The sequence below is a fragment of the Lotus japonicus genome, chromosome 1 (assembly GCF_012489685.1).
Source record: "Lotus japonicus ecotype B-129 chromosome 1, LjGifu_v1.2".
NCBI lineage: Eukaryota > Viridiplantae > Streptophyta > Magnoliopsida > Fabales > Fabaceae > Lotus > Lotus japonicus.
This window is the reverse complement of record NC_080041.1, coordinates 52736925-52881103: the sequence shown is the minus strand read 5'-3', so window position 1 is coordinate 52881103 and position 144179 is coordinate 52736925. Positions and strand designations below refer to the sequence as shown.

General features: G+C 37.0%; 8 protein-coding genes, 3 long non-coding RNA genes and 1 pseudogene across 19 annotated transcripts in view; 6 read left to right on the top strand and 6 right to left on the bottom strand.

The window, feature by feature from the left end:
- Positions 1 to 1666, bottom strand: part of LOC130722779 (probable galactinol--sucrose galactosyltransferase 2) — a 10908-nt gene extending 9242 nt beyond the window's left edge. Inside the window, exons 1-2 of the mRNA XM_057573649.1 lie at positions 1240 to 1666; positions 498 to 684 (exon numbers count right to left, since the gene is read on the bottom strand). Of these exons, the coding sequence (XP_057429632.1) occupies positions 498 to 684; positions 1240 to 1430 (378 nt within the window). The 5' untranslated portion in view covers positions 1431 to 1666. The remainder of the gene's footprint in view (positions 1 to 497; positions 685 to 1239) is intronic.
- A 21563-nt stretch (positions 1667 to 23229) lies between these two features.
- Positions 23230 to 26904, top strand: LOC130738140 (uncharacterized). Its single transcript, XM_057590056.1, has 5 exons — positions 23230 to 23659; positions 23741 to 24060; positions 24103 to 24246; positions 24993 to 25217; positions 26887 to 26904. The coding sequence occupies exons 1-5, from the start codon at positions 23230 to 23232 to the stop codon at positions 26902 to 26904; spliced, it is 1137 nt and encodes a 378-aa protein (XP_057446039.1).
- Positions 26905 to 46635: 19731 nt separating this feature from the next.
- LOC130738135 (uncharacterized) lies at positions 46636 to 48081 on the top strand. Its single transcript, XM_057590048.1, has one exon. It carries the CDS (start codon positions 46636 to 46638, stop codon positions 48079 to 48081), a length of 1446 nt encoding a protein of 481 aa, XP_057446031.1.
- A 15838-nt stretch (positions 48082 to 63919) lies between these two features.
- LOC130738113 (uncharacterized) lies at positions 63920 to 66544 on the top strand. The gene is made up of 4 exons (XM_057590021.1): positions 63920 to 64865; positions 64986 to 65278; positions 65429 to 66092; positions 66177 to 66544. Exons 1-4 carry the CDS (start codon positions 63920 to 63922, stop codon positions 66542 to 66544), a joined length of 2271 nt encoding a protein of 756 aa, XP_057446004.1.
- Positions 66545 to 72969: 6425 nt separating this feature from the next.
- LOC130721086 (uncharacterized) lies at positions 72970 to 75725 on the top strand. The gene is made up of 3 exons (XR_009013345.1): positions 72970 to 73116; positions 73354 to 73457; positions 75084 to 75725. It is a non-coding gene; the product is annotated as an uncharacterized LOC130721086 (long non-coding RNA).
- Positions 75726 to 80830: 5105 nt separating this feature from the next.
- On the bottom strand, positions 80831 to 88296 carry LOC130720971 (uncharacterized). Of its 3 annotated transcripts, none has more exons than XR_009013329.1 (9): positions 87853 to 88296; positions 87535 to 87622; positions 87308 to 87423; positions 87103 to 87205; positions 86963 to 86987; positions 82812 to 86594; positions 82673 to 82725; positions 81906 to 82019; positions 80831 to 81062 (listed from the first exon to the last, which is right to left on the bottom strand). It is a non-coding gene; the product is annotated as an uncharacterized LOC130720971 (long non-coding RNA). The 3 variants fall into 3 exon arrangements; XR_009013332.1 differs by having other exon boundaries at positions 82673 to 86292; positions 86514 to 86594; XR_009013310.1 differs by having other exon boundaries at positions 82673 to 86594.
- A 13475-nt stretch (positions 88297 to 101771) lies between these two features.
- On the bottom strand, positions 101772 to 104710 carry LOC130720470 (uncharacterized). Of its 7 annotated transcripts, none has more exons than XM_057571393.1 (3): positions 104350 to 104710; positions 104170 to 104237; positions 101772 to 102615 (listed from the first exon to the last, which is right to left on the bottom strand). In XM_057571393.1, exon 3 carries the CDS (start codon positions 102613 to 102615, stop codon positions 101953 to 101955), a length of 663 nt encoding a protein of 220 aa, XP_057427376.1. In that variant the 5' UTR covers positions 104170 to 104237; positions 104350 to 104710; the 3' UTR covers positions 101772 to 101952. The 7 variants fall into 7 exon arrangements, with proteins under 7 accessions (XP_057427376.1, XP_057427315.1, XP_057427447.1 ...); XM_057571332.1 differs by having other exon boundaries at positions 104354 to 104710; XM_057571464.1 differs by having other exon boundaries at positions 104359 to 104710.
- A 4292-nt stretch (positions 104711 to 109002) lies between these two features.
- On the top strand, positions 109003 to 114432 carry LOC130738103 (uncharacterized; annotated as a pseudogene).
- Positions 114433 to 118415: 3983 nt separating this feature from the next.
- On the top strand, positions 118416 to 119478 carry LOC130731909 (uncharacterized). The gene is made up of 2 exons (XR_009016885.1): positions 118416 to 118945; positions 119133 to 119478. It is a non-coding gene; the product is annotated as an uncharacterized LOC130731909 (long non-coding RNA).
- Positions 119479 to 120680: 1202 nt separating this feature from the next.
- On the bottom strand, positions 120681 to 122850 carry LOC130720131 (aldehyde oxidase GLOX-like). Its single transcript, XM_057570775.1, has one exon. It carries the CDS (start codon positions 122785 to 122787, stop codon positions 121114 to 121116), a length of 1674 nt encoding a protein of 557 aa, XP_057426758.1. The 5' UTR covers positions 122788 to 122850; the 3' UTR covers positions 120681 to 121113.
- Positions 122851 to 124409: 1559 nt separating this feature from the next.
- LOC130720056 (E3 ubiquitin-protein ligase RGLG2-like) lies at positions 124410 to 128265 on the bottom strand. Its single transcript, XM_057570679.1, has 12 exons — positions 128077 to 128265; positions 127508 to 127774; positions 126965 to 127049; positions 126740 to 126880; positions 126528 to 126641; positions 126339 to 126436; positions 125970 to 126049; positions 125769 to 125874; positions 125526 to 125653; positions 125255 to 125438; positions 124856 to 124912; positions 124410 to 124751 (listed from the first exon to the last, which is right to left on the bottom strand). Exons 2-12 carry the CDS (start codon positions 127760 to 127762, stop codon positions 124671 to 124673), a joined length of 1329 nt encoding a protein of 442 aa, XP_057426662.1. The 5' UTR covers positions 127763 to 127774; positions 128077 to 128265; the 3' UTR covers positions 124410 to 124670.
- Positions 128266 to 132396: 4131 nt separating this feature from the next.
- On the bottom strand, positions 132397 to 134172 carry LOC130738093 (uncharacterized). The gene has a single exon (XM_057590000.1). The coding sequence runs from the start codon at positions 134170 to 134172 to the stop codon at positions 132397 to 132399; it is 1776 nt and encodes a 591-aa protein (XP_057445983.1).
- Between the last annotated feature and the right edge of the window lie 10007 nt (positions 134173 to 144179).

Sequence of the window (144179 nt, the reverse complement as noted above, 5' to 3'; positions counted from 1 at the left end):
ACTGCTGAGGAGGCTACCTGGGAGGATGCCCTCACCATCATGAGTTTATACCCAAACTTCAACCTTGGGGACAAGGTTGTGAGTTCAGACGGCGGCATTATTAGGAACTATGATCCAGCAGCTGGCCCAAGTGAGTCATTAGCCCATGTGGGGTCGAAGCCCAAAGAGTGGAAGGTATACTCTAGAAGGGGCAAAAGGGACAAAGGGAGTAGTAACTAACTAACAGCACAGCTGGTGAGCTGGCGAGAGAGAGGGGAGGTAGGATTGTAATCCATTCCATAATATAAGGAAGGTAGTGAGAGGTAGGGAGGGCATTCTGAAATCATTGAGCGTGTAGTAATGAGTAGGAAGCAATAGCTTCCTATAGGAGCTTGGCTCTGGTCAGTTTAGGAAAGGCTTTTCCTTCTCTGTAACGATTTCCAATTCATCAATAAACAATCCTGATTACTGTTTCATTCCTTCAGTTCTATTTTCTGTTTTGGGTTTCCATCAAAGAGAATGTAGGAAGTGTTATCAGCCGTCGACTCTTCAGATTCAGAAGAAAATTCATCATGAAGCGCAGCCTCTTCTCTTGCTTCCAGCAGCAGCAATTGAGTTTCTACTGGAACATCACTACCAGATCTCCCTACACGCGGGATCATCCACCAGATTTTGAATCTGAACAAAGATAACAGCTTATATCCCCTGCATTGTTGTTTTTCATTCAAAAATTAGTTTCTCTGGAAAATTCTCATTGAATTCCATGTAGCTGATTTATGTTACTTGAAGATAAAGCAAGAGAAAAAAAAAATCAATTTCAATATATTGGATTTTAGGTATAGTCCAACTCAATGTCTAAAATTACATGCCCTTTATAAACACTTATTTTATTATATCTCTAATGAATGTGAGATTTTCCTGATGTTATCTAGGTGGAGGGTGTTCCACCCGGGCTAATTGCTTTCCTTGGGGCGGATGTATTGGCGTTGCCCCTCATATTTTATCACTTTTGCTTAATATATATATACATAAAATTCTAAAACTAGCAAAGTAGACCGCTATATAAACACTTAATTGATATGATCTTCAATGTGAAACTTCTCAACATAATAATAAATAAAAAGTGTGATGTGAATAAACATCCCACATATTCCATATTTTTTGGGCTTAATACATCAAATTATATATCACATTTTCATATTCAAAAGTTTGAAGCAAGTTTTATATATGAGAGTGGCGATGAGACAGAGAGAGACTCACCTGAGATAGCCAAGAGTGAAGACATGACGGGAATTTGGAACGGTGGAAGTTGCGCCCAAGAAAGCACACCCTGTGGCTGTACCACTACCAACCGGAGAAACCACGATGTTGTCGGGGACTTGGGTCAAAACAACCTTTCCCCTCACCATGAGGCACTCTTCCTTCACCGTCGGAGCTGCCGTGATCGTCATCTTCAGCAGCGAAAGGCTAATTAAGTCGTGAAGTTGGTGATGGAAAATTTGACTAGAAAATGAAGCTGAGATAAGAAAGAGTAGTGGGTTGAATTGAATGAATGAATCAAGTTGCAAGGTTAATTTGGTAACAATTAATTAGTAATGAATGATGATTGAAGGGGTAAGCTTGCGGTTTGGTTTGGTTTGATATTTATATGATCCATCCAGACATATCTTCTGTTGTTACGCGGATTGAGACTCAAATTACCAGCGAATGAAAAACTATTGCTTATATCTTATCTAATTTTATTTGTTTGATTGTTTTCATCGCAAGGGGTGAATGGTCACTTTCGTCCCTAAAGTTACAGGCGTCGGGCATTTTAGTTCCTATTCTATTGAAATGTCGCCCGTGGTCCCTAAAGTTGCAAAACATCAATCACTTTAGTCCCTAGCTCGGATTCCGTTAGTGAACGTTAACAGGAAGGGTGATTTGGCACGTTAAGTGCCCTAATAGACTCGCCACGTGGATTTAAATATTGGAATTTTTTTTGGAAAAACTTAAAAAACTTCAATTTAGTCCCCAACCAAAATCCACATATCAGAAATGCTTCAACCTCTCTATCATCTTCTTCCTCCTCATCTTCTTCCCAGGCTTAGATAACAATCACAACACAAAATTTTCATCCCAGCAAGCAAAATGTACTGTATATGTTTATGATTTCACAAAAGAACATTGGCACCAAAACAAAAAAGAATTATAAGACACACAATAGATAGATCTAACAGGAAAAAGCCTTTAACCCCAAAATATACTGTCCAAACAACAATCCCAATCACATAGGCGCTGAATAAATCTTTCAAAGTAAAAGAGTAGAATTCAATCAACCACAAGTAAATGAAATTGATGGGTATAGGTGTTAAAATTCAAAACCCACGACCTCCATCTCAATAATTCAATGTTTATATATGTCTTCTCCATATTTCTCCAATTATTTTCAAAAGACCCAAAACTTGACAGACCCATTTTTATTATTCGTTCAATTTGAAGTCAAAGCACGGAAATTTGAAGTCAAATTGAAAAAATTGATCAGAAAGTCTCATCAGTAAAGTGTAAATAACACCCAGAAACAAATCAAATCAAAGATGAAAACTTTGCATCAAAAAAATCCGAAATAAAAGCTTCATCATCAACTCATTTGGCCTCACTATTTTCATTTTCACATCCGAAACCCTAAAACCAAAACCCATAAACAAAATAACTCTAAAAACACTTTCTTTCCCAAATCCTCTACACTTTTGATGCAGCATGTTCGCGAATCTGGGTTTTGGGGTCATATCCGGAATCCACCCTAAACCCAGAAACCCCATAAGACTATTTTTCCTTTTCGTTCTTATCCTCCATAAATGGAAATGGTGGTAGCTATGGGGTTTCACAGAGTCTAAAACTCAGATCAAACCAGATCTACTTTTGCAGGGTCTCAAACCTGGATCGAGAGGGAGAAAGTGATGGTTATGGTGGATGTTGAAGAAGGGAAATTGGGTATGGTGGTGGCTATGGAGTTTCACGGTGGGGTTACATGGTGATTTCTTAAATTTTTTTTTTTTTTTGATGATCTGGTTCATGAATGAGATGATGAAGAAAAAAGAGAGTTTTTATGTTTATGTTAATTTCCTGGGTTTTGAAGAAGTGTAATGATGAGGAGGAAGAAGATGATGAAGAGGTTGAAGCATTTCTGATATGGGGATTTTGGTTGGGGACTAAATTGAAGTTTTTTTAGTTTTCCCAAAAAAAATTCCAATATTTAAATCCACGTGGCGAGTCTATTAGGGCACTTAACGTGCCAAATCACCCTTCCCGTTAACGTTCACTAACGGAATCCGAGTTAGGGACTAAAGTGATTGACGTTTTGCAACTTTAGGGACCACGAGCGACATTTCAATAGAATAGGGACTAAAATGCCCTACGCCTGTAACTTTAGGGACGAAAGTGACCATTCACCCCATCGCAAGTGGTGGACACCGACACAGTTTAATAAATCAATCAATACTTATATTAAAAGAGAATCACTCCAAGAAGTGATTAGCTGATGTGTCAGCTCCTCAAATATTTGGGAATATTTTATTCCCCCAACCTAAATAAACTGTAATATTTTATTCCCCTACTCATTATTTTATTATATTTTATTCCATACAACCTCTCTCATCCCCTCTATCATCAATGCGTTTTCTCTTTTTCTCCTCCCAACCTCCCACTATCTCTCCCCTATTATTTTGTTAGTTTTTATTCATTCATTTATCCATTTCTCTCTCCCACTATCCCTCCTCTATTATTTTATGCGTGTGATTATCTTCACATTTAATCTCACTATTTGTTTTTTCTTAATTGCTCCCCCATTCACGATGAAACCTTTCATATGGCTATTTTTTACTAATAAATATTTATCTGTACTTTAATTATAATGAATGATAATAAATAAATTCATATTATATAGTTTCCTATAATAATATATTTGGATCTTTTTTCCTTTAAAAATTATGGGTTTAAATAAATTTAGGTTATTTTTTATTAATAAATTTCCATCATCTTTCCCGATATCATACACTTAATAGTTTGTTATAGATTTCTTGGAAACTTTGAATTAGTAATTGAAATTCAGATAAACAAATACCTTTTCAAATTAAAAAAAAAAATCAAATCAATAAGAAGTGATTTTCTCCTTCTCTCCAAACCTTTCAGTATTTATTTTTTCACATGATAAATAAACCACTCCCTCATTCAGTACGTTTCTCTATCTCCAAGGCTAACAACACACTCAGCATTAAACGTAGCTCCATTCCCATCATCCCTTTCCCCAATTCAATTTTTTTTCCCACTATCTCCCCGCATTAATTCCTTTCTCTTCTCCCTTCAAATAGACATCCCAATTACCCAATTTTTAAATCATTTTTTTCAATCAAATCTTACGGAGATATAATAACAACCGAATTCAAAAAATTTAACTTTCATCATATGTGATCTCTTTTTAATATAACTTTTTTCAAATAAAATAATAATAGGTAGCAACCGAATTCATTTTTTCACAAAAAAAAAATCAAATATAACTCATTTTTCTGTTACAAAATATAACTCCCAGATGGTTTGTGTTCTTATTTTTTCAATTTAATTTAATTTGCCGCCCTCACTGTCCAGTAACATTTGTTCATTCCCACTACCAGTTCCTGTTGCCAAATTCCTAAAATACATAATGGATTTCCCTTTATTCCCCTGTTTCAATTTTTTTCCTAGACTGTTTGTATTCCTTTTCTTTCAATTGGATCTGCCCCCCTTATTGTCCAATAAACGATGTTCATTCCCACTAACAGACCCTACTGCCCAATTATTAAAAACCCCAAATTATATTTACATTTTCTTAAACCCTGAAGAAGTCCAAATGTTGCACTGGCTGGATAATTCTATATAAGATCCTTATTAGTTCGCATCTGCTCATCAGTCCTCTTGCCACCCCGTCTTCCTTTCCTTATCTCTGTTGTTTGAAATTTTGCAATGGCTTTCAAAGTGGATGATGACTCAACAATTGACACATCCTACCCTTCCAACGGAACCGTCGCGGTGGAATTATATGCAGGAGTGATTTCTTATAGGTATTCAATTTTGACGTTTCTTATTTTCCATTCTCATTTCTTTACTGTAGTGTATTTTTTTTTTACTGCAGAAGTTCCTTCAATCCATCTCTTATAGGTTTCTACCTATAAGGATTGATGTATATTAGTTTCATATTTGTTTTGTTGGGAAACAATGTCACAAAAGATGAGTTTTTTTTGAAAGTGTTGTTCCTGTGTGTTCTATTTTTACTAATTAGATTTTGTGTTTTTCCCTCTTGCTTTTAATCAGATTAAAATAGCAGGGATGTTCATCTCAAAATCTGAAAATGAGCAGGTCCTATGATTACTTATGTTTTCAAATTACTTAATTTTTGCTAGACATTATATACTTATTAAATTTTTTCCCTAATGTTTTCAGACTTAGGAAAAGGAAGTTGAAGTTGATGGAATTATGAAAGTTGTTGTCCCAGTCAATGGCAACTCTCAGGACTCCCTTCAAGCCGAGGATCATGATTCTCCTCCTTCTAAATGTCCCATCTCTATTGACGCTGAAGCCATTGCAACTGATTTAGCAAGCAAGAAGCCATTGAAGATTCTCAAGGAGAAAATGTATTGTTATTGATATTGCTTTTATTTTTTGATGTATTTTGTTGGTTCTTTGAGCCGTGGTTACCCTTTTAAGATCCTTGATGTAGTTTTTCGTCTTTTCTTTGTTTTCTATTTCAAGTTGCTCCATGAGCTGTGTACCAGGATGTAATGAATGTTTCAACTGATATTATGTTCATCCTTTTGTTTGATGCAATGGTTACAGTTGTCAATCAATCAGTATTATTTTCATTAGATATGTTTTTTTAAAATTCATTAGATATGTTTTTTTTTTTTAAATTCATTAGATATGTTTTATAGTTATATTTCCAAATCTGTTCTTGAATAAACTTTTTACAAATAGTTGTTTATTTGATATTTTTCCTACGTTCTATCTTTCAATTTTTTTCTATTTTTACGGTAACATGTAGGTTATCTTTTTTTTTGAAATTAATAAAGAAAAAGTTATTTCTATGTATTTTCAATTTCTCTTTGCCATGTTTTATAAAACAAAATCATTATTTATTATATGATTTGCAATGACATGTTTTTTTAAGTTCCCCAATAATTGGAGAAAATCATAACAATTTTTTGTTTCTAAAGAAGTTTTTTTTTATGAAATTTAAGTTTTTTGTTATTTGATTAGTTATTGTTTTTTTTTAAATAAATGAGTAGTACGTAATTGTTCTTTTTTTTCCTGCTTCTATTTAGACGTTAATTAAAATATTTATGTTTCATATTTTCAATTTATAACTTCTTTCACTTTAAAAAAAAAAAAATTATAACTTCTTTCCAAAGCTTATCATATCTATTTAATATGACATTGTGTTATTTTTTCCAAAAATAGAAGCCAATCATAACAATATGATTTTGTTGCTATTATAAAATTTCGAATTGTCCCACTATGTATCTTTCTTTACAAACAATTTAATTTTTCCATTGAATCTTTACTCATATCTTTTGGGTTTCCAATAACTTCTCTATTGAATTTTTCCATTGAATTTTTCACTACCCTTTAATCTTTGACTACATAAATGCATTTCAATGGGGGTGGTTATCCATTAGTATACGTTTGGAATTCCCACATGGTTTAATTTAATTGATTTAGCTTAAGTAGTTCCCAATTTAAGGTTGATTCGTTATTTAAATTTTATATTGGAGTTAGATTTCTTTTGAAAAAAAAGAGACTTATTTTTATTGTTCCTGAAAATTATTTTATAAAATGAGTTGATTAAAAATTTTAATTTAATTTAATGTTTTAAATAACTAAACCTGTCTGCCTATAGTTTGAGCAGATAATGCAAACTTGAAAATATTTGGTTTTAGCAGATAATGAAAACTTTTTTAGAAGAAATTAATTTTTTTGTTGACAAAAATAAAATATTTTAAATCATATAATAGAATAAATTTTCACTTGATTTAAGTATATTTTTCATAATTTTTAAATGATTTTCTATAGAAGTTGTGCGAAACTTTGCAGGTTATATGAAATTCATTTTGGTTTTATTTTGTTGAATGCTCATCTTTATTTAGTATTTTTATTTTATCAGTTAAAAAATTAACAAATACTGGTTTTAGTATATCAATTTTGTTATGGATCATTGTATCGATACATGCCTAAATAATAAGAGCTAAATCCATTGTACAATGACTACTTTAAACGAATATATGTAAATTATCCTTTGAGCTTCATTATGTCGCTTTATAATTTATCTCAATCTCATGACTTTCTATCAAATTCATTTTTCCCTTTATAAGGACTCCGTTAGTTGATGTGTCTAATACAATATCAAACTTCGTCGTGCAGCGCACGAGAATGAACATTTTACAATCAACTACATTAAATTTTTTATTCTTAGAATAAATTCACACTTCAAAGCTATTATTTTTTAATAATAGCAAATTTTTCCTAAAATTAGAATTAATTTTCTAATAAATTTCAGTAATAATATTTTTTTTATTGATTGTTTAAAATTGGTAAACTGACATTAATAAAAATATAAGATTATAACTAATGTTAAATAAAATATAAAAATAAATTAAATAATTTTATGAATAAGTATATACAATTTTAACTAATGTGAATGTAAAATTATGTCACACATTTTGAAAGAAAATACTTTGACATAAAAGTTAATATATATAATTTTCATAATTTTAACATATGGGTTCTTTCTGTTTCCATTAGAGGGTTAATCCTATTATAAGACCAAAATTTGGTCCTGTTGTACATCTTTAGGTTTTGATGATTACAAGTATATATTTTGTGTGTGAACAACTTTGGTACTCTAATGTTTATCTTTTATGTGTTTGACAAAAAGTTTCTGATTCTGATTGAAAGTGGAATTCATCAGAAGTCAAAGACCAAAGTGCTGACCAATAAACCGCTTCTGCACTCACTACGTTCCGATAAACGATAGTTTATTGCTTCAGATGTTCTGAAGATAAAAGCTTTGATGAGGGTTCTGAAGAATCAAGTGTAGAAGACTCTGAAGACAAGAAGTTCTGAGTGGGCGGTGTAAGACCCTAGTTTTTAGAATAGGTCAAATAATTATTTTCTTATTCACGCTTAGGCTTTCGATGTAACGTGAATGGAACTTGAACAAGAGTTTACCGATTTGGACGACTTTATGAAGAAGAAAGTTCAAGAATTGACTAAGGATGGTATCATTGACAGTTTAAGTTAAAGTTCGAGTCATTTCAACACCCGGCTCATGTCGAGAGTGTCCGAAAAATGTTATTTCCGCTCTTAAAGCATTGTTTAAGCAAATTCAAAATCCTTAGAAGAATAAGAACCTCCCTTTATTTTCCTCATGACCAGTGTTTCGCTACGGAACTCTGGACTGTTCACACGATAAGTTTAACTTCACGAAAGTCCGTCGAAGCTAGGCTTTAATTTCTCGGGGACTTTAATTAAGACCCTTAATGAAACATTTTTCTATTCGAAGCTTTTAACGAATTTTCCATCCGCGTTATCCAAATTCTTTCAGCAATAGCGACATTTTTTCATAAGGAAGTTTCTTCAACCGACGTCAATTGCAAAAAGTAGTTTTCTGGCGTATTTTGGCCAATACTGTGTTTATACCGTTTTCTTCAATTATGAGAACTTCATTTTGAGTTCGTGCATTCTGCCGCAAGATATTCACTTCTTATCGTTAGACGTAAGTACCAGAACGACCGGTTTCAGAAAACCTCGAAGTTTGCTTTTTCGTCATCCGCTATAAAAGGCGGGAAATGCGAAAATATCTCATTTCCCACCATTAGAGAGAGAGGCCGCGAGTTGTAGAGAGAGAGGGAGATGATTTCTTCGCGAGTTCTTGTCTGATCATCCCGATTTCAGTTTTTGTGGATCGACAGCGAGGTATTCTTGCTATTCCATAACTTTGTTTTCACTTTCTGTAGTTTTAAACCATGTCTTTATGTGCTCAAAGTTTTGAGCATTTTCTAAAACTATCTTTTTAATTCGATTTTTCTTTAGATCTACATTCTACTACTACCCAACAAGCTATATTCATTGCCGATGCGCTCCGATTTCGATCGAGTCGCCGTAGATATGAAAAACTGTGGAAATACCCATATTCACCAAAGTTCTGCTTTTTGAAGCAAAAATTCACGACTTAGCCTAGTGCATTTAGGATTAGTTGCTATAAACGCTACGATCTACGACCCTGTCAAATTTGTTTTCAAAAATTTTAACTTTGAGTTTTGAGCTTAAAGTTTGGACCCAAAAGCACCTAGTAGCATAGCAATTTTTAAAAATTTTCCGAGCATTGATTTACCCTAGTTATACCCCTAGATTACCAGTATTTAAGTTAGATCGAAGAAAAAGCGTCGAAACGCAAGTAAGGGGGGAGATGCCGAGAGCTCCATGGGTGTTTGGGGGAGTTTTTATTTTTTGTCAAAACTTGTCTTTTGTCCTAGATTCTCATACTCTGAAATTTCTAAAGTTTCGTCGAACGTTAGTTGATATGGTTTAAGTTGTTTTGATTGATTATGATGGAGTAATGTGGGTTTTGATATGTCAATAAGTAACACAAGAAAGGGGGGGGTTTGAATTGTGTTCTTAAAAATTACTTGTTAAAACTTTAGTTTATGAAAAGAAGATAAGTTCTTAAGAAAATTGTTCTGGTGACTTTTCAAAAACTGTTTAGTGCAGCGGAAGCAAGTAAATAAAGCAGAACGATCAGCACACAGGAATTTATACTGGTTCACCCTAAACGATTGGGCTACGTCCAGTACTTGGCCACCACCAAGATTTTCACTAGCAAGTATCAAGGACTTCTCCAATACAAGTATTAGACAGGACTTCTCCAAGTATTATCACGGACTTCTCCAAGTATTGTACAGGACTCCTCCTAGTATTATCACGGACTTCTCCAAGTATTGTACAGGACTCCTCCTAGTATTATCACGGACTTCTCCAAGTATTGTACAGGACTCCTCCTACAATCAACAAGATTGTTTGGCTCTACAATAAATCTCTTCTCAAAAGAGTTGGTGTAGACAATTTATGGCACTGGAACTCTCAAGTGTTTTGGGTTCTGAAAGGACGTTGGAATACACAAGAGTTCAGAATCTAAGAGAGAAGTAAAAGAAGAGGTTTGACTCTTTTAAGGTTTGGTATTCTCTCTTGATTTAGCAGAGGTATGAGATCGGATTTGACTCTTAGGAAATCTGCTGTGAGCTTTTAATGCTTTGAAGAATGTTTTGATAACTGCTCTGAGTTCTTTCTTTTCTTGCAATAAATTTCTCTTCCTCTCTACTTCAATCTTCAGATATGTCCTTTATATATGATCTTGCTAGTTGTGTAGCCGTTGAGACACAAAATCTGGCCGTTGTTTGTAGCCGTTGTGAGTGTCATCTAACCATTGATTCAAATCTCCGGTTGGTAGCTTCATTAAATGCATGCTGCTGTTCAAAACTATCCTTTAGCCAAAAAGGTGTACTTTGTCAGCTAGTAGGTGGTGATAGCTTTGGGCTACTTTGCAGAAGAGAGACATTTTGGAAAAGTGATGTTGACGTGTTGTCCTTTTTCCTCTTCATTGGTCATCGAGACTTCTCTCTTCAAAGATAAGTCAGTTTGTTCGTGACCAGATTAGTTTCCTTCTGACTGGAGCATGGGGCAAATAGTTGAGATACAATTTTGACTTTCCCGCTCAAAGACTTCTTCTGAAATTCTGAGGTATGACGTGGCATAGAACGATACAGAATAAGTGTCTTCCTTGTTTACTGGACGATGCGATCATATCCTGTGTAAACTTCTTTTTCCTTATAAGGCTTAGACATATTCGTTGAAGCATGCGACCTTATAATATATATTTCCTGAAAAATGTCATTAACATCTGGAATTAGATTTTAGTATAGAAAGGTATTTATAAAAATTGTTAGGATCAAAATAAGATTGAAACACGTTGTAACACGTTTGAACTTAACAATCTCCCCCTTTTTGATAATGACAATTTTTATTGAAAAGGATAATGATCAAGAGTAAAAAGAATTTATGCTCCCCCTAAATTGGGTAATATAAAAGTTAAAACAAAACTTTTCAAATCATATTACTCCCCCTGAGTTGTATTACTCCCCCTGAGTTGTATAAAACTTTGGTGTTAGGTTAAGGAAACAACCTTGAACTTGATCTTAAACTTTTCTATAATTCCTAATTCCTATTTTCTCCCCCTTTGGCATTATTAAAAAGAAAGGGAAAAGAATTTAGAAAGGTATAATATGCATAGTAAATATGGCAAACGTTAGTTATAAAACGATAAGCATAACCAGGAAACATGGCAAACGTTAGTTAAAATATGCATAAACAGTGAGCAAGTGTCTGAAAACATAAAAGTAAAAGCGAATTGTTCAGGATAGAGAGTTGGCCATTAGCCAAAGCGTGTCAGCAGCTGATCGATTTTCTGAGCAAGAGTCATGAACTGCTGGTTGATGTGGTCACGGTGGTCTTCAAAGTCTTCTCTGGTGACAAATTGAGTCGCCACGACTTGAGCACTTGAGCTTCCACCTTCATTCTTGAAATCAGCTTGAAGTCCCTCAAATTCATCTTCTTCTTTTCCATCAGCAGAACTGTTCAGTTGTGACTCTGTATCATCTGCCTCTTCAAGCATCTTCCTCTTTCCTTTGTCAGTGATGACTTTCTCAGAGTGAGGAACAACTTCAGGAATGTGAGTGGGTAGGAGTACAAACACCCAAGTTCCAAATTTTAGTGAGAGCGCGGAGGTCCGATTCATGAGAGAATATGGCAGAGTACCAACATATCCCTCAGAGACACTCAATTTCCAGAACTCTGGATCAGGAACTTTGCAAGCTTGAAGTTGGAACAAGTAGTTGTCACCTTCTTGTCGTTTCCATGTGGCGGAGAGCTGATTGCTTGAAGACTTGTCAATCTTTCTTGCCAGAAGGTTCAGGTATCTTTTGAACGATCCCTTGGCAGTCCTCAAGGTGCGTCTGCGTTTGATAGCAGAGGACACTAGCGTCTGAAGGCGCCTCTTTCTTGCTTGAGAGAAATAGAGAACAGTACCGGATCTGCTTGCCTTCTTAGTGCTTGCTTCCGTGAACGGTTTGAGAGTAGAGGTCATATGCTCATCGGCAATCAATGACTTAGGCAAAGATTGAACAAGTTGGAATGCAGAGGCATTCTCTTGTGCACCGACAGTTTGGTCAGTGATGAAAGCAGGGTTCATGATAGGGTTTGGTTGAGATGTGGGTTGTTCATTTGTTGTTTCAGTCAGAGGTTCATTGAGGTTTGTGTTTGGTGGGAGTTTTGGCAATGGTTCAGTGTGGTGTTGTGAATGTGTTGGAGAGGAGTGTGGTGTTTGAGTATTGTCAACAAACAGTGAATCCAGAAATTCTTTGTTTGACATTTCAGAAGGAAGTTCTTGATAAGGTAAGAGAGAGTTTGCTAACCTTGTGTGAAGGACAAGGTCCTCATCAAAGAAGGGCTCCTCAGGTTCAGCAGAGAGAATCTTCCTTTTCCGATATGCAGGTTGTGGTTCAACAGTAACTTGAGGTTCTTCAAATTGCTTCCTCAATCTCTTTAGCTTTTTGGGTTCAGCCTTCTTGACAGGCGGAGAACCTTTTCCTGATCTGGTTCTTGAAGCGATGGGGTTGGATTGAGACTGCAATGGTTCACCACTCTTCACAATCTTGATTCGAACAGACTGTTCTTCCTCGTCCTCAGGGAACGGTGCGATGCGGAGAGATGCAGGAACAGTTCTCTTGGACGGTTTCTTCTTCAACACATCGGACAGTTCTGTCAGATTTTTCTTCCTTGTCTGGACAGTCTGTTCATCAGATACCTTTTCTTTTCCTCTGGTGTTTTTCCTCGTTCTGGGCAAGTATTCTTCAGGAACTTCAGAGGCATCAAAGGGAATGTGCATTTTGCTCACATCTCCCAGTCTGATCGGTGAAGGAAAGATCACATCTTCATTCAAGCGATCCTCTGATTCCAGAAACTCTTTGATAACACCTTTCTTTTCGAGAATAACAGTCAGCAGCGAGCCAAAAGGAAGGTATCCTTGGCTTTTCTCCAGATAGTTGATCAAGTAGTTCCACATCAAATGTGCAGGGTTAATTTTCACTCTTTTCAAGATCTTGTACAATGCGTACCTTGCATGAGCATTTACATAATTTCTTGCACCATCCTTTGGTAAGACAACCTTGCTAATCACAGCATTGTTGAACTTGACATCATCAATGAGATTGCCCACTTCCACAGTCAGTGGTTCCTCTTGGTTCTTCCAAATGCACTTCCAGTCATCAACTTTTGCAAACCAATTTGGGGAATATTTTTCACCAACTTCCAGCTTCACATTCAGTGCTTCAGCCATGTCGGAGAGAGTTACTAAGATGATCTTGTCATTTACCTTGGACTTAATGACTTGTCTGTGATTTATCACAACGGCACAGTCATAAAATTCCTTTACCAAAGGTACATACACTTCGCGTTGAGTCATGGTGTACACGGTCTCCCAGTCCTGATGAAGTAAGTCTGCAAGCCCAGCCATCTTCACGAAGGCAAACACCTTCAGATCAAAGTATCTTGGGGACACAAGAGAGTTGTCACCCAGTTTCTCAGTTTTCACGGCTCCAACCTCCTGGAGTTGAACAGAGCGTTGGCGGTTGATCCTCTCTGTTCTCCTCTGGATGATCTCCATTTCTTCAGCAGAGTAAGGTGTTTTACCACCTTTCTTGGATTGTGCCTTAGATTTGGAAGGGGCTTTGGAAGAGGTAGCAAGAACTCCGGCCATTTGGGAATGAGAAGAAGTTTCAGAGAAGGCTTAGGGTTTCTTGGAAGAGAGAGAGAGTAAGTGTCAAATGAAGTGAGGTGAAAGAAAGAGAAGGAAATCTTTTGGATATATTTGATTTGGAATAAGGAATGGCAGTTTTGGATGGTGTGCAGATGGCGGTTTTCTTTTCATGAGAGAGAAACTATTAAACAATTGAGCAGTTGAGACCACGCGCGTTAAAAGTAAGAAAGATAACTGCTTCGCATTTAATGTGATGAGACCTTTCAAAGTTCACTTGTTGTAGCACGTGCAAGAGTAATGATGCATTGAACTAAACAATGTCTTTGCCAGCTGTTAACCAAACGATATAGATTTCCTGAGAGCAACTTCATTGAACGGAGAGTTGTTGAACGATTTGATCTACTGGTTGAACAGTGAGGAGACAGAACAGTGCGGATGTTCTTCGAAGAACGAAACCTGCAAAATAGAAACCTTTGTTTCCATACCTTTTATTGAGCAGAGAGCATATTTATCCTTGTTCTTAGATCTGAGAATCTGCCTTCTAAAAGAGGTTTCGTGAGAATGTCAGCAAGTTGATCTTCTGTGTGTATATGAGATATATCAATGTTTCCCTTTGCCACAAGGTCTCTAATGAAATGATGTTTGATCTCAATGTGCTTTGTTCTTGAATGCTGAACTGGATTCTTGGCAATATTGATGGCACTTGTGTTATCACATAAAAGAGGTATCTTGTTTTCATGAATGTTGTAATCCTCAAGTTGATGCTTTATCCATAGGAGTTGTGTACAACAAGAACTTGCTGCCACATATTCAGCTTCAGCAGTGGATAAGGAAATAGTGCTTTGACGTTTACTTGTCCAGGATACTAAACAGTTTCCCAGAAAGTGACATCCTCCACTAGTGCTTTTCCGTTCAACTCGATCACCAGCATAATCCGCATCACAAAATCCTTTCAACCTGAAATCTTCACCTTTCTCATATAATAGACCAAGATTAGCAGTACCAATTAAATATCTAAAGATTCGCTTAACAGCACTAAGATGAGATTGCTGTGGGTTTACCTGAAACCTTGCACATAGACAAACGCTAAACATTATGTCTGGTCTGCTGGACGTTAAATAAAGAAGTGAACCAATCATCCCTCTGTACGATGTTGGGTCAACTGGTGAACTTTCATCACTTTTGTCCAGAACAGTGTTGGGATACATAGGAGTACTCATCTCATTTGACTTGTGCATGTTGTATTTCTTGAGCATATCCTTTATGTACTTGGACTGATGTATGAAGATCTTGTCTTTCTCTTGCTTGATTTGAAGTCCCAGAAAGAATTTCAGTTCTCCCATCATACTCATTTCAAATTCACTTTGCATGAGAGTAGAAAATTCTTTACACAGTTTATCGCTAGTTGCACCGAAGATGATATCATCAACATACAATTGTACAAGGATGTAGTCGTCCTTCAATTGCTTCCTGAAGAGGGTGTTGTCAATCTTTCCTCTTGAAAAACCATTCTTCATGAGAAAGTTGCTTAGACGATCATACCAAGCCCTTGGGGCTTGTTTTAAACCGTACAGAGCTTTCTTCAACCTGTACACATAGTCTGGAGTAGATGGTTCTTCAAAGCCTGGAGGTTGCTTCACATAGACTTCCTCTTCAATTACTCCGTTCAGAAAGGCGCTTTTGACATCCATTTGATATAGCTTGATGGAATGTTGACATGCAAAAGCTAGGAGTATCCTTATTGCTTCAATTCTTGCAACTGGTGCAAACGTTTCAGTGTAGTCAATTCCTTCTTGTTGGTTGTAACCTTGTGCTACTAGTCTCGCTTTGTTTCTAGTGACTTTCCCATTTTCATCCATCTTGTTTCTGAAGACCCATTTAGTACCAATGATAGATTTTCCAGTTGGTCTTGGAACTAGGGTCCATACTTGACTTCTTTCAAATTGATTTAGTTCTTCTTGCATAGCTAGAATCCATCCTTCATCTTGTAGAGCCTCTTCAACGTTCTTTGGTTCAATCTCTGAGATGAATGCGCTGTTTGATTCTTCTCTGAATGCTGATCTGGTCTTTACTCTTTCTGATACACTTCCAATGATTTGCTCTGGTGGATGATCACTTTTGTACTTCCACTCCTTTGGAAGTGAGATTCCGCTTGAAGTCATGACTTGGTCAGACTGTTCAGGAATAGTACCAAGAGGTGACGGAGATTGATCTTCATGAACTGATTCTGATGGTTGAGCTCTTGTTGTGTCGTCATCTGCTTCATCATGATCTGATAGGTCTAGATTGAGAAAATCTCTTTCTAAACGGTCAACGACCTTGATTGAACTATCATCGAACTTGACATTGATAGATTCTTCAACAACTTTTGTTCTTGAGTTGTAAACTCTATAGGCTTTGGAGTGAGAAGAATATCCAAGGAGAATTCCTTGATCAGACTTATTGTCAAATTTTCCGATGTTGTCCTTGGTGTTGAGAATGTAACACTTGCATCCAAATGGATGAAAGTACGATACAGTTGGCTTTCTATCTTTCCATAGTTCATATGGAGTCTTTTTCAACATGGGTCGCATAGATATTCTATTCTGAATGTAGCATGCAGTTTCAATAGCTTCAGCCCAGAAATACTTTGGTAGGGAAGTTTCACTGAGCATTGTCCTTGCCATTTCTTGAAGTGATCTGTTCTTCCGTTCAGCTACACCGTTTTGCTGTGGTGTCCTTGGAGCTGAGAACTGATGGCTGATACCTTCTTGTGCACAGAATTTTTCAAAATCTTCATTCACAAACTCTCCTCCTCTGTCACTGCGAATGGCTGTGATGCAGTAGCCCTTTTCATTTTGAACTCTTTTGCTGAAGATCTTGAATGCTTGGAATGTTTCATCCTTGCTTCTTAGGAAGTAGACCCAACAGAATCTTGTGTAGTCATCGATAATAACAAAACAAAATCTTTTTCCAGAAACACTAGCTACCCTAGTGGGACCAAACAAATCCATATGTAAAAGGTCCAGAGGTTTGCTAGTACTGACAAAGTTTTTAGCATGACAAGAGGTACGATGCTGTTTGCTTTGAGTACATGCAGAACATGTAGCATCAGATTTAATAGATAGTTTTGGCAAATCACGTACTAAGTCATTACTTATGATTTTAGTAATGGTCCTTAAGGATGCATGCCCTAGCTTCCTATGCCAAAGCCATGTATTATCCTCTGATGATACTAGACAAGTTACATTTTGATTTGCTAGGTTTTCCAAGTTCGTCTTATATAGATTCCCTTGTCTCTGAGCTTCAAAGATGATTTTGTCATCGGAATCAGTAACACTACACTTTACTTTATTAAAGGAAACAGTGAATCCACTATCACATAATTGACTTATGCTAAGTAGATTATGTTTTAACCCTTCAACTAATAAGACATTATTAATTACTGGAAGAGGTTCCTTACCAACAGTACCTTCTCCAACAATGAATCCTTTTTGATTTCCACCAAAGGTTACACATCCACCATCAGATCTAACTCGAATCTTGGGGAACATAGACTTTTCTCCCGTCATATGACGCGAGCATCCACTGTCCAGGTACCATTGTTGGCGTTTCCTTCGTTCTGTTAAGTAAATCTGCAACAGGAATTATTGATTTCTTAGGTACCCAGATTTTCTTGGGTCCTATAGGGTTAGTTGCACGCTTGGGAGGAATCTTCTTCTCATAGAAGATTTTCTTTCCTTCCCTTTCTATTGAACAGTTCACAACAAATTTAGATTCACTATCAATAGAAGAGGTAAACGATATATCAGACATAGTTTCATTAGACGGTTCACTGCTGTCAAAACCCAGACCACTTTTATCATATAAGTCTATATTGTTTCCACATAGTTTAACTAAGTTGTCATGCCCTATTGTGAACGTAGATAAATCATCAATTAAAACTTTGATTCTTTTCTTTAAAGCAGATACTTCTATTGTGGAGTCTTGTTTCTTTAAAAACTCATTTTCATGAATGATGGAATCTTTTTCTTTTAAAACTTTCTCATGTTCTTTTTGCAACTTGGAAAACTGTTTCTTCAGGTTCTTGTATTTTTCAGACAAAGTGTAAGAATGTTCAAGCAGTTCATTAAACTCTTCTTCAAGGTTTTCAGATCTTACCTCATCATCTTCATCATCATCTGATCCATCTACTGAAGCCATGAGAGCGAATAGAGATTCTTCATCTTCTTCTTCCTCGTCATCTTCAGAGTTGTTTTCAGAATCATCCCAGCCAGTTACTAGAGCTTTCTTCTTCTTGTAGAATGGTTTCCTGACAGGCTTTTTAGCTAGTCTAGGACAGTCTGGTTTGATGTGACCTGGCTTTTTGCATTCGAAACATGTAATGTTGCTTTTGTCTGCAGTTGAGGTACTTTCACCTTTGTGTGGAAAGGATTTCTTTTTCTGACTTGATTCTCTTTTGTTGTCCTTCTTCAGGCCTTTTCCTCTTTGTTGTTTGATCCACATCTTTTTGAACTTTCTGTTGAACAGTGCTTGCTCATCATCGGACAGTTCTTCTGAGGAATCTTCTTCATCAGACATTTCTGTCATCTGACTGTTTTTGGAGATGTTAGCTTTGAAGGCGATGCTTTTCTGCTTCTTTAGACTTTCATCTTGAGAAAGTTCAATCTCATGAACCTTCAGAGATCCCAGGAGATCTTCAAGTTTTAGTGTGCTAAGATCTCTTGCTTCTTGGATAGCAGTAACTTTGGGTCTCCATCTTTTAGGAAGGCACCTCAGTATTTTTGTGATTTGATCAATGTGTGCGTATGTGCGATCGAGATTTCGAAGACCATTGATAATGGTTTGAAATCTTGCGAACATTTCATCAATGGTTTCATTTTCCTTCATTTTGAAGGTTTCATATTCAGCCACTAGTAAACTTACTTTGGCTTGACGAACATTTGCTGTACCTTCATAGGCAAGCCCTAGAGCTTCCCATACTTCTTTGGCAGTTGCGAGTCCATCAACTTTGTCCAACTGAGCTTTGCTTAAGGCACATAAGAGAAATAGTTTTGCCTTTGAATTGAGTTGATAGTCTTTGCGTTGAGCTTCTGTCAGCTGATCTTTCTTGATGGGTTCACCAGCGTCATCTTTATAGACGATGTTGCCATTTTCAATGATATCCCACAACTTGTAGCTTGAGGATTCTATGAAAAGTTGCATGTGCGTCTTCCAGTAGGGATATTCAGTTCCATCAAAGAAAGGAGGCTTGTTGGTGGATGAGCCCGTAGCGATAGCTTGATCTTCTGCCATGGATCTTTACTCTACACCTGTTAAGATGTTAGTTCTAGAGCCTATGCTCTGATACCAATTGATATGTCAATAAGTAACACAAGAAAGGGGGGGGTTTGAATTGTGTTCTTAAAAATTACTTGTTAAAACTTTAGTTTATGAAAAGAAGATAAGTTCTTAAGAAAATTGTTCTGGTGACTTTTCAAAAACTGTTTAGTGCAGCGGAAGCAAGTAAATAAAGCAGAACGATCAGCACACAGGAATTTATACTGGTTCACCCTAAACGATTGGGCTACGTCCAGTACTTGGCCACCACCAAGATTTTCACTAGCAAGTATCAAGGACTTCTCCAATACAAGTATTAGACAGGACTTCTCCAAGTATTATCACGGACTTCTCCAAGTATTGTACAGGACTCCTCCTAGTATTATCACGGACTTCTCCAAGTATTGTACAGGACTCCTCCTAGTATTATCACGGACTTCTCCAAGTATTGTACAGGACTCCTCCTACAATCAACAAGATTGTTTGGCTCTACAATAAATCTCTTCTCAAAAGAGTTGGTGTAGACAATTTATGGCACTGGAACTCTCAAGTGTTTTGGGTTCTGAAAGGACGTTGGAATACACAAGAGTTCAGAATCTAAGAGAGAAGTAAAAGAAGAGGTTTGACTCTTTTAAGGTTTGGTATTCTCTCTTGATTTAGCAGAGGTATGAGATCGGATTTGACTCTTAGGAAATCTGCTGTGAGCTTTTAATGCTTTGAAGAATGTTTTGATAACTGCTCTGAGTTCTTTCTTTTCTTGCAATAAATTTCTCTTCCTCTCTACTTCAATCTTCAGATATGTCCTTTATATATGATCTTGCTAGTTGTGTAGCCGTTGAGACACAAAATCTGGCCGTTGTTTGTAGCCGTTGTGAGTGTCATCTAACCATTGATTCAAATCTCCGGTTGGTAGCTTCATTAAATGCATGCTGCTGTTCAAAACTATCCTTTAGCCAAAAAGGTGTACTTTGTCAGCTAGTAGGTGGTGATAGCTTTGGGCTACTTTGCAGAAGAGAGACATTTTGGAAAAGTGATGTTGACGTGTTGTCCTTTTTCCTCTTCATTGGTCATCGAGACTTCTCTCTTCAAAGATAAGTCAGTTTGTTCGTGACCAGATTAGTTTCCTTCTGACTGGAGCATGGGGCAAATAGTTGAGATACAATTTTGACTTTCCCGCTCAAAGACTTCTTCTGAAATTCTGAGGTATGACGTGGCATAGAACGATACAGAATAAGTGTCTTCCTTGTTTACTGGACGATGCGATCATATCCTGTGTAAACTTCTTTTTCCTTATAAGGCTTAGACATATTCGTTGAAGCATGCGACCTTATAATATATATTTCCTGAAAAATGTCATTAACATCTGGAATTAGATTTTAGTATAGAAAGGTATTTATAAAAATTGTTAGGATCAAAATAAGATTGAAACACGTTGTAACACGTTTGAACTTAACAGGTTTTACTCAAAGTTTGAGTTTGGGAACTTTTGGAGCTGCTGAGGATTCGCTCGAGGAACTTGTGGAGTGTGAAGCTGGAAGAGATAGAGGTGAGGAGAACTTACTCTACTAGATAGTAATTTAGGCGTCGATAACTTCGATTTGTTTATTTGGCTATTTGATATTGACTGATCTGAATTGGAAAATGTTTTCTAAGGCTTCATCCAATATATGTGTATATGCTTTAATTGGTCTATGATTGATGTTGACTGAATCACATGCTTTATGTGCTAAGTGGCTAATTGTAGAATATGATGATATATTTGAATATGCGTTATTGGATTCTACTAACTATTTGTGCAATTATTTATTCGTATATTGTGATATCGTCAGAGTGTGGGTAACGAGTGTGTATGCCATGCTAGTGACGGAAACTGTTAAGAGAATGATCATTAGGTTGGACCAAGGTCTGAACCTTTTCTATTTTGGAGATCGAGACTTTCTCGGGGAATTACAAGGGTTTATGGGAAACCTTAGAATTTATAGAACTATAAGTCATTTTACAAATAAAAACCATAATACGGTAAACAACCTTCAAACACTTTAAAGTATCGATAAATTATTGAACAAGACTTAGAGCTTGAATAAGAATTCGGGAATATGAGAAGTGTTGATGATCCTAGTTTAGGGGAAAAACCCTGGGTGCTTCTGCAATTTTGCAAATCAACAGTTAACATTTAGGCTACCTAAGGGATAAGTCTGGGAAACCAATAAGTTTCTAAGTACGATGTACTCTTTTTGCTCTAAGAGCAGTTCGACCATCCGAGTGATGAGTCAGATGATTCGAGCAATCATCAAGAGAGTTTACACTCTATCATTATTAGAATTTGAGGTCGATAGTTCGACAATTACCTTAGGGAATCTTAGAGACAATATTCTTAGCTAGACACTTACGTTGTGAGGACGATATGATGTTTGGCTAACCATATTGCATCATTCATTCATGTTTGAGGTTACACGATGGAACGTCGGACCTCGGTGGAGCCAGTGGGATCGAAATCGGGTTTCCACGTAGATCATCAAGAGTGACTACATATTTAGGTTGTAAGAGACACCGAGTCTTATGGTTAACACAAAGGCCGGTGAAAAGATCGACTCGTACACACGTGTCTAGCCTGTCCGGAGCATAATTTGAGCATCACATTGCATTTCATACCATTCATTTGATGAGTTGATGTTGATAAACATCGTTATGAGTTGATGATTTGATGTTGATAAACATCGTTATGTCTTTGTTGAATCGATGATTTATACATGCTGATGTAGTAGTTGAGGATATGATAATATATGTCATGATGACAGTTATCGAACCTATATATATCTAACCCTATGCTTTACTTGATCTCTGTATTATCTACCCTATTTTGTGAGTTGACCCTCACGCCTTGCCTTGTGCGTATTGTTTGTGTTTGGGCGGTCGGAAAACTGCCAGATGTCGCTGGGGGAGTGGTTCACATTGGTTCGCCCGTCCGAGGGAATCAGGTACGAGCTGATTGACAGAGTTGACCCTGTCGCTTGGGAGTTGGACCCCGCCAACCATCAAGCGACGTACCGAGGGAGAGTGACAGAGGACGACTACACGAGCGAGGAGGAGGAACAGGGTTGGGAGAGCCGCTTTTTTGTATGACTTGGGTTATGGTGTATATTTAGTAGTAGCTCTGGTTAGTCGTTGTACATTTTGGGACAGGGTAGGTTCCCGACCTTTTGCATTTTGTGTGATTCTCTGTATGGGAATCACAGAGAGTAGTCGGACGATAGGAGGTCTGAGGAGGCTGTTTTGGGAGGACTCTCTCACATTTTCAGGACTGTAATTATTACATTACTTTGATCATTGTTGCGTAAACTTGCCTTCTGGCATACTTTCTGTCATCGTCAGGTTCTGGTGACGTTTATGGTACAGCATGGGCTGTATCTGATTTATATATATTTAGTTTATCGGGGTATGTCTGGAGTTTTATTTAAGTCCACGTTCGTCAAGTCTTCCACATTACCTTATATTATTTAGAAAAAAAATATACCTGCAATTTCCGCTGTTAGTCTTTAATTTGTTACTAAAGTGACGCTCCGAAAGTCGGGGTGTTACACTGTGGTATCAGAGCTTGTGGAGTCTTTCAGGAGTCTTTGAGGAATAGGTCTTCTGTGCTAAGTTGTATGACTCTGCAAAGAGTAAAACCTTGATTGTCTGACAAGCGATTTTTCGCTTAAATTGTTTGAAGTTGCTACCTAATCATATTGTATAGCTATGTGTAATACTATCTTATGATTGGTACTGACTGTTTTCTTGAAAAATACAGAACATGGTGAACGCGAATCAACTCGCTAATGATGGCCACTATGGCCCAGGCAGTGACTTCGCAGGCTAATGAAAACGCTCAGAGACGTGTCGCAGAGGAGGCACGTGAAGAACATCAACGTCAGAGAGAGGTGACACTGGACCAGAACAAGGGGCTGAATGATTTCAGGAGACAAGATCCACCTAAGTTCACGGGTGGGACTGATCCTGACAAAGAGGATCTCTGGATCCAGGAGATAGACAAGATTTTTGGAGTGCGGCAACCCGCCGAAGAAGCCAAGGGGGGCATGGCTACATACCTATTGTTGGGAGATGCTGAATACTGGTGGAGAGGCGCCAGAGGAATTATGAAAGCTAACAATGAGAAAGTCAACTGGATCACTTTCCGTACTGCATTTCTGGAGAAGTACTTCCCAACTAGTGCTCTAGATGAGAGGGGGGCACAGTTTCTGACTCTTCGTCAGGGAGGCATGTCCATACCGGAGTATGCTTCTAAACTGGAGTCTCTGGCTAAGCATTTTCAGTTCTTCAACGATCATGTTGACGAACGGTACATGTGCAAGCGCTTTGTGAATGGACTGAGGCCCGATATTGAGGATTCGGTGAGGCCATTGGGGATCGTGCGATTCCAGTCATTAGTGGAGAAGGCCACAGAGGTGGAGCTAATGAAGAACAAGAGGTTTAACAAAGCTGGAACGGGGGGACCGATGAGGTCAGGTTCCTAGAACTACCAAGGAAAAGGAAAATTTCAGAGTAAGAAGCTGTATCAACGTCTTGTGGGGAGAGGGTTTACCCCAGGATTTCAGAAGTCAGTGAACACTACTGTTGGAGGTGCGGAAAACCAGGCCGCGACCAAGGATGTGACTTGCTACAAGTGTGGGAAGCAAGGGCACTTTGCCAATGCTTGCCCAGATGCAAGGCCCATATGCTACAACTGCAACCTACCGGGACACAACGACAGTCAGTGTAGGGCACCCAAGGCTGAGCCTTCTGTTAATACTGCAAGTGGAAAGCGCCCAGCTGCTAAAGTAAGAGTTTACACCATGGATGGTGAGGAAGCTGACAGAGTTGATGGTTTGATAAGGGGAGAGTGCGAGATTAATGGTAACCTCCTAACTGTACTCTTTGATTCCAGTGCAACGCATTCTTTTGTCTCTAAGGACTGCGTGTCAAGACTGAAAGTACATGTTACTGCTTTGAGTTTTGACCTTATGGTGACTACACCTGCTAAAACCCTACTTGCTAATGTTGCTTGTATGCATTGCTCTGTAGTGTATAGAGATGGAACCTTTCATGCTAACCCAGTATGTTTACCCCTTAAGAACCTATAGGTCATCCTAGGGATGGATTGGTTATCACATTACCATTTTCTTTTGGACTATAGTCGAAAGAAAGTGGTGTTCCCTAACTCGGATCTTTTCGAGTACTTGTCTGCTAATCATATTAGCGTAACCTTGAATGAGGGATCCCAAGAGTATTCGTTACTACTAAGCCAAGAGGGTAGGGAGGACTCAAATGTTTGTAGAATTATCGTTGTGCGAGATTTCACTGATGTCTTTCCGGGAGATGTACCTAGATTACCGCTTGTACGCGATGTGGAGTTTGCTATCGACATAGTACCTGGAACAGGGCCAATCTCGATTGCAACGTATCGTATGGCACCTGCAAAGCTAGTGGAGTTGATGTCTCAATTAGAAAACCTTTTGTCGAAGGGATTCATTAGACTAAGTGTTTCACCGTGGGGAGCGCCAGTGTAGCTAGTGAAGAAGAAGGATGGGAAATCCATATTGTGTGTGGATTATCGACAGCTCAACAAGGCAACCGTCAAGAACCGATACCCGTTGCCAAGGATTGATGATTTGATGGATCAGCTCAGAGGGGTTGCTGTGTTTTCAAAGATTGACTTGAAGTCAGGATATCATCAGATTAGAGTGAAGACTGAGGACATATCGAAGACTGCTTTCAGAACCAGATATGGACACTATGAGTACCTAGTGATGCCATTCGGATTGACAAATGCACTTGTTATTTTCATGAATTATATGAACAGAACATTCCATGTGTTCTTAGATCGGTTTGTAGTGGTGTTTATCGACGAATTCTGATCTACTCCAAGGATACTAAGGAACATGAGGAACATCTACACCAAGTGTTACAAGTGCTGAGGGAGAAAAATCTGTATGCAAACCCTTCCGAGTGTGAATTTTGGCTTGAGGAAGTCAAATTCTTAGGCCATGTTATCTCAAAAGATGGAATTGCTGTAGATCCGGCGAAGGTAAAGACCATTTTAACATGGGAACAACCGAAGACTGTGACTGAGATCAGGAGTTTTGTGGGCTTAGCTGGATATTATCGTCGTTTCATCGAGAGCTTTGCTAAGATTGTTGGAACTTTGACTCAACTTACAAGAAAGGATCAACCTTTCGCATGGACAGACGCGTGCGAGACAAGTTTTCAGACAAAACATGAGTAAGTATAAATAGATAGATTTACATATATATATATATATATATATATGTGTGTGTGTGTGCTTGTGTGTATATATGTGACCTAATCTTTGTACACGATTTACGATGCGACGATAGAAAGTCGGTATGTCGATTAGATCTAACCGACAATCAAAAGTACCAAAGACATGGTCATCATGACTCCCATTTAGATGATAACTCGAGCAGATGAGGATAGGAAGCTACTCTGATCGAATCTCTTGACAGCAGGAATACACTGTCTTAGATCTATCGATAATCGAACCAATGAACCAAACCCTTGTATATAAGATGTGTTAGTATTTAGCATTCAGAGGGGAAAGACACTACTATAAAACCCTTAGCTGCAGAAATGATGAAGCATAGTAGCAAATTTGTCCCGACTTGAAGACAGAATAAAAAAATTGGCTAACCGGTGCCTTAGGTTACTATTCATCCATGATGACACACTACTATTCATCAATAGTAAGCACCATGATGACTTATAGTTCCCATAACCCCCTCCTGAATGATGCCTGGACGTGATCAGACCTGCAGCAGCTTCTTTAACCTTGTGATAATCAGAAAAAGAGGTACCTTCCTTGTGGATAAATTGTAAGCAAGCTGAAAAAAAAGTTGAAAGAGAAAAAATGGAAATGCTGAAAAGGAAAAAATGCAAAAAAAAAAAGAAAGGAAAAAGAAGAAGAAGAGAAGTTACAGAGTGAAGGAAAATACTCATTGCAAAAGAAAAAGAAAAGGAAGTGAAAGTTGTAAAAAGAAGTTGAGAAAATGAAGAATGTGCTGATTTTGGGGTTATGAGTAAGTTTAATTTGAATGATTCCTCATTGCTCTTATTTTTCCTAAGGTTTTAACTCTGAATATCTTTCATAAATCCTTCCTTGACCTTAGCCTCATTACAACCTTGAAAAGTCCTTTGATCTTTTTGTGCATTTGTTCAATTCAATTGGTTGTGTTAGAATCTTGTCAAGCCTATGATAGATGCATGTTTTCATGAGATGATGAGAGTAGCTTAAGCATGATTAAACACAAGCCTAAACACTTGAGAGTAGAGAGGATAACACTTGCATCCAACTTCGATGTTCAAATTGCAATTCTTGTTGGCTTGGAATGTAGGTGATGAAATTCTTATTTGTCTAATCTCTGTGGAAAATGAAGTGGTTGTTTTCTTGCTCATAAACCTGAATTCCTACTTCTCAAAGATAAGTGTGTGCTGAGTTTTTATGTTTTAGGAAGTACTTGTTATCATAAGTGATTTTCTTATTCTTCTTTGAAATTAAGTTTTGCCCATGAGTGCAAAAGGCTAAGTGTGGGGGTATTCTTCTAAGATTCATTATATACATTTTTGTACTTAATTGTTATGACTTAGCCATGTTTTGACCATTAGTGTTTATTTGGATTATTCATGGAAAAGTGCTTAATTCTACACTTTTAGTTTCTGTGACTGTTTTTCTAGAACAGGTTGAATCTGAAGCATAAATATCCAAATAGGATGAATAATATGTCTTTGGAAAGCTAACTCGAATCCTTACAACTGTCATGTTCAGCACAATTCGAGAACAAGCTTCTAACATGGTCAGAATGGCCTTGCAAAGTTACTGTCGCTAAACCTGTGAGTCTGGAATAGTCTGCACTAAAATGATCATATCTTGGGCTACAGAACTCCGAATTAGGATCCGATTGAAGGCCCGCGAAGCTGACTTAAAGATCAAAAACTCTCACGTTTACCCCAATTGAAAATTCAGACTTCTTGTGGGACCCGTGAATGCCTGATTGTTCAGCAGCTTACTCCTTTATGTGGGCCCGATTTTGTGAAGATTTGGAAAAGATTTAGATAACAAGGATTGTTACTTGGTAAACAAGTTTATTTATTAGTATAAATAAGTGAGATTTAGGCTTTTGTTAGACCTCACAACACCACCTCATCTCACCATAACCTCCTCCTCCTCCTCCTCCTTTCTCTCTCTCTTTTCTAATATGAGTTTCTAAACTCCTTAGTTAGTCTTAGGATTTTTAATATTCTTGTGTTTGCAAACTTGAGGTTCTGCTCTTAATGTAAATTCCTTCTTTATTAATTATCTTCATCTCTATTTCTGATCTAGGGTTTGCTTAATTCCTTAGGTTTAGAAATAAGAGTTGATGCATGTTCGCTAAGTTCATGTTAGTTCGTAACTGTTTCTTAATCGCTTAGTTTAGGAAACTGTGAATTAATTTTGGCTTAGTTAATTAGTTCTTATGAATTAGGGAATTGATAAGAAAGAATTAATCTTTGGTAACCAATGAAGGTTTGTTGCACTTGAATGTTATAATCCGATGACTAACGCTTTCTCTCTTCTGTCTGATCTATTTAATTATTGCTTTGTTATCTTCTATCAAATCAACCAAACCCCCTTTTTAATTTCTTTGTTTCACTCTATTATCAATTAATACTTCATCAAGTCCTCGTGAGATCGATCCTGGTGTTCAACACCTGTACTGCATTCAAAGCAAAATACTTTGACACGCACCCGGGACAGTGTGTTCGTCACTGAGTCCACAGTAAGCACATCGACATCCACGTCCAGAACCTCCCTCCTAACTGTCTTCTGTGCCACCCTAGTCAAACCAGTCTCAAGATCGACTACGTCAGTAGCGATCTCCTCCTCAACCACGCGAACCGAAGGTTCGACACGGTAACCACGAGAGGAAACAAATGCCCCAAGACGAGTCAGAGTCGTGGCGACAGGCTCCTCCTTCGGCTCAACGAGCCTCGAAGATGACGCAACGTCAGTAGGGTCCACAACAGCAGGCGGTGCCGGTCCTGACGGTGTCACAGCAACAACATCGACCTCGGAAGGATCCTCCTCATCGGATGATGACGACGATGATGACGACGACGGCGTAGGTGGTCGCAGTTCAGTACCTGGTCCAAAGTGAACCATCGGCGGCAGGTCAAAGGCAACAGTGTACTTCCGCAGAACTCCAGTAGTCATGTCTCCATGGTTGTCAATCACATCCTCCATCACTCTCCCTCGGTACGTTGCTCGGTGGTTGGCGGGCTCCAACGTCCAAGCGGCAGGGTCAACTCGATCAATCAGCTCGTACCTGATTCCCCCAGACGGGCGAACCAGCGTAAACCACTCCCCGGGCGACATCTGGCAGTTTGTCGACCGCCCAAGCACAAACAATACACACAAGGCAAGGCGCGAGGGTCAACTCACAGAATAAGGTAGATAATAAGGAGAACAAGTAGAGTATGGGGGTAGATATATATAGGTTCGATAAATGTTATCACGTCATATATATTAATACATCCTCAACTACTAAATCATCATGCATAAATTATCGATTCAGCAAAAACATAACGATGTTTATCAATATCAGATCATCAAACTCATAATGATATTCATCAACCTCAAGTCATTAGATGAATGGTATGAAATGAAATGTCATGCTAAAATAATGCTCTGGAAAGGCTGGACACGTGTGTACGAGTCGGTCTTTTTACCGGCCTTTGTGTTAACCATTAGACTCAGTGTCACTTACAACCTGAATATGTAGTCACCATCGGTGATCTACGTGGAAACCCGATCTTTCGATTCCACTGGCTCCACGGAGGACCGACATCCCATCGCGTATCCTCAAACATGAATGAATGATACAATATGGTTAGCCAAACATCGAATCATCCTCACACGTAAGAGTCTAGCTTAGAATATTGTCTCTAAAACTCCCTACGGTAATTGTCGAACTATCGACCTCGAATTCCTACAACGATAGAGTGCAAACACTCTTGATGATTACTCGAGTCATCTGACTCATCACTCGGATGGTTGAACTGCTTTTAGAGAAAAAGGTGTACATCGTACTTAGAAACTTATTGGTTTCCCAGACTTATCCATTAGGTAGCCTAAATGTTAACTACCGATTGGCAAAAGGTGCATAAGCACTTAGGGTTTTTCCCTAAACTAGGATCATCGACACTTCTCATATTCCTAAATTCTTACTCAAGCTCTAAGTCTTCTTTACTAGTTTATCGATACTTTAAAGTGTTTGAATGTTGTTTAGCGTATTATGATTTTCATTTGTAAAATGGTTTATAATTCTATAAGTTCTAAGGTTTTCCCTTGAACCCGTGTAATTCCCCGAGAAGGTCTCGATCTCCTAAAATAGTAAAGGTTCAGACCTTGGTCCGACCTAATGATCATTCTCTTAATGGTTTCAGTCACTAGCATGGCATAAACTCTCTTTATCCACACTCAGACGATATCACAATATATGAATAATTAATTGCACAAACAGTCAGTACAATCCAATAACACATATTCAGACATATCATCATGTTCTACAAATAGCCACTTAGCACATAAGCATGTGATTCAGTCAACATCAATCATAGAACAATTAAAGCTTATAAACATATATGTCGGCTACAGCCTCAGAAAACATTTTCCAATCAGATCAATCAATCAATATCAATAGGCAAATAAACAAGTCAAAGTTATCGACGCCTAAATCATTATCTAGTAGAGTAAGTTGCCCTCACCGGTGTCTCTTCCAGCTTCACGATCCTCGAGCTCCTCAAGCGAATCCTCAACAGCTCCAAATGCTCTCAAATCCAAACTTAAACCTTTTAGTAAAAACCAATTTACTCAGTCAGAATCAATCACAACAGTTCATACAATTCTAACTAACGTTCGACGAAACTTTTGAAGTTTTAGAGTATGAGAATCTAGGACAAAAGACAAGTTTTACAAAAAAAATGAAAACTCCCCCAAACTCCCTAGGAGCTCTCGGCCACTCCCCCCCTCTAATTGCGTTTCGATGCTTTTTCTTCGATCTAACTTGATTAATGGTAATCTAGGGGTATAACTTGGGTAAATCAATGCTCGGAAAAATTTTAGAAATTGCTGAGCTACTAGGTGCTTTTGGGTCCAAACTTTAAGCTCAAAACTCAAAGTTAGAATTTTTAAAAACAAATTTGACAGGGTTGTAGATCGTAGCATTTATAGTAACTAATCCTAAAGGCACAAGGTTAAGTCGTGAATTTTTGGTTCAAAAAGAGAAACTTTGGTGAATTTGGGTATTTCCACAGTTTTTCAGATCTACGGCGACTCGATCGAAATCGACGCGCATCGGCGAAGAATATAGGTTGTTGGGTAGTAGTAGAAGGTAGATCTAAAGAAAAATCGAAGTAAAAAGATAGTTTTGGATATTGCTCCAAACTTTGAGCACAGAAAGACATGGTTTAAAGATACAGAAAGTAGAAACAAAGGTATGGAATAGCAAGATTACCTCGCTGTCGATCCATAGAAACTAAAATCGGGACGATAAGATAAGAACTCGCGAAGAAATCCTCTCCCTCTCTCTCGAGAACTCGCGGCTCTCTCTCTCTAATGGTGGGAAATGAGATATTTCTCATTTCTCGCCTTTATATAGCAGATGCTCGAAAAGTAAACTTCGAGGTTTTTCGAAACTGATCGTTCCGGTACCTCCATCTAACGATAAGAAGTGAATATCTGGCGAGAGAATGCCAGAACTCCAAATGAGGTTCTCAGAATTGAAGAAAATTATATAAACGCAGTATTGGCCAAAATATGCTGGAAAACTACTTTTTGCAGTTGACGTCAGATGAAGAAACTTCCTTCTGAAGAAATGTCAGAATTGCTGAAAGAATTGTGACGCGGATGGAAACTTCGTTAAAAGCTTCGAATAAAAAAATGTTTCATTCAGGGTCTTAATTAAAGTCCCCGAGAGATTAAAGCCTAGCTTCGACGGACTTCCGGGATGCCAAACTTATCGTGTGAACAGTCCAGAGTTCCGTAGCGAAACACTGGTCGTGGGAAAATCAAAGAGAGATTCTTATTTTTCCAAAGATTTTGAATTTCGCGTAAACGTTGCTTTAAGAGCAGAAATATCCTTTTTCGGACACTCTCGACATAAGACGGGTGTTGAAATGGCTCGAACTATAACTTAAACTGTCTATGGTATCATCCTCAGTCAATTCCTGAACTTTCTTCTTCATAAGGTGTCCAATTCGGTAAACACTTGTTCAAGTTCCTTATCGGTTACATCGGAATACAAAGCGTGAATAAGAAAATAATTATTTAACCTATCTTAAAAACTAGGGTCTTACAAGGACAATGATTGGATTCTGGCTATGGAAGAAGAACTGAATCAATTCACCAAGAATGGTGTATGGAATCTAGTTCAGAAACCCAAAGGTGTCCACATCATTGGAACCAAATGGGTTTTCAGAAACAAACTCAATGAGAAGGGAGAAGTTGTCAGAAACAAGGCAAGACTTGTAGCACACGGTTACAGTCAGCAAGAAGGTATAGACTACACGGAAACCTTTGCCCCAGTTGCAAGGTTAGAAGTTATAAGGTTATTGATTTCATTCTTTGTGAATCATAACATTATTCTTCACCAAATGGATGTCAAGAGCGCGTTTCTCAATGGATATATTTCTGAGGGAGTATATGTTCATCAACCTCCTAGGTTTGAAGATGATAAACATCCTGATCATGTATTCAAGTTAAAGAAGTATTTCTATGGTTTAAAGCGAGCTCCCAGAGCATGGTATGAGAGACTTACCACTTTCCTTCTGAAAAATGAGTTTATAAGAGGTAAAGTTGATACTACCCTCTTCTACAAGTCATATTTAGTTCTGTTAATCCCTTCTTTGCAAGGAATTTTCTAAGTTAATGTCGGCTGAATTTGAAACGAGTATGATGAGAGAACTCAAGTACTTTCTTGCCATGCAGATTGATCAACAACCAGAAGTTACTTACATTCAGCAAAGCAAGTATACTAAGGAACTTCTGAAGAAGTTCAACATGCTGGAAAGTTCACCAGCTAAGACTCCAATGCATCCCACATGCATTCTGGAGAAAGAGGAAGTAAGTTCTAAGGTTTGTCAGAAGCTCTATCGTGGTATGATAGGCTTTCTTCTCTATTTGACTCTTCTAGACCAGATATTATGTATAGTGTTTATTTATGTGCTCGTTTCTAATCGGATCCAAGGGAAACTCACATAACTGTTGTTAAGAGAATCCAAAGATATCTGAAAGGAACTACTAACCTAGGCTTGATGTATAAGAAAACATCAAAGTACAAGCTTTCAGGATTTTGTAATGCAGAATATGCTGGAGATAGAATTGAAAGGAAAAGTACTTCTGGAAATTGTCAATTTCTGGGAAAAAATCTAGTCTCATGGGCAAGCCAGAGGCAATCTACAATTGCACTATCAAATGCAGAGGCATAATACATCTCATTATCACTATGTAGCACTCAGATGCTCTAAGGAAACATAAGCTAGAAGATTATCAAATTTATGAGAGCAACATTCCTATCTTCTGTGACAACACTGCTGTTATCTCACTAAGCAAGAATCATATTCTGCATTAAGAGCTAAACATATAGAAGTGAAGCATCACTTCATCAGAGATTATGTTCAGAAGGGAGTTCTAACTCTGAAGTTCGTGGATACTGATCACCAGTGGGCAGATATCTTCACAAGCCACTAGCTGAAGATAGATTCAAGTTTATTTTGAATAATCTGAAAATGAACTTTTGTCCAGTATGAAGATTTCATCAGAAACTCTGACTATGACACTCCTGCTCTCATTAGAAGCTGTCTAGATTAGAAGGCAATTTAATCAGAAGCTTTTATTCTTTCTGATGCTAGATATTAAGACATGTGTCTCTTCTCAGACGCCTCGATCCGTGTGCTTCTTGGGAAGTTTTGGTTTAATGATTGCTTCATTTAATTCTCCACCACGCGTTTACGTTTTCTTTATTTTTATTATTACCATTCATTTCTAACCGTTGATTCTTACCTTTACCTTTTGGTTTTACAACTTCTCAACGGTTATTTTCAAGCAAATAAACTGAACCCACTATCTCACCCACGATCACCACACTTACACATTTTCAGTTTTCAAACCCTACTCTCTAAAAACTCTCTGTTCTCTCTCCTGCTCATCATCATCACCTTCACAAGTTCATCACCTTCGCAAGTTCATCACCTTCGTCAACTAGTTTCCATGGATCAAAAGGAAGAATCAGTTGTTCAGTTCTTCAATGAGCACGTTGCTCAAGAAGCTGCTGAAAGTGTTGATGGCCCTGTCTTCGCCAAGCGTTTTGCCGTCGGTTCTTCTTCTGCCGTCGGTTCTTCATTTGCTGAGAAATTTGAAGTTATTCCAATCTACGAGAGTTCAAGCTCCATCATCTGTCTTCTCAACTTTGATGAAATATGTGTTCTTGCTGAATCAAGAGTTGATTTCAACAATATGGAGGAAAATGGCGTGGACTTGAGGCCAGAAATGTTAGCTCAGGGTTGGGAAACCTACTTCAGGAGGCTCCAAGCACCCGTTTATGAGAAGTTGGTAAAGGATTTATGGAGACAAGCTGAATGTGATGACACCTATGTTGTCTCACATGTCCTGGGTCAAAGGATCATCATCACAGAGGTATCCATTGCCAGGCTTCCGAAAATGGAACGTCTCAAGGGAAGAAGAATCCATGGCATTGACAATAATCTCCTCTGATCAAATTCCAAGTGAACAAAGAAATCTTCAACAACTTTGATGAGAAGAAGTCTGACTACAAGGTCAAGGACCTGCATGAGTCTTAGAGTTTGGCAGAAGATCATTCTTACCAGCATCAACCCAAGACCACTTTCAAATTCTGCAGACTATATCAATGCCACTCAGAAGTACATCTTGTACTGTCTGAAGAAACATGAGCAGATCTTCCTTTCGTTTTTGCTCTTCACCTATCTAAAGGAGATGGTCATAAGAACAAGAACAACTGATAATGAGAAGAAGAATGTCATAAGCTACATTCCCTTTGGCAGATTGCTATCTGACCTTTTTGTGGAGAATGGACTTGTGAATTTTCTGGAAGGCTCCAACTTCACCGATTATCTTACTACAACTTACAGTGATGCGTTGAACGCTAAGAACCTCAAGCATATGGGATTCTGAATAAGTTGATTGTTGCTCCTATTGATGTGGCTCTAGAAGCCATTATCAAGTATAGAAACAAGGTTGAAAACTATCCTCTCTGGACCAAGCAGGGCAATCCAGAGGCCATCTATGAGTATCTGAAGGAGATGGCAGAACTGGATTATGAGTTTGATGCATAGAAGTTTCTTGACAATCTTCCGGAGGGTCCTCCAGATGCTTATGCTTCCAAGGGCTAGAAGAATAAGAGGTCAGAATCTTCTGAACCAGAGGAGAAAAAGAAGCAGAGGCAGAAGAAGCCAAAGACAGATCCCAACCCAAGGCTGCAAGTTCTCATCTGGCGACGCATACTGCTCCCAAAACCACTGCAAGGACCTTTGTCAGAATTTCAGGTATTCCTACAGCTTCTGCTAGTAGCATTGTTAATACTTTACAAGTTGATGCACTCACCTCTTCTCAAACCAATCTTCCTCAACCCCCTCAAAATTCACAATTTCTGTAAGACCCAAGTTTTTAAGCTTATGCTAAGTGAATAAACTTCTTATTCACGATTAGGGTTGATGTATCGTGAAGGGAAACCTGAACAAGAGTTTACTAAATGAAATATATTTATGAAGGAGAAAGTTCAGGAAAAGTCTAAGGATTGCATCAAAATCGATAAAAGTTATAGCACGATCGACATACGCTTAAACCTAGGTCAGAAACCCTAGTAAATAGCTAGTTTTCACTTTAAGTCACGATGGAAGCTAATTCCAAAAATCTTCAGAGAAATGGTAGAACTTCTCTTTTTCCATATATAACAAGCGTTTCGAGGCGAAACTCTAGGATCTACGAACGTCCGATTCCAATCATCGGAAGTTTGCCGAAACCAAATCCCTGATAGTTCAAAAACCCTAGAATCAACCGACAATGAAGACTTTCTCTATTCAGAGCTTCAAATGAAGATTCTACACGAGCACACCCATTTCTCTTGATGATTTCAATCTTTCTTCAGAAGGAAGTTTTCTATTCCGACATTCGATGCAAAAAGCAACTTATCGGGTAAAATAGTTTTACACCGACTTTGCATTAGTTACCAAAAATACAAGGAGACCTCTTTTTAGTTTTGGAATTCTTTCGCCAAAACCTATCTTAGAATTCACGGAGAATGACGCCGGAAAAATCAGATTCGCGAAACTTTCATTTTACCGCGTTTTGCCAACCTCTATATATAGCAAGAAAAGGAGAAAAAATGGCAAAAACTTCACCATTTTCTCTCCAAATCCGCGAGCTTCACCCAGGAGGAAGGAAGAAGAGTTTTTGTTCATTTCTTGCTTGATCGTCGATCCAACAGTTGCTACTTCAAGGTACCGAGGTATAGTCGCTAATCCTTACCTCTGATCGTCTTTTCCATAGCTTTTCTCTATGTCTTTTTGTGCTCATAGTTTTGAGATTTTTGCAAAACTATCGTGAATATCTCATTTTTGATTCTAAACATCTTCCCTACATTCTTCTGAGTATGTTTAGCTAATAATACTCCGCCGATTCTCGAAAAACTACCGTCGAGTTTCAATTCTGGTGAAAATACCCATTTTGGGGCAAAGCTTCGTCCTTTGGGCTGAAAACTATCGCCTTAGCTTAGTGCTAGTAGGATTAGTTGTCATAAACGTCGTTGGTGACGTCCCCATCCAATTTGTTTTTCGAAATTTCAGTTTTGGATTTCTGAGCTAAAAAATCATGACCAAAATACCCCTGCGACAGTTTTTGATCCGATAATTTTTCCGAGTTTAGAATACCCTTAGTTACGGCTAATGAAAGCATAGGAACCAAGTTTGATCGAAGAAAAATCGAACCCTACAATTACCAAAAGTGGCCGAGCACTCTAAGGGGGGAGGGAGGAAAATTCCTTTTTCGAAAACTTGTCCTTTCGCGCTAGATTATCGTACCTCGGAGTATGTATTACTTCGGGTAACCTTAGTGAGCATTGATAGCTTAGTTTCCAATAGATTTTGATAGAATTCTGTGATTTTACTCTAAAGGTGCTTTTGAGGATTTCCCTGAGGAACAAGGTTTTGACTGTGAAGAAGTGTTAGAAGATCACCCTGGAGAATCTTCAGGTGAGGGCTACTCACTGAATCTTTAGTTAATGCTTAGGGTCGATGCTTTCGACATTGATTTACTGTTTATGCACTTGTTTGTGTTTGATTGGAAAAATGTTTTCTGAGGCTTCGGCTGACAATGTAGATGATGCATCTACTACTATGTTTTTGAGATTGTCTTACATGCTATGTGCTATGTGGGTAATCTAGGATGTGTGATGCATGCTTTATATGCTAAGTGCTAAGTGATTATTCTAGAATGTGTTGATATATGACATGTATGTTGGCTGTGTTGATTTAACTATGTCTTGCACTGATATCTGTGATTCTGAGGAGTGAGAATAGCGGGCAGGTCATGCCGATTTTATTTTGAGAGTTTTGAGAAAGTTGGATAGGACGAATGAGATTCGGGCCTTGTTATGGTTTTTCATGGATCGAGACATTCTCTGGAGTCATTTGGGGATTAGGAGATCCCGAGAACTTATAGGATTTGCGATAAGACTAAAAGGATATTATTTTGTAAAGAAAACTCATAAGACATTAAACAACCTCTAAATCTTCAAATAATGATATTAAACTCGAAAGGAAGCTTAGGATGCAAATCGTAGTTTTGGAAAACGAGAAGTGTCGTCGGATCCAAGTGTTGAGGAAGTTGAGAAGTTTTGAGTATGTTGATACTCTTGTGCTGTTGGAGCAGTTGTGTTGTTGGGCTATCCAAGGGATAAGCCGGGAAATTGATAGTTTCCGAGTATGCGATACTCTTTGCTCGTTGAGCAGTTTTGACCATCGGATTGAGATGAGTCGGATGATTTGGAGATCATCATGAGTAATGTGTGTTGTGAAAGATGTGTCTTTTGTCGCAGAATCGATTGTTACCTTAGGGTAAGCTTTTAGAGACATTAATTTAGCTAGAACACGTGGCAACGTGTCGAGTGAGATCGGAGACGTTGTTTGACTAATCATCCTGCATTCATGCAACATTAATGAGGTATTAACACAGGACGTACTCTGGACCTCGTCGGATTCCAAAATGGTCATAAGACCCGGATTTCCGTGTAAGAGCGTTTGTAGACGACTCTTGTAGCAGACCGAAATGGCAGACCTACGGGTTACGGCTGATCTGACTACCGTTGTTGTTGGAGTAAGAGGCACGCGGGCCGAAATGGTCCCACCGTGGCTGGTGTTAGGGCTGATCCGTTTGATGTCCATCCGTTCCGGAATGCATTTGGTTAACTGGGTTAACCGCCATATCATTTCATGCAACATGCATACTGACTTAGTTGTTGAGTGTGTTTGATAAGTGATAATCCTATTTGAGGCATGCTACTTGCTATTATTGTTGTTAACATTCATTGTGGAATATGCAACCCTAGGATGTTATCTCTAGCTATAAGCCTAAGTGGTTATATCTTATTTGTATCTATTGGTGATATTAATTATATAATTCTTTGGAGTTGACCCTCGCGTCTTCTGTGTGTGTTTTGGCGGACAACGCCTTTGTCAGATGTCCATTGCGGACTGGTTCACAATGGTCCACCCTTCGGGGGGGATTAGATACGAGATGATTGACCAGGACGACCCCGGTTCGTGGGTGGTAGACCCCGCTAGCCATCGAGCGACGTACTCGGGGCGGATTATGGAGGACCATGTAGATAGGGTAGGAGTCTTGACGTCAGGAGTGCTGCGGAGATGCACTGTCAGTTTCAACTTGCCACCCGGTGTGCATTGAGGACCAGGAGCAGGAGGACCACCACCACCACCGTTATCTTCGGATGAGGAGGATCCCTCCGAGGAGGAGCCAGTGGGAGTGCCTTCGGCAGAGTCTAGTTCACCCACCGTTGCTGTTACAGATGATCATGGATCGGGCCCTAAGCTCGTGAGTCCAGCACCGGAGCGTATCGCTGTTGCGAGAGGAGGACGGGTAGTGTACATAGACTTGGTCGTTCTGGATTCTGATTCAGACGACGATCATGCTAGCACGTAGGTTTTAGTGCTAGTGTGAGCTCCTCGAGATAGGATTAGTGTAGGAGTAGAGTCTTAGCTCTGACTGTCATTTGTTTCCTTGGGGACAGGGTAGTTTCCCACCTATAGCTTTTTGTGTGGTTTCCGTACGGGAATCACAGAGAGTTGGTTGGACTTAGGAGGTCTTGTTTCAGGCCATTGGGTCAGCTTATTCTCAGTTTTGAGGGATGGTGTTGCGGACACTTCACCTTTATATTTGGTTTGTACATATTGCCTACGGGCGCTACTCTTCTTATTACCGTCACTGGAGGTTTACTCGTGACGTGGTTAGCTACTTACAGCGGGGGCTGTAATTATTATTGTATATTAGTCCTGTTATCTCTTATTGTTGAGTTTCATTTCTTTAGTCTTTAATATTATTATCAAAAAAAAAAATATTCACGTTTTTCCGCATTAAGTTTACTTTTGGTTACTAAAGTGACGCCACCGAAATCGGGGTGTTACAATTTCAATACTTAACCTTACCTCTCCCCACAAACCTTCTTGTCATTACCCCCTCACATATGACCACCATTCAAGAACAAACCCCCACGTCACAATCCACCTATTCCAGTGAATATACTCTCTCTTCTGGACCCATGCCCATATCATTCGCTCCACCTTTCACTCAACCATTACAATCATCAATTTCTGATGATTCTATTGTTTCTCTTTCCAATTATTCACCTGTCAATTCATCTGACTTTGCCTTCCCCAACACCTCTGATCAGATGCCCACTGCATATGCTTCTGAACCTACTACTTCTTAAGTACACACTTTTGAAGTTCCCACTTCTGAACCTCTAACTTCTGAAGTTCCTACTTCCACTGTCCTTGCTACTTCTGAAGTACCTTCTTACATAGTCATTGCTTCTGATGCACCTATTTCTGAAGCACTTCCCTTAACTCATATTTCATCTGCTCCATCCTCTTCTGACCTTCAATTAGCCATATTGTCCTTGCTACTTCTGAAGTACCTTCTGACATAGCCATTGCTTCTGATGCACCTATTTCTGAAGCACTTCCCTTAACTCCTATTTCATCTGCTCCATCCTCTTCTGACCTTCAATTAGCCATATTCAATCCTCCTCCCTGTTCCTTAGCCCAGTGCATTGATTTGTTTTGTATACATGCTCGCATCAAGCTTAAGAACTTGAATGCAGTGACTAGCAACAGTCTTTTGCCAGACTATGTCAAAGGACAGTGGGATGATTTTCATCTCTGGATTTAAAATCAATTCCAAGACTTCTTTGAATTTGCTGACTTTGAAAGGGAAGCCGATATTGAAGCTGCTAGAGTCAGATGAGAAAGGGAAGTTTGAGCCAATCAGAAAGGCTACCTTAGCAGCGAAGAAGAAGAAGAAGAAGAAGAAGAAGAAGAAGAAGAAGAAGAAGAAGAAGAAGCTGCAAGAAAAGAAGCTGAATGCTTAGAAACTCTAGAAGAGGCTGCTAGGCTGAAAGCTAAAGCTGCAGAATTAGAAGCTCAAGCTGGAGTTTCTGGATCTTCTAACGTGGTTGGCACTTCTGCTCAAGCACCTTCTGGGATTGACGCAACTCTAGCCACTATTCAAACTGAACAACAAGCCATAATAAAAGCTCACCTGGATGCACAAGACAAACCCACCTCTGAGATCAAGGAAATGTTGGTGTTACTTCTGAAGAAGCCTTAGGATTTCTATGCTATCTTTATGCTTTTCTTCGTTTACAAAACTTTAATTGTTTTTTTTTGCACTTTATATATATATATATCAGTTTGTTTCTCTTATGTTCTATTTATTTCTTTAATTCTTTTATCTTATTTATTTATTTCCTTTTCTTTTATTTATTAATTCCCTCTTCTGAACCTAACGCTTTCTGTTCATTTAATCAGGGGGAGTACTAGTTTATTTCTATGTGTTTTTAACTAAGTTTTTCACACTTATCTTTTTTTATTCTAACAAAAAGTGGGAGTACTAGTAATATTTTGATAAGAAAAATTTTGGAGAATTAAGTGATCAAGTGTAACCTCTATAAACCCTCTCTGAAGCATTGCACGGATTACATTCACTTCTGCTAAGAAGTGCTCTTCATTTGCTTCTAAGTTCTGATGGTTAAATTTGATACATATGTAACATAATTTCATACAGCTCTGATGCAATATTTATGCTTTGATATAATTATGTCTATTATTGCTCTTCATTGCTCTGATCACATATTCTACACATATATTTCTCTGATCACATATCTAATAGATATAGAATGCTCTGATCACTTATTTCATATATAGCTCATAATCTAGACGCTTCTAATGTTTTCATTAAGTCTTAGATTCAAGGGAGCTTAGCTCAGAATCAAGTTCAAGTCATGGATTCAGAAGGAGCTGAACAAACTATACATATCAGGGTACGATCTTTCTAAACCTTAAACTCTAATTTGTGTTAGTTTTTATTCATCAAAATATGGTTTTGTCATCAACCAAAGGGGGGAGATTGTAAGACCAAGATTTGGTTCTATTGTACATCTCTAGGTTTTGATAATTACAAGTATATATTTTGTGTGTGAACCACTATGGTACTCTAACGTTTGTCTTTTATGTGTTTGACAAACAGATTCTGATTCTGATTGAAAGTGGAATTCATCAGAAGTCAAAGACCAAAGTGTTGACCAATAAACCGCTTCTACACTCACTATGTTATGATGAACGATAGTTTATTGCTTCAGATGTTCTGAAGATAAAAACTCTGATGAGGGTTCTGAAGAATCAAGTGTTGAAGACTCTGAAGACCAGAAGTTCTGAGTGAACAGCCAAAGACTCTGAAGACTTCAAGATTCTGAAGACCCAGAGAAAGTTGGCTCTAAAGACCAAGTGCTTCTACTTTGAAGACCAGAAGTTCTGAAGTGAACGGTCCAGATGCTGAAGACTTGAAGTTCTGAAGATCCAAGCATCATCGTAACTCTGATAAGAAGCTTCACAAGTTCAAATTTGAAGCGTCTCTGAAGATCAGAAGTCAAATGCAAAAGGCTAGGGTCACTATCAAATAGTACAATCGCAGTGTACTATCCTAACCGCTACCTAACGAGGATAAGCCATTGTACGATCAGGAAATTGCAGAAGTATCCTCCAACGGATAGAATTTCACAACGGAAAAATCACGCAAGGCTTGGAGTATATAAAGGCTGAAGAAAGGAAGAAAATGCTAAGAAACTTATTGCAATCAAATTACTATCAGCGAATACCTTAGCAATTATTTTCTTCATTGTTCTAAATCTGTTTACACCTTGCTTGTTTTAGAACCACTCTTTGTAAACCCAAACTTTGATCATATTGATTGCATTCCTTAAGGGACCGGTTAGGTTAGGATCCTTGAGAAGACTAAGACTTGTGTGTCTTAGTGGTTGCTAGTTCGTAGGTGTGTTAGTCACTTAGAAAGTTGTGCTAGTGCAGTTGTAACAACATTTGATTAGTGGATTACCTTCATTCAACGAAGGAATAAATCACCTTAACAGGTGAACTTGACGTAGCTTGAGGATTTGTTCAAGTGAACTAGGATAAAATCACTGTGTACTTTTCTCTTTATCCTTTGCACCTTTCTTTCTTTGCTACCAAGAGATTTGTGTGAAACTTCAAAAGGAAATGATTTTATTGTAAAACCCTATTCAAACCCCCCATTTTTAGTGTTTTTTATACCTTCACCCATTAGAGGGTGATACGCTTCATTGATGTCTCCTCAACGTGGGTGGGTCGGAAGGACAACCGTGATGTGAAAACAAGACACGGCGGAGCGCGGCGCATCCATCTCTCTGTGGTCGCAAGTTGCGACGGCACATGGTGACAGAGAGAGTTGCTGTGGTGGGAGCTCGAGAGTTGTTGCAGTGAAATTCGATGGCCTGATGCAGACCTCGCGGTAGCGGCGCGGTTATGCAAGAGTGGAGCTTGTGACGGTGCGACGGCGGTTTTCATAGAAGCCAGCGACGGTGACGACGCCAAGATGAGAGGATTTAATTTTAACCATTAGATGGTTAAAATTCACGGCGTGGCTGCGGTTTGCAAGACAATATATCAAAATCGATTACAGTATGTGGGGAAATTGGGCTAGATTGCTTCGTTGATGGATTGGCTGGCCATGTTTGGGAATCTTTGATTTCTAAGCATGAGGGCATCATGATTTTGAGCAAACTGTTTGATGAAGATTGTGGGTTTATGAGCAGAGTAGATTTGTTGAGCAATGGCGGAGAGGAGAACGAAAAGGAGAGAAAGAACAGTTGGTGGCCAAAACTGGGTTTTTTCCGACGGTGCAGAACTAGGTTAATGCAGAGAGAAGCAGTCAGAGAAAGGAGATGTGTGGGGATTGTAAATTAGTGTTTGAGTTTCACGTGATAGTGGTTAAAAGGAGACTAAATCCTGACCATTCAAAACCATCTAATGGTTATTATTAAATCATCTCACCTCTCAACATAAACTACTCCTCTCACCTGATACGCTCCATATATATATATAATGTATCTCATGAGAAAGGTAATTTTATGTGAGAGTATGAGAATATATCTCGACTATTAGATCTAATCATGAATGATCCAGATTAAAACATGAAGTTTAGATTGTGAGGGCAAGTGCCCTCACTTGACTTTGAAAATATCATTAGAAAAAAATTGAGTAGTAAAAGTATGTGGTTTTTGATGGTCCATTTAATAAAAAATGTCTTCACTTGTGTTCCACATTGCTAACTGTCTTCACTTAAGTAGTAAAAGTATGTGGTTATTGATGATTCCTTTGGTAATAAATACCCTCATTTGTGTCCCTTTTGGTAAAAATGCTCTCACTTCTAATAGTATATGCTAATTTTTTTTCTCTAAATTTATATGTATATATTGCTCTCCCAAGATTAAATTTCTGAATCTGTCACTGAAGTCATGTGACATTTTTAACAACTCACATAACTTTTTTAAGTGAGCACATGATTATTCAATGGAATGATATCACTCTACCAGAAAAATTGTCAATAGAAAAAGCTACATCGGCTCAACTTATTGTCACCCCTTACTTATGTGATGTCATCCAAAACCAACATGGTCAATATATATATACCGTGCACCTTTTCAAAATTGGTTCACCAACGGACCACTAATTAAATATTGTTAGATTTATGACTTCACACTTTAAAAAAAAATGATTTCATGAATTTTTTAGTGGATGGTAAAAGTTTAATAACTGCTAAAAGAGTAATAATATAATATATCGAATTTTCCTATTTTAATCTTTTTCATTGTCTCTTCAATTTGGTTGTTGCACCTTTGCCAATCATTATACCAGTAAGCAGAGAAAATTGACAAGAACTTGTCGACCGCTTTGTCGGTCTGCTGCAACCACCATGAAGCCAGAAATCTGGAAGAAAAAAAAAACAAAAAGAACCAAAAAGAAAATGTAAGACCTCGATGTAAATAAGTAGCTTTATTTATTTAATTTTCGTAATTTAGCATTTTATGCTATGTTACCACGTAACTGCTTTGGATTATTATTACTAATTTTCTCACGTGTGTTAGCTTGAATTATTTATGAAATACTTTTATGCTTGATTTAATCGAGTGATATAATTAAATGCTTTTATATTATTTTTCCAATGATGGAAAATATTTGACGCGATTGACATCAAGTTAAAATAATGTATAAGTTTGCATCTAGTGGCGGACACACATCAATATGAGGGGTTCAGATGAACCCCTTGAACAAAAACAAATTGCGCTTATACTTCTTTATAATATTTTTTAAACCCCCTAAAAATTTTAAATTATACTAGTAGATCATGTTTTACACCGATTTGCACCGATTTGCAACAAAGACCTACACTCACTTACTCCTCTCACACTCTTTCTCACACACACGCACTCAGCCACCCACCCTCTTTCTCTCGCTACCTTAAGTTCCACCCAACTGAGAAGTGAGAACTTCAATTAGAATCACCGTCTGCAAAATAGTTCAATCTCAAATTATGCTTCCTTTGTTCAATTTTTCTGTTTCGAGTTAGTTACTTAGTTCTTGAAGACAATCAAATTATTCATTTATCTAATCTTTACTGAATTGGAAACATTCAATGAGAGTAGTATATGTTTATGGTGTTTTTAGTTTAGATTTCTCACCTTAGTTGGTCACTTTAAACTAAGATATTTTGCAAAATGCTGATTGGGGATAGGTGAAGTAATCTGCACTGAAATCATCATCATCACATGTAATCTCCACTGAAGGAGTGAATACTTTTTTACTACATGAATAACAATGAGTTGAAGCATCGCTGTTAATATCCTTATTCGAATATTCCAATTGCTTGGTTAACAAAATTGTTAAGTATTTTTTGTATACTTTTATATATTACTATGTAGTCAATAGGAAGCTTATTTTTATGACAACTGACTCATTCTCTTGTAATACTCAACAGTTACCAGAAGTGGTTCTTTTCGCAAAGTTTTTCATAAGTGGATTTGTCAAACTTGGTAATTTCATTTGTAGGCAACCAATAGCATAAAGAGAATGAAGGAGCATGAATTCAGTAAAACACAATAGAAATTCAATTGCAGTCCCTAAAAGTCTAAGAAATAATTATTGAATGTTAAAAGTGATAGATATTAATGAATCGTACATAAATATGCATGTGCATATATACATAAATATTTGCAGATACAACATTTCAAGTGACAGGTACTTTTTCCTCTGTTTTTACGTATTTGGCTGCTATTTTCATTAGTAAGTAAAATGATAAAAGAAAGTCACTTTTATTTCTTCTGCAAGTTTTATGTAAGATTTAACTTTATTCAGTTTTCCCTCGATTGAGGAGAGAAAACGATCTCTAGTGTTAGTGTAAGTTGTTCAATGATTTCAGAATATGAAATCACGTAGACAACAACTATGACTTGTATAATTTCTGATGTATAAACATATTAAAGTTGTTTTTAATTATATTTTTACTGATGTGTTCATTTGAAAAATTTGAAACCCCTGACCCTGGGTCCTGGATCCGCTAGTGCTTGAGTCCATTGCATCGAATGAGAATTTCATGAAATAATTTGAGGAATTAAATTGACGAGAATTTCCGGAAGACAATTTAATTTATTTCAGAAATGAAACGCGTACCGTTTTACTAGTATTATGTCTATACATGAAATATGTATATTTCTAAACTTTGATTTTTGTTTGTGAACTCATGGAATTTAATTGGGAGATTAATGTCATGGGGATTGACTAATTATTTGGAGGGAGATTCAAATTCATATAATGCCGAGATTATTTATTGGGTGAAAGTGATATTTCACTAATTTTTTGAGTGGAAAAAGACAAGATTAACTAGAAAACAAATCAGGTTTTTGCTGATGTGCCAAGCCACTAGAAGCCAGCGTACAAGATCCAAGCCACTAGAAGCCAGCGCATATGCGATGTGTAGCGCAGCTGCACTGCGTGCGTATTTAACATCAGTTTTTCATATCTGTTGAGACTTAACCTAGTTTGGCGTAGAACAGAAGTTAACGATTTTGGGAGAGATTTTGGAGATTCAAGAGAAGGTTGTTGGAACTATATATTTTATTCCTTTTCTTGTAATTAGTATTGAACATGTGACATGTACAGATGGAGTTCGTTGGGAATGTATATATAGTTTAAAGATGAATTGAACACATGTACATCATTAAAATATTGAAAGAACGATAGAGAGAACAATCACATAAAAGAAAACTTTTTGGGTGATTACCCTAGTTAAATGGGTATTTAAAATTTAAAATATTGATTTTTTATGTGTGTCTAAAATAGAGACTCAAATTTTAATGAAAAAAATAACAACTTAATATATTTTCTCAAATACGTTTTCAAAATTAATAAACTGAACAAAATCACATTCCATACGTTACACATTGATAGAAAATAAACAATAGTTTGGGTGTTATTGGGGATGATCTGGATTATGTTGCTCTCAAAAAGTTAGTTTTCCTATTGCTATTGTTAGGAAGGTTGTTAATAAGGCTAAGACTAAGGTTAGGTATCCTCCCTATTTCAGTTATGTATACTACAGTGTCGAAGACTTTTAGTCTAAATCCTTGGCCTTGAACCTCTGCTAGGGTTTCCTGGGAGAGTCATAGGTGGATAGCGATCTCGTCCGTGTTTCATCGTGCTTTCAATCCTAAACCTAGTGTGTTCTATTCCGAGGGTCTCGTGCTGTTCTGTCGATGAGTTTGATTACTTCCCCCGTGGAGGAGGACTGTGTGGAAGAAGAGAGGGATGCTTCTCTTATCGTGTTTGATGATGCAGATGTGGCTGAGGCACTGGGAGATTATGTGAACTGCCTGGTGGGGCGCTTTCTTACTGACAAGCCTATCCATAGAGGATCTCTCCAGAGTGCTTTAGGCAATATATGGTGCAACCCTAGAGGCTTTAGGGTTGAAGAAATTAATAGCAAGGTCTTCCTGTTCCACCTTGATGAGGAGAAAGACGCAAAGCGTATTCTGCAAGGCTCGCCATGGGTATTCCGGAATTCATGGTTGCTCATACAGCCCTGGAACCGACATGTTGAGCCAGTTGATATGGCTTTCAACTCAGTTGCGATTTGGGTGCAACTATGGGGTTTACCCCTCCATTGTCGTACTCTGAAAATGGGCACGAAGGTGGGTTCTGTCATTGGTGAAGTTTTGGATGTTGACTTGTTCGAGCTTCCAGATAAGCGTGTCATTGTCAAGGTCCTCGTGGAGATGAATGTTATGAAGCCGCTGCTGTCAGGAATAAACGGTGGTAGCCACAAGGACGGAGTGTTCTGGATCGATTTCAAGTATGAAAAGTTGCCACAATTCTGTTTTATATGTGGCCGGATTGGACATGGTGACCAATTTTGTCCATTGAATAATGATGGGGAGCCTCATGACCTTGTGCAGAGGAAGTACGGGCCACGCTTGAGAGTTTCCATGTCTGGTCGCAGGTTTTTGAAGAAATCTGATGCTGCTACAGGGGCGAGGCATGGGACTCGAGGAGAACGGACAGTGAATCGTGATGTTGCACCAGAAATTCTCGAGCGTTTTGCTCGATTGTCTGTGGCGGGGAGAGGCGGTGGAAGTTCCCCTAGTGGGGCGGTGCCGGTTACTGAAAATGTAACGGTTACCGAGCCCTCTCCACCTACACCCACGTTGGGTGAACGTGGAGGTTCAGACCTTGAAAACCTGAGTCGGTTGGAGAAAAACAAACTGCTGTCAGTTGGTGGAAATTGTGGGGGATCATCATGTGATTTGGAGGCAGGTGGCACGCATAAGAAGAATGGAGAGAACAACATGCGCATACTTAAGGAACCGTTGACCACTGTTGAGGGTCCCACGAAAATTCTTGCTTCACACAACAAGGTAGCTGATGAGCCCCTACATTTTTCTACAGTGCAACCTGACCCACAAAGTGAGCTCAGTGAAGATAATCCGATACCTCAGCATTCTCTACGCCGTTTCAAAAAACTGGGTAGAGAAGTACCCTCCAATGACTCAAAGGAGCATAAGGTTGTGATAAAGGAGAGTAACAAACGACAAATGGAAGACTCAGAGATGATGCCGACCCAAATTTCTGAGTTTCCAGTAGAGAAAAAACAATGTGTATTGCCAACGGTGGAGGCTGGTAACCAGCCCCGCCGACAGCCATGAAAACATTATCATGGAACTGTCGCGGGCTTGGGAACCGGCGCACAGTTCGAGCTCTGAAAGAGCTCTGTAGAGTTCAAGATCCCACTTGTCTTTTCTTGATGGAAACAAAAAGAAAGGACCATGAAATGAATCGTATGCGTGGCTCAACAGGTTTGACAAATGTTATTTCAGTAAGTTGTGAAGGGGATGGAAACAGGAGAGCTGGTGGATTGGCTCTGCTATGGAAAAATGAGGTGGATGTCACCTTGTTATCTACTTCTAATAACCATATTGATTACCTTATTTCCAAGGAGGATGGTGGAGTGACTTACCGTGCTACTGGTATTTACGGATTTCCAGAACATCATAGGAAACGTCTTACTTGTGACTTGCTTAATACCTTAGCTGGTTTGCATCCCCAACCTGCTTGGATGGTGTTTGGAGATTTCAACTTAATTCTAAGAGAGGATGAGAAGTATGGAGGTGCTATGCCCAATTTTAATTCCCTTGAATTGTTTCAGGAAACTCTCCATCGGTGCAATTTGAGTGATATGGGCTTTGAAGGTAATAAGTATGCATGGCGGAATAATCAAGAGGGTGTTGAGTTAATAATGGCACGCCTGGATAGATGCCTTGTGTCCCCCACGTGGCTGGATTTTTTTCCACAGGCTAAGAATATTCACCTTTCGCATTTTGCTTCTGATCACCTCCCCCTCCTCATTGATACGAATCCTAGACAGCGAATGAGGGTTGGCCATGGCCGGGTCATCAGATTTGAAGAATGCTGGTTAAGAGATGAAAGTTGTCAAGAAGTGTTTTCTGGCTTGTGGACTGGTGGTGAGGCTGACCCGTATTCAAAAGCTACTTCTTGCTTAGTAGGGTTAAAACGATCGGCAAAGAACAGATTTGGGAATGTTCCAGTGGAAATAAAAGAAACCAAGGAGAAACTCAACGAGCTGCAAGAGAGAGTCCATGAAGATGGTGTGCTGGGTAGTATGAAAGCCCTGGAAGATAAACTAGATGATTTATTGCAGAGTGAGGAAATTTGGTGGTCACAAAGATCAAGAGCTATGTGGTTACAACACGGAGATAAAAATTCAAAATTCTTCCATCAAAAGGCTTCGCAGCGGAAGGAGCGGAATTGGGTAGACTCAATCCATGATGATGCGGGTATTTGTTTTGAAAGGGAGGAGGAGATAGCCACGGTTATGGCAAGTTTTTTTCAGAACCTATTTGCTACAAGTAACCCGCGGCTACAAGAAAGGATTTGTGAGGTGGTGCGTGGCAGAGTATCTGAAGCTATGTATGGGGTGCTGGATGGTGACTACACCCATACAGAGGTCTATGAGGCATTACAACAAATGAAACCAACAGCGGCACCGGGTCCGGATGGTTTGCCGGCATTATTTTATCAGAAATTTTGGCCAATCATTGGGGATGAAATCACTACAGTAGTGTTGGAGGTGCTAAATGGGGGAGCTAGCCCAGAAAGGTTGAATCATACTTTTTTATGTCTTATTCCAAAGGTCAAAAAACCTCAGCATACAAAGGAGTTCCGGCCCATATCTCTTTGTAATGTGATCTTTAAGTTAATCACGAAGACGGTGGCGAACCGTATGAAATGTATGCTGCCTTCGGTGGTGGGACCTTTCCAAAGCGCCTTTGTCCCTAGGAGACTAATAACAGATAATGCCTTACTTGCTTTTGACTCCTTTCATTACATGCGCAAACGGGCAGCGGGTAAGGATGGATATGTGGGGCTTAAACTTGATATGGCGAAGGCGTATGACAGAATTGAGTGGGCTTTCCTTCGGTTGGTTCTAACTTCCATGGGTTTCCCTCAAAGGATGACTGACTTGATTATGAATTGTGTGTCTACTGCTAGTTTTTCTATCCTCTTGAATGGCAAACCGGGAGCCCCTTTCAGATCCACTAGAGGCTTACGTCAAGGTGATCATTTATCTCCTTATCTATTTATTTTATGTGCAGAGGTGCTCTCTGGTTTACTCTTGAAGGCTCAAGACAACCAGAAAATTCATGGTATTCGCATAGCAAGTCAAGCCCCGGAGATATCACATTTATTCTTTGCTGATGACAGCATTTTATTTTTCCGGGCAACTGGGAATGAAGTGGAGGTTGTGAACCAGGTCCTGAATGATTACCAACAGATATCTGGTCAACTTGTGAACTTAGACAAGTCTGAAATCTCTTATAGCCGAAATGTTTCAGAAGAGAGTAAGTATGCCATTCAGGAAAGATTGCAGGTTAAGGCAGTAGAGGTTCAGTCTAAGTATCTTGGGTTGCCAGCTTTTGTGGGGAGGTCAAAGACTCAGGTTTTCAACTTTGTGCAGGAGAGAGTTTGGAAAAAGCTAAAAGGATGGAAAGAGAAGTCTTTGACATTATCAGGTAGAGAGATTTTGATCAAGTCGGTTACTCAAGCAATCCCAACATATATCATGAGTTGTTTCTCTCTTCCATTGAGCTTATGTCAACATATTGAGAGCATGATAAGCAGGTTTTGGTGGGGTAGTAAGCAGGGAGAGAGGAAGATTCATTGGATTAAGTGAAACTCCTTATGCCAACCCAAGAAAGATGGAGGAATGGGATTCTGGAATTTCAAGGCTTTTAACGACGCTCTTCTAGCTAAGCAAGGCTGGCGGCTAGCTTCAAACAAGGACATTTTAGTAAGCCAGGTTATGAAAGCAAGATACTTCCCTCATTCTAACTTCCTGGATGCGCCTTTGGGCTCCATGCCTAGCTACACATGGCGTAGCATTCAACAAGCTGCCTGGGTAGTTCGCAAAGGCTCTTACTGGAGAATTGGTAGTGGCATGGAGGTCCGCATTTGGAGTGACAATTGGCTCCCAAATCAGCAAGGTTTCAAGATTTGGTCCCCCAAACCAATGGACTGTGATATTTCTCATGTTTTTGAACTGATTGATTCTTCCTCCAACTCTTGGAGGAGTGACTTGGTACAACAACTATTCTTACCATTCGAGGCTGCACAGATTAAACAAATTCCTCTAGCCAACAGAGCTGCTGTCGATCAGCTTGTGTGGGCTGACTCGGCGACGGGTTTTTTCTCTGTGAAGTCAGCGTAACACTGTATTCGATCCTGGGGAGAGCAAGCAGGTGAATCTACATCAGAAGCAGCTTCTGATCCTGTTTGGACGCAGCTATGGAAGTTGCAGGTGGTGCCTCGTTTTGGTCATTTTATGTGGAAAATTTTGAAAGGGATTGTACCGACCCGCCAGCGCCTATGGAATAAGGGTGTCAGATGTCCTATGTTTTGCCCCAGGTGTGATAGTGTGGTGGAGTCTGTGGAGCATGCGCTGCGAGATTGTCCTTGGTCTAGGAAGGTCTGGTTTGCATCACCATTGGGATTTTCTTGGCCAGATGTGGTTGAGTTACCTTTGAGTGTATGGGGTCGTGAGATGATAACGTCTGCACCAAGAAACGTGGGAGAATTGTTTGTCTCTATTTGCTATCATATATGGAAGGCCCGTAATATACTCTGTTTTGAGGGTAAGGAAAGCTCGGAGCAAATGGTGGCGTTACAGGCGGTGAATAGCCTTCTGGAATTTCAGGAAACTCAACGGCTGGCTCGAACTTCTGCTCCAGAGGCGGCTCCTCGGTCCAGGCAGCTTTGGAGTGCTCCGCCACATGGTGTTCTGAAAGTTAATGTCGACGCGTCTGGGGCTGGCTCCGACTGGGGGTTGTCTGCGGTGGTGAGGAACTCGTTTGGTAATGTGGTAGCAGCTGCTACAAACGCCTTGTGTGCTGACTTGGGTCCAGAATATGCAGAGGTGTGTGCAATCAGATTTGGAATGTCCTTTGCTCTTGATCGTGGCTTTTCAACAATTGTCTTAGAGTCTGATTGTAAACGTATGGTGGATGCTGTTATGCAAAGAACTAGACATGGGTCTTATCATGGTTTAGTTTTAGATAATTTAGATAGCTTGCTCTCTAGTTTTGTATCTTTTTCTATTGTTCATGTTAGTAGGAATGCGAACACTGTTGCTCATGAGTTGTCTCGTTTCGCATTGTCAAATGCTGATAGGACTTGGCTGGGCAGTACCCCCTTTTGTATTCAGCACTATGTGCTCAAGGACATTATGTCCCTTCCTAATTAATGCAAGTTTACAGTTGACAGTCAAAAAAAAAAAAGACTTTTAGTCTAACTCTTTCTTTTCTTATATCAAAAACTATCTGATGGAGTTGTTTTTGAAAGTGATTGTCAAACTAATGGAACTCCAAAAGTAAATTGGATTTTGTTTTTTTGAATAGCCAGGGTTTCCCTCCAACTAAATGTCCTTCTCCCCCATATGTTGATGCCCTTGGATCATCTAATGACGGTTAGAAGCAACTAAAGTTGTGAAGAAGGAGAATATATGAAGAAATTTGATTTTGATGTTATTTTCCTGTTTTTTTATGTATTTCAAATTTTGGATTATGTTTTGAATTTCAATTTCCCCTATGTTTATTGTCCTTTTTGAATCTGGTGGCCATGTTTTTTTTTTCTTCAATTGAAACGCTCATTTGGCTATTGGATTATGGCGGTCTATTTCAAATTTTTATATTCGAATTTTCCAATGTCCAGCTATCTTTAATCTTTATTGCATTTTGTTTATTTCTTTATACTTGGAATTTCTTTATTTTTGGTTTCGTTTATTAATATTCATAAATATATTGATACTGATTAAAATTATTAAACGTCAGTCGTTATTTTTATTCTTAACTTCTGCTATTAATTTGTAAATTATTTCATTTTTTATTTAAAGTCCTAATTTAACTACTAAAGGTATGATAAATTTTATGCTTTTTCCGGATCCAAATAAAAAAAACCTGAACAAGATTAGTTTCTTTTTCTCATTAACTCTTCAACTTTATTTTGTACTCACATTAGATTTATCTTCTAACTCTAACAAAATTTATCAACCCTTAACTATTAAGCTCAATTTATTATTTTAAATAGTTAGATATTTAAGTTTCAAAAAAAATAGTTAGATCTTTAAGTATTTTTTTTCATTTCTGTTAAGATATAAAAAACTGGAAAATAATTGAATTTAGTATACTAAACCGGACCATTTATTTCTGTATCAACCTTACAGGAGTGGATTTCTTGCTCTAAAAGATTATGTAGCACCATAAATCAGCTGAGCACCTTTTGGAATAAGATGAGCTCTTTTGGCACAAAATCTTTCTTGCATTTATTCCTTAAATCATCATTCATATAACAAAAGTTGAGATTGGAATTAAATTCACTAATCTATAAATTCTTAGTAAAGGAGAGTAACTTTGATAGAAATTTTCCATAAATCACATAGATAGGTGCCTTAATAACAATGGAAAACTAGTTAAAATTGGCACTTATCAACTCCCCCCAACTTAGAACTTTGTTTGCCCTCACACAAAAGGTATCAATCCACAAAAAAGGATATGTACAAAGATTTGCTAAAAGCATTGGCTATGAACAGTTAAAATTCAAAAACCTCGGACCTTGCATGATTTCCAACTTTTTCACTTCCCATCAAACAATGTGATGCCCACAAAAGATAAGTATGACAATGAAAATTTATACAATCCATGATGAGTCTCACACTATCAAATGTGTTTTCAATCAATGGGAACTTCTGTACATTTTGCATATAAGTTTAAAGAATACACAAAGGGCAAGTGTTTCACTCAAATCTATCAATGAATCACACAAATCAAACTTGTTACCTGTCGGAGTAATCATCAAATTGTGTGGTTAATCAAGAATCACAAAGGTCTTTTTAGGGTTGTAATGGAGCCTGGTTTCAAAAGACATTGGTTTTTCTGAATATTCAAACACTTTCTAGCCAAGAGAGCATAAAATGACATGTATTACAACCAATAACTTTCCACTCTCTCTTTAACCAACTCACTTTTGTCACCATTTCTTTATAATTTGTAACACACCTCAACCCTTTCATTCCTTTTCAACTTCTCAATCTTTCTTTTTGTTTTGTTTTTTTTTTCTTCTTTTTCATTGAATTTACACATTGTTAGATTGAGAAGTTGATATTTTCATTGAACAAAGGGAATAGCAAATCCTCACTCCCCCCAACTTGCACAATTATACAATCCAATCATTCATGCTCTCTTAACTATGAAAGTAAGGAAGAGACATTGATTTTCTTTTTAGGCTTTAGGATCATATTCAAAGAACAACAAAATTTTAATTTAAGCTCAAAAGGGGTGCAAATGGAATTCCTAATCAAGGGTAAGCTTATTTGGCTAAGTGGTTATTTACACTAAAGAACAAAATGCCTTAATCTTTCTTTCATTCCCATGCAATTTCCACAATTAGAGACTCAAGCAAGTCAAACTTGGTAAAACAATGATGATTCTCTCTTTCTCTCATCTCACTAGTGTTTGGTCACACTCCCTCACCCGACTTTAGGCCAAGAGTCCCTTTGATATCAAGACATTACAAGGTTATGCCTATGGACTCATGTGAAAAATGCATTTATTCATGCCAAAGTACCTATATGTGCAACCATAATAGTCTATATAAAGGTCATGCTTTCAATTATAAAAACCAACAATCATGCAATCAATAACTTTTCTTCAGCCATGCTTAAGCAAATGGATGAAACTTCAATCTAAAACAAGGCAAACCAAGAGACATCCTCCAAATCCAAAATCCATGGAAAATTCCAAAATAAAATACTTAAAACCAAAACAAGTAACAGAAAGTACCAACATAAACTAAAGTACTCAAAACCAACTAAGTACTGAAATTAAATGACAGAAAATTTAAAATCACTAAGTATGGTGAGCTCATTGCAATTATATTGGATATAGGCTGCAATGATTGGGTATTGGAGTGGTAGCTCATTGGCAGCATTCATTGGTACATCGTGTAACATGAGAAGTAGGCCACATGTTGGTAAACAAGAAATTCATCCATATGAGAGGAAGTTGTTTCAGGCAGGCTCTGTAAATCCCACCCTTCATTATATTTGTATCAAGTCCTTGGATGCAGAGCTTCTTCCTCACTGCATCTTTGGAGAATCCATTTAGATGATCCATGCCTTTAAGTGCCTGTGTTTGGTACTCACACAAATCGTCTTCATCATCGGTATTTGGGTCCCATGGATTTCCTAGACAATTATTAATTGTATCCTTATCATAATTCACCTAGATTCCATTCACCCAAGACTTCCTTTGCTCTTTAGCCTCATCAGAAAAAAGGGAATTCGCATAAAATTGTCGAACTAACTCATGATTGAAGTATCGAGGTGGCTTAGCCAACTTCATCCACCCTCTCTCTTCTAGCTCTTTTTGAAACTCTGGGAACTCATTTGGTCCAAGTTCCTCCCTTCTCTCCTGAATGAAACGAAGATTTCGTAATATGGCATAGCGCACAGCTGTCACAGAAGATTTGAATTTGCTAGTGTCAAATTTTGTTTCACACCTAGCTCATGCACTATGGCCGGCTTTGTCGTTCCATCTCCACTTCAAACTCTGAACTTGTACCCTCATTTACTCTTGAAGATGATGCTTTGTTTCGATTTACACCACGTGTATTTTATTTAGAGCTGTAGATCAAGTAGAAGTTCCAATACCCAAGAGCCAGAGAAATTAGTTGAAGAGTTCATCAAACATGTACAACAAGTAATTTATTAAATTTCATTGTGTATTTGCTTGCAAAACAGTTTGAAAAAAAAAACAATTTTGGAAGAACTCTGTCATGCCCAATGAATATAAACCTCCAACACACATGACAAGGAACCAAAATAGTATTTATACCTCCCTTGACATTTATTGATAAGATCAGACAAGAATAATCAAGCATGGGTTCCAACAATATTCAAAACATTTCATCGAACAACTTGCAAGCACAACAATTTATACTGTTCTTCTCTTGGAAATTTACATGCTTAAGTCATGACCACAAATCAATTCAACATAATCACCAATCACATCATTACACTCAAGTTTCTTCAAATCAAGCATGAAAACCCAATCATAATGACCCAGGAACAAGAAATTTCAAAAATCCTCAAATTTTCTAGCCTAGGGTTCGAGTTCATGGAGAAGATAGGAAGAAGAAGATAAAAATGAACTCACATGGTGGAGAGGAGATTAAAAACGTGATAATGGAGAAGAGAGGAGTACTGTGAGCGTGATGGACCAAGAGGAAGGAGATTTAAGTGTGTGTGAGAGAGATATGTGCATGAGTTTAAGGGAGAAGAAGAAAGAAAAAGAAAGTGAAGAAAGAAAGAAGTGAAGAGACGTGAAGTGTTTAAGCTGATAAGATGCGCTTAGCGCAAATCTAACAAGTTATTCACCTGCAGAATTTTAGCAGCAAACTTTAACTTTTTTTCCAAAAGTTCCTCACCTCCTCACGTTCACTCACTTTCTCTTTATCACTAAACAAAAGACACTTATTTAAACTTGTTCTTCCTAATTTCAAACCCAATCATCAATTAAAAAGATTAAGATTCAATCATCTAATTGGCTTTTTCATAAGAACTCAAAACTTCTAAAGATCACACATGAGTAGGCTGAATTCTGAGTTCTAGATTTCCAAACTATACCAATTGATCCATTGACATTCAAATATCATTTGAATCATGACTCAGCTTTAAAATTTGACATCCAAGCTTCATTCATCAAATATCACAAGCTAAAGTTTCCAAAAACAAACAAGTTTTATGCACTTTTCATAACTCAACAAGCCAATTTTTGATACGGCTACTTCCATCACATGTCAATCATTCCAAACATATGCAAATGTTCTAAGAAACTTGTGCCAAGCTTAAAATTGACAAATTAAACACATTTAGCACACAAGTCAACTTAGGTTTCATTCAAATCCAATTTTTACCAATAACACAACCAAGTGTCTCAAATCTTTCAAATCTCAATCTCTTCTCATGTTAGGCCTCAAGAACATTTCAAAACAACATTTAAAGCTTGTTGAAAGCCGTAAAACTCACATTTAATCATAGCTTCTCAAAATCATTTCTCGAGTCCCAAAAGAGAAAAAAATGCTAAATCATGAACCGAAGCACCAAATGACTTCAAAACTTACCCAATGAGTATGTAACTATCTTACACTTACTAAGTGACATCAAAACACACATTTGAGCTTGTTCAAAGGATCGAGATTCTTTTTTTTTCATTATGAATGCAGAAAATGGTTAAGGAGGACTGGTTTTTCACGAGGAACTCACAACCGACTTCCCCAAAATTGGCCAAACACTAATTTCATGCAATCCAAGTATTCATACACATATGAAAACACCATTTGGAACTGTTACAACATTAAAATGCAGAGCTTTTACAGAAATGCTACAGAATCCAAATCTCAGTTAAGTTCTTTCACATTATTTTTGCATTTTCATCAAATCATTGACTCCTAGGCCCTTAAACATGCTTAATATGGTAATAAAAAACTGTGAAGCACATGAAAGCACACATTTGATTGAAACTTCACAGGATTACCATATTACTTACTAACACTAGTTAAAAACTGTAAAATCTAACCGAAGATTGGGTTGCCTCCTAGGAAGCGCTTCTTGTAACGGCCCAATTTCTCAACAGAGGAATCACATTAGAAACCTATCAAAGTCTAAGGACTATTTTGCAATCCTAAAAAGCAAGGATATTTTTTTTTCTTGAAAAACAACTAAACACTTCAACCATAAGGTTTGAAACATAACATAGCCTTAATTAAAAATCCTGTTATCGACATATAATTATAGTAACTCACAACGACATAAGTAGGGTTCCAAAATAAGTACGCACACTTAAACAGTGGCGAACAGGGTTTTAGTAATAGAGTTTCAGAAGAGGAAGAAGACTCAAACGTAAACTACTAAAAGGAAGACCAAACAGCTCCTTCCATATGTGCTTCGCCGCTTACTATCCCTTCTTCATCTCATGCATGGCTAAGTGTCGTCGGAAGGCTCTTCATCGCCTAATAGCGTTAAGCGCCCAAACAACAAGTAGCAAACAAAAAGGGTTAACTCCATGCAATTACCACATATAAAGGAGAAAACATTCTATTTGAATTTAATTACATAGCATGGTAAATAAACTAGCAACTTAACTCAAGTTAGATGGCAACTCATCCTATCAATTATGAATTTAAATCATATATCAACAAAACCAATCACGTGGAATTAAATCAAATGTCAACAACTTAACAACATATGTTAACTCATATATCCACACCTAAACAACATACATTAACTCATATATCCACTACTTAACAACATATATTAACTCAAATATCCACAACTTAACAAGATATATTAACTCAGATAACAACCACCTTAACAACCTAGACTTAAATCAGATAACAATAACCCCAACAATATAACATCAAATCAGATATCGACAACCACAACAGTATAACATGAAATCAGATATCAACAACCTCAACAATATAACATCAAGTCAGATATCAACAACCTCAACAATATAACATCAAATCAGATATCAACAACCTCAACAGTATAACATCAAATCAGATATCAACAACCTCAACAATATAACATCAAATCAAATATCAACAATCTCAACAATATAGAATCAAATCAGATATCAACAACCTCAACAACATAGATTAACTCAGATATCAACAACCTCAACAATTTAGAATCAAATCATATATGACAATAACCCCAACAATATAGATCAATCAATAACGTCTCGAAAGAAGGGACAATGATAAGACCACACCTTCTCATCGCCACTTTCACATCGTCACACGGGCGGGACAATCATAGGACCACACTTCATGATCGCCGCTTATAACGTCTCACAAGACGGGACAATCATAGGACCATACCTCCTGATCGTCGCTTATAGCGTCTCACAATACGGGACAATGATAGGACTACACCTCTGCATCGCCACTTATAGAGTCTCACAAGACGGGACAATGATAGGATCACACCTCCTCATCGCCACTTATAACGTCACACAAGACGGGGACAATGATAGGACCACACCTCCTCATCGCCACTTGGGTAATTCAAACCACATGTTATTCATGTTATCAACTAGCATAAGTCAATTCAATGCATACTACGCATCAAGTCAATATTCCAACATACCAACAGTCAGAGTATCAACAATAACCAATGGTCGAAGCCCCAAAAAACGGAGACGCACGTCTCTATTGTTTAACAATGGCCAAAGCCTCAGAAAACATTTGGCACAAGCCTCAGAAACAGTCAACATAAGCAAGCATACAACATTGCAAGCATACCAATATTTCAATCAAACGCCAATCAAGCTAAACACCATCATTTCACACGCAAGCAGTGCAGTTAAAGCATGCAAGACACTCTAAACCGAGTTACCCTTACCTTTTATTTCTCCATCCAAGCTTAACGTCACAGTCTGATCCAAAATTAAGTCCCTGAACTCAGCAAGTTCCCTGGAGCGTCCTCCTCCGTTGTGAAACCTCACCGCTTGCTCCAAAATCTCTCCCGTCGGCTCAACTCATTCCAAACCCTAAGCAAAGGATCATTGCTTAGTCACTACAAAACAATATAAACTATTAACGCTAAACAAAACCCGAAAAAAAGCTTTTGAAGCTTTAGAGTTCGGCAATTAGGCACGAATGGACAACAGGACCTTTGTTCGCTAAAATGTGCATAACTCGAGCTACAGAACTCGGAATGACACGAAACCAAAGCCAAAATTTCAACAACAGAAAGAGCTACGCTATAGCTCAGGCCATACAGACAAAAAAATTATTTTTGGACACGGTACCATACCCACAAGTCTCGGCCACTACCAAAAATAGGGTTTCTGAACTTTTTCTTCGATCTAATTAAATTCCTAGGTATTCTTAGGTGATACATAGAGTAGGGAAACACTCGGAAAAATTAAGGGAGCTAAAACTAGAATAGGGGCTTTTGGTCCAATAAAATTGCCCGAAAACTCAAAGCCGATGTTTTTTGAAACATATTTGGAATAACGATAAACAAGGCCTTTAGCAACAACTAATCTCAAAGGCACTAGGCAAGATCAAGAATTTTTGAATTAAAAAGCAAAGTCGGAGTAAAAATGGGACAAAGGTGGTCATTTTCAGAGATGAATTGACACGGGATCTACAAGATGGCCCCACCTCTCTATTAGCTACCGGTAGGGTCCCAGGAAAGGCCGACCTAATATGAAGTAACAGGGACCGGGTAGTCGTGTATTTCTGTCTGTGAGCTACTGAGCGATCATTGTCCGGTAAAGAGTGGACTGTCAGGAGTGTCCATGTTCCCGAGATGACTTTCCGAAGATAACGAAGCTAAGGCTTCGGACCCTTAAAACATACTCATCACATGATAAAGGAATAAAATAAAAATGTTGGCGATGAACTCACTATTTCCTAAGAAGTAGTGAGAGAAGTCAATTTGAAGTTGCGGTTGACTCACCCTTGCACTTATTTTGTTTCGTATGATGTGTAATATGTACAAAGTTGAGTTTGACTCACCCTTGCACTTATTTTTCATATAAGCAGATAACAGGTGCTTAGATGAGTCTCCCTCCAGTCATCGCAGTCCACACTGACTTCCCAGCACGCTCTAGCTGGCTCATGGATCCTAACACTGGCAACTGCTCATACCATGGCCTAACTGTTTTATGGTGCAGGGAACCGAGTGCAGGTCACATTGGCTTTCCACTGACTCTCGCGATGTCATTTTCATTCTTCCTACCTACCTAGGGTTAGTCTGATCACTTCAAGCAACCCTCAGCTGCCGACTCCACCAGTAGATGTACCCGTGGAGCCAGAAGAGCCCATACCAGCTGTACCCGTCAGGGAGATAAGTCCATCTCCCAATGTTGGACCACAGGCCCAAGAGTCTGTAGGATCACCTCCACCCAGGAGGAGCGTACCATGTTTCAGGGTGATGGCCCGCAAGCGGGTTGGGTCGCCCAGGTTCTCGAGGGACGCCAGGGTGTACCGTAAGAGATTTCAGAGAGGTAGAGCTTCAAGAGCCAGATAGTCAGTGCCAGATCCAGTGCCGAAGCCAGTGCATGTTGTGGAGGAGGAGGATGAGATGGAGGAAGACCCCGAGGAGGAGGAAATGAGGGGATGAAGCTGATGGTCCGATGATCTCATGATCACCATTTCTATTGTGTTGTATTATGACTTGTTATATGCATTAGGAGGACTTGTGTCCTCACTAGACAATTATCTGTGTGGTTGTGGTTGCAGGTGGACTTGTCCACCCTATGACTATGTTATGTGACTATGTTATGTTATGCTTGTTTGTTTCGTTAATCATTTGCATCGTTAGGGTAGGAGGTTGATTACCTGTGAGTAAAGGGAACTCAGGGGTAGTACTCTACCTAAGTGATCCCAAAGAACAATGAGAGAAAAATACTACCAAGATAGAATCGGTAAGAGAAAAAAAAAAGGTTGCGTCACTCGCTCTTAAGTGATAGGAGTTGGGCGAGTTCGTCACTCATGGAAGGGGGACGCGACACTGTGCACTATGCTAGATTATGAAATCTTCGTTTCATTCAGGAGAGAAGGGTGGAACTTGGACCAAATGAGTTCCCAGAGTTTCAAAAGGAGCTAGAAGACATAGGGTGGATGAAGTTGGCTAAACCACCTCGATACTTCAATCATGAGGTAGTTCGACAATTTTATGCCAATTCTCTTTTTTCTGAAGAGGCTAAAGAGCAAAGGAAGTCTTGGGTGAATGGAATCCAAGTGAATTATGATAAGGATACAATCAATAATTGTCTAGGAAATCCATGGGACCCAAACACCGATGATGAAGACGATTTGTGTGAGTACCAAACACAGGCACTTAAAGGCATGAATCATCTAAATGGATTCTCCAAAGATGCAGTGAGGAAGAAGCGCTGCATCCAAGGACTTGATACAAATAAAATGAAGGGTGGGATATACAGAGCCTGCCTGAAACAACTTCCTCTCATCTGGATGAATTTCTTGTTTACCAACATGTGGCCTTCTTCTCATGTTACACGATGTACCAATGAATGCTGACAATGAGCTACCACTCCAATACCGAATCACTGCAGCCTATATCCAATAGAATTGCAAAGAGAATGATTTGGATACAGCCAAAGCAGAATTTTCTAGAAAACTTCGTGAAGCACAACCAGAACAGCCAGAACAAGTTCTACCAACTCATGAGCCACAGTCATCCCAAATGGATCAGATTTTATCTAAGCTGCAACACATACAAGAGACATGGTCTGAGATACAAGCACAACAAACTGAGGACCAAGTACAACGATCCGAGGACATACTCTTACTCCAGCTAGTGGGTACACGTTTGTTAGAGGTGCAGGCAGAGCAAAGGATTCAAAATCAGCAGCAGATGACATGCTTCCAAGCTACTACTGAGCAATACAGGTCTGCAATGAGTTCCTCCCGCTCCACACCAGACCAGCCTTATGTTTGGCCATCCTATGAGGAGTATTTATCACATTTATGCTGGCCTGAGGACAGGCCCCACTTCACAGAGGGGAAGGGAGATAATATCCATCATGCTGGAGCTAGAGATGATGATGACCTCATGGGAGATTGATGCATTTGACTAAAAGCTCACCATACTGAGTGATTTTTAATTTTCTGTCATTTTATTTCAGTACTTAGTTGGTTTTTAGTACTTTAGTATTATGTTGGTACTTTCTGTTACTTGTTTTGGTTTTGAGTATTTTATTTTGGAACTTTCCATGGATTTTGGATTTGGAGGATGTCTCTTGGTTTGCCTTGTTTTGGATTGAAGTTTCATCCATTTGCTTAAGCGTGGCTGAAGAAAAGTTATTGATTGCATGATTGTTGGTTTTTAAAATTGAAAGCATGACCCTTATATAGACTTTTGTGGTTGCACTCATAGGTACATTGGCATGAATAAATGCATTTTTCACATGAGCCTATAGGCATAACCTTGTAATGTCTTGATATCAAATGGACTCTTGGCCTAAATTCGGGTGAGGGAGTGTGGAAATTGCATGGGAATGAAAGAAAGATCAAGGCATTTTGTTCTTTAGCGTAAATAACCACTTACCCAAAGGGCTAAGCAATGTTCCGGTATGGAACTATCAAGCATAGGCTAAGCAATTTGAAAGCGGTAAAGAATGAACAAAACGAGAAAATGCGTGAAATGTTAGATCCCCCACCACTTGGGTGATGTCTGATATTTATAGCTTGGATTTTGGTCCGACCGGACCATGGGTTGCCCGACCCATATATTACATTATATTGATCAGCCCACTTGTATATAATATCGGTGCGCCCATATCAGACCACAAAGGATGAAGAAGTTCCAATCATTTAGCAAGAATGGCCATTAACATGGACATTGGAAAGCTGAAAGTGAGAGTCCAGGATGATGAAGTTCAATTTGATCTCTATGAGGCTATCCAGCATCCAAATGACAAAGGACAATGTTTCAAAATTGATACAACTGATGAAGTGTGCAGAAAAGCTGAAAAGAAACCACATGCGTTTGATCCTTTGGAGATGGCTCTGATTAACATATGTTCATGCTCACAGTTCAATGATTTTGAGGAAAAAGAGATTGGGAAGTGTCTGTGAGAACTTGATTGTCTCAAAGAAGTGCCTCCTAACCAATTGGAAGTGGAGAACATAAAGAAGGAAGCTGATCTAAAGAAGGATGTTCATAAGCTGGAGCTGAAACTTTTACCCTCTCATTTAAAATATGTGTTTTTGCAGGGTGAAATAGGTAAACTAGTGATCATTAGCAGTTCTCTATCACCACATGAGGAGAAGAAGCTGATTGATGTTCTTAAGGAAAATCAGGAAGCTATAGGCTGGACTTGATCTGATCTCAAAGGCATTAGTCCTTCTTACTGCATACACAAAATTATGATGGAAGATGATTTCAAGCCGGTAGCACAGCCTCAAAGAAGATTGAACCTGACTATGAAAGAATTAGTCAGAAAGGAAGTGGTGAAATTACTTAAAGCATGTATGATTTATTTTATTTCTGACAGTTCTTGGGTGAGTCTTGTGCAGGTTATTCCAAAGAAAGGTGGAATGACTGTGATCACCAATGACAAGAATGAGTTGATTCCAACCAGAATAGTTACATGTTGGAGAATGTGTATAGATTACAGAAAGCTGAACAAGGCCACTAGAAATGACCATTTCCCATTGTCTTTCATGGATCATATGTTGGAGAGATTATCTGGGCAGGCATTCTATTTTTTTCTTGATGGATACTCCGGCTACAATCAGATTACAGTCAATCCAGACGATCAGGAGAAAACAACCTTTACATGTCCCTTTGGTGTTTTTGCTTATAGGAAAATGTCATTTGGATTATGTAATGCTCCAGCAACATTTCAGAGATGCATGCTAGCTATCTTCTCAGATTTGGTGGAGACGATCATTGGAGTTTTCATGGATGACTTCTCTGTATTTGGTGCTTCATTTGATCTGTGTTTGGAAAATTTGGATATCGTACTGAAGCGGTGTATGGAAACCAATCTGGTACTTAATTGGGAGAAATGTCACTTCATGGTGACTGAAGGAATTGTCCTTGGGCACAAAATCTCATCAAGAGGAATTGAAGTGGACAAAGCAAAGGTGGAAGTTATTGAGAAGCTACCACCACCAACAAATGTCAAAGCCCTAAAAAGTTTTCTTGGACATGCTGGATTTTACAGACGCTTCATCAAAGACTTTTTCAAGATTGCCAAACCATTGAGCAATCTCTTGAATAAGGATTCTTCTTTTCTCTTTGATAGTGCATGTTTAAAACCAATGAGCAATCTCTTGAATAAGGATTCTTCTTTTCTCTTTGATAGTGCATGTTTAAAAGCTTTTGAAAAATAAAAACAAAGTTTGATTTCTGCTCCTGTTATCATTGCTCCTGACTGGAAACTTAACTTTGAACTTATGTGTGATGCTAGCGATTATGCCGTTGGTGCAGTTTTAGGACAAAGAAAAGATAAAATCTTCCAGGCAATTCACTATGCTAGTAAAGTTTTAAATGAACCTCAAATAAATTATGCCACAACTGAAGAAGAATTGTTAGCAATAGTGTTTGCATTGGAAAAATTTAGAAGTTACTTGATAGGCTCAAAAGTTGTCATATATACTGATCATGCGGCTATCAAGTATCTCTTAACAAAACCTGATTCTAAACCAAGACTGATAAGATGGATTATGTTGTTGCAGGAATTTGATTTAGAAATCAAAGACAAGAGCGGAAAGGAAAATCTGGTAGCTGACCACAAAGGAAAAGGAGATAACAGATGCATTCCCTGATGAGAAGCTTTTTCTAGTTCAGGAAAGGCCATGGTTTGCTGATATGGACAACTTCAAAGCTGGAGGCAACATCCCTGATGAATTTAACTATCATCACAAAAGAAGTTTTTTAGGGATGCCACTCAATTCGTGTGGGATGACCTTTATCTATTCAAAGCAGAAGCTGATGGGATACACAGAAGGTGTCTAGCCTCAAATGAGGCTAAGGAAATTTTGTGGCATTTCCATAATTCTGCCTATGGAGGGCACTACAATGGGCAGAGGACAACTGTGAAAGTCCTCCAATCTGGTTTCTATTGGGCTACACTCTTCAAAGATGCTCATTTTCATGTACAAAGATGTGATGAATGTCACAGAGCAGGTTCCATTACCAAAACAAATGAAATGCCCTTGCAAAGTATCTTGGAAGTCGAAGTTTTTGATTGTTGGGGTATGGATTTCATGGGACCATTCCTGTCCTCATTCTCTAATGAATATATCTTGGTAGCTGTTGAATATGTTTCTAGATGGGTGGAAGCAGTGGCAACACCAAAAGCTGATGGCAAAACTGTAATCAAATTCTTAAAGAAGAATATTTTCAACCGTTTCGGAGCACCAAGGGTGATTATTAGTGATGGAGGTTCTCACTTTGTCAATTCTGAACTAGCCAAGGCATTGGAGCATTATGGAATCAAGCACAAGGTAGCATCGCCTTACCACCCACGGATCAATGGACAAGCGGAGGTATCTAACAGAGAAATTAAGAAGATCCTGGAGAAAACAGTGTCAAGTTCCAGGAAGGATTGGTCTCAAATATAGACTGCATACAAGTCTCTGATATGCTTAACCCCTTTTCAATTGGTCTATGGCAAAGCTTGTCATTTACCAGTTGAATTGGAGCACAAAGCCTATTCGGCTCTTAAATTTCTAAACTTTGATTTGAATCTTGCAAGGGAGCATAGGAAGAATCAATTGCATCAGTTAGAAGAAATGAGGCTTCAAGCCTATGAATCTTCAAAACTGTACAAGGAAAAGGTGAAAAAATACAATGACAGCAAGATCATCAAGAAAACCTTCAGGCCAGGTCAACAAGTACTCTTATTCAATTCCAGGTTGAGGTTATTCCCTGGAAAGCTCAAAACCAAATGGACAGGTATGTTTGTGGTTAAAGATGTAAAGCCTTATGGAGCGGTTGAGTTAGAGGACCCTGAAACTAAAAAGACCTGGGTGGTGAATGGTTAGAGATTGAAGCCTTACCTAGGTGAGGGTGTGCATAGGTCTACTGCAGCAGTGACCTATTTGGATGATCAGTGAAAACAATACAGGCGTCAAGCTAGTGACGTTAAAGAAGTGTAAGACCCTGAATTAAATAACTAGATTATTTATTTATTTATTTTCGTTGTATTAATTAATTTATTTATTTATTTTCGTTGTATTGATCTTGTTACAAGTCATGAAAACTAGTTATATGATAATTAAGTTCAGATCATGTTTAAGGATGACACTATAGTCATTTTGAGTGATAGCACAAGCCGTGTTCGCACCCGACTAAGGTCGAGAGTGTCCGAAAAAGGCTATATCCGCTCCTAGAGCACTGTTTAAGAGAATTTTAGAATTGAAGGGAGAATAAGAACCTCTGAATAATTTTCCCATGACCACTATTCCTATACGAAACCCTGGACTGTACGCACGTTAGGTTTTGCCTTCCGGAAGTCCGTCGAAGCTAGACTTCAACTTCTCGGGGACTTTAATTAAGACCCTGAATGAAGAGTTTTTCTATTTGGAGCTTCCAACGAAGTTTCCATCCGCCATGCTTCATTTGTTTCGACGTTTGCGATTTTTTCCAGAAGAGAGTTTCTTCATTCGACGTCAACTACAAAAAGTAGTTTTTCTGCGTAAATCGAGCTACACTGTCTCTGAGACGTTTTCCTCAATTAAATGACCTCTTAAATGAGTTTCGACATTCTGTCGCCAAATACTCAATTTTTATCAGCAAATGAAAGTACCAAAACGACCGGAACCACGAAATCTCGATTTTTTGCATTCTCTCCCCCATGTTTAAAATGAGCAGATTCCCTCCCTCATGTATTAATTTGTGAAAATATGCCCCTTCCGTTAGTTAGCCGTCTGAAAGATAACAGAGTATGCTATTTTCACCCCCTTTTTACTATCTGCACCACCTGCACGACGATTTTTGAGGATAAAATATTAATTAAAAAACCTAGAAATCTATCATCTTCATCTCTTCCCTCATGATCTTCATCTTCTTCATGGTATACAAAAAAAAACCCAGAAAAAAACCCAGCAATTTTATTTGCCACACACACATTGACAAAAAATACTAGTAAAATATGCCTGGCAACTTAAAATCCAAACGCACAAAATGAGCACCGACACTGATTTTTCTTAATAAGCCAAGCTATCATTACCATATTACAAAAGAAAGAGTACAAAAACCAGTAACAGAAACCAGTAAAAACAAGTTAAAAAAAACAAACTGCATCTGTTTTATTGGGCATATCAAATGGGAGTCTATCACCAAAGGAAACAATTTTACTAACACCTTTTGGAAAAGGTGGGGTATAACCGTATAAGGATGATGAAGATGTAGCAAATGAGCTGTCATTCCAAATGTGGACAAATAAAATACAAGAAACACTAAATTCTAAAAAGCATGGCGATTCTGCTTTTCAGGCTTAGGACTTCTCTATGGCCACAGACTCCTGATTGCTACGGCTATACCCACTGACCCACCACCCCCAACCATAAACAAACCCAGAACAGGCAAGAGTGGGAGGAAGAAAGAAGAGATCGAGAAAGATAAGGTGAAAGACGCGAGTTTGATGGTTGATTTCTCCTCAGATCATCTCTGAAAATGACCACCTTTGGCGTCTCTGTATTCCCACTCTCCATAGTGGTAGTGACAACACTTTCCTACTCCTTGTTACTGCAAGGGTGTGTCTTTGAATATCATCCATCGCCCCCTTATTCATCCATTAGGTTTCTAGTGAACTAGAAACAAGCATCCGTATCCTTACTCCGTGGAGTAAGTTCACTTCATGATTTATGAAGATGGATCTCTAGTGAGATCGGGTAGTTCGGAATCCAAGCTGGAAAACTTATTCCACTGGTAATGGTTATGTACTTTTAATTCCATAGTTGAAAAGAGTTTACTTGCCTATTTCTTTATCATATCTCATTTACTTAATCTACTTATCCTAACGGTTATACCTAATTGATTATGGGTAGGATTTAGTTTCAAAATCAAGTATCAATAACACATTAAGCCGGGGATCAACCTCCCCCTTCCTACTACCTCAGATGCTTAAGTATCAGGGTCAATCCTGATACCATGTTGTATGGCTTATTAATCCTAAGTACCGCCATATCCCATGACATACTATTATCCCTTTCTATTAGTGCAACATTTCAGTCATGCACAAACATTCATATTATAAATTCAATCATGGCAATTCAGCATCATAGTTCAAGTAATTCATCATTACATAAGCATATCATTCAATCATGCATCCAATAATATATAAGCAATAACAATATGCTTTCTATCGCAATAACGGTTAGCTCCATAAGCTATGTACCAAGACAAGGTATCGTCTAACCCCCCTTACCTTTGACTCTTTGTGATTTTGGGTCTTGAGCCTGAATCTTCACTCTCTGCATCATTGATTATGTTAGGGTTATTATAAATTCATTTTCCAAAGCATTAAGCTAACTTATGAATTATCTCATTTTCTTTTTAATTGTCTTATGCTCTTTGATTGATCAAATTAATTTTTCCTCTAACCTTCCTATGTCTTTCACTTTTCATTTATGTCCCTAAATTACTAACTTCTTAATTCTTACTAAAATTTTAATTCTACAACCTTGGTTTAAAACTTAAGTCATTTTTTGCTAAAATCACTTATTCTTTAAGTTACTAACTTGAATTTTTAATTCATAATCTAACCTATTGACTTCACGTCTTCAATTATTTTAAAATCAGTATCTTGAGCTCATAATCAGAGTCAGAATCACTTATTTAAGCAGGTAATTCTAGCTTAAGTTCCATATAATTCAAAGCTTACTTGCAAATTAGAAACGTCCAGAACATCTTAGAACAAATTAACTTCTGATACTCTTTTCATATAGTTTCCAACCTTCTGAGTTCATCTAAACCAGTTTCAGAGGCTAAAGATCAAAGGTTCATGCCCTATTGCTCAATTTTAAAACTGACCGAGAGGTGAAAATTGGGGTTTTCCACCTCAGGGCTTAATCTTCAGTTCTAGCTACTCTAATACGTTTTAACACCTTCCAGAAACATAAACTGATAAATTTGGCACTTCAATTCACTGCCAGAAGCTCAACCCAATAGCATGATCGAGGTCCAAAATTCAATTATTGGTTCAGTCGATTCCTAAGGTTTCAAGGCTCAAAACTAGTCTAAATCTTCCTAATATTTTCCTAACATGCATAAGGGTAAGTTTTAGATCGAAAAACGCGAAGAAATAGCGAGTTGTAGAGAACTCACTGAACAGCTCACCGGGTAAGACAACCGGAGCTTCGTCGGCGATGGAAAATCGTCGCGTCTGAGCTGTTCTGGACGTTGGTCCTTGTTCTACAGGTCATGGGGAAGAGAATGGTGCTATTGGATGCTACAGGAACGGTCTGAATCGCGAGCAAAGTCAAGTTGCAGTTACTGAACTCGTCGGAAACTCGCCGGAGATGAAGAACTTCGTCGTTCTTGAGCTTCTGGCATCCAAAGCTTCACCAAGCTAACCCAGATCGCTTCCTCTTCCCTCCAGAAGCTTAATGGGACAAGAATTTATCACTAACACTCACTGAATTGAGAGAATCGAAGAGAAGAAGTTAGTGAGCTTCCTCTCGGGTTTTCTCTCTTTCTGAGCTCTCTTCTCACCCTCTCTAGCTTTTGGGACTTAGAATGAGTTACAGAGGACTCATAGGATTGGTTTCAGGTCATTTTATAGGCTGAAGGGTGTTTAAAGTTGAAAAACAAGCTTGGCTCTTAATCTTAGTTGCACCACCAATGGTTATACATGCAAATGGATTAGCATGGTGCCCTTGGCTGCATGTGGTCTGATGAACACGTTTTGGAGCCTTCAGAGATGCTTATGGGGAATATGAGCTGATGATGGTAAGTTTTAATGGCTAAATAGTGACCATTTCAATCAGTAATAGTGGCACAATGCATCGGTTGGTCGATTATTTTATTATGTCTTCAGGTCGGGACAAAAATGGTACTATACTACACTATTTTGAGTCAGCTGAAGATTATTAAGAGTGTACTTCCCCTCTGAAAGTTTATTATCATCTTATTTGAATGATCAAGGACTCATTCATTCTATTAGGTTGGGGTTTAGATCAATCTGAGACAATGACTATTCATTGTCAAGAGATGTGATCAGATTATTTCTCTTATCCTTAATATATATATATATATATATATATATATATATATATATATATGTCTCGAGTTTTATGGCACTCGAAATTATGATGACCATTGTCTTTGGTACTTTCTATTGTCGGTTGTCCTATGTTGACTTTCCGACTTCTCGACTACGCGTAATTTTATCCTAAGATGTAATGTCACATATATGCACACACGTACACACTTAAACGCATATATATATATATATATATATATATATATATATATATATATATATATATATATATATATATATATATATATAGGGGCTTGTTAACTTACTCCCACTAGATTTTGTGAAGGAGTAAGTTAACAAAGAACACCTTTTCTTTTGGACTAAAACTGACCCTAACTTTTTTAAAAAAATTCTATAAAATTTGGGTTTTTGGTAATTTTGAATACCCAAAACTTAATTCAATTTTAAAATTCAAAAATTTCTCTCTCCACATTTATTACTTGCTTTATTTTTCTCTTTCTCTATCTTCTACTTCTACGGTTCTAACTTCTACCCTTTCACCCTCTTTGTCTTTCTCACAGTTGCCATGATGCCATGAACAAAGAAATATAATTTGTTGACATTAAAATCGTTATGGAAATGAAAATTATGAACGTGCTTCATATGAGAGTAACAATGGTAAAGCTAAAAAAAAACAATGGTAAAGCTTAAACATATTAGATTGATAAAAAATGCAACTCTTTAGTCTCGTGAGATTCATTCTAAATTTGCATTTACATTGTTAAAGCTTAAACATATTTCGAATTTCCCATGGATTGTGTGGAAGTGAATCATAACTCGGTCTCCATCTTTCCATCTTTTATGAAGGTTGAGAGTAAGAGTGAGAGAGAGAGAAATCCAGAGAGAGAACGAGGAAGAAGGATGGAAACGGTGGAGAGAGAAATCAGATTTTTTGAATTAAAGATTAAAGAGTTGAAATTACTTAAGTACCCATAAATTAAACTGAGTTTGAAAAAAGTTGGGGGCAAATTTAGTCAAAAAGAAAAGGTGTTCATTGTTAACTTACTCCTTCACAAAATTTAGTGGGAGTCTAATATCTTCATATTTCTAGGGTTTCGCAACGACTATGAGGTTTTTACCTGGTCGGTGAGAGGGTGGGATGTTACAGTATCCACGTCGTAACAATCATCATTTGGTTAGTTGTCATAGATTTCTTGGAAGTTTGATATGTTCAAACTTATGTTTTCCTTACATATTAGTTTCACAAATTTTTCTTCGTATCGTTTTCTTTTATTCTATCACATCACCTATTATATCACTTGTTTTTTTTTTCTTTCTATTTTATTCATACATCTTTTTAAATGTGGAGATGTGAAGAAGTGTGAAAGCAATTTTTTCGGCTTCTACTACGAAGCAATATAGATGTCGGCTTATGCAGAGAGTGATTAGGTAGAAGGTAATGGTGGGTTCTAGCTTTATCTTTTGTTGCAATTGCGGTTTGTGTATCTACTAACTTAAAATGCAAGATGCAATTTCACTGTGCACCATTTTTTTTTGTTCCCACTTCTGTTGATTTTGGGCCTAGGTCATTTCTGGGATTTGAGTTTGGCACCCCACCTATTGGGTTTGGCACCCCACTTTATTCAATACGGGAATTAAATTTCCGTATTCAAAACGGAATTTAAAATTCCGATTTTTTTTATATGCAATGAATGGTTGAAAATGTGCCATATGCTAAAACACAGAACGGTTTTTTAATTTCCGTTTTTTTCGTATTAAATTCGGAATTTTAATTCCCGTTTTTAATAAAGTGGGGTGCGAAACCCAATAGGTGGGGTGTCAAACCTAATTCCCCTCCCGTCATTTCTGGGCCTTATTAGATACTAAGTTACTTTTCAGTTTTCACATAAGGTTAGCACATACGAATCCTACCTGCTTTCTTCCGTGAAATCCGATCGTTGTTGTCTCCACCGCGCCGCTCAACTGCCAAGTCTCGCTTCTGTGCGTTCCAGTCACCTATTTCACAGCTGTATCGCCTCATCCCGGGAGTTGGGTTTGGAGCCCCACCCCTTAGGCTTTGCACCCCACTAAAATAGATACGGAATTTAAATTTCCGTATCAATACGGAAAATAAATTTCTGTATCTATTTTAGTATATAATGAGTGGTTGAAAATGTGACACGCATGCTTAAATACAGTACGGAATTTTAAGTTCCGTATTCAATATGAAGAATACGGAACTTTAAATTTCGTATTTGATAAAGTGGGGTGCCAAACCCAACTCCCCCTCATCCCGTACCTCCTCTCGCTAGATTCGCGTTCATAGTTGGATGTTACAACCCTACGAAGCTCATCTATCATCTATCATCCATTGAACCTTTGGAAACAACTGTGGCTTCTGCTTTACAGGTTGTGAACCTACACCCTACCTCCCCATCTATTCCTTTACAACTTTTTTGACTCCATTTGGATCACGCCCAATTCTTTGCTATAAATTGAACCATTGTGTGCCTTGATTTTCATCTTGTGTTGTCAACCCAGTTCCTTCTCTTTCTTTTGCTTTGATTATGTTGTTTTGCTTAGTGTTCATTTGTTCATCTGTTGACTTGTAGTAGATTTATTGAGTATCTCTGATGTGATTGTCAGGGTAAAAAAGTTGAGGCAATTCTCAGAAGGCGATGATCTCTAAATTCACGGCTGAGCTTCGTGAAGGTTGCATCCAACAACGACAGCTATTGATGTCTTCTCAGGTTAATTAGCCAAGCTTGGTGTTTGGTGATTTGTTTGTGTGTATGTCTCTGTTGTTTTAAGATCTAATTTGGGTTTCTGCTACTTCTTATGTGCACTGCTTCACACTTTCGGTTTTATGTCTAGGCTTTACTTTGATATTTTCTATTTAATGGGGTTTGATTTGCTGGTTTAGAAAAGAATTTTCTTCTTAAATGTTAGTGTGAGGACTCACATTAACACTGGAGAGGAATTTACAGAGCATAATACCTTAGAGTGAAAGAGTTAAGTTAACATAAAATTGATTAATTTTTGTGCATTGATCACTTAGACAAGGAACTGAATTGGAGGATTGCAGACATCTATGTTTTTAAACCTAAGACTTTTTTGCACCGTCTCTTTCCGTTGATGGCTATTGCATTCCATTTCCAAGTAAGATGAATTTTGATATTAAATCAACTTGCAAAGTATAGTGTGATCTTTCTAGCAATTTGTTGTTAGAGTGGTTTATGTTAGTCTCTCCGTACTGAGTGAAAACTGAAGAATATCCTGTTTTTTCTATGTTGATGTGATGTCAAATTGTCTAAGACATAGGGGAGCTAAGTCAAGGAACGTTATCTCTGTGTTATAGTTTATTTACTTTACGTGGGAACAAATAGGATTAGCTCCTCTAAGGGATGTGCATTGGTTATATATTGGTGTTTACATTTGAACCTCATCAGTTTACATTGGTGTTTGACATAGTTACTTTCTAAAATAACTATCAAGTGTAATTATTTGAACCTCATTAGTTTACATTGGTGTTTGACTTTAGGCATGTGTGCAGCTTGAAATCGTAAATTAGCTAGGTGGAAATGAAGGAATTAGGAACAACCAGTACTAGCAATAAACTTATGAACTGTGTTTGAGATTTATTTTTTCTTCATGAGATGAAATATGTGACTTTTAGATTCTAAATGAGAATGGGCATAGCTGCATTGCGCACAATTGGGAATAAATTCATATACTTACTGTTGTGGCAATCTTTTTCTCATCTTAGTAGAGTTGCCTAGATTTCTGTGAGTACTGCCAGATTCATATCTTGATATTCCCACCAAAGACTATGGTTGCTGTCTTGAAAAATGCCCACTGGCTCTTGGGGAGGTAAAAAAAATAGGGTTTCTCTGATTGTTTCTTACTTCTTTTCACATGTATAGCTGTTGAGTTTAGGCTTGAGGACTGATTGTATTTGTTTACATAGGTTCTCTTGAATTTTTGTTCCCAATTTCTGGTATCACAACTTTTAATGGATCATCCAATCTGTGTGTTTATTTCTAATCCGAGATATAGATGTTCTTGTGCTGTATTGTTATCTTGTGCCTTTTTCTAACTCTTTTTGTGTTAGTGTTATCAAATAGCGGCTATAGCGACGCTATGCCACTATAGCGTAGCGGATTTTTGGCTAATTGCGATGTCGCTATTGCCCTCTATAGCGCGCTACTTCCGCTATTTGCCGCCAAATAGCGGCCGAAATAGCAGATTTTTTGCTCACCGCGATGGTCCGCGATCGCGATTTGATAACACTGTTTTGTGTTGAGTTGTGCCTAGAGTTGGACAAAATCCACATTAGAATAAGAAGTTTAATGGTGGTTAAATGATGCTTGTGACAGGTATGAAGAGCATGATATCATTGTGCGGAGAAGCAATTCTACAAGGCACGAAGAGTATGATATCATTGTGCAGCCTCTTTTTATTAGTCATGAATGATGGCTGCTAATTTTAAACTATAAGAAGAATAGGTAATACCGGGTGAAAAAGCTTCCCACTAATTTTCCTTAGAACTTTCTACATTAATTCAAGGTCAAATTATACTGTGTGTGTGAGAAGGCAGATGAACTTCTAGATTTTGTAGTATGTGTCTGTCTATAGTAGTATTTCATAATTCTGAAGTAACATGTATGAATTTTTCATCCATCAAAAGAAAAAACAGAATTGTTTTTTGTAATAGCTACTAGCTAGCTATTATGGATAGTTTATCTCTAACAATTATTGTAGTACTATACCAAAGTGCAGTGGACATAGAGATTAAATTAGTCCATAAGTCTGTAATGACATTCTGGATTCAGTGTGGTATTGTGGTTCAATTTCAGTTATGGAGAATCTTCAAGTAGGGGATGACTTGCAGGCGAAGTGATTGCTCCACTTCATTGTCTGAATGTAAAATTAATTCTTGAACATTTCTTAAATGCTTAGTGTACTGACTCTATAGATTTTTAATACTTGCTTATTTTAAATAATGTCTAATTTCCACATATTAATTGTTGAACTGTTTATTGTGTGGTGCTTAGTTCTGCTTCATTTAGCTCACAAAAGCATGATACATGAGAGATGATGGCATGATATATGGTCTATTGTTGAGATGTGAGAATATGTGGTTTCTGTTGCTGAGACGAAAATGGTCTATTGAAAATGGGCAAAGTGTTATAAATAATAACCTTATCATCTTTTTTACTTCATTGGGTCTCAAATGGTCTATCGTTAAAGATCTTTTGTTGATTTATTTTATGGTTATAAGCCTAATATTACTGAGGTGATTTCTATTTCAAGTTTTTACTCCGTTTTCTATGAATTGAGTGTTGCGTGCTTAACATGGAGCCCAAGCAACAAGACTACAAAAAGATGACTTCGTGCAAGTTGGCCAATTAATAAAGAATATCTTAGGAATTTTTAATTTTAGAGCGGTGCTATATGGTACGAGAGCCAAAGCACGAAGACGCACGAGTAGTGAAACACACCGTTTTGGCCTTCTTTCTCCTCTCTGCACTTCCCTCTACTTTCTCTCCACGCTGTTGAATCCTCTCCTTCAAGTGGCGAAGACATCGCCGAACCGAACCAGCGCCACCGCGAGCCAGAACCCTCTAAAGAGAAACCACCAACCTCCAAATCTAACGCCGCTGCCGCACGTTCGAACCTTCACCGTCGCGTTGTTCCTCCACTTCCACCTACGATTTCCACTACGCAGAACCACCACTGCATCATCAAAATCAACACATGCACCGCACATCAAAACAGGGGAGACATAAGCTAGAATCGGTTTCCCACTTTGGAGATTAAGATTATCTTTGGTTGAACTTGAATCCTCTATGAAATACCCAGTTGGTGCCAAACTCAACAGCAAAGACGGGTTGGATAAGTTCCCAATGTTGGTTTGAGATCCTTAGAAGGTGCAATGGTGAAAGTCATGCAATGCCCACCTAGATTTGGATACTCAATAACTCAGGGGCAATAACCAAAGCAAAAGAGGAAGAAAAGGGAGAAAGTTTTACTATTTCCGTTCTTAAATTGAAAAGGGGTTGGGTGAAAAGCATGACCTTACTTTTCTCATTTTTTATCCATGGTCAATTGACGGGGAAGGGCAAGAGGAAGACACCTGTTTCGGGTTATACAGCTTTTATCATTTTTTTTTTTAAATTAAACATGGTTTTTGATACTCGTGCTGGCTCGTGCACTAAAACTCTCGTGCCTTTAAGCATTATACTTAATTTTATTACTAATAATTTAGGCTTAATAGCAGTCCTGCAAAAAAAGTACAAAACCATGTAACGAGACCTGAATTCGAGTCTTACATAGTAATTAATTAATACAATAACAAGACTCTTCATATATTTAGTTAATTTTTTCTCTCTAATAAAAAGTCTAACCTTATTAAAGGAAAAATTTAGCATTCACATCTAAAAACTTGTGTAAGGTTGCACCTTTGCCTTTTGACCTGTTACTTCAGGTTTTTTTGTATTTTTTATATTTTCAAAAATTAAAATAGTTAATATATTATACAATTATTAAGTAAATAGTTAGAGAATGATTAGGGTTCATTTAATATTAACCCATGTGGTAAATAAGTAAGGTAAATCTGAGAAGTAAAAAAAAAATTTAAATAAGTTAAAAAAAAATATTTAACCACCATTAATGTTAATCAGATCTACCCCAACTTACCCTATCTACCCATCCATATACCATTCAATTCAATTAAACCTTCCATTCCATATTATCCTATCTCCAACTCCAAACGAAATCAAAAGGCTCCAGAAGATTCATCATTCTCGAACTCCTCTTTCTCTTCCTCTAGCTTTGTGTGATATTAAAATTTAAAACAAATCTCATTAAACAAAATGAATCAACTTTCAAATTGGATCGCTCCTCCTCAAAGTAAAATAAACCAGACCAAGATGGGTATGAGAATATAAAAACCAGATCAAGTCGTTGCCCAGATTTCATCCACAAGTATATCTCTCTGTTTAAACTCATACTGAAACCCAGATCGTGATGGATCTGGGAACCGCCGGCAACCTCCAGGATGTGGATGAGGAGCGCGTTGGGGCTCTCCTTGGTTATCACCACCGGCGGCTTGGGCTTGTTCTTCGACCCCGGCGGACGGCCCTCCAACCCATCACCAACAGACATCAGAAACCCCCATCAACCACCTCAACCCAGAAATCCTGAAAATCCCAACTTTCAGCCCACCGTCCTCACCCAGACCTTTAGATCTAGAATCCAGAACCACGCCCTCGCCCAAATTCAATGGTTCTTTAGTTCTTCCTCAACCTTCTTGCCCTCCGCCCCAAATCAATATCTGCAGCCAGAGAAAAAGTGCAGCGCCGGTGCCGGTGCCAAGGCGGAGAGATCATCGAGTGGTTGAGCAGCGCCGGGGAAGGCAAGGGGAAATAACTTCAGATGGAGGGATGAATTGGGTTTGTTACTGAAGGTGAAAGGGATGAATTAATTTGTTAATGATTAATGTTTTACTTAAAAAATATTAAAGATTTTTTTTTTTACTGAACAAGTGACTCAAGAAGTTACCATTACTCACTTAACTAAAATCATTCACTAACTACTTTCCTAATTATACTAGTAAGTTACCCGTGCATCCGCACGGGTCGCGGTCGATTTTACTTAACAATTTTTAAATTGTTTAAATTTAACATAAATTAAAGATTAAATAATTTTATGATGTGTCATTTTTTTTAAGTTTTTTTCATAACTAATCTCTATATAATATAAAAAATTATTAAGTAATAATTTCAAAATTTATTAGTTTTGTTAGCATAGATATTTTTTCCGTTAATTGTTGAAATTGTTTATGTAACCATTGAAAAAATAATATATTAGTTAATAAAATTATTTATTTATTCATTAAAAATGATTTTATATGAAAAATTAATGTATAGTAACTCTGAATAAATAACGATATAACTAATCTCTATATAATATAAAAATTCTAAGAATTTTTTAAAATAAATAACTTTCATTAGCATAGATATTTTACCTGTTGATTCATGAAATTATTTATTTAAACAATGAAAAATAAATTATTTAAATAATTATTTGTTTACCAAAATAGATCAAATATTAATTAAATTAGTTAGTTAAAAACTAAAAATATAATTTTATAGTAAAATTTAATGTATATTAACTCTGTATAAAAGTAGATTTAAATTACCTTCATAACATATAAAATTTCATTAGGAAGATTTTAAAAAAAATAATAATTCTTGTTAGAAGAAATATTTTCCCCATTGATTTATGAAACTATTTATTTAAACATTAAAAAATAATTTATTTACAAACCAAATAATATAAAAATCATTTTATAATAAAATGTTATTTTATTTTTACTTTTGCCCTCGAATGATAGCTCAAGTGGTAAGAGCTAGGAGACATATCGATTAAGCGGGATCAATATATGGACGGTGCAATTTATCTTTCCGATGCAAAAAAAAAAAAAAAACTTTGTGTAAATGAAAATAGAACTAATCTCTATGTAATATAAAAGTTATTATGCATTATTTTTTTAAAAATAGTTAGCAAGGTTACTTTCCCCCGTTGATTAATGAAATCATTTATTTAAACGTTGAAGAATAGTTTATGTAAATAATTTATTAGTTAACCAAAATAAAAGTTAACTTTATTCTACTTCTGTCCTCGAATGATACCTCAAGTGGTAAGAGTTAAGAGACATATGTATTACGTGGGAAGGTCTAGGGATCAACATATGGAGGGTGCAATTTATTTTTTCGATGAAAAAAAAAAAACTTTGTGTAAATGAAGATGGAACTAATCTCTATATAATATAAAAATTATTATGTAATATTTTTTAAAATTTGTTAGCCAGGATACTTTCCCCGTTGATTAATGAAATTATTTATTTAAACGTTGAAGAATAGTTAATGTAAATAATTTATTACTTAACCAAAATAATTTATATTGTAATGAAAATAAATATTTAAACTTTTTTTTGGTAACATGGTGGGGTAAGGTCTCGAAAAGCAAAAAGCTACACGATAGAAACTCTAAGGGAAGCAAAAGCCTCAACCGCATCCTGGTACAAGAGATGACAACATTTAATCAACAGAATATCCAGGATGTGCACTCCAAAACCAAAAATATGAGCCTATTTATTTAAACTTTGAAAAAATAATTTTATACTAAAACATAATATAAATTAGCTATGTATAAATGAAGATATGTTAATCCCTATATGATATAAAAAATTATGAGATGAATTTTTATGCATTGACGGTGTAAATAAATTTTACACAATCAATTAATCACATCTCTCCATTTTGGTAACTCATAATTAAAAAAATTATTACTTTAGCTAGCATAGATATTTTCCCATTGAATATTTATTTAAACATTGAAAATTATTTTATTTAAATAATTTATTAATTAACCAACAAAATTAAATTATAATGAAATTATTAATTTAAACTTCAAAAAAATAATTTATAATTAAATTTAACGTAAATTAACTCTGTATAAATAAAGATATGTCAATCTCTTTATAATATAAAAATTCTTTATGCATGAGCTAAAAAGAAAAACTATTTTAGGTAGCACTGATATTTTCCTCGTTAACTTTGAAATTTATTTATTTAAATAATTTATTAGTTTAGAAAAATAATATGAATTATAATTAAATGAATTATTTCAACATTGAGAAAATAATTTTATAGTAAAAATTAATGTAAATTAACTTTTTATATCTGAAGATATAACTAATCTCTGTATAAGTGTGTGTATTGTTTAGATTTCAGTTTCTTCCAAAACTTTTAACTTGAAAGTATTTTCAACTCAATGAAGGAAATTGTTACTTCTACTTTTGAATTCTTAGAATGTGCATAAAGATGGTTAGATGCATTTATACTGAAATCCAAACATAGCCTAAGTTTAGCAAATAATTTTTTGAAGTAATACTATGTATATATGAGATTCTAGTTGTAAAATTTAAAATAAAAAAAAATCATATAAAAATACACCATTTGACGATAATGAAAGAACTATGAAGTATTTTTGTTAAACTCAAGTCAGCTTTTTAAATAAGTTATTTCTAAAACAACAATTAGGGAAGAAGAATAGCTAAAAAAATGAAATTGTAAGATTAATATAAATTATAGTAGCAACTAAACAAACATGAGAAATCCAATTATAGGTATACTAATAATGACCAAATAGAAAGCATCATTTAGAGTGAGCCAATATTTTCCGTAAATTAATGTTGTACTTGAAGAACCATATAATGGTTCTACCATAACAGACCATTATCTTCATCATCATGCCTAACAGTCTTCTTCCACATGCTCTCCATCTTCCTGCCATAAGCCCATAACACAATCAAACATTATAGTGAAACCAAAATCATCTCCACAAATAGATCAACCATTTTTTTTTCTTTTTTGGTAAGCAATAGATCAACAATATGATAGTTATATGTTAAACCATGGAATCCTGATTACGGAGTAGTATAACACTAATCAAAATAACTAAAAGAATAAGAAAAGTAGCATCACAAAGTTGAACCAATAATTAGGACCCAGACCATAATGCCAAAGAGATAGAGCACCCGGACATTCTCATAATGTGGGAGCATTTAGTTACTTCATGAACAAACTTCAAGAGGTAGACATTGTAATATGAACATAGTCCCACTAAATTCATCATTTACTATATAGAAACTCAAAGAACAATAGAAACAAAAGAATAGTCATCTCTATAACCCTAAAAAAAAGACTTTTGAAGCTGCCACTTGACAAATTAGAAGAGAGCAGCAATGACTTATTGCAAAAAGTGACAAATCCAAAGCTATCACTGATGAAAAGTGATGTGGAAAAACTAAAGAACATAGAAATAGAAACAAAGAGAACTAATTCTAGCTAACAGTAAAGGGATATAAATGTAGATTACAAGTAGCATCTAGTACACAATATTGCTATATAGCTTGGGGGAAATCCATCAAGAAGCATAATAGGAGGATGTTAACCAATGAATCAGCTAGATGAAGGCAAATTAAGTTCTTCATCACATCATTTATAAAATTAAGATCGATGAGTACAACCAACATTGGCATTCCACGTTTCAGAAGCAAATCCCGCAACTAATCACAAAGAAAAATTAATTATCAGTAGACTAAAGATTATAATAGGCATGTGGTGAACCTTTCATGGTCTGCTTTCCTCTTACGCAAATCTGTGGATCTTAGGGTCAACGATCTTCAGATTTAGCACCGAATTCTACTTCCCATGGCTCTTTCAAAAGCAAGCCTTCAGATGCTAGCAAAAAAGATCAAAGCATTCTTCAAAATCTAATAGAACAGAGAAAATATCAAAGCTTTGTATTCAAAGAAGTTGTAGCAAACTATGGCTCAAACACAAAACTGTGAGAGCAAGAGTAAAGCATTATCAGTTAATAGCACACAAATAAGCTCAAAGATGAAGGCTTCAAAATGGAAAAAGAGGAATAGCAGAAAAATTAAAATTCAAGAGTGACGAGGGAGAAAAAAGCGAAGTTGAGTTAAAAATTCAGAGGGTAAAAAATCAAAACCTTAATGCAATGAACATCCTTGATTAGTGAAAACCTCCAACGATTAAAAAATGAAGAGAAAAAGTAAGGCCACAAACACCAAAAGAACTCCATAGACAACCGAAACAGCACTAAGCCTACTCAAACAATACTAAGCCTACCAAAATAACTCAAACACCTTACGGTACCATTCCTTTGGGGATCAGGTTGGATTCAGTTTTCACAAAGAATCAAGCTACAAACAACAGTGTTCTGAAATAGCATGCAGATTCAATAAAAAATGTCCAACCAATTCAAAAACAAATGTGTTGACAAAGGGAAATATGCTACCATATAAATAAATTTGGAAAAATAATGAAGAACAACAGAGCAACGAAATAGCAGAAAATAATAAAAATCAAACCTTGATGCGTTGTAGAAGACTGAGATGAAGAGCAACACTTGATTTTCGTTTTCCTGTGAAATGGCAAGCCTTATGAGAGAGAGGAAGTGAAAATTAAAACTTTGAAGCAAAGGTTAGGAAAAGAGGAGATGGAACTAACCTGATGCAGAAGATGTAGAAAGAAAAGTGAAATAGGAAAATTTCAAGAGAGATGAAGAAGACGGAAGCAAGAGTAAAGAAGTGAGAGAGAAAAATGAGAAGAGATAGGGATTTTTTTATTTTTTTTAATATTTCCAATTCCAATTGATGGTGTGACTGACATGTGCAGCCTTATTTCATTTCAAAGTTTTTTGAAAATTTCCAGAAGAAGAAGAGCGGGAAGTTAAAAGAAGAAGAGTGGGTACTTGAAATAAGAAATAAGAAGAAAACTTAAAATAATCCAGAAAAAAGGAGGAGGTGACACGTAACCCAGAAGGGGTTTCTTTTCTTAGAGTATATTGATCATAACTAGTACTTTTTGCCCGTGCGATGCATGGGGATATTCATTTTTGGGTTTTTTTGTGTGTTTTTTTTGTTAAATTTGTTTTTATTTAAATATATTTTATTGATTAAAAGATATAAAAAAAGAGTAGTTTATGAATTATTATGTTTTCTTTTAATTAAATGTTTGTTTTTTGTTTTTTTTTATTATTTTGTTTTTATCTTTTGACTTGTTGTTTTAAAGGTAGATTAATATTATTTTTGTCTTTATTGATTAGTGTATCTGAGCTAGTTGAAGTAACATTCATTTCAAACAAAAAAAATAGTTGAAGTAACCTTGTTGCGTTAAGAATATGTGTTTTTTTTTTTTGCAATTGGCATTATTTCATTGAGAATAAAATTAAGAACGTAATATTTCACATTTTTGCAAAAATATCTCCTTCACATTACATTGCGAAATACTTCTTTGTAAACTACATTTGAAGTACTATTTGAATTATTGTCATCACCATCGCAAATTGGGATTTTTAATCCTTTACAATTCCCTACAGCGCTCTCTATCATAATACAATTCATCCATAAAAGAAAGGAACCAAAAGGCAACAATAAATTTAATTTTAAATAGATTAATAAATACCAATTTATCACATAATTAAATTTGAATAACTATTAACTTCTAAATTTATGTTTTAAAAAATCCGCTTATCAATCTATTGTCCCTAGGAAGCTGGATCATTCTTATTTGCCTTTTAGTTTTTTCTTAGTTGTGTATTTGGTAGTTAGTTGACATCAGTTTCATTTTTAATAAGCTTAATGGTGTTTAATATTTAATTGCAAGCTTCACTAAAATCCCCTGGGGATTCCATCACTTTGTAACTCTCCTAACAATATTTCTTAAAAATATTAATTTAACAATTTATGTACCTTTATTGTTCAATTGTAAGCTTCACTAAAATCCCCTTGGGATTCCATGGCTTTGCTATCTTCCCTATGTTTGCACATTAATTTATATCAGTGACAAAGTTTTGTAATATTTTTTAATGGTGTTACATAGCCTTTTAGTTATTTTACTTGAAACAACACAATTGTTAATGTTTTTTATTTAAATGATCAACACAATTTTTAACAGAACGTACTATAGGTCAAATAAATTATGTCATTCTTAAGAATTTCTACATTTGGAGTTGTCCCTTATGTTTGTTCTACGCAAAATTTCATCCCTAACCTTTCGTTCTTTTTTTTTTTTTCAGTTTTATGGATTGTGATTGATTGAGGAAGATCAATCAAATTAAAGCCACAAATAAAAATTGTTTGTGCCTATGAGATATGGAATCTGGATATTAATATAAGAACCAAGAAAATTAGATTTAAAATAATTAATTTCATTCCTTGGTGATTTTTTAGATATCCATCACACTCTCCTCATCTGGTCACGAAGAGATGACATTTCATAAATGAGAAGTGATGACAATCCAAATAAAAAAGAGCACATATTCAATGGTCCGCCTATCACCCATGTACATGTATTCAAGGATTTTTCCCCAAAAATCCATTGGTCCATATTCATGTTCCACAATATACACAAAAGTAGCAATCACTCAAGGAATGCTAACATACTTGCTGGGAAATTTGAAAATCAGGAAGAAAAAAAATTCTGCATGGGGCAAGCAACTGACACGAAACACTATTCAAGATGGAATAAAAATGTTACATTTAAGTTCTGCAGTCTTAGCTTAGGAAGAAAATAAAATACATGACAAATGTTACATAATAAAAGACTGGCAAAACGACTATAGATCTTAAATTGTATACTATTGAGCTAAGCAAATTTTACTTTCCCGCAACCCATTATTCGTTCATCCCATATCATAGTTGTGTAGCTAATATTCCTTTTTATAGAAAAAAAAAACTGTAAATTTCATGGTACAGTTTAGAATTCAAACACTTCTGCCCATTAGAAATCAAATATCAAATTACAAAAGGGATTAAGCTACATGTGTTCCTTGTTAAGCTTTCCCAAATCTTACAATAGAAAATTCCAAACCCATAAAAAGACACCAGAGAAACCCAAGCAAATTAGTTAATTAAGCAAATAGCTGAAAGCAACATTGTCCATTCCTCAAATGTTGCTTCACACTCTAGCCTTATTGATATACCAAGCTGCATTTTTACAGTCTTGTATAATGACTATTGCATAATGAGTGTTGCAATGTCAATATTATGAAGCTACACCTTGCATCCTAGTGGCAGCTCATATTACGACTACTGCAATAATCTTGCCACTCACTTCCAGCCAGCAAACCAACTTGTAGACCAAAATACTTCATAAGGAGGAAGCATTCATATTTCATTTCTTCTTTAATAGAATCTTCAAAAGTTCCACCAACTATTCATTTACTTCACATGCATATTATATCCAAAGAAAATTTTCATCCTAAATCTGACAGCTTGGTTATCCACTTCTATATATTCAAGGTCATCTTTTAAATCACATGCTAGATATGAACATTTAAAGTCTGATATTTTCCAAAGGCAGAGATGTAAAAATAAACATCAAAAGAATAGTTAGGCTTGAGTTTTTCTATCAGTATTAGAATATACTATAACGTGTACATATTTCTTCAAACACCAAAAAATAAGAGAAAGAAATCAGATTGTCAAAAAAGAAAGAATTCTCAAACTTTAACAAAAGAGCGAACCATTCAACGCAATGGGAGAATCTATGATCAAAATCTAGATCATGTAGATAATAATACATTAGCAATGTACTACCAGTCAAAATCAGAATCAAATAAGGTGCTCCGTCAACCATCGATCCTAGGTACAACTCTAACCATATATATCCACAGGAAATACCATAAACCCTTAACTCTGCATATCAGGATCAGATTCAATGGTGCATGAAGACCTGACTCCAAATTTCACAAAGCAAGTTGCAAAAAAGGAACTTGGGCTCAAGCTCAGCTATACACAATTTTTCACTTTAAAAAATTCATACCTTGCGGCCATAAAAAAACTAATCCGAATATGCTCTCCGGTGATCAGAAAAATTTCACTCGTATTTGGTGATTCTAAATAGACTTGGGTAGAAAAGAATAGCAAATATTAAAGCAATTTGTTCATTTACTCTTTGGTAGCTTATAAGCAAGGGCCTCAAAAACCTGTTAAACAGTTAAAGAAACAGTGAGAAATTAAAAATGTAAGGTAACAAAAAGAATGATGATTTACCATCAATACTCTGAAAAGATAAACAAACTCAATCCGAAAAAGCCATGGCAGTCTTAATTAACACTATCAAAACATAAAACAACCACTTCATGAGTTCCAAACAAATGAAAGTTAAGAAAATAAAAATTAAGACAAAGCAAAATAAGCTGCATACCTATCAAGTATCAACTCCAAAATTTTCAGTCAAAACAGCTCATTTACTCTCTGTTAGCTTATAAGTGAGGGCCTCAAAAACCTGTTTAGCAGTTAAAGAAACAGTGAGAAATTAAAAATGTAAGGTAACAAAAAGAATGACGATTCTGATTGATGCATTGAAAAAGGAAAAAAAGACCAAAAAAAAGTGAAACAGTAATGGTGGTGAATATCAAAAGTGAAGAAACAAAAGGTGATTGCTTTGTCTTAATGAGTGAACCCCAGCAGATCGCAAATGATTTCAGAGGATGATTCTGAATCCCAACAGATCACAAACGAAATCAGAGAATTGATTCCTAAATTAACAGTACAAACCAGCGATCAAATACCCACGGCTTCGACTTGTTACCCGTTTTTCTTATAGCGAAAACAAACAAAAATGGTGAAAATAGAATAGTTAGAAGTACTCACCAGGTAATTCCAAACCAAGCAAAACCTGATTTCAGAGAAATCGAAACTCAGTCATCAACATTGAACATACCAAAACAATCAATAATGGTGAAAGACAGAGAGAAACTAAAGATGGAAAGGACATCAGCAAGGTTACTCACCGAAAGGTAGGATGCAGCTATGACATTCGTTGTGCAGTTTTTTCCTCTGGTATGACGCATGTAAAGTTGTATCTAATGGTTATTCCTTGGCTATATCATCTTGCTGCAGATGGTTTTCCCATGTTAGGTTTCTTCAATGCATAAGCCAATGGCTTTGTTTGCTTAAAAAAAAATTAAACTATCAAGTCTGAATACTTGTGCCCACCGAAAACCAAAAAGCTCCAATGAAGACCACAAAGGATTCCCTGATGTTCATATGAGATTCCAACCCTAGCCACTGCATTGAGCCCATCAGCCTTGGTTAATTCTACTGAAATGTCCCTTCACCATCAACACAGATGCACCAACTCAATTTTAGCCATCTTTCAAGTACTTCAATACAATACATTTAAAGTAAAATAATTTATAGAATGAAGGTTATTACGACCTAACCTCAAAGGTGTCCTATTCTCCATGCCTTCACTCTGCATCCTCAGATCTGCTATTGTTAGCAGCCACAGAGAAATCACATAAACAGACCCTGAAACATATTCAAAGCAATCAGACTCAGGGCTGACATAAGGGAATAGAAAGACGAAGGAAGTGAATCAACAGATAGAGAGATGCAAAACCAAATCTGAAATAAGAAGAGACAGAAGAACCTAATTCAAGATGTAAATAATTCGAAGCTGAGCACAAAGATCATATTAGGGAATAAAATTTCGAGTTTGAAAGGAATGTAAAAACACAAATTTTTCGTTGATCACATACCGTCCAAAAGAAGCTTTCAAAAACATGCCCAAATTGAAACCCCAAATCACCGAAAAATCACACTGGAAGCCCCCTCTCCATCGATCTCTGCTAATTTCTTCTCGCAGCTTCTGCATTCCTCTGACTCTTTCTCTGAAACTGAATTGTCCTTCGAATGAGCTTCCTTGAATGAGATCCTAGGGTTGAGGAATTGGTTAATGGGGTCGAGGAAGAGAGGATTCGATTCTGGGAGTGAAGCATGTGCGTAACCTAATGGAAGATGAATCGCGGAGAAGAATGGTGGAGAAGACGGTGAATGTTGCTAGGTAATGAAATTTCTCTTGCATCCATTTGATCTTTAAGCCTTGCTGAACTTTTGGAAAATAAGAAACCGAAAAGAGGGAAACGGTGGAAGAAAGAAGAGCATCGAACCTGAAGCGTTACAAAATGAGAAACACAGTAGAGCAAAACGGGGGAAGATAGATCAACAACAAATCTGAAGCGTTGAAACAAAGTTATCAACGGCCAAGATTTAATCTTTGTGGAATGATGTGCATTTGTACAAAAATACCCATGCTGAAAATTATAATATAGTGCAATGGATAATTGAATGACAGGTTTGCCCTCAAGGCTACACAAACTCTCCCTTTATATATAGTACTAGTATGTATACCCGTGCCGATGCACGGGGGACATATTTCCTAGTATATAATAATTTGTTTTTAATATATAGAATTATTTATTTTGTATGAATGAACGAAAAATCTAATAATTTATTGTGTTTTTAATTTATTTATGATATAATAATACAATAATTTGTATGACTTTTGTTTTTATCCTTTTATTTTCGTTTTTCATATCTTCAAATAAGATGATAGAAAATATGGATTACATATTAAATTACTTTTTTTTACACTATATTATTGTGATTTCCTAAAATCTAAACTAATACGGATGAGTATTCTTATTTTTTTTAAAGCAAGAACATTCAATTAAAAATTGCAATACATATATCTGGTCGAAAAACACCATATTCAAGTAAAGCATACAAATATTTTGGATATAAAATTCAATCAATCTAATTGTTCACCACCAAGATAAATAAAAAACACAAAAAAATCCATAATTGACTTTTGGTTGGTTTAATTTTTCACAAAATTAACTCGTTCATGACTCCAACATGAATAACATGTGGATCATCTTTATGAATCCCGAACCAAACAGAATGATTCTCTGTAAGGTTATTCACATTTATGAATTTCTTTCACATCTTCTTCAAAGTGCATTCAGACTCTCGCCTTAGGCTCCAAGCCAATTCACAGTAAAATCTTATGTTTCTCTAATCTCGCAGAATACAATAGGTTGACTTTTGGTAGCAAAGCTGCTTTCACAATCTCTGCTGGAAGTACCTATAAGATAAAAAAATAAATTTAAGTCACATCAAATTAAAAATTATTTAAGAAAAAAAAAATGTGCAAGTAAAAAAGAGATCACAATATTTCTTTTATCAGTGATATTAGAATTCTGCAAGTCAACTTCTGTATAGTGAAACCTTTCAAAATTTGAGAACTCCGATTCACTGGAGTAATCAAGTGGTTGTTGTTCAGCAATCTCCCAACCTATACCAAATGATACAGGAGGCGTTGGATAGCTGATTTCATTTTGTTCATGATCTAACACTTTTATAATTTCCAAATTAGTAGCTCCGGCATAACACAAATTAACTCATCCTCCATCATCCAATCCATAATAAAACATCAGTCCTCTAATCCCACCAGCAAAAAATTTGTTGTTGCATTCCGTCTCGACGCTGATGTTAAATTTGTTTCCGACCGGATCTCTGAAAGTTGCCGTTGTCAATAGCCTACTTCCAAAAAATGAAAAGTCAAAAAGACAAAATTATTAGATTAACTTCTATGATCAATAGTCTTTTTGTTGGCTTATACTGTATTTCCATGATTCACTATTTGTTCTCTACATGATAAAATAAATGGAAATACAAATTAGGAAAATATTAGAAAATTCACAATACAAAATGAAAATTTAGATTTATAAAAGAAAATTAATGTATCCTGAAAGTTCTGGAAAAGTGCTTCAAGCAAACTAATTGATGCAGAGTTAAGTACAATAAAAAAAATGATGTAAACATTCCAATTTTCCAGTGTAGTGAACAGTGGAAGGAGAAAGATGACTAAATAATAATTTTGTCTCAAGATGATCGAAGAAGTAAAAAACCGTTCGAAGTATTGAAAATTTGAACTTCTAATTTTTGTAACTGGAAAAATTTCACGTTTAGATGCTTACTGAAAATGTTCCCGAGCAATTAATTATGAATATATTAAAACTTGTTTTTAATATCTGGATTATTATTTGATATAGATGATAAATAAATACAAATATAATTATATGTTTAATTAATATGATTATGATATAAGAATTGAATATATAATAAATTGCATGATTTTTATTTTTTTATTTCGTTTTTTCCATATCTAAATAATTCTACACAATTTATAACATATAAAAGATGCGATATTTACTCTCTCTCTCTCTCTCTCTCTCTCTCGGATTCTATATTCACAATCAAATTGTAATGGTTCTGTGTGTGTGTGTGTGTTTTTCAACTTTAAAGGTTTTTTATGTAGGAGCTTTATACTATATAATTAATAAATATAGACTATTATTTTTCACTAATTCCCCGTGGGAGCCCTATTCACAATCAAATTATAATGCTTATGTATATCTACTCTTAAATTATTTATAAAGTATGAGAAACATACTAAAATTAAACTAAAACATATACTTTTCAACTTTAAAGGTTTTTTATGTAGGAGCTTTATACTATATAATTAATAAATATAGACTATTATTTTTCACTAATTCCCCGTGGGAGCCCTATTCACAATCAAATTATAATGCTTATGTATATCTACTCTTAAATTATTTATAAAGTATGAGAAACATACTAAAATTAAACTAAAACATATACTTTATTAGTTCCAACTTAAAAATATAGACCTTTTCAAAAAAAAAAAAAAAACTTGAAAATATAGACTATATTTGTTAATTTATTTCAACTCCTGTGTGACTAATATTTAGATCAAAACTTCATATTTTTTATATATTTACTTCTGAACTTAAGGAAAAAAAATTACATTAAATTTTATTTTGTTGTTACTTTTACTTGGAAATATATTAATTTAAATGTAATTTCCCGTGGAATCCCTATTTTCAATGTTTTTATAAATCTACTCTTAAGATTATTTAAGAAGTACGGAAAAAGTACAAAAATTATATTAAAACATATTTTTCTATAAGTTTCAATTATTTTCATGCAAATTTTAATTGAAAATGGGAATCAAATTCCTATTATTATAGTGATAACTATTATTTTAATTGAAAATTGGAATCAAATTCCTATTATTATAGTTTACATTTTTTTATGGTGAACTTTTTTTTAGTAAAGAAACCTATTTCTTTTGCCAAAAATACCCATGGAGTGTTTTACTATATAATTAATAAAATATAAACTAATTCTGTTCATTTTTCTCTAATTCCCTGTGGGAGCCATATATTCACAATCAAATTATAATGCTTTTGTATTAATATTCTTAAATTATTTAAAAAGCCTGGGAAAAGTACTAAAATTACAATAAAATATTTTCTAATAGTTTCAACTTAAAAGTATTTCATGCAAAATGTACCTCCACGTATGGGTTTTTAAATATGTAACTTAAACATAAAGCGATATATGTTCATTTATTCCAATTCCAGTAAAAAAAATTCTAAAATTATATTTGAAATTTTTAATTTTTAATTTTCAACTCAAAAATATTTTAATATAAAAGTTATTCCCCGTGGAATCTATACTTTCTTAATCTTTCTTAATTTTATTTTTTTCTTAATCTTAATAAATAAGAGAAATCAAGTTGCATGTTGAATTGTTGATCTTAATTACTCAATACAACTGGAGTCATGCACTTGCATAGCGAACAATAAACTAAATATGTTCATTTTTTCTCTAATTCCCCGTGGGAGCCATATATTCACGATCAAATTATAATGCTTTTGTATATATATTCTTAAATTATTTAAAAAGCCTGAGAAAAGTACTAAAATTACAATAAAATATTTTCTAATAATTTCAACTTAAAAATATTTCATGCAAAATTTTCCTCCCCGTATTAGTTCTTAAATGTGTAACTTAAACATAAAGCGGTATATGTTCATTTATTCAAATTCCAGTAAAAAAAAATTCTAAAAATATATTTGAAATTTTTTATTTTTTATTTTCAACTCGAAAATATTTTAATATAAAAGTTATTCCCCGTGGAATCTATACTTTCTTAATCTTTCTTAATTTATTTTTTTCTTAATCTTAATAAATAAGAGAAATTCAGGTGCATGTTGAATTGTTGATCTTAATTACTCAATACAACTGGAGTCATGCACTTGTATAGCGAACAATGGGAAACTTAATTCATAAAGTGTGTCATGTAGAATGTTTTACTATACAAATGTTTCTTTTGTACATAACGTAGATCCAATTTAAGCATCCTTGAAAGCATGCACTTCACCAATCTACTACCCTTTGGTTTCCTCCTATGCTTTTGGATCACAGTTACATTTCTTTGACATACTCATCTATAATTGTTGGACACATCACACATTAACAATTGCTGAAATCTGCATCAAAGAAAACTTTTGGAAGTGATTTCTTATCATCTCCTGCACTTTGAGGAGTTTTAATAGGGCCTATAATGGTTGGGGTGAAGGGAAGACTATCATCAAGAAAAATAGATGGTCAACATAAGTATTTCATGCAAATGCTATAATGAAACTAAAGATGAAAAACCAACAATGATAAAAATGACATGAGCAAGATATTTATGGGAAAAATCCACTCAACTGCTACCTATCTGATCATCCATTTTTTGACATAATATGTTTTACTCAAATATTGGGCAATGTTTCCCTGAAAAAAATTAGAAAAATATAAGATGTAAAACAACAACACTGATAAATTTTTAGTGCAAGAGGGACAAAGATGGGTTCAATGGCGTCAATATATAATAAGCAAAGTTTCTTAAGTCAAACCTCTAAAATGCTTTAACATAACTCTATACCTACAACAATGCACACTAAGCCAATGAAGTGAGAGACAAAGGAATCCATTACATGAAAACACTAATAAAAATGAAAATAACAATAAAATCCATAAAAAAAAATTCATAGAGCTTCAGTTGTACCTAGTTTAATTCTCACGATTTCTTCAATTATGGGTTAGTAACCTCTTCACTGTAGTTTCAAAAAAAAAAAAAACCCTCTTCACTGCCTTATATGACTTCAAGCCACATCAGAAATTGTAAGTAATAATATCATAATCTAAAAAGAATACAAAAGATGATAATCCTAGACCAGAAAGCACAGAGACGAAAAATAGTGCATGCTTCATCAAACCCACACAGATCCTCCTCACAATGAATCAATGTTCTTAAGAAAGAACCACTTTTAGATGAAACCCCCAATTTCTCCAATTCAAATTCCATATCCAATTTACATAGCCTTCATTCTCGGAATCGTCGCTAAAATGTAGAAAAGTCACATTCCACCGCCGTCATCACCCTCTCCAACTGTGCCTTCAAAAAATTAAGGCCAGAATCCCTTCTAAATCAAAAGTCAATGTGAAGAACTTGAGGTGCGGTGAGGTGATTTGGTAACAGGAAGAGTTTTATATAGTTGAGAAGCAGAGGAGCCTAGAACGGAGCAAGAGAAAAGAAAACGTGAAAATATTCAAACCTGTTGTGTTAATTGGATAGAGTGGGCGGTTTTGGCAACCCAATAATAATAATTTATGGTGATAGGCACAATTTAAAGTCACAATTTTTTCAAATTTTGAAAACAATATGTTAGTCTTGATAATCACACACAATTAATGATGAAGCAGGAAAAAATTGGTCATAGGCTCGTTCCATGGAGTAGGAATAAATGTTTTAGAACTTGAGTTAAAAAAAATTAATTGTAGGCGTGTACCTATGTCCAATTAACTTTGGCAATTCAAAATAATTTAATTTAATCAAATGCAGTTGGTAATTCGAAAATCTGCACAATTTTTCTTCATTAGTGGATCCAGTTGTCTATTTAATGCTATTTAAGCACATTAAAAAAAAAAAAAAACGAAGAAGGATTAGCTAATTGGTTGTGTTTTGTTTCTTTTTCTGTTTTGTTTTTAATTCCTTAGCCCCAAAAAAATAGACTTCATTTAGATTAAATCTGATTGGTCATGAATTGGTTTTTGAAATAGCATTAAATATTGTAAACAAATTTTTAAAATGGTTTATGTTGTTAAATAGTGATTGGCTTAGAAGTAGGAAGTGAATAGTTAATGTGAATTAATAATGAATGTTAGTCAAATTTAAGTTTAAAAGTATTTTGAAAATAAAGAAAATTGCACGTGCAATTACATGGCTACCCTTCGATAAAAACAATTAGCAAAGATGATAAGTGTTAGGACTAAAAAGAAAAAGAAATCAGAAACGAATTAATGTGGTACATTGAATCCCATCAATTGAGTATTAAACATATTCAGAATTTCAATGGAAGTTTGGCTTGGAAACAATCAAATGGAACTTAAACGTAATCAGAGTTCCAAGGTTTTTTTTTTTAAGTCAAACTAAAGGTTTAAATAATTTTTTAGAAAAAGTTTGATTGGTCAATAAATGGGTAGTGGGAAACAAATTCAAGAGGTATCATTAATAAGAGGCATTATACTTATTAAAAAATTTCAAAATATAAATAAATTAAGTGGCTTATTACCTAGCTACCCTCAACTTAATTCCAATTATCAAAAGTACCACTTTGAAGTTTCCAAAAGTAGTAATAACATTTTCTTTTTGATTTATTTAATTCTTGGAAAAATGGTTGAAAGGTCCCTCAATGCTTGCCAAGTGTCAATTCTTTCCTTCTTATAGTTTCTCTTTTATATTGTATTTAGATTTAGATAGATAGATAGATAGATAGATAGATATATTAACTATTTTTATTTTTAAAAATACAAATTACCTGCTAAACTTCCTATTGCAGGTCAAAAGGTACATGTGTAACCTTACACAACTTTTTAGATGTGCATGCTAAATTCCTCCCTTATTAAAACCTGCACTAATTTTTCTTCATTATTGTACTCATCATCTATGAAAAGTAATAATAATTTGAAGATTAGTTTGATGTCTTTTATTTGCTCATATATGTCACTTCAAATCTTTGCAGTAAACTAATTGTTATATAAAAAAATTAAATGAAATAATACAACATTTACATAAATAATTAAAATTATAATTATTCAACTTCCACAAAATAAAATCAAACACATTCATCATAAAAAAAACTTTCAAATATATGTTCTTTTTATATCTAAAATTAATGAAATTGTTTTAATTCCTAAACTTTCTTAAAATAAATGTACCAAGATAATATAAATTTAAATTTTTTCACTCTATAAACAAAAACGAAAATTCTTTGTGTCACTGTGTGCCCCCGTGCAACGATATATTTTTGATCCCTTATTCATATCCCTTTTCATTTTTAATTCATTATTTTAATAAAATACTTTGTTAAAGCATATCAAAATTATTATATTTTCCATTATTTCCATTCTTCATTTAATTTTTCTACAATTTAATGATTAAAAAGTTACATTTGAAATTGTATTTCATTTCTTATTCAATAGTTAGGCCAAAATAATAACTCTGTTGGTTTAATATTTATCATTAAAGTTCCGGAATGATAGCTCAAGTAATAAGAGTTATGAGACATACGAGTTGGGTAAGGAAGATCCAAAAATCAATTCCTAAGGGTGGAATTTATCTTTCTAATGTACCAAAAATAATATTTTATCATTAAAAATAAGTTGTCTCAAAATACAAAACGTGGTCAATTTCTTTAGTGGAAAATGTTGTTCATTCTCTAACAACAAAAGTTATTTTGTTACAATTAGTAGAAAAACCACTAAAAACAATAAAATAGATTTTTTACATACTTTCATTACTACTATATATCTAAATCACTATCATATATTTAATTGAATTTGTCCCCGCATGATAGCTCAAGTGACAAGAGTTGGGGGACACCCTAGAGGGTGTAACTTATCTTTCTGATGTATCAAAAATTTAGTTAAATTAATAAATTACTTTTAACATGTATTAATATTGAAATATATGGTATGTTTTAAGTTGCTGGTATATATTGTAAATTTCAACCGAAGTTTTTTTTTTGTACATCGGAAAGATAAATTACACCCGTCAGGAATTGATCCCTGAACCTCCTCATACCCAACTCATATGTCCCCCAACTCCTACCACTTGAGTTATCCTACATCTTTTACCTAAAACACTTAATTAAGTTAACCAATTTAGAAACTAAACCTCCATGCATCGCACGGGTATAATCCTAGTTAGGTTCAAGTAACACTCATTTTACTTTCTTCTAATGATACATTTACACTCACTTTCTATTCCATCTCATTTTTATACAATTTACTTTCTATTTCTCTTTGCATTTCCTGTCAAATCACAAATCATATCACTCATTTTTCTCATTTCTCTTCCTATTTACATAAGATAAGATGGAGGTGGAAATGAGATCTACACAACATTATTCATGAAAATAATAAGTTACAACTTTTTGAGTATATTAACAAACCTAAAATCATAAACTCATTCTAAAGTTATAACTTTATTGTTCACTATATTAAAAAGTAAATATACTTTATTAAATGATATTTTTATTTTTAATTAATTTTTTTCTAGTTTTAAATAGCAGTCATTTTCGCTTTCTATTAAAAAGTTTAAATTGTGAATTTTACATTTTAGTTAACTAAATTGCGGTTAATTAACATAAATACGAGCATATTAAAGTACAAAGTGTAAGATCAAGATTTGGTCATGTGGTACAACTCTATGTTTTGATGATAACAAGTATTTATTTGTGGATGAACAACTATGATTCTCTAATGTTTGTCTTGAGTGTTTTGACAAACAGGTTCTGATTCTGACACCAGAAGATATATTCGTCAGAAGTTCTGAAGATCAGAAGATCTGAAGATCAGAGGATCTGAGGATCAGAGGATCAGAAGGATCAGAGGATCTGAAGATCAGAGGATCTGAGGATCAGAGGATCAGAAGATCAGAGGATCAGAAGATCTGAGGATCAGAAGATCTGAAGACCAGAAGCTCTGAGGGACCAGAGGCTCTGAAGGTCCAGAAGCTCTGAAGGTCCAGAAGCAGAAGTTACGAAGGTCAGAGGATCCAAGCATCCCTCTGACTCTGATCACCAAGCTTCACAAGTTCCAACACGAAGCATAACTCTGATCAGAAGTCATTGGTTAAAGGCAAATGTCTCTATCAAGAAGTACAAGAGCAGTGTACTATTCTGACAAGCCTACCTACCAAGGTTCAGCCACAGCAGGTTCTGGAAGTTCCAGAAATGCCCTCCAACGGTCATATTCTCTCAACAGAAATATCCTTTGCACTCTGGACTATAAAAGGCTGAAGAAAAGAAGAAAGCTAAGAGAGAGAAACCAAGAGCTGCAATACAAGAAAAGATTCAAGCCTCTACTTTCTTCATCGGTTCTTATTTAGTTTACACTCAGCTTATTTAGAAGCAAACCTTTGTAAACACCAACCTCAAACAGTTGTTTGATTTTCCTTAAGGGACCGGGTAGGTCAGTATCCTTAAGAAGACTAAGAGAGTGAATCTTAGTGGTGATTCCTTTAGGAGATCAAGGTTGATCGGATCCAAGAGAAGACTAAGAGAGTGAATCTTAGTGTGAGCTAAGTCAGTGTATTGTTAGTCACTTGTATGTTTCAAGTGCAGTTGTAACAATTATCTAATTAGTGGATTGCCTTCATTCTAAGAAGGAAGAAATCACCTTAACGGGTGGACTGGATTAGCTTGAGGGATTTATCAAGTGAACCAGGATAAAATACTTGTGTGCCTCTCTCTTCTCTCTATCTTTACCATCTATCTTAGAGAAACCGAAAAGATTTACTTTAAATCTTAAGGGGAAAGTTTTTATATTGAAAACGCTATTCAACCCCCCTTCTAGTCGTTTTTCACACCTTCAATTGGTATCAGAGCGCAAGTTCTGATTACCACACTTAACAGTGTTCAGTAGATCCGGGCCAGTGTGAAAAACTCATGGATTCCACCACTACTACAAGCAAATATCAATACAGTGCAAGACCACCTATCTTTGATGGTCAGAGATTTGATTTTTGGAAAGATAGAATCAAAAGCTTCTTTCTTGGCTTTGATCCTGATCTCTGGGATTTTGTTGTTGATGGCTACACCCCTCCTGTCGATGATCATGGTGTAAAGATCCCAAGGGAGAAGATGAGTGAGGATCAAAAGAAGGAGTTCAGAGATCATCACCGATCAAGAGCTATTCTGCAAAGTGCCATTTCATATGAAGAATATGAGAAAATTACTGATCGTGATTCCGCTAAGTGTATCCTTGATTCCTTAAAGATGACACATGAAGGAAACAAGAAGGGGAAAGAATCAAAGGCGCTGTCCTTGATCCAGAAATATGAATCCTTCATCATGGAACCTAACGAATCCATTGAGGATATGTTTTCCAGATTTCAGTTGCTCGTAGCTGGAATACGACCTCTCAACAAGAGCTACACAACTAAAGATCATGTCATAAGGGTCATCAGATGTCTTCCTGAAAGCTGGATGCCCTTGGTGACTTCAATAGAGCTCACAAGAGATGTTGAGCATATGAGTTTAGAAGAACTCATCAGCATACTGAAATGCCATGAGCTGAAGCGCTCTGAGAAGGCTAAATCTGAGAAGTCAAAAGCTCTCCAAGCTGGAGCAGAAGAATCTGAAGAAGCATCAGAAGATTCTGATGAAGATGAGCTGACTCTGATATCCAGAAAATTCAACTGCATCTGGAAGCACAGGCAGAGCAAATACAAAGGCTCATCAAAGGACAAAAAGTCAAAGAAGCATTTCAAACCAAAGAAAAGTCTGATGGTGACTTTTGATGAATCAGAGTCAGAGGATGTTGACTCTGATGGTGAAGTTCAAGGACTCATGCTATTGTCAAAGACAAAGGAGCAGAGTCAAAGGATGCTGTTGACTCTGACTCAGCATCAGAAGGAGATCCTAACTCATACGATGAAAATGAGGTATTCGCTTCTTTCTCAACCTCTGAACTGAAACATGCTTTGTCTGATATCATGGATAAGTATAACTCTTTATTGTCTAAGCATAAAAAGCTGAAAAAGAACTTATCTGCTGTTTCTAAAACCCCTTCTGAAGATGAGAAAATCATATCTGATTTGAAAAATGATAACCATGCTTTAGTTAATTCTAACTCTGTGCTTAAGAACCAGATTGCTAAGTTAGAAGAAATAGTTGCTTGTGATGCCTCTGATTGTAGAAATGAATCTAAGTATGAAAAGTCTTTTCAAAGATTCCTGGCTAAAAGCGTAGACAGAAGCTTAATGGCTTCAATGATCTATGGCGTAAGCAGAAATGGAATATATGACATTGGCTATTCTAAACCAATTAGAAATGAGCCTTCTGTGCCTAAAGCTAAATCTTTGTATGAATGCTTTGTTCCCTCTGGTACCATATTGCCTGATCCTTTACCTGCTGAAGTTGCTAAACCTCCTCTTAAAAAGGGATCTTTCTCTATGTCTAAATATCATGCAAAAATTCCTTTACATTATCATGTTGAGAAACCCAAAGTTGTCAGAACTTCTGGGTTAACTAACAAGAAAGGACCCAGAAAGTGGGTACCTAGGGATAAGATTATATATGTTGCAGATATCTTCAATAGGTCCATCGAAACTCCAACCATGGAACCTGGACAGTGGATGCAGGCAACACATGACGGGAGAAAGGCATATGTCCCAAGATCCAAAACTTGAATCTGAAGGTGAAGTTAATCTTGGAGGCATCAGTAGAGTAAGATTTGGTCAAGTCAAAGCTAGCTGAAAAAGCTTGCAGAGATGAGCATGACCGTTTCAGAAAGAAACAAAGACTCAGAACTTGACAAACCAGAAGCAACAACATCAGAAGATGCTACTACAACTTCTGACTTGCGTCATCAGAAGAAGAGTAGGTTCCTAGCTTCTCATTCTGAAGTATCTGAAGATGAAATTTTGTCCAGAACGGAGATGTCACCAGAACCACACTTCTGCTCTCATCAGAAGATACACTAATCAGCAGCCAAGTATCCCTTGGTATTCCTTCTGAGGGGGAGTATTTCGTCTTATGCTCTTACTATTTTTTTTTTCTTTCCCACCTTCATTCTTTTTGCTTATGACAAAAAGGGGGAGAACTTATAGTATCTTGACAACTCCTATATTATTTAGCTCAGAATCTAGATATTACTAACATTGATATTAAGTATTAGATTCAGGGGGGGGAGCTTAGCTCAGAATCAAGCACGAGTCTTGGATTCAGAAGGAGCAAGATAAACTATACACATCAGGATAAGTTTTAACTCTGATACCTTATACTCTGAGTGTATTCAGTTTATTTGTTTAGAGTTGTTCATCAAAATACATGGTTTTGTCATCATCAAAAAGGGGGAGATTGTAAGATCAAGATTTGGTCATGTGGTACAACTCTATGTTTTGATGATAACAAGTATTTATTTGTGGATGAACAACTATGATACTCTAATGTTTGTCTTGAGTGTTTTGACAAACAGGTTCTGATTCTGACACCAGAAGATATATTCGTCAGAAGTTCTGAAGATCAGAAGATCTGAAGATCAGAGGATCTGAGGATCAGAGGATCAGAAGGATCAGAGGATCTGAAGATCAGAGGATCTGAGGATCAGAGGATCAGAAGATCAGAGGATCAGAAGATCAGAGGATCAGAAGATCTGAGGATCAGAAGATCTGAAGACCAGAAGCTCTGAGGGACCAGAGGCTCTGAAGGTCCAGAAGCTCTGAAGGTCCAGAAGCAGAAGTTACGAAGGTCAGAGGATCCAAGCATCCCTCTGACTCTGATCACCAAGCTTCACAAGTTCCAACACGAAGCATAACTCTGATCAGAAGTCATTGGTTAAAGGCAAATGTCTCTATCAAGAAGTACAAGAGCAGTGCACTATTCTGACAAGCCTACCTACCAAGGTTCAGCCACAGCAGGTTCTGGAAGTTCCAGAAATGCCCTCCAACGGTCATATTCTCTCAACAGAAATATCCTTTGCACCCTGGACTATAAAAGGCTGAAGAAAAGAAGAAAGCTAAGAGAGAGAAACCAAGAGCTGCAATACAAGAAAAGATTCAAGCCTCTACTTTCTTCATCGGTTCTTATTTAGTTTACACTCAGCTTATTTAGAAGCAAACCTTTGTAAACACCAACCTCAAACAATTGTTTGATTTTCCTTAAGGGACCGGGTAGGTCAATATCCTTAAGAAGACTAAGAGAGTGAATCTTAGTGGTGATTCCTTTAGGAGATCAAGGTTGATCGGATCCTAGAGAAGACTAAGAGAGTGAATCTTAGTGTGAGCTAAGTCAGTGTATTGTTAGTCACTTGTATGTTTCAAGTGCAGTTGTAACAATTATCTAATTAGTGGATTGCCTTCATTCTAAGAAGGAAGAAATCACCTTAACGGGTGGACTGGATTAGCTTGAGGGATTTATCAAGTGAACCAGGATAAAATACTTGTGTGCCTCTCTCTTCTCTCTATCTTTACCATCTATCTTAGAGAAACCGAAAAGATTTACTTTAAATCTTAAGGGGAAAGTTTTTATATTGAAAACGCTATTCAACCCCCCTTCTAGTCGTTTTTCACACCTTCACAAAGATGGTATGGTGACATATGTATTTTTTTAAAACACGGTTATAGAGATGAGTTATATAACACCCTACCCATTGCATGCATGTAATCCCTAATAAAAGAAGATAAAGAAAAGAAATACAAATGTGCTGCTTCAGTAATTTGTCCAGACATCCCTTCAAATTGAACCGATTGATACAACATATATAATCAACCTCTATGGTTACTATATCCTCAAGCATCAACATTTATTTTGCTTAGAAAGTCTAATACCATGCATTATTGAAATTTTATCCAGATTTTTCAAATTCTCAACTTAAAAAGGCAAATCATCATGTCCTCCATCAATAAGGAGCTTTTTACCAATCTTATATGATGCATAGGCATCAACGCAAGCATATTCAACTTGAGCTTTGGTCAGCTCTTTTGATTCCCATTTACTTAAGCACACATCCTTCGACTTCTTCATGTCAAGACCCACCAGCTCCTTTGCCAAACATTTTAATCCCGGTAAAGACTTATATCTACCGGGCCATTGTTTCGTTGCCAACCTGGCTACATCTATGCCGCCATTGCACTCCAACCAATGATCCATCTCAAGCTTTTGAATATCTTGTTTCACCCCAACCCCAACAAATTTGAATTCTGGGTGTGTCATGAAGCTTCTGAGGGACATGGGAATATAGTCCATGTGATGTAGCTGGAATATTAGGCACTTGTCCTCAACACAAAGTTGAAGGATTGCTGTTTTCATATCCTTCCTTTTGTCAGCAGGCATCCATTCAGTGTCCAACCCTACTAGCATTTGGCTTCCAGCAACATGTGTTGATGAAACTTGATGAACCCATTCCTGTGCCACAATGGCTTTGTTTGTCACTGTGGTTTCAATTGTTAATCCGTTCAAGAGCACCAAGTACTTGGAAGTTGATTCCTCGAAGATCACAGTGGCATTAGTATCACTTGAAGGAGCCATGACCATCTTCCTGTTTAAACTTTTATCAATGAAAAGAGGTTGCAAAAAAGGAATAATAAAATTGTAAATAAGATTATACATCTAATCATAAGCTTAGTGTAAACACTGCCCTCTTTTTAATTATTCCACTCATGTACACATTTTTTCACATATAAGTCTATTATATAGCCTTCTCGTTGACGCCATGACATTATATGCCTCCAAGCTTCAATCTCTTAAATTCCTAGTGAACGTGGTGCCCACAACTCCTCAAATTGAAATATATTTGCCTTAATGATTAGTGTATACAAGTTTGCTGGAGACAGATGATCTCCTCATACAAGTTTAATTCGTTTTTCCATTCGTGACTAAAAATCATGATGATTATTTATGCATATTAAAGAATTCATGTCAAACATTGGCTAAAATCTTGGTAGTTATTCATGCATTGCATTGGTAAATCCTGACAACATTAAATCCATCTTAATTATTTTTATTTGCTTATAAAAAAATATTGATTACTTTAATTCTATAATAATTATTCCATCTACTAATAATACTATAATACTCTATAACCAAAAAAAATATAATACTATTAAATTGCATTATTGTTGAAAATTTAGATTCACATATAAATTGTAACAAAAAAAAAAACACACGTGTAACCAAAATCAGATTCTCATATCAATGAGAATAAAAATATATCACTGTAAAAAAAGGGAATAAAAATATATCAATCTGCAAGTTGTGTGGCATTTTCAACAATAATGCAATTCAATCTTTAAATAAAATCCTCTTACATCCCACGAAATCCAAACTCTGCCATGTCTAACACCCAAATCTACAAGTTCACAACCACCACCACCACTCCACGACAACCTTCATCGCCGCGCGACTTTCTCCACTGTCTTCTTCCAATCTTAGTTTTATTTAAAGATTTGGGTGGCATTTTGAAAATCAGATAATTTTCTTGGTATTTTTTACACTTTTCCTAAATTTTTTAAATAAGGTTATTTCTCCGGTAGTCATTTATTATGGAGAAGTTTCATATTTGTTTACCTTAATCTATAATTTTTTTTACATCGGAAAGATAAATTACACCCTGCAGGGATTGATCCCTAGACATTCCTCTTCTCAACTTATATGTCTCACAGCTCTTATCACTCGAATTATCATTCGGGAACCTATAATCTTATCATATGTAATAAATTTTATAATTTACAATTAAAAATATATTAACTAAGAGGGTTAAGAAGGTTGGTGTAATGGCTTAGGACATTATGTCCCTTAATCAAATGATTGGAGTTTGAATTATAACTTATATATATTGTAGATAGAAAAAATTCATTGGTCAGTCAACTATCATTTAACACACTAACCTTGGGTGAGAAATCAGTTTTACCAGCTATGAAAATACTTGCTCGAGAAAATGAGTACCACTGATAGTTGACTCCAAATTTTCATATTTTATAAATGAGTACCAAACAAATCCCAAGAAAAATTACAAACAATAAGAGGCAATAACATCAGTGGAAATAACATGAAGTACCATGAAAGGGTGAAAGTCAAATCCGTACATACCTCACCGATCAACAAGTTCTTCTCCTTCCTTCACGAGAAATCAACGACGACAATCTTTGAATTGAGTGCTGTTTGAAAATTAAAAGAAAACAAGATCAGATTAATAAGTTAAAGATTTGATACATGTCAAAAAATTTCAGTATTGATTGATTGGTTGAATGATTGATTATACCGACATACATACTTAACTGAAGTATGTTGTACGTGAGAGCAGCATATAAATCAAAAGCTTATTATCACAAATGTTTGTTTGCGGCAAGTGGAGCGCAACTTCGTGAGTGAGGAACTTATATATTGAATTAGATGGAGCTAGGTCATAATCAATTTTTCCGTGCAACAGAGGTCTTCTGAAATGGTCGTTTCCATGCCATTCAATATTTTCCTAAAACAAAAGTGCAAGTATCGTTTCAAAACAAAAAAAAAACAAAAAAAAAAGGCAAGTAGCTAGTTGAGAAAGTTGACCAAGGCGCCTTTTGGAGAAAAAAAAGATACTAGAAAAAAAGAAAGAAAAAGCTACTTGCACGATTAAAAAAAAACTCGCCTTGCTAATCAAATATTAGAAAAACTAAAGTAAATCTTGATGTGGAGTACCTTCTGTTGAAGGACTCGCTTTCTATTCCTTAGTTGTCTTTGTTGTTAGTAGTTTTCCGATGTATCAAAAAAAAAAACTAAAGTAAACGGTTAAATATATTTATGATCATTTTGTAGAAGGTTTTTTTTTTCTTGATACCTAATATGGAAGTTGAGAGTGAGGGAGTGCAATCCAAAGTGACTGATCCGCAACCGGAGGAGAAGCCACCGGAGAGGAAGGACACCTTCAAGGAAAAGGTTATGGGCGCTTCAAAGGCCCAGCCAGCGAAGATCTGCATCCTTGTGAAAGAGAGAATCATGAAGTTGGACCTGGTAGAAAGGAACAAGTTGTTTCCTATAGTTTCTCCTTTGAACCGAAGGCGTATGTTGAAATATGTAACCCCTGGGAAGATTGCTTGATGATCAAGCTGATGGATAAGCGCATCGGCTATAGAGCCCTTTGCGAGAAGTTTCTAGGCTTGTGGATATGACGTTCGAGATATCCATCATGGTTACTTTCTTGTCAAATTTGATTCGGTTGGAAATAAGGAAAAAGTGATGGTTGGAGCTCCTTGGCTAATTTATGATCACTATTTGTCAGTGAAGCCATGGACTCTCGATTTTGTGGTTGCAGACTCAAAGATTAACATGACGCTGGTCTAGATTCATATCTCATGCCTGTGTTTCCAATTCTATTATGAGAGTATCTTATGCATCGTAGCTTCAACAGTGAGAATTCCGATTAAAATCGACATGAATACAACGAGGAAAGTTTGCACATATTTGCGTCGAGATTGACCTCAACGAGCCTGTTGTGGGAATGGTATGTCTTCTTAACACATGGTACAACATCGAGTACGGGGCCTGCATCTCCTATGCTCAAAGTGTGGGTGTTTTGGCCATATTGCTCGCAACTATGCTACACCACCAGTGAAGACGAAGGACTCGGGGACGATAGCTGGCAAGGACGCGAACAAGACAGGAGGAATGAAGCCAACGGTTGAAGAGACGGTGACTAGGGCATCCCAGAGCACATGGGAGGCTGCAGTAGACGTGGGATCCGTTACAAACCAAGGAGACCAAACAATGAAGTATGGAAAAAATCACGGAGACCAGTCCATGAAGGAGGGCGAGAATCATGGAACAATAATTAAGGATATTAAATGCATTGATACTGCTGATGGCAATTGGCTCATTATGGAAAAATGAAAGAAAACTCAAATTTTCTTGGATAAATGCATTGATCCGTTACAAACCAAGGAGACCAAACAATGAAGTATGGAGAAAATCACGGAGACCAGTCCATGAAGGAGGGCGAGAATCATGGAACAATAGTTAAGGATATTAAATGCATTGATACTGTTGATGGCAATTGGTCATTATGGGAAAATGAAAGAAAACTCAAATTTGAAAGAAAGCCATTAAATGTGAGTTGTAATGGTAGCAGGCCGCAAGTTATGGAAAAGATTATGGGAGACAAAATAGGAAACACCTTGAATACGTTGGGAGGTAAAAATAGAAAAGGGTTTAAGGCATTGTTTGTGAATAAAGAAGATAATAATGCAGCATTACTAAAGCCAATGCAATTCACCGAACGACCTATTTTGAAATCAGAAGGGAATCTGACAAACTCAATCATAAATGGGAAGAAATGACTTAGGAAGGAAGCTTTTAAACCCAATGATATGGAAAGACCAATATCTCTAAGGATTGGAGGAACCATGATGACCAACCTGAGTATGCATGCTTCTTCGAGCAAGGATATTGGGAGGTCGACGAAGGTCATCAGCGGGACAACAGTGTATGATCTAACTGATGGACTGCGTACCACTATGAATTTGGTAAATTAGGATAGAAACATATATGTTATCCTTGATGAGGAAAGCAGACAAAAAAACATGCCCATTAGCCTGAAGACTCTTGTGAATAGTGGGGCACCCTTCGACCCAGGAAGGAGCATCCAGAGTTCTCAAAGCCCAGGAGGTGTAAGTTCGGAGCACCTAGGCACCTGCCTTCAATAATGTGTCTATGGATAGTAAAAAATTGAATATTATTGTCTAGAACATCAGAGGAGGAGCAGAAGCTCAAGGCCATGTTGCGCCTTGAAAGAGAGATAGGAATATGAGCAAATTCTTCTACAAGAGGAGTTGATGTGGTACCAAAAGTCACGAGAGAATCGGGTCAAATTTTGCAATCACAGTACTCGCTTCTTTCACACCCAAACTAGTGTTCGATGGAAACAAAACAAAATTCATGGGATGTTCTTGAAGGATGGCAACTGGTGCATAGAACCGGACATGTTAAAGGAGGGCGCACAAGGTTTCTTTATTAAACTTTTTTCTATTGATGTTCAGATTAGCAAGAACCATATCATGGATAATAGACCACCAACCCTCACTATTGGAGATCGATTGGAGCTAGTTCGATAGTGTCATTCGACGAGGTCCGTTAGGGTGGTATGGCTATGCATTCCTTCAACGCACTAGGTCATATGGTTTACATGCCTTCATCTACAAACAGTACTGGCATGTACTAGGATATAACATTCATAAGATGGTTGCAGAGGTGTTTCAGAATGGGAGGGCGGACCCTAATTTGCTTGAAACCTTGATTTTTCTTACTCCTAAGGTGGGGAACGCCCTCTACTTTAAGGACTTGAGGCCAATCAGCCTTTGAAATGTGACATACAAGATAATCACTAAAGTGCTGGTGAACAGATTCAGACCCCTTCTAAGTGATCTTGTGGACCCTCTTCAAGGAAGCTTTATTCCGGGGAAAGGCACGATGGAGAACATCATCTTGGCACAAGAGGTGACTGATGAGCAATATTTTACCCATTTTATATAGCCTTAATTTGTCATTATTATAGATTATTCGTAATTAATTGACCTTGCTTGACAGAGATTTCTATTATTTGGTCTAATTACGTTTATTCTTATTTTCAGGTTTTATTTGACATCAAGGGCATTTTGGAGAATTGCGGAATGAAGATTTGATTGTGCTGGAGTGAAGATTGTATTTTAGGAAATATTAGGATTTAATTTCGGAATAAATTAAGTTTGATATCTTTCAGATTCAAACTTATTTAGGTTGTTATTTTAAAACTCTATCTTTAGGATTTATTAGGATTTACTGTTATCTTTTAGGATTTGATTTTGATTAGGATTTGTGATCTCAGCTCCTATTTAAGGATTTGTACTGAGAGAAACAATTACCTTTTGCCTTCTGCTTATTATTCAGTATAATTTCGTTTTCAGTAATTACTAGAGTTCTGCTAGGGTTTATGCTTTTATTCCCTACTTCCTCCAATTTAATTGCTGAATTCGCCCCATCCATGGAAGGCTAATTCCTTTCAAACGAATTCCTTTGCAAAGTATATCGCGCTCTTGAGGTATAGTGCTTAATAGAATTCGCATGATTAGTTTTCTTCATCTCTACTTCTGGCTTAGGTTTGCTTAATTCCTTATGATTAGAAATAGAAGATGATGTATGTTCGCTTAGTTCATATTAGGGCGTAAAAGATTCTTAATCGCTTAGTTTAGGAATCTGTGAATTAGTTATCGCTTAGTTAATTAATTCTCACGAACTAGGAAACTAATAACAAGAATTGATCTTTAGATACCCGTGATTGAGTAGCGATATACTGAACAAAGGGATTCGTCCGTCTTTACTTGATTATATTAATCTGTTTTTACTTTCTGCTAGTATTTTGAAACTGAATCACAACCCCCCCCCAGTGTGTGTGCGTTGTGCGTTCTTAATACTGAGTCTTTGTTGAAACGATAATCCTTGGGAAACGACCTAGGAGTCACTTCCTAGTTACTACAGTTTTCTAAAATAATCATTTGTATCGGGTACGGCCTCGATCAAATTTGGCGCCGTTGTCGGGGATTATCGTCTTTACCAAAGGTTCAATAGAGTTAGTATTAGTAGTATTAGTATTATTATTAGTAGTATTAACAAGTTCGATCTCTGACGCAGGTACTGGATTTGTTGGTGAAGGTAAGGATTAGTGATTTTTGAAGGATAATTAGGCTGTAACTTCAAATGGCCATATCTTTTGCTCCAGAACTCGGAATTCAACATAATTTATATGCTTTTGGGGTAGAAAAAAATTTCCAATTCATCTGTGACCGCTACGCTGCGATATCGATTTTTAAAAACGCAAAAAAAGGCCTTCCGCCAAAAGTTTTTTTTAGGGTTTCGAAAAAAAAAATTATTTTCAAGTTTTCAATTGATTCTGTTTGAAATAATTAGTGTTGCATGACTAGGGCGAATCCTGGGTTTGTGCATCCATTAATTTCTGAAATAGATAGAGAATTTCATAGGTTAATTAGAGCACGTAGAGCTTTTGTAATTGATCCTCATTCAAGTGATTCTGATTCTGGCCTTGATTTTGAATCTGATTTTGTTGCAGCTTCTGATAACATGGCTGAAGAAGGACCGCGAGAGAGAACATTAAGGGAGCTGGCTGCACCTGATTTCACCTACGAAAGCTTGTGTATCCAGTATCCTGAGGATGTACCATGTGTACTCAAAACTGGACTAATCCATTTATTGCCTAAGTTTGGTGGTCTTGCAGGTGAAGATCCTCATATGCATATCAAGGAGTTTCGTACTGTCATATCCACCATGAAGCCTCCTGAAGTTGACAAAGATCATATCTGTTTGAAGGCTTTTCCTCATTCCCTTCAGGGAACTGCAAAGACTTGGCTGTATAACCTGCCTCCTTCATCCATTGCAAGCTGGGACGACCTGAAAAGAAAGTTTCTTGAGAAGTTCTTCCCTGCCTCTAGGACAACTTCAATCAGAAAAGACATCTCAGGAATCAGGCAGCTACATGGAGTGACTCTACATGAATACTGGGAAAGATTCAAGACACTATGTGTGAGCTGCCCCCATCACCAGATTTCCGAGCAGCTCCTAGTTCAGTATTTCTATGAGGGTTTGCTCAACATGGAGAGACATCTCATTGATGCTGCTTGTGGAGGTGCCTTGAATGACATGACTCCTACTGAAGCCAGGCAGTTGTTTGAGAAGATGGCTGCTAATTCTCAGCAGTTTCACACAAGGAGTAATGATGCTGTTAAACTCGTTAATGAGATTGGGACAGATCCAAGGATGGACAAGCTTGAGAAGAGGATGGAAACCATTGCCAGATTGCTTACTCAATTGGCCATGAGCCAGAATAAACCCTCACAACAGGCAAAGGTTTGTGGCATTTGCACTAAAGACCATAATACTGATGTTTGTCCTACTCTGCAGGAACCTGAGAATCCTGAAGCATATGCGGCCAACATTTTCAACAATCGACCTCAGCAAAATTATGATCTGTCATCTAACAGATATAACCCTGGCTGGAGAAATCATCCAAATCTTAGATGGTCTGATCAGTCACAACCTGCCCAAGCACCGTTTCAGAATAATGCTAGACCATATGTGCCCCCTCCAGTGCAACAACATGCGAACAACCCTGCTGCACCACAAACTAAAGAACCTTCGTTGGAGGATATGTTGAAGCAGATGACAACCCAAAACATGCAGTTCCAACAAGACACCAGATCCTCTATTCAGAATCTGACCAACCAGATAGGACAGATGGCTACTTCAATAAACCAGCTACAGTCCCAGAATTCTGATAAGCTGCCCTCTCAGACGGTTGTCAATCCAAGAAATGTGAGCGCCATCACCTTACGGTCGGGGAAGCAAATTGATGCAGATCATGGACCAGAGCCAGAGTCTGGACCTGAAAAGGAGACAGAGACCACTGCCACAAGAACCTTCCAAGTACAACCACCTTCCATTCCTCTTCCATTCCCTCCGAAAGCTATGCCAAGCAAAAAGAAGGAAGAGGTAGATAAGGGAATCTTGGAGATATTCAAGAAAGTGGAGGTGAACATACCTCTACTTGATGCACTCAAGCAAATTCCAAGATATGCAAAGTTTCTGAAAGAATTATGCACTTAGAAAAGGAAGCTGAAAGGAAATGAAAGAGTTCGCATGGGGAGAAACGTTTCTGCAATCATAGGTAAAGCTGGTAAACCTGCTCCTGTTTCTGATGTTCCTGAAAAGTGTGAGGATCCAGGTACGTTTTCTGTTCCTTGTGTCATAGGTGATACTAAATTTGAAAATGCCATGCTAGATCTAGGAGCTTCAATTAATGTGATGCCTATGTCTATTTTTAAATCTCTTTCACTTGGACCTTTGAAACCTACGGGTGTTGTCATCCAATTAGAAAATAGGAGCACGGCACACCCTACCGGTTGGGTAGAGGATGTTTTGGTTAGGGTTGGTGAACTTGTTTTCCCTGCTGATTTTTATGTGCTTGAAATGGAAAAAGGATCTTCCCGTAATACAGTTCCTATCATTTTGGGGAGACCATTTTTAAAGACAGCCCGAACCAAGATAGATGTGTATGCTGGAACATTGACTATGGAATTCGGTGATATTGTGGTTAGGATAAACATTTTTGATGCTATGAAACATCCACCTAAAGACTATTCTATGTTTCATATTGATTTGCTTGGTGAACTGCTTGATGAACATGAATCTGATTTCCTACATGATTATGATTTTCCTTCACTAACTGGGTCATACACTTGTCATACATGTACTGCTACTGAAATGTGTGATTCTTGCATTGATCAATTTTTGGACACTGTTGTTGTTGACTCAGATGTTAAGAAATCTGATTGCACTAACCCAGTTGTTGAAGTGCAGGCTGCAGAAACTGTATCTGCTAGTTTGGTTCCATCTGTTTTGCAGGCACCCGTATTGGAGCTTAAGCCCTTACCAGATAACCTCAAGTATGCTTACTTGGAGGATGATAAGAAGCTCCCTGTCATTGTTTCCTCAACCCTTCATGAAAATCAAGAGGAAAAGTTGCTGCAAGTACTAAAGAAGCACAAGAAAGCTATTGGTTGGACCTTAGCTGACATTCCTGGGATTAGTCCATCCATGTGCATGCATAGAATACTCTTGGAAGAAGGAGCGAAGCCAGTAAGACAACCACAAAGGAGACTCAACCCAATGATACTTGATGTTGTGAAGAAGGAGATCACCAAGCTGCTACAAGCTGGAATTATATATCCGATCTCTGACAGCCCTTGGGTGAGCCCAGTTCAAGTGGTCCCTAAGAAGACAGGACTTACCGTAGTGAAGAATGAGAGGAACGAGCTTATCCCTACTCGAGTGCAAAACAGTTGGAGAGTCTGCATTGATTATAGGAGGCTCAATCAAGCAACCAGAAAGGATCACTTTCCTTTGCCCTTCATTGATCAAATGCTTGAGCGCTTAGCAGGTAAAAGTCACTACTGTTTTCTTGATGGTTTTTCTGGGTACTTTCAAATTCACATTGCTCCTGAGGACCAAGAAAAGACCACATTCACTTGTCCCTTTGGCACTTTTGCCTATAGGAGGATGCCCTTTGGCCTATGCAATGCCCCTGGTATATTCCAGCGGTGCATGGTAAGTATTTTCAGTGATTTCTTAGAGAGTTGCATCGAGGTCTTTATGGATGATTTCACTGTTTACGGATCTTCATTTGATACATGTTTAGATAATCTAGATAAAGTTTTGCATAGGTGCATTGAAACTAACCTTGTTTTGAATTATGAGAAGTGTCATTTTATGGTAGAGCAAGGCATAGTTCTAGGTCATGTGATTTCTAACAAAGGCATAGAGGTGGATCCTGCCAAGATAGATGTTATTTCACATTTGCCTTACCCCTCTTGCGTGCGAGAGGTGCGTTCTTTTCTTGGTCATGCAGGTTTTTATCGCAGGTTCATTCAGGATTTCAGCAAGAGAGCCCTTCCTCTTTCTAACTTGCTGCAGAAGGAAGTGGCGTTTGATTTTGATGAGAAATGCAGAGAGGCGTTCGATTGCCTCAAGAAAGCCTTGACCACCACTCCTATCATTCAGGCGCCGGATTGGACAACCCCTTTTGAGCTTATGTGTGATGCCTCTAATTACGCATTGGGTGCTGTCCTTGCTCAAAATGTAGATAAGTTGCCTAGGGTAATATATTATGCATCTAGGACTTTAGATTCTGCACAAGCGAATTACACAACCACTGAAAAAGAACTTTTAGCTATTGTGTTTGCTCTAGATAAATTTAGATCATATTTGCTAGGTTCTAGAATTATTGTGTGCACTGACCATGCAGCTCTAAAGTTCCTGTTGAAGAAGGCTGAATCAAAACCTAGGTTGATCCGATGGATGCTCTTGCTCCAAGAGTTTGACTTGGAGATTAGAGATAGAAGTGGAGCATAGAATTTGGTGGCCGATCACTTGAGTCGGATAGAGAGGGATGCTGATACTCTTCCCATTAGAGATGACTTTCCGGATGAGCGGCTCTTTAATATTTCAGTTTCTTTTCCCGCACCCTGGTTTGCTAATATTGTTAATTATTTAGTTGCTTCTGTTTTCCCTCCATTTGCATCTCGAGCTCAGATTGCTAAGCTTAAGAGTGATGCTAAATATTATTGTTGGGATGACCCCTATTTGTGGAAGTTTTGTACTGACCAGGTTATTAGGAGGTGCATTCCAGATCATGAGATTGAGCCAGTCCTTCAGTTTTGCCATGCTTCTGCAGTGGGTGGTCACTTTGGACCCCAAAGGACAGCACGCAAGGTGCTTGATTCTGGATTTTACTGGCCCACCATCTTCAAAGATGCGGCAAGGATTTGCAGCACCTGTGAGCCATGTCAGAGAGCAGGCGGTACCATTTATTGGAGAAAAGAGATGCCTCAGCAGCCCATGCTGTTTTGTGAGGTCTTTGATGTATGGGGTATCGATTTTATGGGTCCTTTTCCTGTTTCTTTTGGTTTTTATTATATTTTGCTTGATGTTGATTATGTTTCTAAATGGGTGGAAGCTAAGGCCACCCGGACTAATGATTCTCGAGTTGTTGTGGATTTTGTTAGGTCTAACATCTTTTGCAGGTTTGGCATTCCTAGAGCAATCATTAGTGACCAAGGCACCCATTTCTGCAATAGGTCCATGCAAGCTCTTCTCAAGAAATATGGGGTTGTTCATAGAATTTCCACACCATACCATCCTCAAACAAATGGGCAAGCTGAGAATTCCAACAGAGAGATAAAGAGGATCTTGGAGAAGACGGTCCAGCCTAACAGGAAGGATTGGAGCAATAGACTTGAGGATGCTCTTTGGGCCCACCGTACTGCTTACAAAGCACCCATCGGAATGTCTCCTTATCGCGTTGTTTTTGGTAAGGCATGTCATCTTCCAGTTGAGATCGAGCATCGGGCTTATTGGGCTGTGAAGACTTGCAACTTGGCTCTTGATCAAGCTGGTGGCGAAAGGAAGCTTCAATTGAGTGAGTTAGACGAGATCCGCTTGGAAGCCTATGAGAACTCTAAGTTCTACAAAGAGAAGACCAAAATATTCCATGATAGCTTGATTTCCAGAAAAGACTTTTTGGTTGGACAACACGTGTTGTTGTACAACTCTAGGCTTGGCCTAATGAGCGGTAAGCTTCGTTCTAAGTGGATTGGTCCTTTTGTTGTTACTAATGTGTTTCCTTATGGTACTGTAGAGATCAAAAGTGAATCCACAGATAAGAGCTTCAAAGTTAATGGTCACCGCCTCAAGCATTTCCTCACCAATCCTTCTCTTGTGGATGTTACCATGGAAAATGTTTCCTTGGTTATTTCCGCCCTCCTCCCGCCATGAATCAGGGAGTTTTCTTTCTCCTTCTTTACTTTTATTGCACTTGTTCAATTCCCTATTTGTTATGCTTCATTGGGACAATGTGTAGTTTAAGTGTGGGGGGGAGATTAGCTTAGGTAGAATAAATTAGATGAATAAATTGATGCATGCTTCTCTTTGAATTCTTAGGTCTTGTTTAGATTATGAGCATTTTCTTTCTTTGAACTGAGTCATGATATCTTGTGATGTGAATCCATGCGTTCTTGTTGTCAAGTTACTTTTGAAAATTGAGGGGTTGAAACAATTATGATAGACTTAATTCCCCTGTGAGAGTTTTTGAGCCTTAACTGTAGGTGGTCAACTGTATTCCATCTTTAATCTTTCTCTTGTGTGATTGCACTCTTGATTACTTGCACTCTAGAACTTGACTTGACGCTTGTTTCTACTTGATATTCACATGCACATATTGAGGTGATTTTAGGCATTTTCTTCTTTTAATTAATAAGCCACTAGCCAAATAAGCCTACCTTGAATGAATTTATCCTTTGATAGCCACTTTGAGCCTTTTTACCCCTCTTTTCTTTAGCTCATTACAAGCTTATAAGTGAAAAACCATGATTGACCTAATCTTAGGGAATTTTGGAGCTTTGGAATTGTTTTGGGAGTAAGTACTAAGTGGGTAAGGGTGCATTGTTCTTTAATTCTTCCAATTCTCGGTTATGCTTAGTTGGTTGTTGTAAATAGTATGGTGGTGCTGTTTTTCTTACTAGTTTTGTTATTCAGTAAAGAAAAAGAAAAAAAAAAAGAGAAGGCCAAGAGAAAAAAAAATGAATGAAAGGATGCAGGATGAAAAGTTGAAGTGTGGAATTGGAGGAAGAATTGCAAATCTTATGCTATGAAATTGGGTTGATTTTGACTTACTTCTTGCTTATTCCCCATTGCTCCTCTATTTCCTAAGGTTTTAGCTACTTATCCCATATTTTATCCTACCTTGTCCTTGGCCCCATTACAACCTTTAAAAGTCCTTTTTGATCTTTATGTGCATGTGTTTTTGATTGTTGATGTTAGCGTCTTGTCAAGCCTATGGTAGTGTTTGTTCTCATGAAGTGCCTTGAGCGTAAACACAAACCTTAAACACTTGAGTGTAAACACTTTGAGAGCATAACTTGTGAGGATCTATCATCTTTGTTCTCACCTCTTGGTTTGATTGGTTACTTTACATGCTTGGATGTTTGGATGATATTCATGGATTTCTTGTTTCTTTGATTCTTCACTTGATTTTGCCCATTTCTCTACATTTCCTAGGATTCTTTGTTAAGTATGTGATCTTTTAGGTGATTGCATGATTCACTTCCAGTTACAAATTGGTTTTCATGTTCTTAATTCTTTATTTTGCCCAGGAGTGCAAAAGGCTAAGTGTGGGGGTATTTGATGAGCAATATTTTACCCATTTTATATAGCCTTAATTTGTCATTATTATAGATTATTCGTAATTAATTGACCTTGCTTGACAGAGATTTCTATTATTTGGTCTAATTACGTTTATTCTTATTTTTAGGTTTTATTTGACATCAAGGGCATTTTGGAGAATTGCGGAATGAAGATTTGATTGTGCTGGAGTGAAGATTGTATTTTAGGAAATATTAGGATTTAATTTCGGAATAAATTAAGTTTGATATCTTTCAGATTCAAACTTATTTAGGTTGTTATTTTAAAACTCTATCTTTAGGATTTATTAAGATTTACTGTTATCTTTTAGGATTTGATTTTGATTAGGATTTGTGATCTCAGCTCCTATTTAAGGATTTGTACTGAGAGAAACAATTACCTTTTGCCTTCTGCTTATTATTCAGTATAATTTCGTTTTCAGTAATTATTAGAGTTCTGCTAGGGTTTATGCTTTTATTCCCTACTTCCTCCAATTTAATTGCTGAATTCGCCCCATCCATGGAAGGCTAATTCCTTTCGAACGAATTCCTTTGCAAAGTATATCGCGCTCTTGAGGTATAGTGCTTAATAGAATTCGCATGATTAGTTTTCTTCATCTCTACTTCTGGCTTAGGTTTGCTTAATTCCTTATGATTAGAAATAGAAGATGATGTATGTTCGCTTAGTTCATATTAGGGCGTAAAAGATTCTTAATCGCTTAGTTTAGGAATCTGTGAATTAGTCATCGCTTAGTTAATTAATTCTCACGAACTAGGAAACTAATAACAAGAATTGATCTTTAGATACCCGTGATTGAGCAGCGATATACTGAACAAAGGGATTCGTCCGTCTTTACTTGATTATATTAATATGTTTTTACTTTCTGCTAGTATTTTGAAACTGAATCACAAAACCCCCCCAGTGTGTGTGTGCGTTGTGCGTTCTTAATACTGAGTCTTTGTTGAAACGATAATCCTTGGGAAACGACCTAGGAGTCACTTCCTAGTTACTACAGTTTTCTAAAATAATTATTTGTATCGGGTACGGCCTCGATCAGTGACACACACTTTATGTATGCACAAGAAGGGGGGAGGACTAGCAGCTCTAAAGGTTGATTTGGAAAAAAGCATATGATCAAGTTTATTGGGAATTTTTACATGGAACACTCTATGATTTTGGCTTTCCACTATCAATTGTTAATCTAATTATGTAGGGTGTCCAAGATGCTACCATATCAATTCTTTCGAATGGGTTGAAGCATCAATCCTTTAAACCATGGAGGTGGCTTCGTCATGGGGGATTTGTTATCACCATACCTCGTTGTCCTTTGCATGGAGCGACTTGCCATTCAAATTCAAAAACTTGTAAATGGTGGTTGTTGGAAGCCAATTCGTATAACAAAGGAAGGTAATGACATTTCTCATATTTTCGTTGGGGATGATATTCTGCTTTTTTTTAGGCGGATAAAGAATAGACGCAAACAGTGGCCAACACCCGTAGAGACTTTGGTATTGCTTTGGGGATGAAAGTCAATTTGGAGAAGTCTAGAATGTTTTGTTACAGGAGAATTGACCAATTCTGCTTTTGTCAAGTGTATTAAATGCATGCCACTGTTTCACGAAGACTTTTTTCCATAAAGATGTATCTTGTCAGCTAGTTGGTGGCACTCGATCTTTGTTCCTTTCTCTGTTGAGAGAATATGGAAGCTTGATTGTGACAACATTGTACTTCTACTTTGGTCAAGACGATGTGTAGAATCACGTGAGTTTTGCACTTGAGTTCCTCTTGAAGCTTGTCAGAGATAATTTCCAAATTAAAGATGGTGCCCATTCTCACGTTGTACTTGTTTCCTTGATCAATGTGCTTCGTAGAGTATCACGTGATTATTTATACTTGACTTTCTCCTCAAGAATGTCAGAGAGATTTCTTCAATTTGAATATAGCGCTCTTTCTCTAGACATTGTCTTCATTGGTCAGTTTGGAGATAGACGAGTGATTTCTTCACTTATTGTATTCTTCTCTTCTGGCAGACGATTTAGCATATTTGACTTTTCTTTGCTAGTGCAGACTGTCTTGTAACTTTTATCGTTCTTCTTTTGTATGAATTGTCTTCTTGCATTACCTTGCAATTCAATCATCAGCCGATGAGGGATGTGAGTCATAAGTGTTGTTTCCTGAAATATAATTCACATGAAATTTTCAACCATTACACTTATACTCTTGAAAATTGTTATCATTCAAAATATGATAAGCGATATCTAGCGTTTGAACTTGACAGAAGCATGTAGGATGATCATATGAATCTGTATTCTCTTTGGTTCAAGGAAAGGGTATGTTCTTATGTTTTGCTATTTTGTGGTCTACCTTGCGTGGAGATCATATGGAGCTTGTTAGTCATAAGATGTCTTTTGATATTTCTTTTAGAAGACTTTGTTTGTACGTATGTTTATGGACATAGAGTTATCTGCTATCGAGTAATTATTATGCATTTGGTTCAGCATGTTTTGGAAAAAATATATTTGCATTTTCTTGACTTCGAAAGTTTAGTCAGCATAATTTGTGTAAAGGTTTCTAAAGTGACTCATGAAAATCTGAGCATTACAAGAAAGTTGAGGCATATAACTGATGACACGGGGAGGATAGGTAGTCTCTCCATGGAAAAAATAGAGCAACAATAATCATGAGTTGCAAACTGTAAACTTTCTAATCTATGCACCAATGCACATTTCTAACTCTAATTGATACACATTTCTAACTCTAATTGATAAATCTTATTATGCTCAGGGGCGGACCCACATTAGGCTGAGGGGGTTCAGATGAACCCCCTGAAAAAAGAGAAAACTCCACATGCCCCCCTGTATTATTATTTTTTTGAACCCCCTGAAAATTTCAATTTGCACCAAAGACCCTTTCTCTCTCACTAACACACACACTTCTTACTCGGGCCCTCAATCCCTCATCCTCTTGCTCTCGCTAGGTCAAGCGCACACACACACCAGCCACCACCACAGCACCACGCCGCTCAGCCACCAGTGCACCACCGGCCACCACCACAGCACCACCAGTGGGTTACCAGTCCAGTGAGTCCACCACGCACCCTTGATTTTTGGTGAGTACCCATTTGCCATTTTCCCCAAATTTCCCGAAATTTGGAATCCGTTGTTTGATTCTCATAGCACAATTAGTTTCATCAAGCTTTTCTCATGTCATGATTTGTACCTCTATCTGAATTCCTCCCCCTGCTTTGGACATGGTTCATGGACGTTGTTGTGCTGTTTGCTTTGGCTTTGGGGTAGCGCTACAGTAGCATTTCAGCCCAGCCGTGAATTGGGGTTTGTTTCTTTTCCTCTGGTAGCAAGGATCCTGGCTCGTTAATACTCTCCTGCTGTAGCTACAAGTGTCTGCTTTTGCTCCTTGCCCGCAACTGCTATGTTCCTTTTCTTTTTCTTTTTTTTTTGAGTTTGTAGTAGTTGTAGTTGTCTGTAGTAGTTTTTTTCTCTTTTCTCTACTGTTCTGTGTTTGCTTTTCTATGCAAGGGGCCTCTTGAAATTTACTGGCCTTTTGCTTTGATTGTATCTTTCTCTTTTGTTGAAATAAACTCAGCTTTCTAAAAAAAAACTAGTGAATTAGAAGTTTCATCAATTTGTTTGATTTTGATTTGGTGTTAAGATCAGAGGGATATTGCAATTTCTGTTTTGTGCTTAGTGTTCACTTTCAATGGGAAATTGTTAAATAACTTGTGCTTAATGTTCACTTTCAATTTCATAATTGGGGCTCTAAAAGCTAAAGTTCTCTCTGAAACTTTGGCTCTCCTACTCTTGATATTGGCCTTGTTTCGCTGCTGATGTACCTCAAAGGATTGCTAGAGACATGATTTTGATAGCAGCTAGTTGGATCAATTCTGATTACAAGGTTATTGGGTTTTGTAGTGACATAGGAAGTTAAAGGTTGGTAGGCTCATAAGTAGGCGTTCCTAAGCCTTGCATTTTCCTGTCTGTTCTTGCCTTTGTCCTTGTACTGTGTCCCTTGGACCTCTCTTTTCTTTTTCTTGTTCATGTTCCTTGTAATTACCATAGGTTGAGGTATCCCTAGTACCTCTATAGTACAAATTTGCTTACCAAAAAAAAAAACTTTCAATTTCATTTGAAAAATGTGAACCCCCTGACCCCGGGGTCCTGGATCCGCCACTGATTATGCTTGCAACGCACAATAGTCTAACACTTTGTTTGGTAGGAGAGAGTTAAGGAAGAGTGATTGAGAGAAGAGAGAGTTAAAGGAGAAAGGGTGAAATCACCCTTGTTTGGTGAAAGAGAGGTTCATGTGAGAGAGAGATAGAGGGGGCCAATTTTTCCCTTTTTCTTCTCTTCGCAAATTGCGAAGAGACACGTCCATGTCATTTTTTTTGTATACTATGCAATTAGTGGCGGTTTCAAACCGACACTATCTTTTATAAATGATTTTCGTGTGCAGTTAGTGGCAGTCAGGTTTTGACCGCAGCGGTCAGATTTTGACCGCCACTGTCTGCATTCTGACACCTTTTTTTGTAAAAAATTGTTTTTTTAATCGAAAGTTAATTTTTTTCTTTCTTCTACCTCATTATTTTCCATCTTTCTCTCTAATTTATCTTTACCATACCAAACAACCTCAAAATCTACTATATTTCTCACTTATTTCTCTCAACTCAAATTCTCTCTTCTCTACTTTCTCTTTTCTATCTCTTTCTTCTCTACTAAACAAAGTGTAAGTCTCAAATAAGTGTTTATTCTAGTCACCAAAGAGAACCCATTGCTCTATAGATTTACAAAACCAAAGTAGCTCTTCTCGTTTCAGAACGTGAGCAAGATCTATGAGTTGTACGAGATTCAAGCTCCCATTGGACTCCACTTGGTCTACACTCCAAGTCATGCTTCCGCACGAAACTATTCCCAATGATGAGATGACATTGAAATCCAAAGAATCCTTCTTCACTTTAGTCTTAAGACAATACACTTGTTCGTTGTCATGAGGTAAACCCTCACACCGAGCCTCACACCTGTTTATAAATTGTGAAGCCAATAATCAAGGAAAAAATAATATTATTTTGAGAAAATAAAAAGCACTTAATCTTTTTTAAGCACTTAATCTTAAATAAACTAAAAATGTATTACGTATATTTTAATCAAATTTTTAAAACACTTGTTAACAAGATACAAAGGGGCTAAGGTAACTTTGATTAACTATAAGCATTTATTTGATTCTTGTAACTCTTTAACTGGAATGGAACGCCAGAAACATATCCTAGGCGTGCCCAAACTGAATCCATTGAGACACGCTTGGAATTCCTCCATTCACAACCGTGAGCAAGTAATAACCAGACGGCGCAACACGCGGTGACGGTGGCGCTTCCAAAACAGCATCCACCCATCCTCCACTACTCCTCACCATGCTCCTGCACCTCAGCTTCAACATCCTCTGATTCATCGCCACCGAGTGAGTAGTAAACGGCGGCGCGTAGACACTAAACGCTACCTCATTGCTCGGCCTTGTCCCCACCAAAAACCGAACCCTAAATTCAGCCCCATACCCAATCACACCCCTTTCACCACCACCGCCAGATTTTACTGTCAAATTGCTTGGCCTCCAGCTATGGTACCTCCGATGCATATAGTGCGGAACAAATGCTTGAAGTCTCAGTTCCGTTGGGTACGCCACATTGTGAAAACTGTACCTTCCGTGAGGGTTTCCTCCTGCAACCAAGACTCTCCCATCAGGAAGAAGAGTTGCAGATGAGTGATACATTCTGGCGATTTTGGTCGATTTCAGAACCCTGAACCTTTTTCCTAATCGTTTCTTTGGGCTATATAGATAAGGCTCAAGAGAAGCGTTTCTAGCATTGTCATACCCAGCACAACCATGTTTTGCTCCATTGATGATCAGAATGTTCCCATTAGGGAGAATCAGCATGTCGTGTAGGAGACGCGGTTCCGGCATGTACTCCATTTCCCACTTGTTGTCATTCCCTGTTATCACCATTCTCCCACAAGATCTCAATCCCTCGAGGAATTTTCCGTTACTAGCAGCTCTGAGTGCTCCGGTTGCTGAACCTCCACACACCATAACCTCCACTTTGTGGAAATTGTCGCTGTGATCCAGTGGAAGCATCACTGATGAGCCAGAGCTCGGGTAGTTTCGCGACCCGTCACCAGGTATACGAGGAAATGTCTTAATGACTCTGTTTCGTCTCGGGTTGAGGAGAATTGAGTCACGGTTTGCGAAAATGAAGAGGTTTCCATCTGATGAGAGGTGAAGGAAAGGGTAGAGGTTGTTCCCTTTTGCATTTCTTTCATTGGTTTTGTGCAAAAAGGGAAGATCAAAGGATTTTTCAGTAGGACTAATTTTTGGTATGAATTCATATGTGAAGGTCCTTCTTCCACCAACAATAACTACCCTGTCATGGTCTGGGAGTATTTGGCTAGAAGCATACCATCTTTCATCAGATAGAGATTTCCTTGATTGGATCCAGTGGCATTGGTGATTCCCACAGGGGCGGTAGAATCTGATCCTTTTGGCACCTCTGCCATACCCACCAGTTTGTAGAAGTGTTCCATTGCTGAGGAAAGAGCCAGAGGAACACCAAGGATCAGAGTCAAGCCTCAAAGGCCTCACTCTGTTGGCACTTATGTCATACTCTACAGAGTGAGCATAGCATGTTGAGTCCACCACATCGTTGTGGCTTCTGGTGTTGCACCTGCTTCCATTGAAGCGTTTGTGAAGTGGGTAGCCAGATGGGCCAGCTTCGGTTTGATCAAACATTATGATTGTGTTTTTGGAGGTTAAAGCCGTGTGCATGCCAACCACGCCGGTGTTATTGAGGAGCATTTGCCACTGCCCTTTTCTCCCTTCCAATGATCCTTCATTTTTGGCGCCATGGCTGAACCCAGCACAGAGCAAGAAGAGTAGGATGGTGATCATGATTTGTTGCAGAGGAAGAACACGTTTCTGTGTGTTGTGTGGTAGCAAGAGGGTTTGGGAGGGTCCTTTTGTAGGAGCAGGTTTGTTTGGAGCCGAGTTAGTAGAAGTCATGCACTTGAAAAGGTGCGATCGTTTTGTCATCTAGGCATCTTGCTGTGAGGTAAGTTAATAGGTCATCTACTAACCTTTTTGTGTTTTATGAGATCCCATTGAGTCGGGGGTCATGCAAGAATGGTTTCAGCTGCAAACATAATCTTTTCCTTTCTTTAAGCAAAATGTTGGTAGACAAATAGGTGTAAATATGGATTAGGATCATGTGAAATTTATCTTAATCTTTTCTGATATTGAAATTTATCTTAATCTTTTCTGATATTGAAATTTATCTTAATCTTTTATGATATTGAAATTTTGTGCATATCTCTCATTTTAAGTGGGCTTTCCCAATTTAAGAGATAGGTAGAAAATTGTGGTGTAAGTGGGCTTTCTGTAAATGTGACTAGGTATATCTGTTTGCATGTGAGTAACAAATAACAAATGTATCTAAAAGAACAATTTGGAACTTCTATAAAAGATTGGAACAAAAATCGGGTTAAATGAGTCAGCCTAATACACCAAACTCATTTTGCCACACCAACAATAACCAAACCAAACTGACAAAGAGTATAAAAAGGTAACTTAATAAAGTATAAATTTAAAAGGGTGTATGTACCATTGGGGTTTTCGGGGCGACCAACGTAGGTATGAGAAATTGGGCTTGGCCAGTAAAGGAAGGATGACCCAGCATGATGAGGCCCAGAGAGCGGCCTAGGTTCGTTTAGTTGACACGTTAGACTTACCAAGGAAAAACGCGTCAGGTGCTATCATGGCGGATGACCTAGCTACTATATAAAGGGGGTCGTCTATACTAATTTTATGTCCATCTCTTTATTGAATACAACTCTAAGGTTTCGTTTCTCATCCAGCCTATTTTTAAGTCTTAGGGTTTATTCAAGAATAGTATTGGTGTCATTTTACTATTTATTCCTTCTACCCAGTCCATTTTGTCGCCAATTTTGTCAGGAAAATTGACATGTACGGTTTATGTGCAGATTTTATTCCCATCCATTTTCATGTTTGTAGCAAACTTGTGAAAACAAAGTGCTAATCTAACTTTTATATTAAACTCAGCCTATGCTATGTTTGGATACATGACATTGATGGACGGCTGGGTGGGTGAATAAAGGAATGTAATGAAAATTGAACGCAACAAAATTACTACATTAGTGGATATTTTGTGAGGATAAAAGAATAAAATTGCTCCATCTTTTAGGTAGTGTGCAAAATTTACATCACGTGCCTCCCAATTTGAAGAAAAACAAAGGTAAGAATCAAATGGAAAGCATTTTCTTTTCATCATCCAACACTTCATCATATTAATTTTAAAATTATTTCATGTTACTTCATTCCAATGACTGAATTCGCCAGATCATGCTGCTAAAGACCCGAACCAGCACCTCATTTCATGATCACAGACATGCTGATAGTGTATGAAATTGACTCGTACCGAGTGACAAGCAAAGTCATAGTTGTGCTAATTTTGAACCCACGGAACATAAACAAGAAATGCATAACAAGGCACAAGATTTTGAAGAAAGAACAATTAACATTATATTGATGAATTGCCACAAAATTAATTTAACAATGTGAATCTCCAACTCTAATATAAAATGCGTTCAAAGCATGGACTTAAAAAATAATAGATACCAGAAATATTTACAATGTGGAACTAGTAAGCAACCTTTCCACCCATCCTCCAGCTCCTCCCCCATCACCAAGAAAGTTGTAGAAACCTCAGTTCCATAGCTCCACATGAAAAGCCATGGACAAGTTTTCAGAGCTATCATCTAATAAAGTTTTATTCTAGTATCAATGGTACTCCTGCAAATGGGGCATAACTCAAGATCTTGTCCGCACTCACAGCATGTCTGCAAATTAATAAAGATGACTCACATAACTAATGGGTATTCATGATTCAATTATCTAAAACTGAACTAATATGAGAAAAATGTGAAGTGGGTAGCTTCCTAACCTGATGCCCACAACCAAAGGCCATATTCTTAGGATCGGTGAGGCAAATGGGACAAACCTGCAAGGATTACATAACAGATTAGTTTATGGTGTTTGTATATAAAAGGTCTCTTTCTGAGTGCCACAGTGAGTCGATATCAATGGTGAATAATTATTTTGATGAATAATTTCTTCAGATAGAAAAGGCTTATGTAAAGTTCATTTCTCTCATAGACCCCATTAAAAGCTTTTGAAACTTCTGGTTTGAGGGACTTCACCATTAACGAGCATCAAAAAGATGTCGCAAGCAATCCACAAAATAGACCTCCTACATGAGGATTGAGAATGACAAGGGGAAGTAGACATGCAACTGCAGTGACAGTGAACTAACAGTGAGAGAAAGCAAAGAGTGGACATATACCTGATTATCAGAAGCAGAACTTGCAAAACTTGCAGGAGGATTCGTGCCAATGTCATGCCTGTGAGATGGTGCACTGGGACGAAAACTGCTTTGACGTGAAGTTTTTGGGGAGTTGTAAGATGCGGTGGCACCATATAGAGGTGGTGGTAGAGGAATCCTGTCGATAGCTTTCCCTCTACGTGCACTGTTCAGAAAATTTTGAGTGGCTTTATAAACAAATGCTATATATAATGCACCAAAACATACAAAGAAAATAAATTAACATTGTTACCCCAATATATTAAGTTCTAGTGTTGCCTTATATTGGGAGGGTATTTCCATCAATGCAGCAAGTGCAAACTCAGTTTCCTTTCTGGACCGATCCATGTTCTTTGACATTATTTCTGTGAAATTCACAAACTACAAAAACATTGGGAGTGGGAAAAAATCAATTAAGTTTATCATTATTGAGAACATAAGCAGAACATACTTGGAGGACACAAAAAATGACAACTTTTGAGCAGGAGATACTTGCCTGGAAATTATCAAATGCTCGGGCAGGGATGTTATCGTCAAATTCTTTCATCATATCCCATGGCCCATCCCCAACTCCAACTAATATGATTGACAGGGGATATTCACTGGAAATAAAAACATTTATTTGTAACGGCAGTGAAGACATGTTAAAAATATTACAAACAACAGCAGGAATCATGCAACACAGGCAGATAATTACCTAGCTTTCACAATAGCTTCTACAGTTTTCTTTTCTTGAGAACTCAACTGCCCACGCTCGGTGTCAACACTTCTTGTCACCTGCAACAAATTGACAATCCCCAACATCAATTCATTTATCATACTTCTCCAATTGCTAATTGATGGCCAATGGCAAGCACGTTTGCACCATGCCAGTATGCTGCTCAGCCAATATCATCTCTAAGTTTCTTGATATCTCCACATAAGAACTACAACTAATTCTTACTTTAATTTCAATGTCAAGGTACAGTATTTAAGGTATGAATTTCACCATCAACAACCCCACACTTTTCATAAGAGTAAAACCATTAATATAAAAAAAAAAAGTCCAATTCAGATAATGCTCTACCTGGCCATCTGCTATGATCACCAAGACATGGTATTGGCCTCCACTTTGCTCAACTATGGTGATTGCCATCTCGATGATTGGACCAAATGATGTTGGTCCTGCCGTGAGTTAGGGCCAAAAATAGGATAAGCGAAAAGCTGAATAAAATACAATAAAAATGGACATGAAGTTTGACCACTGATACAATACCTGCAAGCTTTAATTGTGGAACCAATTCCCTGTACCGTGTCAACACTTCTTCAAATCCTTGACAAAATCTCTCATCGGGATTGAAACTAAAAACTTCCTGGTCATGTGTTGATGCTGCCAACATGTAAACCCACACACAATATAAGTCACTATGACATTAGATTAGATTCTAAAAGGAATGAATGCAATTCATAACAATTTATCTCAATTACCATCTCCAAATCCATAACAGGGAATTAAGTTATCTTCATCAAAGGAGGATAATGTTTTCCCAATGATAGATATAGCTTGTTCATATGGATTCTGTTCATGCCCGATGTGATGTAGGCATCTTCTTTGAAATGACCTTGCACCTAATACAAAAGCAAGTTATGCAGCATGTTAACTCAATTACAAGAGGAAGAAAATAAAGGAGATTAGTCAAATAAAGCAAAAACCTGTCCACTCATTGCTCTTTGTAAAATCAATACCAACAATGAGATTGGAAGACTCCAAACCAGCATTTGCAAGAGCCTCAGTTACCTTCAAATGTGTAAAAAAACATACATCAGAATGTCACAGAAAATATGAATAACAATTACAACTAGCAGAAAATAGAAAGCAAAAAGGAAAACTTTTCTTTCAACAAAATTATCACCATCTTTATAATGACAATGTCCAGAAAATAATCAAAAGAACTAGTTGCAAGATCAAGAGAAGAAAATGTTTCATTAGCTTCACAAATTCACACTGTTTTCTTTAAAAAAAGATCTGAACAATGAACTAAAATAGAAACCATGCATCATTAAACTTGAAGCATCAAATTGTTCCCAATGATTGAAGACCTAACCAAAATAGACTCCAGACCATAAACTCAAAATGCAGGGACAGTTCCACTCAGAATAAACACAGGAAAACATTCAACAGATATCATGGATTCCCCTGAGGCCATGTTACTCTACATTTAATCCATTGAGAATCAGGGAGCAGAGAAAAGCTACCTGGTCCAAGCTTTTATAGTTATCATCTATCCTTGTATACTTCTTGTCTGATCTCTTTCTTTGCTCGGGAGCATAACCACCAGCACTACCATAGCTTTGAGATGGATGATGATGCCCTTCATGCCCCTGAGGAGCCCCATGATCTTGGTTTTGTGGCAAGTAAGGTGATTGATATTGAGGATACCAGGGAGTTGAACCGGACCTTGAAGAGGAACGTTGCCTTGAATTCACCCTTTTTGAACTTGATCCACCCATAGATTCTTTATCCTAAAGAAATTCAACAGACCCATAAAAGCAATTCGAATCAAATCAAATCTCAGAGTCAGAACTTTACTTCATTTTCATCAAAGCCACATTCTTTTTAGGAAAGAATGCCATTTAAAGAAACACCCTTTTCTCACAACAGCTTTCAAGTTTCAACTCTCCAAAATTCTACCCATTGTATAAAATTCTTCAACTCAGATTAATCTTTAAGGGGGGAAATTTAGCAAATTTGCAAAGTTATTATCAATATATGTATATACATTCCAAATCAGAAATTGAATGCAAAATGTGGGGAAAAATGATACCTTAAAGCAGTGGAAATGGAAGGAAGAAGGTGAGTGTGTCAGTATCAGTGGCCGCTGATTGATAAAAGTTAACAATGGATGGATATGTTGTTTGATGTTGATGAACGGTGAAACGTTGTTTCCTCGAAGTTTCTCTCTCTCTTCTCTCTCTCTCTTTGCACTTCACTTCACCCACTTTTGGCAACAGAATTTAACAATGCACTAGTGCATTCCTTCAATTATAATTAAAGAGTTTAATCTAAACACGAAACAAAAAGATATTATTTAACAGAAAAAACAATAAGCAAAAGATATTATTGGTGATAGAACAATAAGCTTAAGAGTTCACTTTCAAAAAGAGAGTTCACTTTCAATTGAATAAAAAATTAATGTTTTTATACTAACATCCAATCAATTGATGCCACACAAGTCAGTTTACTTTTTTACATTAATTAATATTTAATTATAAATTTAGGAGTTGAAATTTTAATCAAATACAAAATTAGATCTGAGTTCAAAAAAAATACAAAATTAGATCATCATATTACTATAATTATATTAAGAAATTTGTAACTAAAAAAATATTAAAAAATTATATGTAACAATAGTTACTTTTAAATTTTGAATATACATAGATATTTTAGAAGCAAAAGAATAGTTCGTTATCCTTATTGTGCAATTACTTTATCTTGTGTTTGATATACATCATAAGATCGTTTAGAAAAAAAAAACATAATAAGATCATAGGTTCTCACGAAATCATCTGCTTTACTTGGTCTCATATTATTAATTTTTTTTTTGAAAGTCTCAAATTATTGATATTTTTTTTTTTGAAATGATTGATATTATTACATACAAGCACTTTTTTTTCGACGAGTATAAATACAAGCACTTGGAAACTTATTTCTGGGGTAACTTATTTGAGTTTAATGGATATGCACTGACAGTGTAAAATAGTTTTACACAGACATCCAATTGAATTCCGCCAAATCAGAAAATATCTTATTCTTTTAATTAAAATTAAAGTCAAATGTAATTATCTCTCATATGTGGCATGCTTTGATTGGATGACTGTGTAAAACTATTTTACACTGTCAGTGCATATCCATTAAACTCAACTTATTTTGGGTTAAATATCACTTCGTTATGCTTATTGCGCAATTACTTTATCTTTTGTTTGATTTAAATAATAAGATCACAAAGTCCTCACGAAATCATTTGCTATACTTTATCGCGTTATTAAATATTAAATTAAGTATGTTTTTTTATTTCAAAATTTCACTTTTTTTAATAGTCGTTTGCCACTGTTAAATGATTATGTCGATAACGAAGATTCAGAATGTGGTGGGCATGAGCTCAGATGAAATGGAAAAAGAGATCCTAGTAAGTGCCAAAGTGGGGCACAATGCCCATGTGTGAATTGCCTATCGGAGTTAATTGCAATGTAAGTCTCACATTGTTAATGAAGAAGAAAAAAGATTAAGTAAAGCTATTGGAGAAGTCTCAAATTGCTTAAATTAGTGAGAGGTGAGAGAGTTTAAAACTATATATAGGGATCTCAAGCTTCTTGTTTCAACACATCAAAACACCAAAGCACTAGCATCTAAAAACATTTAAGTTTATATTTGTGTTTTCTTTTTCTCTTATACTCTTATTTTAGAGTATTGTGAGATGTAGTTCAAATATTCACTTTGGAGAGTGTAGATGTACTGAGGTCATGGAGTAGTTGAGAGTGAAGTCTATGTGTTGTAACAACTTTTACACATAATGTTTATTCTCTGGTTGTCGGTTTTGACAACAGCCGTGGTTTTTTCTCCAATTTTGAAGTTTGCACGTTATATTCTCGTGTTATTTATTGCGCTCCTAATTTATTTTACTTCTTCAGCTGTGTTATTTCCTAACAGTACCAAGCATACAAGCATTGGGTTAAGTAAGCTTTTTAGTGCATGTACAATATGGTCGGTGTGAACAATAAGAATTTTTGAGTTGTAGATTGATATATAGACACATAAATATAAATAAGTAGTGGGGATAAATAAAATAAATAAAGTGTTTGTTTTGGTACTTTAAGTCAGATTAATGCGTGCACTAGAAAAATTCGCTGGTTTCGCGTCGGTCAATTTTCTCATTTAGCGGTGGTTGTAACCGCCGCTAAATGGACTAGCGACGGTCATTAAATTTGGCGCTACAAAGCATGTAACACCCTCTAAACCCCACATAAATATTATAGATTAAATCAGAGTAAAATGCATAACACAGAGGGTGTCACACTTATTCTCCAAAATCATGAATCAAAACACCTGTCATGCTCAAAATAAATATATAAATTTCTAACTTTAGTGTCATAACATCTTATGCATAGCACAACGGATTTATTTTCAACTCTAAAATTAAACATAATCCAAGAATGAATAAAGAGAGTTCATAAAATAACTCTTAACATCAATGTACAAAGCTAAACGTTTTCCCCGTGTTACATAACAGAGCATAACTCCCCTAACTAAACCATAAAAGAAATACTAGCTCCTCCAACTAACCCTTGCGAGAAACTCCACTGTCCTCGGTACCTGAGCTGTGAGACCCAAGTTTTTAAGAATAGAATAAATCGATAAAATTTTTATTCACGATTAGGTTCGATGTAACGTGAAGGAAAACTGAACAAGTATTCATCAAATGGAATAAATTTATGAAGGAGAAAGTTCAGGAAAAGGCTAAGGACAACATTAGAATCGATATAAGTTATAGCGCAAGTAATATTCTCTTATGCTTAGGACAAGTGCATTTAGTAAACGACTAATTTACCCTTAAGAACACGATAGAAACTAATTCCAAAAATCTTCATAGAAATGTTAGAACTTCTCTTAATCCTTTCCATGACAAGCGTTTCGATACGAAACCCTGGAATGTACGAACGTCCGATTCTAAATCTCGAAGGTTTGCCGAAACTAAATCCCTGATAGCTCAAGAAACTTGAAATAAACTGTCGATGAAGACTTTTTCTATTCGGAGCTTCAAACGAAGATTCCACACGCGTACACTCATTTCTTTCGAAGTTTCTAATCTTTCTTCAGAAAGAAGTTTTCTCATCTGACGTCAACTGCAAAAAGTAGTTTTCGGGTAAAATAGATTTACACCGACTTTGAATCATTTATCTTAATTCTGAGAAACCTGTTTCGAGTTCTGGAATTCTGTCGCCAGAACCTATCTTAGAATTCACAGAGGAATGCACAGGAAAAACCGGAATCGCGAAATTTTCATTTTCCCTCGTTTTCCATCTTCTATAAATAGCATGAAAATAAAACATCCTCACCATTCTCTTCACCCAAACCCGCGAGCTTGAAGGAGGAAGGAGGAGAAAAAAATTTCGCCGTTTCTTGCCTGATCGTCGCACCGGCAGTTGCTACGCGTAGACCTCGAGGTATTGATGCTATTCTTTACCTCTGATCGTAAATTCTGTCGCTTTTCTCTATCTCTTTCTGTGCTCAAAGTTTCGAGCTTTTTGTAAAACTGTCCAAATAACTTGATTTCTCTGACAAAACCTATTCTCTACTAACCCAAGAGCACGATTATCCAGTTGTTATTCGCCGAATCTCGCCGAATCGCCGCCGAGCTTCAATTCTGCTCAAATACCCATTTTTCGGCTAAAGTTTCGCCCTTTTGACTTAAAACTCTCGACTGAGCTTAGCGCCAGTAGGATTAGTTTTCATAAACGTCGTTGGTGATGTCCCCATCCAATTTGTTTTTCGAAATTCCAATTTTGAATTTCCGAGCTAAAAACACTGACCAAAATACCCCTGCGTCAGTTTTCGATCCGATAATTTTTCCGAGCTTTAATTCGCCTTAGTTAAGACTAATGATAACCTAGGAATCAAGTTTGATCGAAGAAAAAGCGCCGGAACACATTTTCATGTGTTGTAGCCGAGAGCACCCTAAGGGGGGGAAGGAAAATTTCCTTTTTCGAAAACTCGTTTTATCGCGTTAGATTATCGTACTTCGGAGTTTATAATGCTTCGTGTAACCTTAGTAATTATTGTTTGCTGAGTTTCTGACTGATTGTGATTGAATTCTGTGATTTCGCTCTAAGGTTCGTTTGAGGAATTCCGTGGAGCGGAAGGAGGAGATCGTGAAGGAACGCTGCAGGAACGCACTGGAGGAACTACAGGTGAGGGCTACTCACTGAATACTAGCTAATGCTTTAGGTGTCGACGAATTCGACTTGATTTATTGTTTATGCACTTGATTGTGATTGACTGGGAAATGTTTTCTAGAGGCTTCGGCCGAGTGAACTAATTGAGACGTGAGTCTCCGTTTTCTGAGGCATCGGCCGACATTGTTGATTATTTATCGCTTGGCTTTTTTAGATATGACCATCCTCATGCTTGTAGGGTTTAGATGTCCCAATTTTTGATGCCACAACTTTGCTTCATCTTCCTTTGATACTAGGCACACTAAAGACATAGCCTTGTTCTGTGGAGACCACATGTAGCAATTGTCTTTGGATCTCACTCCAGTGATGACAACTTCCCCATTCTCATCAGTAACTTTGCAGCCAGCTTTGTTGAATGAGACATTTAGATCCAAGTCACACAGTTGACTTATCCTAATCAGGTTAGCAATTAAGCCTTCCACCAGTAGAACATTACTCAGATTTGGAGAACCACCACTGACAATCTTTCCGGATCCCTTGAACTTTCCTTTAGCACCATCACCAAAAGTGACATAGCTGGTTGAGTGTGGTTTGATATTGTCTAGGTACATCTTCACACCAGTCATGTGCCTGGAACATCCACTATCAAAGTACCAATCCTCCTTAGAGGATACTCTCAGAGAGGTATAGGCAACAAGTGCAGTGACATTGTTCTTAGGTTTCCACTTTCTTCTCTTTGAACTGGCATAGATGAGTATCTGAGTAGCCTTCCAGTATTGAGGTGCTCCATATAGCCTGTAGCAATAGGGTCTTATGTGTGCATGCTTACCACAGTGATGACATCTCCAGGTTGAACTTCTCATTTTCTGAACCTGAGGATAAGAGTAAGGAATCTGCCGATACCCTTGTTGAACACCATGTTGTGACATTCGATTTGATATCTTGAACTCAGTCTTCTTCTCTGCAGGAATGAACTTGTTACTGATTTGTTTATTTTCTTCTGATGTGGGGTCTTCAGTATAGCCTAAGCCTGTCATATCCCTTGCAGCTTTTCCTGTTTCCAAAATCAATTCAAACACATCAGTTCCTTTATTCAACATACGAACAGATTTTATCATACCTTCAATCTTTGAATTCAACACAATGACTTCTTCTTGAAGTTTGCCATTAATGATCAACAAATTTTGTTTCTCAATCTCCAGATCCTTGACAACTCCTTCTAACTTCTTTCCTTTTTCACAAGCCTCCTTCCAGTTATTGAATAGAAGTTTGTAGGTTTCAGCAAGTTCCTCCTCAGATATTTCACCATCACTTGAACCTGTTTCAGAGTTACACTTCATAGTAAGACCCATGACTTGAGGTTCATCTTCCTCTTCTGTATCATCATCAGACCAAGTTGCCACCATCCCTTTTCCTAGCTTCTTTAGATAAGTTGCACATTCTGCTTTAATATACCCATATCCTTTGCATTCATGACGCTGGACTCCCTTGTTTTTGTTGGATTTGTCTTCTTCCTTGTTTCTGCGTGCAAAACCAGAATTTTTTCCAATGTCAGACCGCTTGTCTGGCACATTTGGTCTAGTTTTTCTTTCAAACCTCCTCATAACTTTGTTGAACTTTCTCCCAAGCAGAGTTATTGCCTCAGACAGATTTTCATCAGACTCTTTCTCACTTGCATCATCATCTTCAGCGTTTGACACAAAAGCTATACTTTTATTCTTCTTGTCTGACCTTTCATTCAATGACATCTCAAAGGTTTGCAGAGAACCAATTAATTCATCAACTTTTATGCTGCCAATATCCTGAGCTTCCTCAATTGCTGTCACCTTCATGTCAAATCTCTTAGGTAGAGATCTGAGAAATTTTCTGACTAGCTTTTCTTCAGATATTTGTTCTCCAAGGGCAAATGATGCATTCGCCATGTCTCGCACCCTCATGTGAAATTCAGACACAGTTTCATCCTCCTTCATCTTCAGATTCTCAAACTGAGTAGTGAGAAGTTGAAGTCTTGACACTCTCACCCTTGTAGTACCTCCATGTGCCACTCTGAAGAATTTCCCAGGCATCCTTAGCCACAGTGCAGGTATTGATCAACCTAAACATGTTTTTGTCCACTCCATTGAATATGACATTCAATGCTTTTGAGTTTGCTAAAGCTTCATCATCTTCTTCTTTGGTCCATTCTTCCTCAGGCTTTAATTCAGTGGTTGAAGTTCCTTCTTTGTCACTCTTCACTAGGTGCTTCCAACCTTTGACAATGGATTTACATGTCTTGCTGTCAATGGATCTCAAGAATGCAATCATTCGTGCTTTCCAGTAGTCATAGTTAGTACCATCCAAGATTGGTGGCCTATGAACAGATCCTCCTTCCTTGTTGTTGTTCATAATACCAAAACTATCTCCCTAGATCTCACCCAATAATAGAACAGGGGTGCTTGGCAGGTGTAGGACGAATGTTCTACCAGATGTCTAAGACATCTTGTACAACATTACACAAATCACAGTAAATATTGCAACAAGATAAAAGACTGAAAAGATAAAATCACACACAAGATTGTTAACCCAGTTCGGTGCAATACCACCTACGTCTGGAGGGTTTTCACCCAAGAGAGATAATCCACTATTATAGAGAAATTGTACACAAAATGTCTCACAGGAACTGCCCCAGTTCAACTACCTTTTCTACCTAACTCTACCCGTGGAATATTACTCAGGTCTCCCCCTAAGTATGAGAACACCCTCTCACTCTCTCTCACAATCACTGCCACAGTGATTGAACTCAAGTTTGAGTTACGAAGACAGATCTAAAGATCACACAGTAACAACTCAACTCTTAGCTCACCACAATTGCATAAAGTTGTTAAGAGTACAAGAACAGTATGAACTCGATAAAAACCCTAATACAATGATACGTTCTCTACCTAGTGCCTAGGTCTTGGGTCTTCATATGTAGTCTTTCAGGCCTTGTCTTCATTTGGGCTTGAAAGAGCACACGGTCCATACACAGATACTGGAAGTTGTTATTAGAAACAACCAAGTAACAAATCAGCACATGATCCTCAGTCAATCAGTAATTAAGGAGATTCCAACTTCCATAAATAGATTCAAATCAAACCCCCTTGAACCGGGTTTGATTACACACGGGAATATTCATTGACGGCGCACAGAAGCTTCCAGAAAAAACCTAACTTGAATAAAAATCTTCACAGATAACCAAATAACCAACTTATAGTAGATACTTAGGGACAGATGTCATAGACAAGATGTTACAACATCGGGTCCGACAAGTTGGCACATACATACTTAGCTAAAATGCAGACAACCAAACAAAGGAACAACACTTTCTTTTTGTGATGATTGAACGATGAAGCTTATAACATAAACTGGGTTTCTCCTGAAATTCAAGTGGTATAATAAGTTTAGTTTTTAAGGAAAATGCTTCTATAAAAATTGTTATGATCAAAATTAGATTTTAAAAACGTTATGATGCGTTTGAACTTAACAATCTCCCCCTTTTTTATAATGACAATTTTTATTGAAAAGGATAGAGGTTAGTTGACTATAGTTTTTCCAAGGAAATTATAAACTCCCCCTGAGTTCAATTCAAAAAAATAGAATTTGAGATGTGTGTTCTCATTAGCTTTCATTTCATAAGTGATTAGATCTAATCTCTGCTCTCCCTGAGTCAGATATTCTTATGTAAATGAGATATTGATTTTCAATTTCAATTTTCAACTTTAAGGATTAAAACTAACATTTTCCTTTTCATTATTTTTCCACTTATACTTCTTGTAAGGTTTTCCCTTTTTCCTATACTTTTCTATACGTTCTCCCCTTTGGCATTATTAAAAAGAGTTATAGGGTATGGCCAAAAGCGGTATCAGAGCCTAAGTTAACATGCATAGTATGGATATAAGTGTGAGACAAACATGCACTGCATAGATAACAACTCAAACATTAAACATTGCAATAAGGCAAGTAGCAACATAGGTGCAATAGATCAACAATTAAAACTGTTTTAAAAAGAAGAGAGTGGCCATTAGCCAAAATGCTTCAGGATTTGCTCAATCTTGAAAGTGAGATCGAGGAAGAGATGGTTGATATGATTTCGATGGTTCTCGAAATCCTCTCTATTGACAAATTTATTTGCCAGAGGTTGCTCTTATTGAACTTCATCATCATTCTTTTCTTGATTGCCTGGTTCTTCATCTTCATCATCATCATCAGTGAGGATAATAGACTGTTCAGCAGCACAGTCCTTTTCAAGTTGGACAGAACATTCTCCTTCTTCAAGCAATGGAGCCTTGCCCTTAATCACATGAAGCTTCTCTGGATGCAGGATGATCTCTGGAATGTTGGTTGGCAGGAGCACAAATATCCAGTTGCCCAAGAGAAAAATCAGGGCTGATATCCGATTCAGCACAGAGAATGGCATGGTGCCCACATATCCTTCGGTGGCGCACAAATTCCATTGTTCCCAGTCAGGGACCTTGCTTGCTTGAAGTTGAAATACATAGCCCACATCTGAAGGTCTTTTCCAAGACACAGAAATTTGATGATCTTGAGCTTTCTCAATGTGCTTTGTCAGCTTATCCTGGAATTCCTTGAATCCAGCCTTGGTAGTCTTTGCACTGCGTCTCCGTTTAATAGCAGATGACATGAGCTTCTGAAGACGCCTCTTTCTCACTTGAGAAAGGGAAAGAATAGTACCAGGCTTTGAAGATTTTGGGGTGCTTGTTTCCGGTGTGGAGACAGGACGGTTTTCAACATTGCTTTGAACAGGTTGCACAGTCAGTGTGGAGTGTGGCATGGAGATGATTTGAGATGGTTGAGGAGAGGGAGTGTTTTCATTGGTTGTTTTCACATTTGTCCTTTCCTCATCAGAGGAATCCATGGTGAGAACAGGGCAGAATCTAGGTGAGTTGTGAACAATGGGTTGCATAACTTGTGGTTCTTCAATGTTTGTTTGTGGGGAGAGTGGTTTTATAGGCTCAATGGTTTTTGGTGTTGGTGTTGAACGGTGTTGGTGTTGTGGAGTGGCAGGTGTTTGTTGTTCATATGAATCATTATACAAATAATTAACAAATTCTTGATTTGAAAGTTCAGTAGGTACCTCTTGATAGGGAAAAGTGGTTTCCTGGGAGTTAGACAGTCTGGTGTGAAATGCAATGTCTTCATCACCCAGTGGCTCATCAGGTTCATCTGCTAGGATTTTCCTCTTCCGGTACAAAGGTTGTGAAGCCTTTTCAGCAAGTTCTTCCTCAAATTGCTTCCTCAAGCGTTTAAACTTCTTCTTGGGTTCTGCAGGCTTATTCGCAGGAGACCCTTTCCCATATCGGGTTCTGGAAGCAATTGGATGAGACTGAGACTGTACAAGTGCTCCCCCCTTAACTATTATGATGGACCGTTCCTTGGTAGGGTACGATGCAATCCTCAGAGCCTTTGGAACATTCCTCTTTGACGATTCCTTCAAGACTTGATCGGACAGTTCTTTCAGATTTTTCTTCTTCCCTTTGCCAGATTGTTCAGTGGCAATGGCCTTTCCTTTTCCTCTTACAACCCTCTTCTTCTTTGTCAGAAATTCCTCAAGAACTTTCGAATTATCGTAGGAAATATCCATCTTGTTGACATCTCCCAGCTTGATTGGTGTTGGCCAGATGATGTCTTCATTTAAACATGCCTCAGAAGTTACAACCTCTGATGTGATTCCCTTCTTTTCCAGAATCACAGTCAACAGAGATCCAAAAGGAAGATATCCTTGGCTTTTCTCTAGAAAATTCAGTAAATAGCTCCACATCAAGTGAGCTGGGTTAATTTTCACCCGTTTAAGAATTTTGTACAACGCATACCTTGCATGCGCGTTGACATGACTCCTTGCTCCATCCTTTGGCAAGACAACTTTGTTGATCACAACATTGTTGAATTTAACTTCATCCTTGAGGTTACTCACCTCCAAAGACAGGGGATCCTCTTGGTTCTTCGATATACACTTCCAGTCCTCAGCTTTTGACAGGCAGATCGGAGAATACCTTTCTCCGTCGTCAAGGTTCACATTGAGGGCGTCAGCGACATCCTTCGGTGTGACCGTGATGATTTTGTTATTTGCTTTGGACTTGATGGTTTGCCGGTCCACAACCACAACACAATCATAAAACTCCTTCACAAGTGGCACATAAACTTCACGTTGTGCCATATTGTAGACCATTTCCCAGTCTTGATGAAGAAGGTCAGCAAGCCCAACCATCTTTACAAAGGTGAAAACCTTCATATCGAAGTGCCTTGGTGACACAAGAACATTGTCACCCAATTTCTCAGTTTTGACAACTCCCACTTCCTAGAGTTGAACGGATCGTTGTTGGTTGATCCTTTCTGTTTGGCGTTAGATGATCTCCATCTCTACTGCAGTGTAGGTAGCCTTGCCTCCCTTCTTGGAAGGTGCCTTGGAGGAGGTATCAAGAACTCCAGCCACTGAGAATTTTGGAAGATGAAGAGAAATTTGCAGAGAAAGTAGGGTTTCTTTTCTTGGAAGAGAGAGAGAGTGATAATAGAAAATGAGATAACGTGTGGCTTTGTTTCCAAAATCTTTCGAGATAACTTTGATCTCATATGAAATGACGGTTTTGGAAATATGTGCACTGACGGTTTCTTTTGGAGAGAGAAAATATTAAACAAATAATCGTGGTCACACGCGCGTTAAAAGCAGTTTGAATAATTGTTCCGCATTGAATGTGATGTGACTCTTCAGAAATAAACTGTTGAAGCATGTGCCATAGATATGATGACGTTGAACTTTGACAATTTTTCTGCCAGTTGTGATTGAACGATACGAAATTCCAGATGGCTAATCCATAGAACGATGAGATACTAAATGATTCACCAAAGTTGCTGGACGTTGGAGATATCAGACGATGCATAATTTCTGACCTACAAAATAGAAAAACTACATTTTCGTACCTTCAATATGCAGATTTCATATTAATTCTTGCTCTTAAGTCAGCAAATCTGCTTTCTAATAATGGCTTCATGAGAATATCAGCAAGTTGATCTTTAGTGTGTACATGGATATATCAATATGTCCTTTTGCCACAAGATCTCTAATGAAGTGATGCTTGATTTCAATATGCTTTGTTTTGGAGTGCTGAACAGGAATCTTAGCTATGTTGATTGCGCTTGTGTTGTCACAAAGTAGAGGTATACTGCTCTCATGGATATTATAATCTTCAAGTTGATGTTTTATCCATAGAAGTTGTGTACAACATGAGCTAGCTGCAACGTATTCAACTTCAGCATTTGATAGAGATATGGTGCTTTGTCTTTTACTTGTTCAAGAGACTAGACAGTTCCCTAGAAAGTGACATCCTCCACTAGTGCTCTTTCGTTCAATTTTATCTCCAACGTAGTCAGCGTCGCAAAATCCTGTTAACCTGAAATCACCACCTTTCTCATACGAGACCAAGATTAGAAGTACCTATTAAATATCTAAATATTCGTTTAACTGCACTAAGGTGTGATTCTTGAGGATTTACCTGAAATCTTGCACATAAGCAAACACTGAACATGATGTCTGGTCTGCTGGACGTTAGATACAGAAGTGATTCTATCATTCCTCTGTACGATGTTGGATCAACTGGTGAACCTTCATCATTCTTGTCCAGAACGGTGTTTGGATACATGGGTGCGCTCATTTCATTTGATTTGTGCATATTGTATTTCTTGAGCATGTCCTTGATGTATTTTGTCTGATTAATGTAGATCTTATCTTTTTCTTGCTTGATTTGTAGACCCAAAAAGAATTTCAGTTCTCCCATCATACTCATCTCGAATTCACTTTGCATGAGTGGAAAATTCTTTGCACAGTTTGTCACTTGTTGCTCCAAATATGATGTCATCAACGTACAGTTGTACAAGAATGTAATCATCTTTCAGTTGTTTCCCGAAAAGTGTGTTCTCGATCTTTCCTCTTGAGAAACCGTTCTTCATAAGAAAGCTGCTCAAACGATCATACCATGCTCTTGGGGCTTGTTTTTAAGCGTATAGAGCTTTTTTGAGTTTAAACACATGATCTGAAGTAGACGGTTCTTCAAATCCTGGGGGTTGCTTCACATATACTTCTTCTTCAATTACTCCATTTAGAAATGCAATCATACCATGCTCTTGGGGCTTGTTTTTAAGCGTATAGAGCTTTTCTGAGTTTAAACACATGATCTGAAGTAGACGGTTCTTCAAATCCTGGGGGTTGCTTCACATATACTTCTTCTTCAATTACTCCATTCAGAAATGCACTTTTGACATCCATTTGATATAGTTTGATGGGGTGTTGGCATGCAAAAGCTAGAAGAATGCGAATGGCTTCAATCCTTGCTACATGAGCAATTGTTTCTGTGTAGTCAATTCCTTCTTGTTGGTTGTATCCTTGAGCTACTAGTCTTGCCTTGCTTCTAGTAACTTTTTCATTTTCATCCATCTTGTTTCTGAAAACCCATTTGGTACCAATAATTGATTTTCCTTTGGGTTTTGGTACAAGTGTCCAGACTTCACTTCTTTCAAACTGATTTAGTTCTTCTTGCATGGCTAGAATCTATCCTTCATCTTCTAGAGCTTCATCCATGGTTTTTGGTTCATTTTCTGAAATGAATGCGCTGTTGGATTCTTCTCTGAACGCTGATCTGGATCTGACTTTTTCTGATATACTGCCTATGATCTACTCCGGTGGATGATTTGACTTGTATTTCCACTCTTTGGAAGGGAAATACCACTTGAGGTCATTACTTGATCAGATTGTTCTGGAGTAGACGTTTGAGGAAGAGAGGACAATTCTTCAGGTGTGGTTTCAGATGGTTGAACCTCTTAGGAAATCTCTTCTTCTTCTCGATCTGATAGATCAAGATTTAGAAGGTCTTTTTCTAAACGATCAGTGGATTCAGTTAAGTGATCATCAAACTTGACGTTGATAGATTCCTCGACCGCTTTTGTCATAGAGTTGAAAACTCTATATTCTTTGGAATGAGTGAAGTACCCAAGAAGAATACCTTGTTAAGATTTGTCGTCAAATTTTACAACGTTGTCCTTTGTGTTGAGAATGAAACATTTACAACCAAAGGGATGGAAGTACGATACGGTTGGACGTCTTCCTCGCCATAGTTCATAAGGAGTCTTCTTTAGAATGGGTCGCATGGATATTATGTTCTGAATGTAGCATGCGTGACACCCCCTTCCCCCTTCCTGAGTGACGTCAACTCAGAGAGTGGAAAGAAGACGACACAATTTTTTTTTTTTTTGACTAACATCCTTAAGTACATCAAACTTTCAAATCTCAAATCAACTTGTTCTCGGGATTAAAGCGGAATATCAAAATCCCCTTTTAAACTTCAAAATCAAGTAGACAAAGTCTATCATGAAACACTCTGAAACCTAGTTCTACATCCTTACATTTAACTTTGCTTCCTAACTGAGTCCTACACGAGTAAACATTTCTGTGTAGTCAATTCCTTCTTGTTGATTGTACCCTTGAGCTACTAGTCTTGCTTTGTTTCTAGTAACTTTTCCATTTTCATCCATCTTGTTTCTTAAAACCCATTTGGTACCAATAATTGATTTTCCTTTGGGTTTTGGTACAAGTGTCCAGACTTCACTTCTTTCAAACTGATTTAGTTCTTCTTGCATGGCGAGAATCCATCCTTCATCTTGTAGAGCTTCATCCACCATCTTTGGTTCAATCTCTGAAATGAATGCACTATTGGATTCTTCTCTGAACACTGATCTAGTTCTGACTTTTTCTAATACACTTCCAATGATCTTACTTGTATTTCCACTCCTTGGGAAGAGAGATTCCACTTGAAGTCATTACTTGATCAGACTGTTCTGGAGTAGACGGTTGAGGTAGAGTGGACGACTCTCCATGTGAAGTCTCTGATGGTTGAACCTCCTTTGAGATCTCTTCTTCTTCTTGACCAGATAGATCAATATTTTAGAAAGTCTTTTTCGAAGCGATCGGTATATTCAGTTGAATGATCACCAAACTTGACGTTGATAGATTCCTCAACCACTTTTGTCCTAGAGTTGAAAACTCTATATGCTTTGGAATGATAGGAGTATCCAAGAAGAATTCCTTGATCGGATTTGTTGTCAAACTTTCCAATGTTGTCTTTTGTGTTGAGGATGAAGCATTTACAACCAAAGGGATGGAAGTATGATACGGTTGGACGTCTTCCTCGCCTTAGTTCATATGGAGTCTTCTTTAGCATGGGCCGCATGGATATTCTGTTCTGAATGTAGCATGCAGTTTCAATAGCTTCAGCCGAAAAATATTTTGGAAGATATGTTTCACTGAGCATTGTCCTTGCCATTTCCTGAAGTGACCTATTCTTTCGTTCAGCAACACCGTTTTGCTAAGGGGTTCTTGGAGCTGAGAACTGATGAATGATGCCTTCTTGTTCACAGTTATTTTCAAATTCTTCGTTGACGAATTCTCCTCCTCTATCACTGCGGATGACTGTGATGCAGTAGCCTTTCTTGTTCTGAACTCTTGCTGAACACTTTGAATGCTTGAAAGGTTTCATCTTTGTTTCTTTGGAAGTGAACAAACAAAATCTCGTGTAGTCATCGATTATGACAAAACAATATCTTCTTCCAGTGATACTAGCTACTCTAGTAGGTCCAAACAAATCCATATGTAAAAGGTCCAGAGGTTTGCTAGTGCTTACAAAGTTTTTAGCACGACAGGAGGTACGATGTTGTTTGCTTTGAACACAAGCAGAACATGCAACATCAGACTTGATAGTTAGTTTTGGCAGACCACGTACTAAGTCATTACTTATGATTTTAGTAATGGTCCTTAAGAAAGCATGCCCTAGCTTACTGTGCCAAAGCCAAGTATTGTCTTCTAATGATACTAGACAATGTACATTTTGATTTGCCAGATTTTCCAAGTTCGTCTTATATAGATTCCCTTGTCTCTTAGATTCAAAGATAATTTTGTCATCGGTATTAGTGACACTACACTTCACTTTGTTAAAGGAAACAATGAATCCACTATCACATAATTGACTTATGCTAAGTAGATTGTGTTTTAGTCCTTTAACTAGCAAGACATTATTAATCACAGGAAGCGGTTCCTTACCAACATTACCTTCTCCAACAATGAGTCCATTTTGGTTCCCACCAAAGGTAACTGATCCACCATCTTTTCTAGTTTGGATCTTTGGGAATATAGACTTTTCTTTCGTCATGTGTCGCGAGGATCCACTATCAAGGTACCATTGTTGGTGTTTCCTTCGTTTTGTTAAGTAGATATGCAATAGAGATGATTGACTTTTTAGGTACCTAGGTTTTCTTGGGTCCTGAAGGGTTAGTTACATACTTGAGAGGAATCTTCTTTTCATAAGAGGTTTTCTTTTCTTCCCGCTCAGATATACATTTCACAACAAACTTAGTTTGACTAGAATCAGATGATGTGAATGATATGTCAGACATGGCTTCACTGGACGATGTTGATTCACTATCAAAACCTAACCCACTCTTATCGTACAGTTCGTGACTGTTACCACATAGTTTAACTAGATTATCATGACCAATGGTAAATTTTGATAAATCATCAATTAAAACTTTAACTCTTTTCTTTATAGCAGTTACTTCCTTTGTAAAATCTTGTTTCTTCAAAGCTTCATTTTTCTGAACGATAGAGTTCTTCTCTTTCAAAAAATTTTCCTGTCTAGTTGTAGCCGAGAAAACTGTTTCTTCAATACTTTGTATTTTCCATATAAGGCATAAGAGCGTTCAAGTAATTCATTGAATTCTTCTTTGAGATTTTCAGGTTTTACCTCATCGTCCTCATCATGGTCTGAACCGTTCACCGATGCCATGAGTGCAAGGTGAGCCTCTTCATCCTCACCTTCATCATCGTCTTCTGAACCGTCCTCAGAGTCATCCCATACAGCTGCCCCGACTTCTTGCATTCAAAACAAGTAATGTTGCTTTT

What these genes read in the sequence shown, in the direction of transcription:
- LOC130720470 (XM_057571393.1), bottom strand. Translation starts at nt 102,615, where the DNA reads ATGGTCATGGCTCCTTCAAGTGATACTAATGCCACTGTGATCTTCGAG.
- LOC130738113 (XM_057590021.1), top strand. Translation starts at nt 63,920, where the DNA reads ATGGAAGATGATTTCAAGCCGGTAGCACAGCCTCAAAGAAGATTGAAC. An exon ending in AGAGCGGAAAGGAAAATCTG is followed by an intron (nt 65,279 to 65,428) that starts GTAGCTGACCAC and finishes TCACAAAAGAAG; the next exon opens with TTTTTTAGGGATGCCACTCA. An exon ending in CCTGGAGAAAACAGTGTCAA is followed by an intron (nt 66,093 to 66,176) that starts GTTCCAGGAAGG and finishes TCTATGGCAAAG; the next exon opens with CTTGTCATTTACCAGTTGAA.
- LOC130738140 (XM_057590056.1), top strand. Translation starts at nt 23,230, where the DNA reads ATGGCTACATACCTATTGTTGGGAGATGCTGAATACTGGTGGAGAGGC. An exon ending in GGGGGGACCGATGAGGTCAG is followed by an intron (nt 23,660 to 23,740) that starts GTTCCTAGAACT and finishes GGTTTACCCCAG; the next exon opens with GATTTCAGAAGTCAGTGAAC. An exon ending in GAACCTTTCATGCTAACCCA is followed by an intron (nt 24,247 to 24,992) that starts GTATGTTTACCC and finishes TTATATGAACAG; the next exon opens with AACATTCCATGTGTTCTTAG.
- LOC130720056 (XM_057570679.1), bottom strand. Translation starts at nt 127,762, where the DNA reads ATGGGTGGATCAAGTTCAAAAAGGGTGAATTCAAGGCAACGTTCCTCT. An exon ending in TGATCATAGCAGATGGCCAG is followed by an intron (nt 126,050 to 126,338) that starts GTAGAGCATTAT and finishes AATTTGTTGCAG; the next exon opens with GTGACAAGAAGTGTTGACAC. An exon ending in GTTCTGCTTCTGATAATCAG is followed by an intron (nt 124,913 to 125,254) that starts GTATATGTCCAC and finishes TAATCCTTGCAG; the next exon opens with GTTTGTCCCATTTGCCTCAC.
- LOC130738135 (XM_057590048.1), top strand. Translation starts at nt 46,636, where the DNA reads ATGAGTTTGATTACTTCCCCCGTGGAGGAGGACTGTGTGGAAGAAGAG.
- LOC130720131 (XM_057570775.1), bottom strand. Translation starts at nt 122,787, where the DNA reads ATGATCACCATCCTACTCTTCTTGCTCTGTGCTGGGTTCAGCCATGGC.
- LOC130738093 (XM_057590000.1), bottom strand. Translation starts at nt 134,172, where the DNA reads ATGAAGGAGGATGAAACTGTGTCTGAATTTCACATGAGGGTGCGAGAC.